We start from the raw sequence: 138,060 nt of genomic DNA on the forward strand, positions 1-138,060 counted from the left end.
TACCTAATCATGTGTATAAATAAACTTCAATTGCGCCAAATAAAAAGAAAAGTGATTTGGAAAGTGTATCTTTTTGTGTCTGTTCCCTACTGCAGTAATTATTATTAATTTGGAACCACTAATCAATATGAGGATAGGAGTGGTCTATCTAAAAAATTTCCAGAACAAGAGAAAGCACTAAAAATAAACCAAGGACTCTTCAGGAATTTTATTAATTCCTGTTCCCTACTGCAGTAAGTATTATTAATTTGGAACCACTAATCAATATAATGATAAGAGTTGTCTATCTATAACATTTCCAGAACATGAGAAAGCACTAAAATAATGGACTCTTCAGGAATTTTATTAATATGGAGACATTCCAGGGTTCATATCCAAGTGTATAGAAGATATAGTTATTTTCAAAGTGACAGCTGTGCTAGGCAAGCAGAAGTCCTATTAATGTGTCAAGAGGTGAGGAAACTGAAATTATACTTTACCAAATTTAATGATCAGCTATTTATAAAATATATTGCTCAGGAATTGCCTGTGCTATGCACTGGTTCAATAGATGGCTTTTTTTTGTTCCTTTTAGACCACTTTACCATGAGATTGCACAGATTTTAATATGTGTGGCCAGCTGCCATTTTCTGTGTCTCCACTGACTTCATCCTCCCCCTGTCTAATAAGAACATTATCAGTTGACAAAGTGATCTCATTGGATAGTATAAAAGCAGGTGGGTGGGGTTTAGCTTCATGGGCAAAGAATTTGAGCTTCTACGCAGGTGCAGTCTGCTGTCCCCACTGCAGGTGGCGCTCAACCGCGGCGGAAATGCAGAGAAAGTCATGAGGAACATGGTTTCCTGAATTATTGGGGCAGCGATCTAATTGGATGCTGGCCGCCCATGTGACTCTGGTGGCCATTTTGAGTGTGGCAGAGGCTACTTAAGACCCTGGCCCCTGAGTTTGCTGCACATTTGCGAAATGGTCAGAGTAGGGAAAGAGCACGCGTCTGTTAGGGAAAGTGATTAGCGGCAGGAAAAGGTTCTTGATGAGTAGGGACAGGCTAGGGACACGCAATCCTGCACGGAAACCTCCCCAGTGTGACCAGGAGGCGTCCCGCCCCCTCAAGACAGTTGCTGTCGGTGCATCATTACCAGCTGCATCTTTGCATTGTACAGAGTCGTGAGTGTTTACCCAGAGCGGCGCTCTCCAGCTGGGGATGTTTGTATTTGGACATTCTCTACAATATAAGTTTGAGTTATCTGCAAACTGGCTGCACCTACCCACAAGCTACTAAAGTAAAACGGCATATAAGTAGAAGGGGCACAAAAAAGAGAATTCTCAAGTTAATAAATACAATAGCAAGGAACCTGATTTGCCTTCAAAAGGAAAAGCAATTACAAGCTGTCTACTTTTATGCACTGTAATTAGCTTTCTCTCAACAGTGTTCTCAAAATTGGACATTAAAAATGATTTTATACTTACTGATCCCAAACTGTAACCACACCCTTAAACATTCCTGAACCATAACCTAACCCTTAACCGAAATCTTAAACTTAAAGCGGACCTTCACCCTAAAGTATATGCCATGTTGACCTGCCTCCTCCCTCTCTTACAGCATTTATTTGTGCTGCACTTCTGCATTTCTCACCTAGAGGACTAATACATTTTTATCCCCTTCCCTCCCTTCGGGTCCCGATCAAGCCCTGCCGCACATCTGCTCACGTCTCTTAGGGGGGTCCCAAACTTTGCTCTTTTTGCGCATGACTGGAAGGGGAACATCTGCATTCGCACACAATTGCACTGGGCTTCAGCAAAATGGTAGCCTCCAGCAAGCAGAAAAAGGAGCAGTGCTGGAGGCAATTGAAGTGGCACAAAGCCCATGAGATAGAGAACACTCTGGAAAGGTGACCCAAATATTAACTTCTGGACAAGCTGCCCGAGGCTTAGAGCGCACATCGGCTTCTGGCAGGCTTGGAGGAGCCATTCCCACACACGCTGTACACGATGGTACTGGTATCCAGGCACCTTAAAGCGGAACTTCAGTAATTTTTTCATCTTTCCATCTATTAAATCCTCTGTTGTTTTAACTTTGGATAGTAAAACATTTTTTTTTTCTGCCAGTAAATACCTTATACAGCCCACTTCCTTTTTTTTGTCTGGTCATTAGTCTAGGCTTATGACATCATGCACAGCTCTCTCTCTCCCTCTTGTGAGAGTTTGCCAGGAAGGGAGGGGGGATGAGTCATAAGAGGGCCGATGAGAGCTGCAGAGCTGGAGAAGTGCCTCTGTGTGCCTGTGTAGATCCAGGAAGTGAACAGGCAGCAGCTTCAGCTGTCCACAGTTAAAATGGATGCAGCCAGACTTAGTGGAGGGGGATTTCTGCAGCATATTTGGCAAGTACAGAATCACAGTATATATAAAATAATATGCAAAGTGGTTGGAGGGAAGCTTCAGAATGGCAAAGAAGATTTTATTACAAATTATTTAAGCAGACTGCAGTTCCTCTTTAACTTGTGAGTGCAACTTTGCTACTTGTTTTTAATGCCAAAGTTTTAAATAAAATGCTACGCTATGAAACTCTTTAACATGTCTCCCACTGGGTCACTTTACCTTTGATAGTTATCCAATTGGAGGAACATACTGGAGATTAAAAGGGGTCAGACATTTCTGGTGAGTTTACATTCACACTTCTGGGCACAAGAGGCGAAGAAACATGTTGAAGAAATCATGGTGTTATTATTTTTTTAATATTAGTCAATGCCTACCTTTTTGATTTTTCTTCATTCTTCTGAACAAGGACCCTCAGGGGCTGACGCTTGAGGAAGATACTAAAGTGAGGATTGGAGGAGCTCAAGGGATTCGGTGGCAGTGAATCATTTAGTCTATTGAGAGACTGGGAGCTCAGTGGGCTAAAGAACTATAGGAAGTGATTTTATTGAAAGCGAAGGAACTGTTACACTTTGTGTTAGGAACTGTTAAAGGCTGTTGCCATAGGAGACAGCATTCCTACACAAGCAGATGTGGCATCTTACTGGATGCCTTTCCTTGCATGGCTGTCCTCCTGTTAAAGTCTCTGAGTCTGCCAATTAATCTTGCAACTATCTAAGGGTGTCCTGACCCTAACTCTCTCTCTCAAAGTTCTGTTAAGAGAAATTAAATCTCTTTTGCATTCAGGAAGTGTCTGGTGCCCAAATCTACCTTGCATTACACCCACTATGCCTTGCAACCCACCGTATACAGAAGGATGTCAGCTATCTCTGGTCCTGGAGGTTCTCATTAGACCGAAGGAGGCCTGGGACCTTGCTACATAAAGGCAAAACATTTTTCTTATTTTGGATAGAGTAAGGGAGGGTTAAACCCTGTTATCTTTTTTTGCCATCTGTGTCCTATTGGGGAGATTTCCCTTCACTTCCTGTCTCATAGCAAAACAGGAAGTGAGAGGAAATCCCTCCAAACTGGGGTATGCCAGATTGTCATTGGAACTAGTGTCCCCATTGGAAGATTTCCTCTCTTTTCCTGTACTGGTGACAACCTCATTTTCACTTTTGCTGATAGTGGTAAATATGACAAATGGAGAGAGTGAGTCTCCCTAACAGATGCACATACAGCAATAAAACCGCTCCAATCCCTCTCCACTCTATCCAAAACTAAAAAAAAAAAAGTTTTCCTTGAGTTATACTTTAATCTCTGCAGTACAGCTGTCCTCCTCCTTCCCTCTTTGCAAGGGTCAATTTTTATTTTGCCCGGAGTTGAACTTTTACTATACAGCACTTTGGAGTGAAACATGTTGGAAGGAGAAGCCTGTTGGGGATGTAATTAGTGTAATTAAACCATCAGACAACACCAGAAAGCACAGCATCTTTTCTGTGTAAGTTTTTCCTAGGTGGGAATTATGGCAGATAGTGCTCCTTGCTGAACCATCCAAGGCATATAAAAAGCCAAGGTCAGCTCTGCCTGCCACAGTACACCTATAGCTGAATTATTACTTCTTTAAGGGGTTAAAGTATAATATGAATGAGGGCCTTGGAAAACATTTGACAGGTCAGTGAGATGGAATGTAATATTATTGCACATTCCGTTGACACTGTACATGCAATTAGAGTGCATTAAAGGATTACATTTCCCTGCTGGCTTGTTCCAATGGCACAGCATGGATATTTAGAGAACAGAGACTCTTTCTAATAATCTGTAATGAGTGTAAGATTTTTTCCAGGTTCCTTTCTTCTAAAAAGAAGCCTCAGTGACAGATGTCAGAGTAGAACCACAGATTTTACATCACATCGTTATCTCCCAATTTGTCAGGCATCTGTATCTGACTGATCTGCTGTTTTATTCATTAAAGTACCATTACCGGCCTGCGGGTCCAACCGTAGTGAACATTTCACTAATTTTGGTAAAGCGTTAGACTGATAACAGTAGAACTCAGTCTGCTGAAGAAAAATCCATATGTATTCAAAACTTGTGCTAAAAAATATACTTCATGCAAAATAGATTTTTCTTCTTAGAATGAAGCAGGGTAGGTTTAGATTCCCCCTCCAGATGCCCACTGCTGTCAAATACCTAAGTGAGAAGTTCTTCCCCAACCCAGCTGAGATCACAGTTCTAGGAATTCTATATAACCCAGGAGCCAATCATGTGGCTCCCTATACCTTGTAAGCTAGTCATTCTCAACTAGGGTTCCTCCAGAGTTTGCCAGGGGTTCCTTGGGCTGTGGATGACTTTCCATTTGATGGTGCCTACATACAGTATTTCCAGTTCTAACAATACTTGGTAGGGCCAACAAGATGACACCAATGAAGCTAAGTGAAGCCAAGGCCTAAATCTGGCCCTTTGGTGCTTGAGGTACCATCCTTGGGCTCCAGCAGTCAGTGGTGGGAGCATTGATTTGAGAAGGGGCCTTTAATAACACTATACCTAGCAGTTTTATGTAACATGTCCCTCATCTATGACTGTCTTGTACAGTATGACTTCTGGCTCCAACCACTCTGGTAGATCATTTCCTCTGGTAAGTCCTCAGTTTATAACAATCTTCTATAACAGAACATATAATAAATATTATATTTTTATAATATTGGGAGATACCAGGGGCCACATTTGAGGCTCCCTATACCCTGTGAGTTAGCCATTCTCAACCAGGGTTCCATGGAACCTTAGGGTTCCTCTAGAGTTTGCCAGGGGTTCCATGGACTGTGGATGATTGACCTCCCATTTGATGGTGCCTGCATATTTCCAGTTCTAACCACACTTGGCAGGGCCAATGAGTTGACACTAATGATCTTTTTACCTGTGTGTAAGGGTGGCATTTTGACCATCACTGTAAGGGGAGCATTCTTTTCACTGACTACTAATGTAATAGCAATTTGCTCAATGATCCCATATGAAATTATTTTAGCGAGGGTTCCTTGAGATTTAAAAATTATTTCAAGGGTTCCTCTGGGGTAAAAAGCTTGAGAAACACTGTTGTAAGTTGACAATCACTGCTTTAGAGGATCCCTTTGAGTAGAGATGTGAAGGCCTGGAAGAAATATGGAAAAATTGGTAAAAAAAAAAAAAAAAAGTGTGGAATATGTTATTTTACTATGATACAAAATATATCTATGACATGGTATTCAAACTACAGGTATATAACATAAAGACCTTAATGAAAGAATTCTGAGACTTTATGTAAAGTTTAAAATTATTGCAAGTTCTCTCAGCTGAACCCAAGTACATCCTGGAATACAATTTAAGTAACACTATACTTCTCAATGCAGTTCTCAAACAAGAGAAATATGCATTTCTGCCACTAAAGGACACTGCAGGAGAGAGACTCCAGTTTAGTTTGCTTGTGGGCTCCATCTTGTACTTCCTACAGTTGGGTGATTGTTGGGATACAGTAGATGATAGTTTCTGTCCTCTCAGGCCTTAATTGACAGCTAAGAGGGTAAATGTGTCTGCCAAATTAGTTTAACCTTTAAGCACTTCAATACTGGGCACTGATAGAAGGAACTGATGGACGCTGATAGTTGGCAGTGATGGGCACTGTCTGAAGGACACAGCATTTACAGTGTGTGCTTGATGAGCACCTCAGGGGGCATGCGAGGGGCATGGTTCTGGGAGGACGTCCATGGACTCTCTCCCAGAATGAGAGAGTCATACTTTAGCTGTCTTTTAGCTATAGTGCGGGTCTGAAGAGGTTAAATGATTCCTATTAATGTTCTCCACCGTTACAGCGTAATGTTTATTGATTGTTATGACAAGCAGCGGGAGGGGAAGTCCTCCCCCTTCTGCCGCTCGCCCAGGCTCTCCCGCCCCACCAGGGCCCCGAGCGATCTGGCTGGAGACCCGAAGAAAGCCGGGATCAGCTTTGATCGGGGCTCGGATGTAGTAACCCGGAAGCGACGTCACGACATCACTCATCACTCCACAGTACCTGTCACATGCCTATTGCTGTCACAAGGGATGTTGACAGCAATAAAAGTGATTAAAAAAAATGTAGAGCAACAGTGTAATAAAAAAAAAAAAAAAATATATATATATATATATATATATATATATATATATATATATATATATATATATATATATATATATATATATATATATATATATATATATATATATATAAAATTAATAATTAAAAAAAAATTTAAAGTGCCCCCCGTCCACCCCGTGCTAGCGCGCAAAGGCGAATGCGTGTGTCGGTCCTGAATGCACGCAAACTGCGATCGTCCCACACATGTGAGGTATCACCGCGAACTTCAGATCATGGACAGTAATTCTAGCACTAGACCGTCTATGGATAATAAAATTTACGTCGTTTGTCGCAGTTATGAGGGCGTGCACAATTTTAAAGCCTGATATGCTTGGTATCTATTTACTTTTATATTTTGCATAAAAATGTGGTTATGTTTTGTGTATTTTTGCATTTAAATTAAAAAAAAAGTGTATTTTAACTTTTTTCCCCAAAAACTGCATTTGAAAAACCGCTGCACAAATACCGTGTGACATAAAAAATTGCAAAACCCACCATTTTATTCCCTAGGGTCTCTGCTAAAACTGTATAATGTTTGGGGGTTATAAGTAATTTTATAGCAAAAAATACTGATTTAAACTTGTAAATAAAGAGTGCCAGAAAAAGCCTGGTCTTCAACCTTGCAGTCAGCCATAACACCTCCACCTTATGCCGTATACACACGAGCGGGCTTTTCGAATGACTCAACTCCGAGGACTTTTCGACGGAGTTCCGACGGAGTTCTGTCGGAAAGATTTGAAACATGTTCTATTTCTAAAGTCAGTCAGATTTTTCGACAGAAAAGGTCCGATGAAGGTCCGATGAAGCCCACACACGATCAAATTGTCTGACGAATTCGTTCCGTCGGACCTTTGATGCCGAAAAGTCCGGTCGTGTGTACGCGAAAGAAATATTAAAAAAAAAAATTCTAGGTATGCTGCTGTGTGAATGGGAACACATAACAAACATATAGTTGGGTTATCTCAAATTTGACTGCAAAAGTGGAAATAAGTATTAGGACTGGCTTCATACTTGTGTGTACTGTAGGCTCATTAACAGTAGCGTTAGCCCTCTGAAGAGGGACCTGCAGTGGGTACTCCTCAGAGAGCATTTGAATGATGGCGATAAGGTGTTTTCATGCCTCCTCAATGCCTTTTTAAACCCCTAAAGACCTGCACCACCACAACACAACCACACACATTGCATGCAGTTGCAGTACAGTTGCTGTGCAGCCCTATTCCGTTGAATAGGTCACCTTCTGTGAGAAATACTGCCTGATGAACATGAAGGGAGGGGGGGTAATTTTGCAAAGCATTGTGCCCGTGGAATGTGTGCACCTCAGTTCGCTGCATTTACAGCATAAGAGAAAGCGGTTAGAGGGTGGAAAAAGGTGCAGGTCAGGGCATGGGAAGCCAGGCACTGCCATGCATGTACATTTCACACAATACAATAAATAGATAAAATAAAATAAATTCTCCTCCTCCTACACAGATCTTTCAGCAACTCTTATAACAGTCCCAACACACACTGACAAGATGGTGGCTACTGGCTAGGAAACCACCCTTTTAAAGAAAGGGGATGAGGTCATCCATTTCTCCAAATTGTTGGTTTTTATGACTCTGCTGTCCAGGGGCAAAGGCTAGACACTGCGGTGTAGGTTGCTTCTTATTTCTGGTGGCCTGTCAAATGCCCTCTAAAAAGCGATCCACCATGGAGCACTCTTCAGGGGGCAACACCAGTGTAAACAAGCCCTCAGTCCTACAAATAGCCAAAATGAATGACAAGATTTACTGCAAAGTTTGAAAAAAGATTTATGAAAATGTTTGCAAACTGACCCCAGGCAGATTAACCCATCCCTGGTGAGGACAGAAAGGATGCTGTCAGCACGGTCTAGGTATAATCAAATATGGCAGCTTAATTATCACAAGAAATGCAGACCTTGTGTATACAGACAGTGCCACTGCATCCCTGCTATGTAATTATATTCTTTACAATGAGAGTTATCAATCAGATCATACTGCAAGATTTCCTCTGATAGGAAGGAAATATACAGTAATAATACTCTCTAGGTTGCAGAATGTTTAAGTGAATCTCTAACTAACTTTAGAAGTCCTCATACAGTGCCTTGTAAAAGTATTCACCCCCCTTGGCTTATTGCCTATTTTGTTACATTACAGCCTTTAGTTCAATGTTTTTTTAATCTGAATTATATGTGATGGATCAGAACACAATAGTCTAAGTTGGTGAAGTAAAATTAGAAAAATATATACATAAAACTATATTTTCAGAAATAAAAAACTGATAATTGGCATGTGCGTATGTATTCACCCCCTTTGTTATGAAGCCCATAAAAAGCTCTGGTGCAACCAATTACCTTCAGAAGTCACATAATTAGTGAAATGATGTCCACCTGTGTGCAATCTAAGTGTCACATGATCTGTCATTACATATACACACCTTTTTGAAAGGCCCCAGAGGCTGCAACACCTAAGCAAGAGGCACCACTAACCAAACACTGCCATGAAGACCAAGAAACTCTCCAAAGTAGGGGACAATGTTGTTGAGAAGTACAAGTCAGGGTTAGGTTATAAAAAAATCCAAATCTTTGATGATCCCTAGGAGCACCATCAAATCTTTCATAACCAAATGGAAAGAACATGGCACAACAGCAAACCTGTCAAGAGACGACCGCACACCAAAACTCACGGACCGGGCAAGGAGGGCATTAATCAGAGAGGCAGCACAGAGACCTAAGGTAACCCTGGAGGAGCTGCAGAATACCACAGCAGAGACTGGAGTATCTGTACATAGGACGACAATAAGCTGTACACTTCATAGAGTTGGGCTTTATGGCAGAGTGGCCAGAAGAAAGCCATTACTTTCAGCAAAAAACAAAATGGCACATTTTTAGTTTGCGTAAAGGCATGTGGGAGACTCCCAAAATGTATGGAGGAAGGTGCTCTGGTCTGAGGAGACTAAAATTTAACTTTTTGGCCATGACGCTATATCTGGCGCAAACTCAACACATCACATCACCCAAAGAACACCATCCCCACAGTGAAACATGGTGGTGACAGCATCATGCTGTGGTGATGTTTTTCAGCAGTCGGGACTGGGAAACTGGTCAGAGTTGAGGGAAAGATGGATGGTGCTAAATACAGGGATATTCTTGAGAAAAACCTGTAGCACTCTGTGTGTGATTTGAGGCTAGGACGGAGGTTCACCTTCCAGCAGGACAATGACTCCAAACACACTGCTAAAGCAACACTTGAGTGGTTTAAGGAGAAACATGTAAATGTATTGGAATGGCCTAGTCAAAGCCCAGACCTCAATCCAATAGAAAATCTGTGGTCAGATTTAAAGATTGCTGTTCACAAGCGCAAACCATTCAACTTGAAGGAGCTGGAGCAGTTTTGCAAGGAGGAATGGCCAAAAATTCAAAGCGGCTTGGAGCTGTGATAGCTGCAAAAGGTGGCTCTACAAAGTATGGACTTTGGGGGGTTGAATATTTATGCACATTGACTTTTTCTGTTATTTTGTCCTATTTGTTGTTTGCTTCACAATAAAAAAAAATAAACAAAAAAACATCTTCAAAGTTGTGGGCATGCTCTGTAAATTAAATTATGCAAATCCTCAAACAATCCATGTTAATTCCAGGTTGTGAGGCAACAAAACACGAAAATTGACAAGGGGGGTGAATACTTTTGCAAGGCACTGAAAATAAATTCCTGACACATCATACTATGCAGCAACAGTATACTTCTTCAAATTGCCAACTGCCCTATAGTCATTTTACTGCTACAGGGTGGCATCACTGTGCAGAATCATGTATATATACAGTGCATCCGGAAAGTATTCACATCGCTTCACTTTTTGCACATTTTGTTATGTTACAGCCTTATTCCAAAATGGATTCAATTCATTGTTTTCCTCAAAATTCCACAAACAATACCCCATAATGACAATATGAAAGAAGTTTGTTTGAAATCTTTGCAAATTTATCAAACATAAGCCTTTGCTCAATACTTTGTTGAAGCACTTTTGGCACCAATTACGGCCTCAAGTCTTTTTGAGTATGATGCTACAAGGCACCAGTGGTGTATTTAGGTTTTGTGCTGCCCTAGGCCTGACTAAACGCATACACCCCCCTAATTTAAATATGACCCACCCCATCCTGCCGAGGCCACACCCCTTCCTGTTTAAGACCCACCCTATCATCTGTAAACACCCCTTCCTCTTTAGGCTTATTTGGCACCTTTCAGGGGGGAACTGTTTCTGACAGGTACCCTTCCCCACTTCCGGGAGACTGCGCTGTCCCCTCTGAAGTTTGCCCCCCCTCCTCCTTCCTCCACTGAGCCATTCAGAAAGTGCAATGCGCTTCGCACATGTGCAGTAGGGAACCGGTCGGTTTCCCTTACCATGAATGATAGTGGCAAAACCCGAGAGCCAATCCAAAAATTGGCTGAGGTGTCGACATCGCTGGATCCCTGGACAGGTAAGTGTCCTAACATTAAAAGTCAGCAGCTACAGTATTTTTAGCTGTTGAGTTTTAATGCTATCACGGGGGGGGGGTCTCACTGTGCCCATCAATTGCAGCCTCACTGTGCCCCATCAAACGCAGTCACTGTGCCCATCAAATGCAGCCACTGTGCCCATCAAACGCAGCCACTGTGCCCATCAAACGCTGCCACTGTGCCCTCAAACGCAGCCACTGTGCCCATCAAATGCAGCCACTGTGCCCATCAAACGCTGCCACTGTGCCCTCAAACGCAGCCACTGTGCCCATCAAATGCTGCCACTGTGCCCATCAAATGCAGCCACTGTGCTCTCAAAAGCAGCCACTGTGCCCATCAAATGCTGCCACTGTGCTATCAAACACAGTCACTGTGCCCATCAAATGCAGCCACTGTGCCCATCAAATGCAGCCACTGTGCTCTCAAACGCAGCCACTGTGCCCATCAAATGCTGCCACTGTGCTATCAAACGCAGCCACTGTGCCCATCAATTGCAGCCACTGTGCCCATCAATTGCAGCCTCACTGTGCCCCATCAAACGCAGCCACTGTGCCCATCAAATGCAGCCACTGTGCCCATCAAACGCAGCCACTGTGCCCATCAAACGCTGCCACTGTGCCCTCAAACGCAGCCACTGTGCCCATCAAATGCTGCCACTGTGCCCATCAAATGCAGCCACTGTGCTCTCAAACGCAGCCACTGTGCCCATCAAATGCTGCCACTGTGCTATCAAACGCAGTCACTGTGCCCATCAAATGCAGCCACTGTGCCCATCAAATGCAGCCACTGTGCCCTCAAACGCAGCCACTGTGCCCATCAAATGCTGCCACTGTGCTATCAAACGCAGCCACTGTGCCCATCAATTGCAGCCACTGTGCCCATCAAATGCAGCCACTGTGCCCATCAATTGCAGCCACTGTGCCCATCAATTGCAGCCACTGTGCCCCATCAAACGCAGCCACTGTGCCATCAAACGTAGCCACTGTGCCATTAAACGTAGACATTGTGCCCTCAAATGCAGCCACTGTGCCCTCAAACGCAGCCACTGTGCCCATCAATTGCAGCCACTGTGCCCATCAAATGCAGCCATTGTGCCTTCAAATGCAGCCACTGTGCCCATCAAACGCAGCCACTGTGCCATCAAATGCTGCCACTGTGCCCATCAAATGCTGCCACTGTGCCCATCAAATGCAGCCACTGTGCCATCAAATGCTGCCACTGTGCCCATCAAATGCTGCCACTGTGCCCATCAAATTCTGCCAGTGCTCATCAAATGCTGCCAGTGCCCATAACACTGATATACTTTATTCAATCATTGTACCTGCTGTGTTGGGGGTTTCCCTCGTGCTCCTCTCTCTCCTCCTGACGTCACAGCTAGATCCCGCCCCAGGGCCGAGGAGAAGATTCACTGCAGGAAAGCAGTGCAGGGGAGGGTAGGCGGAGCTTAAGGCTCCACCTGCCACCTGCTGCTTATGGGGGCGCGAGTGACACATGCCGTCCCCTGCATGAGATAAAGCCCCCCCACCCCTCTTGCCGATTCCCGGCTCCCGCTGCCGCCTCCTGCACACTTGCAGCCCACGGCGGCCGGCTTTCTGTAGCGGCGCCCTGCGTTGTATGGGCGTGCTTGTCAGAGAGCAGGGGGGTGTGAGATACACGCCCCCACCCTCTGCCAAGCACGCCCATACACAGTGGCGCCGCTACAGAAAGCCGGCCGCCGTGGGCTGCAAGTGTGCGGGAGGCGGCAGCGGGAGCCGGGAATTGGCAAGACGGGTGGGGGGGCTTTATCTCATGTGGGGGGGGAGGCCCTTTGTGCCGCCCCCCGCAAAGTGCCGCCCTAGGCCTAGGCCTTGTCGGCTTAGGCCAAAACACAGCCCTGCTTGGCACACCTATTTTTGGCCAGTTTCTCCCATTGTTCTTTGCAGGACCTCTCAAGCTCCATCAGGTTGGATAGGGAGTGTCGGTGTACAGCCATTTTCAGATCTCTCCAGGGATGTATAATGGGACGAAGAAAAGAAAACGTGACCTGTCATGGCCGCAGTAGCAAGTCTCTATCCCTGATTACATGAATAAAAGCATAAAAGAAGAATATTGGGACTTTAGATGAGGTATTCTAAATAAAACAGTGTATGGAGTATGTATAGTATCTAAACAATAGATGAGGTTGGCCTGGATCAACCACCAATTTTAGTTAATTTAAAGACAGGCTTATGTCAGGCAATCAACCACATAAAAATTGCGGGATACCTGTCAGGGATGTCCTGAAGCATACAAAAAACAACAAAGAGAATGAGTATCTCTCAAGAGGACAGAAAACCCTCAGGCACTGTCTGAAAAACCAAGCCAATATTTTATGAAATTACACAATTACAAAAAAAAAAAAAACAAAAAAAAAAAACATCACACTAGTATATAACACTACGTAGAAAAAAGGGGGCTATGGTGAGTGACTACCACTGGCCCTAGACATAAAATTGACAACGTTGTCGTTTAAAAACAAAAGGAGCCATGGCCGAGCATACCACAGACACACTCAATTCACCACTCATACACAATTGTATGTAGCACAAAGTAATTGGACTAGAGTGACCTGATCAGTGAATCACTCTTCAGGGGCGTGGTATAACAGGTGAGCGGGTAATTGTGGATGGGGAGCAGTGGGAATCCAAAGGCCAATAAACCTGATGGAAGAGAGCAGGAGCTGGCCAAGATAGATTCCGGGGGGACACAGCAAAAATGACCGGCAGTGGCTGACAGTTCATCTGGTTCAACAGATATGTATGTACGTATGGCAGCGTCTAGTACAGCAACATTAAGCCTGCAGCATGTAGCAGATCATGTGTATAGAGGAAGGCAGACTAGCAGCGGCAAGCAGAGATAGAGGGAGGCTGGCTGAAGAACAGTAAGGAAGGCATATGGTCATACAGAGGGGGATATTCATCTCACCACCCACACAGTGACCGACATCCGTGTCTTGCCGTGCTGATCCCCAACAGGTGGCTTGGAGTAGAGGTCCGAGTGAAGCCGGTTTGCTGTTTTGACTGCTAATCCGCCGAGTGCTGCGCTTGCCGTGCAGAGTACGATGGTCAGATGCATGAAATGCTGGTCATCAGCTGATCGGTCCCGGCTGGTTAGCCATCCACAGCATTGCACATGGCTCCGTAGTAGCGTGCTGACGTCACGTGCTGACGCGTTTCACCAGCCAATCGTCGCTGGTTTCCTCAGAGTATGCTCGGCCATGGCTCCTTTTGTTTTTAAACGACAACGTTGTCAATTTTATGTCTAGGGCCAGTGGTAGTCACTCACCATAGCCCCCTTTTTTCTACGTAGTGTTATATACTAGTGTGATGTTTTTTTGTAATTGTGTAATTTAATAAAATATTGGCTTGGTTTTTCAGACAGTGCCTGAGGGTTTTCTGTCCTCTTGAGAGATACTCATTCTCTTTGTTGTTTTTTGTATAGTATGTAACCTTTAATGATAGACAGGCCACCAATAACTAGATAATCATGGAGTTCTGAAATGTAAAAAAACCTCACAAAGCAATTCTTACATCTAAGATGACCAAGGAACTTAAATCGTTTAAAGGGTTAGTTCACTTTTATTTAAAAAAAAAAAACAAACCAACCCCTTAGCAGTCCATAAACACCATTCCATAACACGAAACATACCAGATTTTAACAATATGCATTAATGCTCTTTTCATACCTTTGGCCATTTGCTCAGGGAGTGAAGCTTCTGACAGTTGTCCAAGTTCCGTCTTTTCTTCTTTCTAGGACAGAGCAGCCGTTAGGACAAGCGCCCCCTAGTGGTATAGAAGTGAGTGATGTCCTCCTGAGCTCTGAAGAAGAACAGTGTGCTTCCCTGTTGCCATGGATGATCTCAGTGATTGAGACAGGTGAGACAGCGCACTGGGTTTAGGCAAAAAACTAAATATTTGGTGTTAAATTATTAAAATTATGCAGTCTTATGAAAGAGATTGCCGTTACCTCTGGCCCCCTTAAATATTTATAGGCCTAACTGTCACTATGATGGGGGGCTTTATTAGTCAAAAGGCAAGAAGGAATAGGCAAGCTTCATTACTATATGCAAATACCAGATCTTTGCCTCAAATCACATAGGGATTTGACTGTAAGAGCAGGGAGGTAAAGGCACCTACATATTTCTGCAGACACTTTATACCAGTTGCGGCTGGTGCTCCCTTTTTTTTGGGGGGGGGGTGGACAAACAGGTCTGCACTTACCCCATCCAGGTCACGGCTTCCCCGCCTTCTCCTCCTGGCTAATCCAGTCTTGAGATCAACCTCCTGTCCTGATTGGCTGGGAGAAGACAATAGCAAATACTGATTCACTAATGTCACAGTGCTCTGCGCCCCTAACTCTAGACTATATCTCTATATCTATAACTCTAAAAGGCATTATTTGCGGGAATCGGCACTGTAAAGACTGTCTCTGCTTTTTTTGAGGTGGGGTCCGAGTGGGTCCAAACCATAAAATGGACATGATGGGCATTCCCACATATTTAGAGGTGGAGTGCATGAGGGACCAACATTTAAAGTTGGTGTGATTTTGTTGCACCCACCCAGATGAAATGTGGACCTTCGGCAGGGTTAACAGTGTCACCCGGGACCATAATGTTGGTAAGAATGTAAGCTTGACTTTATTTTCCTTTATTCGGTGTTCTGAGATGTTGTAGCTGATAGAGTATTATAGACACAGTACAAAAATAAATAAGACAAATCACTGATGACTGACTGAGAATTCGTCTTCATTCCCTTTATAAAAAGATCACAAAGCACCTTAAAAACTCAATGAAAACATGAGTCAAATTTGGTGAAGGTTGAAATCTATAAAAAATGGTGGGGTACGGGGGTTGGGTGCGATTTAGGACTGGATGACCCGAAAATGACATTGTAAATCCCAGGTCGTTTTGCTTTAGTTGGAAACTAGTCTGTTGTATGTGGGACAAGGTTATCCAGGATTTGAAACCAACAGGCCTTTGGGGTGAGTAGGCTTTGGAGATCAAAGAAAGTCAGAGTGTAAAGACTTCTTTACGCTGTTGTTGGTCTAATCCTCCTTTTCCACAAAGACTTCTCCATGCAGGACTTTTCTTCTTTGACGGAGCATGTGGAAATACAACTGGGGAAACACTGAAAAGAAAGATTTTCAATGGTGAATGATTTGTTATGGTTACTAAATGATCAACAACATTATGGCCTTGTTCATACTGCTGATTAGGGGTATGCACCGTCAAGGAAAAAGTGTATTTCTGCTGCGGGAAACACAAGTTTTTGTTGACAAGTGTAAAAGCATAAAGCCTTGTGACCTGCTATAACTCCACCATTATATCCCCAAACTGTTCCCACAAATTTGGGAGCATGAAACTGTCCAAAATGTCTTGATATGCTGATGCCTTCACTGGAACTAAGGGGCCAAGTCCAACCCCTGAAAAACAACCTCACACCATAATCCCCCCTCCACCAAATGATTTGGGCCAGTGCACAAAGCAAGGTCCATAAAGACATGGATGAGCGAGTTCACAAATACGCTTCTGGAGGAATGGTCAAACATTCCCATAGACTCACTCCTAAACCTTGTGGACAGCCTTCCCAGAAGAGTTGAAGCTGTTATAGCTGCAAAAGGTGGGCCAACTCAATATTGCACCCTACGGACTAAGGCTGGGATGCCATTAAAGTTCGTGTGTGTGTAAAGGCAGGCGTCCCAATAATTTGACAATATAATGTACAGTATATGTAAATCAAAGTCATCAGGTGAGAGTACATCTGGTGAAGAGTAGCACTGTGACGTGAAATAGTGGATGTATGCACAGCATTGGTGGATGGGAGGACCATGGAAAGTGCTAATGAAAAGACGTTTGACACAATTTTTAGAAGGAGACTTTATTATTTTTACTCTATGTTTTATATTTGTTCATAAACATATATGTTTGATGGGATATCATATGTGTTAAGAGAATTAATTTTAATTGCCTTGAGAGTTATTAGTGCCACACTTTATTGGTTTAGGTTTTTGGACCAGCCATGCCCAGATGCCACGGCTGTTTGCAAAGGAGGCCCTGGACACAAACTGTCTCGCCCACAGCTCCTCATCGGTCCCAGATTGTATGTAACTATTACATGCGGATAGCCACAGTATCTGTCACTGATCATTACAGGCTTACTGGCCGTGGCTAATCACAAACATCTGGGATCCCAGTCGCAGAAATACGCTAAACCTTAATGGTGCACCTCCCTAATTGGCTGTGTAAATGAGGCCCAAAGCAGAACTAGGACTTTAACTTTTAACTTTAACTTTAAAACTTAAACATGGCTGGAGTCTGGCATTAAAGTGAGAAAGAGCTAAAATATCTGTCTAGTTTTTCTTTCTTTCAGTGACCCCATTGCAGAGATTTTCCATCACTTCCAGTCTCTGTAATAGCTTTACAAGAAAAAGGGGGGGGGGGGGTGATTGTTACTGAGACAGGAAATAAACACAAGTTTCACAACTTCTAGCCCCATTATGCTAAAAATTTCCTTTTGTATATATGGGGTGTATTTATAAAAAAATAGCAGAGCTTAGAGCTATTTGTCTTGCAAAACTGCATGTACATTTGTTCTGTGTGTATGCTGGCAACATTGAATGTTACTCGGCTATTCTCTCTCCAGGTCAGATGTTCTTCATTCATAGGAATAGCGTGAATCAGGAAAGCATAATTTTTTTTCTTTTGAATATCAGCTCTATCTAGCTCAGCACAGACAGAGAGTACGGGAAGCAAGATTTCCAGCAAGCTTGGTAGGTTTTTTTGGGGAGATATAACACTTTAATGGTATATCTAAGGCCCCTTTCACATGGGGCGGACTCTGCCAGCGGATCCACCTCGTCAGTGATGCAGAGCGGGCATGCTTTCCTCTATGGGCGGTCGGATGTAAACAGATTGCCAGACCATTTACATCCGACTGTCATCTGATCCGATCTGGCAGACAAATGGGGAACAAAAACCACCTTCCATCTGTTTTTAGCGGAGAGGATCGGATTTTGGAGGGTGTCAACATGTCCATTGACACCCGCGTCTCCATAGAGGGCAATATATGGCCTGATCGGGTCCGCCTGAAAAACTGACAGGTGGACCTGATTGGTCCGCCCCTGTGAAAGGGGCCTAACAGACCAAAACAGGCCAAAATAAGTTAAAGTGGGGTTCCACCCAAATTTTGAACAATATCTGTATGTATTCTCTTCCTTGCTTGGATGCTGACATGCCGTTTAAAAAAATTTAAATCGCCTTAATTACCTTTTATTTTTCTATTTTTCTTTGCACTTCCTGGTTCTCCTCCCGTGGGAGTAGGTGTGTTTCTAGCCTCTCCCAGACTCCTGGGAGCTAGTCTCAGGCTTCCCAGGATGCCACTGAGCAGTGAATGCTGGGAGCACAGCATTCACCACATCCAGGAAATAAATGCTTGTGGGCTTCAAATGCCCACAATGAAGATGGAAAACACCTGCAGTGAATAATATAAGTTATTCTTTCCGACGAAATCTGACACAGGCGGACATATTACACACAATATGTGAGTATGTAATGCTGAGAAGAAAAGTTTGTGAATGAACTAAAAAAAAAAAAAAACCAAAGATAGGTGGACCCCCGCTTTAATTGTTAGGTTTTACACACCCGATAAAGCGGAGTTACACCCAAAAGTGGACACTCCGCTTATCTGCTTCCTCCCCCCTCCGGTGCCACATTTGGAACCTTTCAGTGGGGGGGGGGAACAGGTACCTGTTTTTGATAAGTACCCTTCCCCACCTCCGGGAGACTGTGCCGCGGCGGCTTCCCTCGGAAGTTCGGCCCCCCTCCTCTTTTCTCCGCCACCAGGCCAATTAGAACCGGCTGTGAAGCCGAAAAGCTTAATTGCTGGTTTCTCTTACCATGAATGGCGGCTGCAGCACCCAAGAGCCGATTCGAATATCGGCTGGGGTGCTGACATCACGGGGACCCTGGACAGGTAAGTGTCCTAATATTAAAAGTCAGCAGCTACAGTATTCATAGCTGCTGACTTTTAATGGTTTGGGGGGGGGGGGGGGGGGACTCCTCTTTAAGTTCTCATTTTCACTCGGCTTTCCATTCCTCCCTGCCCGCGCTCTATGACTCCCTACAGACATCCAATTAGTGAGAGACAGTCTGAAAGCAAACAGTGTCAGCCATAATCCTCTGTAAATGCTGAGTCATGCACTCTGTACTAAATGTTATTTCTACCCTTTTTCCCCAAAAATAAGACCTAGCGTGATTGTCGGTGATGGCTGCAATATAAGCCCTACTTCCCCCAAATAAGCCCTACTTAAAGTCCTTGTAGGTCTTATTTTCAGGGTAGGGCTTATTTTCGGGGAAACAGGGTAGGGCTTATTTGGGGGGTAGGGCTTATATTGCAGCCATCACTGACAATCACGCTAGGTCTTATTTTCGGGGAAACAGGGTATGTCTGTTAAGCCTAGTACACGCAGGCCGAACGTCAGCCGGCATCAGCTGGTTTAATAGAAACTGTCCGACATTTGGCCCGTGTGTATGGTATCCGTCAGTTCGGACGGCTTCTGTTGAAGGCTCATGACCAAAAAAGGGCAGGCGATTGGCTCCCAATCAGGGCTCTCAGCCAGTGTTCTAGAATGCAGGGAGGCCATCCCCCTGTCAGAACACAACAGCACAGCAGGGCAGGCCGCTGTACTAACATTGGATTGTTAGTACAGTGACTCCGACCTGAGCTGTCAGTCTAGTGTCAGAACTAGTGCTGTGTACTAGGCTTTAGAGCTAATTCACACTGCATTGTAAAATACCTATCACTGCAAGGACACAGAAAACAATTGTTTCCATTCACACTGAAACAAAGCCTGGTGCTATGTTGCAGCATGAAGACATGCTGCATTTTATCACAGTACGCTATACAGAATTGCATGGCACTGTACAGTCACATGAATGAAGTAAAGTTTGTACTAATAAAAATAAATAAAAAGGAGCTGTGTGATGCTCTGAATCGCATACCACACTACCCCTATCGGGAAGAGACAGCTTCCAGAGAGGTAAAGTGCTGTCCGTTCCTGTGTAAAATAATAAAGAATAATAATATTATATATATATCTATATCTATCTATCTATCTATCTATCTATCTATCTATCTATCTATCTATCTATCTATCTATCTATCTATCTATCTATCTATCTATCTATTTATATATATATATATATATTAAATTAAATAATAAAAAACAGCCTAAAATAACTATTATGAATAGCAGAAGAAGACATAAAGCAGCAATGTAAAAGATACAGTTTAAGTGTCAAAATTCTGATTTTGTTGCAAATTTATGTCTGACTCACATGGTACATAAAAACACATGACGCCGATCAGGAAGTAGTAGTAATCGAAGGAAATGTTGTACTTGTTTGGAAGTCGCAGAGAGTACATCGCAGTCTTCCGCACGTACGGTAAAGCAGCATAAATTGTTAAGAGTTCACCAACTACACCAACAGGATACAAGACAATAAATAAATTATACCTGCAGAAGAAAAGCAGACAGCGTTACTCAATTTCTAGAATACAGAAGAAAAACGATGAGCAAAAGTTTTATTAATAGAGAATTCTAGTACAATTATATGTAGAAGCTGCTATAAAGGAGCTGTATGATTGTGTTTAATTTATTTTTTTTGTATCCTAATTCTGCGATATTAACCACTTGACCTGCAGAAGGTTTTACCCCCTTCATGAAGAGGGCATTTTGTGCTATTCAGCACTGAGCTACTTTTAACTAGGAATTGCGCAGTCATGCAACACTGTATTTTTTTCATGCAAATAGAGCTTTCTTTTGGTGGTATTTGATCACCTCTGGGTTTTTTATTTTTTAATATATAAACAAAAAAAGATTGAAAATTTTGAAAACTTTTTTCTACTTTCTGTTACAAAACATATCCAATAAAATCAAATGTCTTTGTTTCCGCTGCAGTAATGTACTGTGACCAGGTGGCAAGCGGTTAAAGCACAGTCCCACAGGGGGTCATTTTAGTTTCCTGGAATTGGTCTTTAAAATGCACCTGTGCTCAGACTATGGACATTAAAGTATTTATATTATATATATTTATATATTTAATAAAAAATGTTGAATGGGTTGCTGTTGGCAGGGTCACCCACAGCTCGAATTTCAGCTGATTCAAAATAACCACTTCACGACCGACCTAGAGCAGTTTTACTGCTACAGGGCGGCCACTGTGCGCCAGATCACATGCATGATCCCGCACTTCCTGGTAGCAGGCGCAAATGCCCGCCGGTGGAGGCTCGCTTCCACTGGGATTATGCATGGGGGAGCTGATAAGTGGGTACCATGGTCTAGATGTCCACCAGCACCCACTGATCATTCATAAACAAGGCAGATTGCTGTTCTGTCAGTAGGAAAGCCATGGATCCTGTGTTCCTGCAAATCAGGGACATGAATCCTAGTAAAAGCAGCTACCCCACAGTACATAAAAACACTGGCTAGGAACACAGGTAACCCTTTGATTGCCCCTGATGTTTACCCCTTCCCAGCCAGTGTCATTAGTACAGTGACAGTGTATATTTTTTAGCACTGATCACTGTGTTAGTGTCACTAAAAAAGTGTCAAAAGTGTCAGTTAGTGTCCGATTTGTCCACCGCAATATCGCAGTAAGTCGTTGATTGCCACCATTACTAGTGAAAAAAAAAATTCCATAAATATATCCCATAGTTTGTAACTTTTGCACAAAACAATCAATATACACTTACTGGGTTTTTTTTTTACCAAAAATATGTAGTAGAATACATTTATTGGCTTAAATTGATGAAGAAATTTGATTTTTTACTTACTTTATTTTTTTATTGGATATGTTTTATAGCAGAAAGTAAAAAATATTGTTTTTTATTTAAAATGATCGATGTTTTTTTGTTTATAATGCAAAAAATAAAAAACGCAGAGATGATCAAATACCACCAAAAGAAAGTTCTATTTGTGGGAAAAAAGGACACAAATTTTATTTGGGTACAGCGTCACACGAACGCGCAATTGTCAGTTAAAATAACTCAGTGTCGTATCGCAAAAAATGGCCTGGTCATGAAGAGGGTTAAATCTTCAGGCGAGCAAGTGGTTAACGGTCTTTTACTCCTTGATAACGTTTATCTGCATCCATGATAGGCCTTGTCAGAATTTTACAGGAAGACAGGTGAATAGGCAGAATCACCAGGTATTCCATAGTAAATGGTACTGTAGTGAAACATAAGGCAACAGGTCACTGAACAGAAAATACCACATCTGGCCACTAGATGGCACCATGTATCATCAGAATTTTTATGAGACTTAGCACCATCTAGTGACCAAACGTGGTATTTTCTGTTTGAAATCAATAAAAAGTCACCTCCTGCATATCTGCAATCAGACCGGGAAAGAGAGATGCAGCACTTGTCTCTGATGCTTACACATTTACTGATAGAAGGAGACTGCAGAGTGAGCAACAGTGGTACCTTATCAATATGTTGCTGCTGCTTCATTTTTCAACTAGCAGGCTGCAGGATGGGAGGTGACACTACTGTAATCCTTCTGCTAATAGAATAAGTGGTGTCCCCTCCTGGTTTTACTGTCCTACAGAGGTGTTTGAACCACAAAAGTGGCTGCACAGAATTACAATTAGAGAATATGTTACCCCAACATTTCATATATATATTTTGTATACAAATATATTTCAATATGATTTTTTATCTTTTTGCATATTTGTCACACATTAAATGATTCAGATCATCAAATTTTAACATTACACAAAGATTACCCTCATAAATACAAAATGCAGTTTTTAAAGGATGATTTCATTTTTTAAAGGGAAAAAAGCTGTCCAAACCTGCCTTGCCCTAGGTGAAAAGGTAATTGCCACCCCCCCTTTCTAAATCATGAATGAACTGTGATTAACCACATTTTTTGGAAAGCTGAGGTAAATTTCACTTGCCATACCCAGGCCTGATTACTGCCAGACCTGTTGAATCAAGAAATCACCTAAATAGAAGCTGTCTGACAAAGTGAAGCACCTGGTTGATCCCGCCAGCCACCTTTCCTCCTAGTTTTAAACTGACCACACAAAGTACAGCAGCTGACCTGTGTTAGGGTGGTCAGTTTTCATCCTTTGGATGTCAATTTAGAGGTACTGGACACTGTGCAGACAAATGGCATGCCTGTATTGTTTAGTTAGTTAACTTTTAGTTTTATTAAGTCACCATGCCCCCAACCAATCACAGCCTGCCTCTAACACAGACCCCCTGCCAATCACAGCTTACCTTTTGAACACGCCCACCTCCCAATCACAGCCTGCCTCTGGCACACATGCCCTCCCAATCATAGCCTGCTTCTTGAATGCACTCCTTCCTGATCACATTAAGTATTAATTCTCTGCATACAAGAAGCTTCCAGCGCATTATTTCAATACTCTGCACAACAGGTTATGGGCACAGCACACTTACGCTGCGCAACTCCAATGAGCGCTGAACTGCCTGATGTCAGAAGATCCACTCGTACCATAAAGGGGATACCACCCCACAAGCTGCCATACACTGTCAAAACACACAGCATACTTGAACCAACATCATGGGAAGACATAGAAAAACTGCCAAAACATGAAGCCAATAAATGGAGAAAGGCAGCAGAAGAAGAATTAAAGTTACTTCAAGAAAATAAACCTGGACACTCACAGAGCTCCCTCATAACCGCAAAACTATAGGAAGTAAGTAAACCTTCAAAGTAAAGTCAGATGCAGAAGGGAATATCTACAAATACAAAGCCAGATTAGTTGCCAAGGGTTACTCCCAGAAATTTGGTGAAAATTGAGATGAAACATTCGCGCTCGTTGTAAAACACTCCACCATCAGAGTGCTTCTTAGCGTTGCACCCAGGAAGGGCATTCAAGTCAAACACCTAGACGTTAAAACTGCTTTCCTATATGGAGACATTAAGGAAGATCTCTACATGGAGCAACCACCAGTTTTTGAGCAAGGAGACAACCTTGTGTGTAAACTTCAGAAGAGCATCTACGGTCTTAAACAATCTGCAAGGATGTGGAATGAAAAAGTCAACTATGTACTTACCAGAGAGGGATTCTCAAGAAGTAAAGCAGACAGACCCCTGTCTCTACTTCAGGAATTAAGAAGACAGATGGATATACATCCTTATCTATGTCAATGACATTATAACTTGTTTTGAACAAGAAGGGGGTAACAATCAGATAGTTTACAAGCTGAAAGAAAATTTTGAAATCAAAGAGCTTGGAAGTTGGGAACATTAGCTACTATCTGGGAATCCAAATAGAGAGAGAAGAAGATGGAAGTTATCTCCTTAACCAATCTCAGAAAATCTCGGAAATCTTGGATCAATTCCATATGCAAGATGCAAAATAAGTGAAAACTCCTATGGAACCAGGCTATCAAAAGAGCAATGAAGCAGAAAACTTGCTACCCAACAATGACACGTATCACAGAGCAATCGGTAAGCTGCTATATGTTGCCACTGTGACAAGACCAGACATAGCCGCAGCAGTTTGCATGCTATGCAGCAAAGTTTCAGCTCCCTGTCAGCGTGACTGGAAGACAGTAAAAAGTATGATGCAGTACCTTAACTACTTGCGGACCGCCTGCCGTCGTTGTACGTCAGTTTTTATGGCAGAACATAGCCCCGGTATCCTCTTCAATGGTGGACAGTCCTCTTTCAGATAAAACTGGTCTCTGTGATGGATTGGCAGCAAGATCACATTTATCGAGGGGGGGGGAGAGGCCCCCCTCCCACCATGCTCCGGTCATTTGACGCTTACCGAAGCCATCGGTAGCGGCGGAGACGATCGCATCCTTTTCCCTGTGAGGCTGGATACCGAGTGAGGGAAAGATGGCCCCCGCTCGGCTCCATAGCATTGGATGACGAAAGTGACGTAAAACATCGCTGCTGCCCAATGGTCTTAAAGGGGAAAATTTAAAAAAAAAAAAAAAGACATTTATTTATTTTTTATTGCCTTTAAAGAGGAGTTCCCATTAAAAAAAAAAAAATAAATAAAAGTCAGCAGCTACAAATACTGCAGCTGCTGACTTTTAATTGGACACTTACCTGTCCCAGGGTCCAGCGATGCGGGGGATCGAAGCCCCGCTCGTCCCCCCCTCCATTCGGCGGCGCCGGCATTGCAACTGTGGGCGCCGGGCTGTGGCTTCACAGCCGGGCACCTACTGCGCATGCGCGAGCGGCGCTGTGATTGGCCGCTCAGTCATCTGGGACCTGTAATGGGTCCCTGATCATTGACAAGAGGGAGGGAGCAGAGCTGAGCCCTTCCTGTGCCGAGGGGAAATCATGTCACCAGCCCAGGCACTGAAAGAGGCAGACTACGTGGAACCCCCTAGCAACAGGCATTTAGAGGTGAGTAAAAAAAAAAAAATTTCCAAATGTTTTTTTTTATTTTTTTATTTTTTTTATGCACATTCATGTATTTTTTTTTGGGGGGGTGGAACACCACTTTAAGTGTAAATGTGAGATCTGAGGTCTTTTTGACCCCAGATCTCACATTTAAGAGGTTCTGTCATGTTTTTTTCTATTACAAGGGATGCCACAGATTTTTTATTTTTTTAAAAAAGGACAGTGTAAAACTAAAAACTAAAAAGTAAAATAAATACCGTATTTGTCGGCGTATAACACGCACTTTTTTCCCCTTAAAATTAGGGGAAAATAGTAGGTGGGTGTTATACGCCAATCCCCGCCGATCCCCCCCGCTGATTGTGAGCAGAGCGAGCGCCGGCCGCCATTATACATACATAGCCGAGTGTACTCAGCTATACTCGGCTAGTTCCGCTCATAGTCATGCCCACTCCCGCCCTATGATGGACATAACACAGGGACTGCGTGTGACTGTGAGCGGAGCTAGCCGAACCTAGCCGAGTATACTAGGCTATGTATGTATATGGGCTCCGCTCGGCTCCGCTCACAGTCCCGCCCAGTCCCGCCACTGTGCCTGTGTTATGTCCATCATAGGCGGACTACGGGACTGGGCGGGACTATGAGAAGAGCCGAGAGGAGCCGAGGACTGGCTCTGTGTATCTCGGCGGCGCCATTTTCAAACTGCAGTGACACTGACAAGTCACTGCAGTTTACCTGCAGCATGGGCAAGGCTGCAAATGACACAGACAAGGCTGCAGATGGACACTGACAAGGCTGCAAGGCTGCAGATGGACACTGATAAGGCTGCAAGGCTGCAAATGACACTGGCAAGGCCGCAAATGACACTGGCAAGGCAGCAAATGACACTGAGAAGGCTGCAAATGACACTGGACAAGCATGCAGATGGACACTGATAAGGCTGCATTGATGGGCATTTAAATGTAAGCTTTTTCCCTTAAAAAGTTTTTTCCTTAAAATTCCCTCCTAAACTTTGCGGTAAAGATTGGTAGTTATTTCTCCCTCTACATTCTTATGAATGATTAAATCTAGAAAGGGGAGAGTGTCCGCATGCCAGTTTAGTGTGAAAGACACGTGGACCGCAGCAACTGAGATCTTCCGATACCAAGATTTCCAAGAATCCTGTAACACATAGCCGTGTAATCCTCTGTTGTTTGTATGACAAGGTTACCTCCCTTGTCTGAGGATTTCATTATTATATCCTGCCTGGCTTTAATTTGGTTAAGAGCAGATCTTTAGGTAGAGGTTAAAATCAATTTCTTAGATTTTGGGTGTAATTCTTGAATGTCCTCGGTTACACGATCGACAAATAGTCTAAGGTTAGAGTTGGAAAAAGCCGGAAATTTCCACGATCAATTTTTGTACTCAGGGGGTGTGAAATTGGAGGTGTCTGTGTCTTCCATGTTGGTCAAAATTTAGTACATCTCATTAGGATGGTCCCAAACTCCTCCCTCTTTTCCCTCCCTCTTTTTCCAACTGCTCAGGCACAGAAACACAAGACACACTAACACCCTCAGATGGGGAGGATATTGAACACATTTCAACAGACACTAGAGGTAAAACCTATCCCAGTGGAGCGGCATCTGGTGCCACTCCCAAACAAAGGCAGTCAAGCTTTTGCACACTTGCCTCCAAAGACAAAACACCTATGACTCCAAGACCACCCCACACGACAGCACAGAGCCACATAGACCAATTTGTAGTTCGTCCCACCTAGCTCAATCACGTACATTCAATGTCATTAATCTAACTTCACACACTTTCACTCAGACAGAATCTGAGGTCCTAGGACTTGGACTAAACTTCTGTCCAAAACGAGATTTGGATCACTTTGACTGTGTCAAAGATATCCACTTATTTGCCAGAAAGCTTAATTTCAAATCTTAATGACATAATCAATCCACCCACACCAAAGAGAGCTCTGATACAAAATGGTCTTGAATGGATTACAGAATATTAAAAATCTTTGACCAGTTGGAAAAAGAGGGAGGTGGGGAGATGGGCGGAGCCTAGCGGAGCAGACATGCATTGTTAGAGCTCCGCACCGCTGAGGAGAGAAGAGAAGGACAAAGCGGAGCCTGCAGGCTCAAAAGGTATCCATTTGAACCTTTTTGCCCCAGGGAACAAACTGTGAAAGTTTGGGCAGGAAATATGGTACTGGGAGGAAACCGTGGCAGAAATAAAAATCACCTCACAAAGAGCTCACAGGCACTCACTGCAACTAAAGCAGCTCCAGTCACCTCACAAGATACAGCATCAGGGCGCTCTCACAGACAGAAAATGTCACAGCAAGACTCTCCATTTGAGTCAGATACAGAACAAATCCTCTCACAAACTTCTCCACAAGCCTCCTCAGCATCCCCAGTAATATTATTACAATTTGAAAAGATGCTTCATAAGGCTTTAAAACAAACCTCAGACCAAATAACAAACAGCCTAACCAAAGAAATAAGAGAGCTGGGAAACCGCACCGCAGCCTTAGAAATAAAAATGGATGAAATTGAAATTACAACCCAAGTAAATATAACAGAATTGGAACAATTAAAAGAAGAGAATTTAATACTTCAAACTAAGCTCGAAGATTACGAAAATAGAGCCAGACGTTCAAACTTGCGCATAAGGGGAATACCTGAAACTGTGACAGACCTGCAATCTACTATTACTGCTCTATTACAAGAACTAAAGCCAGATATCCCTATTGAACGTTTAGAACTGGACAGAGTACACAGAGCCCTCACAGCCAAAAAGAAAGATGGACCCCCACGTGATATAATCACAAAATTTCATTATTACAGAACGAAAGAACAAATACTAATTGCTGCAAGAGAAAAAAAGGAACTTAATTTTCAAGGACACAATTATCAAATTTTTGCTGACCTATCCCAACTTACTATTACTAAAAGACGATCCATGAAACCCCAACTAATGGAACTGCAACGCCACAACATTATGTATCAATGGGGCTTCCCCTTTTCAGTCAGATTTAACTACCAAGGTACAATTTACAGAAGCAGATCAGCAGATGAACTACAACAAACCCTTTTAAAATTAAATCTGACAGAACCCACAAGCAGCAACTCTCCCACACGCAGAAGAATGGCATCATCTTCACCTTCAGGCAGCACTCAGAAAATCTCAGAACAAAATGGGAATCATCATTCTCACAAAAGAGGCCGTTATGCCACATCATCTATGGACCAAGAAGATTCAATGGACTGACATCCTAATTCCTGATATCTCTTCATTTATTATACTAAGAGATGGTTCTCTATAAAAAACCTGTATTTATAACTGAATGTAACTGCATTCTGATAGTCACACACTGTGTGGGATCATGTTACATTCCAGTTATATTTCTTATTACTTCTGATTCATATAGCCTTAGAATATATAAGTGAAATAAGGAAATTCTTGTTCAGTTATATATTATCAGGTAATAACAATAGATTTATTACTTTTTAGGACAAATATGTTCAATAATCCAGAAGTAATGGAAGCTTTTTCTTTCTTTTCTTAAAACAAATATATTATTACCTAACTAGTTCCTAGAATTATGTTTTTGTTTATTCTAATCTGAAGCAATACAACCTCAATTTTATGAGTTAACATATCTAAACAGTTACATATGAATAAAATATGTAATTGTTTACTCTAAAAGGGTTAAAATCCCAAAATAATTCAAACTATCTTCATCAATACCAAAGTTATTAACAGTACCTTTCTAACTGAATTATTTAGCCTAGGGCAAGACTAACCATATACAACCACCCTGGAATAAATAATTTCAACAAAAACTATATTCTGCACTCCAATTAATGAAACATCATTTTGATGTCTTTTGACATAGCACTTCTCTCCTGTAAGCGGAAGATCCGTGTACCCCCATTAGCCCTCCTCATTCTCCCAACCATAGTATGTGGGAGTGTGACGAAGGCACTTATTCCCCTGAGAGAGATATTTATTCTCTTTCACGGGTAAATTGTGATTACTTGCAAAAAATTATTTATACAATGTATCATCTAATCTCATATGTTTTTTGTTTACTCTTTACTCCAGAATTCACTGGTTTCTTTTCTATCTATTCATCTCTTCAGTCCCCACAGGTTGATCTGCGCAGTCAGCTCTGCATAACAAAAAGTAAGTCAAAACTATTTGATCTGTTGCCATGGCACCACTGAATATACTTTCCCTGAATGTTCAGGGAATAAATGTCCCTCAAAAAAGGACCAAAGCCTTCCGTACTTTCCATAACAAGAAGGCTCACATAGTATGCCTCCAAGAAACACACTTCACCAAAGATTCTACTCCAAAATATATTTCTCCTTTTTATCAACAAATTTACACGGCTTCTGCCTGTACCAAGCAAAGGGGAACTCTAATTGCATTTCACCGATCCACACCATTCACCTTATCATCAGAAATTAAAGACCCAGAAGGTAGATACCTGATACTCATGGGTTATATAATGGATACAGCAATCACGGTGATTTCCTACTACGCTCCTAACAAACAACCTACAGCATTCCTCTCACATATATTACAAGTGATTAATACACACAAAATAGGAACAGTGATAATGTGTGGGGATTCGAACCAGGTCCTCCTCCCATTTCTAGATAAATCACCTTTTACACCATCCAAAATAACCTCTAGATTACCTTTTTCTCAACTTCTTTCCAAATACAATCTGGTAGATTCGTGGAGAGAAAGTAACCCAATGAAAAAGAAATTCACTTATTTCTCGCACCCTCATCAAACCTTCACCAGAATAGATCAAATTTTTCTAACAATAGGAATGATACCAGAAATTATTGCATCAGATATAATTCCGATTCCGTGGTCTGACCATAATGCAGTATACACTACTATAGCCTCAGCCATACCAAAAGCGCATGACCCAACGTGGTACTTACCGGACATAATGCTCAAACACCCACTACATCAGATGGCCATTGAACAAGCTTTAAAGGAATACATATCAATTAATAATACAACAGACATCTCCCCAATAACACTGTGGGAAGCTCATAAGCCTGTCTTGCGTGGTACAATACAAAGACAAATGGCACTATTTAAACGGGAACGCAAAAATCTGGCAAAAAAACTAGAACTTAATTTTAATGCAGCCTACATATCATTTCAAGATAATCCATCTCAGAGTACAAAATCTCATCTGGAAAAATCTAGATTGGAATACGATCTATTTCTCACTGAGTCAGTTGATAAATCCCTCAAACGCTCCAAACACAATTTCTACATGAATACAAACAAACCAGGTACATATTTGGCTCGAGCATTAAATTCAACTAACAAATCTTTCAAACCAATACGTTTGAAATTATCAAAAAATGTTTACACTTGTAATCCAGTTAAAATAGTCCATAAATTTCACTCACATCTCGCAACTTTATACAAGACAAACAATGAATTTAATCCTACAGAGGCTGAATCCTTCTTCTCAAAAATAACCTTACCTGAGTTATCTCAGAATCAAAAAAGCAGTTTGGATGGGCCTATAACTATAGATGAAGTTGCTAACGCCATAAAAGACCTAAAACTTAACAAAAGACCAGGCCCAGACGGCTACTCGGCTTTATACTATAAAACATTCTCAGAAATACTCTCTCCCATTCTCACTGAAACTTTTAACAAACTTCTAGATGGACATTCTTTTCGGCAAGAAACACTAATGGCAATTGTTTGTATGATCCCAAAACCCCTTTCTGATGATACTTCCTGTGTGAATTATCGGCCTATCTCTCTGTTAAACCTCGATATTAAATTATTAGCAAAAATAATAGCAAAACGCCTCAATAGCATTATAGGAAAATTAATACATAGAGATCAAGTAGGCTTTATGCCAAATAGACAGGCAGGCGATAATATACGCAGGGCAGTGTTATTGGTACATATTGCTAAAAAACGGAAAATCCCTTTATGTTTTCTATCTCTCGATATTAAGAGGGCATTTGACACAGTATCCTGGCAATATATGCAATATTCATTACAAAAATGGGGTTTTGGACCCCACTTTTTAACATGGATCAAAGCATTATATAATAAACCCAAAGCCTATATAAAATATGCTGGATACAAATCTGAAGCCTTTAATATCGAAAGAGGTACCCGACAGGGTTGCCCATTATCTCCCTTATTATTTGCCTTATACTCGAACCCATGGCCCAATACATCAGAACAAACCAAACTATAACTGGCATTGAAGTAGGAGGTATTACACACAAATTATGTATATTTGCAGACGATATATTACTTTTTCTATCATCACCACAGGTCTCTGGTCCTAACTTAATACCAGCTCTTGATGGATTTGCAGCCCTATCCGGCCTTATGATTAATCCTAAGAAATGCCTAGTGCTTAATATTTCACTCACAAACATGGAATTGATCCCGGCTAGGGCTGCACTCCCATTCACATGGGCAGAAAAATCAATCCCATATCTTGGAATTCATTTAACAGCATCTCATTCTGACTTATTCTCAACCAATTATCCTCCTGTATTAAGACAGATCACAAATCTAATAAAACAATGGTCGCAACTTCCTTTATCCTGGATAGGGAAGATTAATGCAATCAAAATGACTATTCTACCCAAATTGCTTTATCTATTCAGAGTCCTCCCTATTCCAATTCCTTCCTATTTTTTGAGAATAGTAAAAAAAAAGAGCAACTTCGTTTATATGGGGCTCTTCTAAACCACGTATACCTATACACACACTACATCTTCCCAAAAATAAAGGAGGCCTGGGATACCCTAATTTTACTAACTACTACAGAGCAGCACATTTGGCCAGTCGGTCCAAATACCATGCAAAACAGGAAATCCCATTATGGGTATTTATAGAGGCTTCAGAAAATGACCCTCTATTAATATCAAATTTATTATGGCTTGATCCTAAAGACCGCTTTAAAATTCATAATCCCATAACTAAACACTTCTTATCTCTCTGGGATAAACTAAAAACCAAATATCAGTTACAATCTCCACACAATCCTCTCCTTTCTTTTATCAGAAATCCGGCCTTTTATCCGGCATGGATCTACCCAAATTCTTTTAAAGCTTGGACAACATCAGGCATTCAGACACTAAACGACTTCATAGCATCTAAATCATTCCTTTCATTCCCATCGCTTAGAGAAAAATATGATCTACCAAACTCTGAGATATTTAGATATCTCCAAATCAAAAATTTCTATACACCATTCCTAAAGGGGGATACACCATTATCCCAATTATCCATTTTTGAATCAATCTGTACAAAAGATCCATTTGCTAAAGGTACAATTTCATCACTTTATAATCAATTATATGGAGTAGCAAATCTTAATAGACCCTCTTACGTTCAGAGGTGGGAGGAACCTGGGACGAACTTTAGAAGACACGGACTGGTCTAACATATGGCTCACATCTAAGACATCTTCACCCAACATCTTAGCACTGGAGACAAATTATAAAGTCCTAACTCGCTGGTACCTTGTACCCGCTAGAGTGGCAAAATATTCACCTAATACCTCAGCTCTTTGTTTTCGAGGATGCCCAGAAATAGGCACATATTTACACATATGGTGGACATGCCCAGTAATCCAAACCTTCTGGAAGGAAGTCTTCGTGATTGCATCTAAAATATTTAAAAAAATAATACAACCAGATCCATATTTAACTTTACTTAATTTAAAACCGGAATGGTTAACACTCTCTCAATTCAAACTTATGATCCAACTAATAACGGCTGCAAAACAAACAGTGGCCAAGGCATTGAAATCTCCTACATTGGTACTAGCAGAAACAATTCACAGAATGAATAATACAATGTCCCATGCTAAGATGGTAGCCATCGATCAAAATCAAATTCCAATATTTGAAAAACTTTGGCATCCTTGGATAAAACAACAGTTCCTATCAAACTTCAATGACTCTGTCCTGTTGCCATGGTAACAGATTAAATGACTTACAGAGACACCCATTCTAAGGCTTCAAAGAGAACTAAAAAGAATAATAAACTGACGAGCGGGACAACCTTGTGGACCATACCTCTACCTTTCAACCCTTTTTCTTCTTTCTCTTTCCTTTTCTCCACCTTACGATTAAAGCTCATTATCAGAATTTATTTGACCTATATACACTCTACTTGTAAACAATATGTATCGTAGGTATAAATCATTTAAATACCTACAAAAGTAACTAAGGAAATGATATATATCTTTAATTTAGGTTTACGTGAACCCAATGTTTAATATTTGAAATTTCATGATATTTACCTATATAAACCCTACTGTAAAACAATGAGCTTACTTTATAGATCCTTGTAAACTTACTTTATGTATCTTTATAACATTGTATACTCAATAAACTTCTTTTGACAAGGAAAAAGAGGGAGGTGTATGGGGTCGCTCCTAAAGAGATGTACCAAATTCTGACAAACACGGAAGACACAGACACCTCCAAGTTCACACCCCATAAGTACAAAAATAGATTCCGGAAATTTCCGGCTTTCTCCAACTCTAACCCTAGACTATTCGTCGATCGCGTAACCCAGGACATTCAAGAATTAGACTCAAAATCGAATAAATCGAATTTAACCTCTACCTAAAGATCTGCTCTTAACCAAATTAAAGCCAGGTAGGAAATAATAATTAAACCCTCAGACAAGGGAGGTAACCTTGTCATACAAACGACAGAGGATTACACGGCTATGTGTTAAAGGATTCTGGGAAATTCCTCTTGGTATCAGAGGATCTCAGTTGCTGCGGTCCACAATTTCCAACAGGAATCTTTCAGAATCATAGATAGAGCGTTCTCTAAAAATCTAATATCTAAAAACACACAAGATTTCCTAAAAGTACACCATCCCATTACCTCTACCTTCTGTGCCCTACCCAAAACCCACAAGTTCCTTCAAACCCCACCTGGGAGACCGATTATTTCTGGGATTGGCTGTCAAACCCAACAGGCTAGTTCTCTGATTGACAACTACCTACATCCCCATGTGGAAAGTATACCAACCTACTTGAAAGACACCATCCATGTACTAATGGTATTAGAGGGACTATTAGTCCCAACTCACACCATCTTGGCCTCCATTGATGTGGAAGCCGTTTACTCAAGTACCCCCCATGACAAAGGGGTTTTGATGACCTCACTCTTTCTCAGTGAAAGGGACCTGTATGCCATCCCCTATAATGCCTTCATTGCTGAGATGCTATACTTCATCTTGACACATAATGCGTTCACCTTTGGTGGCTCCCACTACCTCCAGGTGCAGGGTGTAGCGATGGGGCCCAAGTATAACTCTTCGTAAGCAAACCTGTACCTGGGGGGGTGGGAGCGGGAGGTGTTCGCATCAGACGATTACTTGATGTACCTGCGCCACACCTTGCTATGGCGCAGGTACATCAAGTATATACTAATTTTCTTGAAACATTAAACTATAACAAATATAATCTGTCTTTCACACTAAACTGACATGTGGACACTCTACCCTTTCTAGATTTATTCATTTATAAGAATGTTGAGGGAGAAATAACTACCAATCTTTACCACAAAGAGACAGCGGGCAACTCCCTGTTGCATTTTCAAAGTGCTCATCCCTCTCACTTAATAAAGTCAATCCCCAAAGGGCAATATTTGCGAGCAAAGCATAATTGTAGTAGTGAAGAGTACTTCCAAATACAAGCCTCTCAACTATGTAAACGATTCTTAGATCGTGGCTACAGACAAAAATCCCTCAAAAAGGCCTTTAAAAATGCAAAGGACAATCCCCGTGATCTGCTACTCTTTCAGGAAGAAATGCAGACATCCTCTGGTTCATGAAGTCTACGACCTATTACGAGGTATAACAATTGGCATCGAGCTCTAAAGCATATTTTGAATACTTATTCGTGTAGCAATAACCTCCTTAGGAGCTGCTGAGTTATATCGGGCTGTTACCGTCACCGTTTTACCTTTAGTTTCACCAATACCAGAACTTAGAGTCCATGTTGAGCTTTGTCTCCAACAATGTAGGCACCAGTCACTTTAGTACTTTTTCAATGCTTTAATAGGAAGTAACTTGAAGAAGTAGCAGGAAAGAGGTAGAAGAAGAATTGCAGGGAGGTTCAAATACCTTTTCTTTAGCACACTAAGGAATTTGAGATCTTGGGGAATGATTATACCTTCAGTCCAGGATTAAATCTTTGCCCAGCCGGATAGGGCTCTCTCACTGACCTGGCAGCCGGAGCGTAGCACGAACAAAAAGTCTCTGCCACAGACTTTAGAAGAGCGATCTAACTGTACGATCCTCTACCACAGGACGTAGTAGTTTTAGATGAACAGCAACACAGTACCAGAACCTTTAAGCCGACCCGGCAGTACTTGTGTGATAGGTTAGATTAAGATGCGTCCTCAATCGAGTCACCAGGCCCCTCGAGACACCAGCATTCTGCTCGGTCCTCTCCAAAGATGGGTCCTCCCCTGGGTCTTCTCAATTGTCCGGCTTCTTCCCACAGGACAGACAGCACAGGACCATCCCCGCAGCAGTAGGCCCCAGACAGGCTTCTGGGCCTACCTGCACGGCTGCAGCATCGCAGCCCTCTGGCGTGGAGGGCCACAAAATAAAACTCCCCGTCACATATCTTTAGGCCAGGAGGGCCGGCAGGTGAAAGAGAAAGAAAAATGGCCTCTGCCCCTTATGTACCTTCTCCTAGAATGCACAGCAGCGGACCACCTCTGCCGAGTTGCCTCCGAGAAAAAAGAGCACTCAATATACTTCAGCTTGTTGCTTTCCAACACTGACCTATGGTGACAACGACACCTACAGGCAACAGTGCGGAACTGCACGCAACACAGCCAATGCTGGAACAGAGGCTAATTTAGCCATAGATTAAATTTGAACTATGTACAGCACAGATAACCCACTAAATTTACGTATAAGCGGTAGATCAGAAATCTACCAGCGCTACATTGGCATCTATTACGGGATGATCCATCATTAAAACTATTCATAGATCCACAGCCACACCTCATATTTAGACGCAACCAATCCCTTCGTGATATTTTAGTGTCAAGTCCCTTCTCCCCTCAAGAAAATAGAGACCCCTGTGGTTCATTACCCCCGCTGCACTTTTTGCTGTTGTGCATGTGACTTCTGTCAGTTCATTTAACCAGGCAGAATTGTTCATCTACCCTCAGGTGAGGATCTAACTATGCATCACTTTGGGAACTGCGACACTAGCGGGTTCGCAAAGTGATGGGGGTTCTACTTGCTCACATGTGGCAGTGGAAGCCACTATGTGGACAAAACCAAGCAAAATTTCTGGAGACGTATCAAAGAACATGTTACAGATATACATTTAGGCGTTACTGAGAAACCTATACCCAGACATTTAGCTCAGGCCCGCAATTATGAAATGGACTCTTTAAGATTTCAGGTACTTGCTAAAATCCGCCAAAAGGATATACAAATTAAGGGCCACTCAACCACCAGGGTTAAATGATGCCATTAGCTATGCCCCAATTCATTAAATGGTTGACCCCATCCTGTGGTAAAATAATCCCTTCCCCCCCATCTCCTCCCTTCCCCTCTCATCCTAACTAGAAAGTGTACTCATTTACTGTTGAATTGCCACTATGACTTGATTCTGTTCAGACGCGGCTTCCGGGTGGCATCACTTCCGGTTTCACACTTCCGCCCACTTGGAACGCATAACGCCGATGACGCACTTCCGGTTCACGTCATTTCCGGCGCTCAGCCAGTTCCGATCCTCCCCTTGTCCATCGGCGCGGCTCTGGCTCCCTCCTGCTGACAGCTATAACCTTTTTGGCTCGAGGTGACCCGCACGATCAAGCACTTGACCAATGTTTCTCTGGAGGGGAACCCTGTGACCTGTTTGCTTCACATTTCGGAGCGGCCCATCAAGAAATACAAAGCCTCTCTCACCATCCAGCTACTGAATGCTGCAAAGGCATGCATCCCCCTTTGTTGGAGATCAGAGAATCCGCCGGCAAAATCCCTGTGGTTTTCTAAAGTAAATGAACTAAGGGATACGGAGGAACTCACCGCCACCATGCACAACAGGGAGGAGACCTTTCGTGAGACCTGGAGACCATGGCAACACTTAATTTATTCAGACGCATACCTCCATGAGGTTGTGCAGTCTGCCTTACCCTTTGGACTTGCTTTGCTCCCTAGTCGGGGGGCACTACTCTACTTTACCTTTCTACTATCTACCTTTACATCCCACTGCTTCTCTACCTGTATACTTTCCCTTTTACCCTTCGCTTCCCCCTCTTTCTCTCCTTGACATTTCCCTTATCTCTCCTTAAGAGATGTCTGCCCCCTACCCTCTTCCCCTCTGTCCATCCCCCTTCCCCATAATTTTTACCTAGTCATGGGCTGTTTTGATCAGATACTGTGAATATCCTAGTTTGCATTATCCATATCATGATGTTCCATGTTTGGGCTCAGCTGATCATCGGGATGCTCTGCCTCCCGAGCAGCTGTGAGAGTTTATTATATTGTATAGCTCCGCATATGTTATTATATGTTTTGAGTCACGCAGATAGTTGTCTGATTGCCTCCCCGGCTTCACACACTGACAATATCTCTATACCATAACCATATTTTTGTACCTTCCATACTGTACTGTGTATTGCTGGGGTATTTGATATGTTAATCGCACCTCACGACCCCTTTTGTTCCTTCTGTCTGATTTTTATTATGTATCTCGGCTATCTGTATTGACTGTTAAACGCACCTTCTTTGAAAATAAAGGAATCACAAAAAATTTTTTCCTATATAGGATATATTTTTCTACAACCGTAACTTGTCAGAAGCAGCTGCCTCCGGTTCCTCATTAAATCCACAAGCACCCGGAGGTATTGTTGGTTAAATTCTGTGACAACCAAGGACCAGATTCTCATCTCAGTTTTACAAAGACATCAAGCTGAACTGTGTAGGCCGTGGCTGAAATCGTGTCACGGTTTGTGTGATGTTCCTCAGACCTCCTGGCGGACTGTCCTCTACCCCTCTATGGATGTTCGATCAGATATAGAATATAGGTCAACATCTCTGTGTGCAATGCTTCTAACAAAAGACTAAGGGATGATAGCAATATTCCCCTGAGTCTTTATTCATCTCAGATGATCTATCGCAGTGTTCCAGTTTCAGGGACTGATAACTGGTTTATCCAATCATTCCACACAAAAAGAAATCATGACATGCTAAGAAAAGAAGTACAATTAGACTAATGTTAGGTTAGTGAGGGGTGGAATCAGCAAGTGTCCCTAATATATGGGTTCAGACCCCCATTTATCCAATCTACCCACACTGTGAAAGGATCCTGTTTGCATCTATCCTTCAGCCTTGCACAGTGGTACAGGCTCCTCTCTTGAAATGGCTTACTCTGAGTTCACTGCACACTGTGACCTCCTCACAGAGTGTATTAGAAGCTGCAAGTCAGATAAAGCCTACCTCAGTTCCTGGCTGGAGGACCTCCAGCATCATCTACACCTTCCCCTAAGCATTAGGCCTCATGCAAACAGGACGTTTAAAAAATGCCAGCGCTGCTGCCAGAAAAAAGCAGCACTAAAAACACGCTGTTAGCCACGTTTTTTAATAGAGTTTATGGGTGTTTATCGGTATTAGCATTTTTTGTCATTTGTTCAGTAAAAACCCTCCCTATAATTTAAAAACGCCTAAAAATGCCAAACGCAGGTAAAGGCTTGTTACAACGTTTAGCAGCGTTTTTTGGCATTTTTCGTTTTTACAGCTCAACAGCCTCTGCTCCTGGATGCACAGAAAAAAAATGACAAATGAGTGCAGCGCTAAGTAAACATGAAGTGTTAATAATATAATAATATGTGTGCGACCCCCCCCTAAATATGTAAAGTGCTCAATGCAACCTCCCACTCCTTAGTAAAGTGCAAGTGCTCTCACCTTCACATGAACTCCCAATCATATAATATGATAATTTAGGTAAATTGATGAAAATTAAATAATATATAAAATTAATATACAGTACAATTAATGAAAACAATGTGCTTGTGAATCAATCAATTAATAGTGAATAGTCCAATCTTTGGTGATTATAAACAATATTATAATCCAATATATGTTAGAGAAAAAAAACACAGATGCTCTGAAAACACCAATCTTCACTCTGATTCACCTCTGTGCATATGACAAACTAGTTTCGCCACACCCTCGTGACTTCCTCTGGGAGATCTCTCAGAGGAAGTCACGAGGGTGTGATGAAACTGGTAGGAGGGGCGTGGATGGCTGACGTATGAGGAAGTGATCGGGAAGCTTGTTCCAGTGTGACGGAAGGAGGGGACACTGATGACCGGAGCTGCAGAACCGGTTCTGTCTCCACACAGAGGTTGATTGCATAGAGGCTGATTTTTTAATATGGAAATGTGAGTGTATACATGGTGTTTTGATCGTTTGATACATTTTTAAAAAGGATAAAGCACTATTGCCAGTTTTTACTTTTCATGTGGGTGATATGAGAGGAGGGCTCTGGTAACCATCAGGAAGGAATATTCCGAGATGAAAACGACTGCCTGGTCATACACCAAAGGAAGGAGGAATGATAGGAGGAGTACCCTAGAAGATTTGGTATCATCACAAATGCTAATTGTCATTAGCACAGAGGTGGATCATTGGTGTTTTCAGAGCCTCTGTTTTTTTCTCTAACATATATTGGACTATAATATTGTTTATAATCACCAAAGATTGGACTATTCACTATTAATTGATTGATTTACAAGCACATTGTTTTCATTAATTGTATTGTATATTCATTTATATATTATTTCATTTTAATCAATTTACTTAAATTATCATATTACATGATTGGGAGTTTATGTGAAGGTGAGAGCACTTGCACTTTACTGAGGAGTGGGAGGTTGCATTGAGCACTTTACATATTTATGTGGGTCACACACACACATTATTATATTATTAACACTTCATGTTCACTTAGCGCTGCACTCATTTGTCATTTATTTTCTGTAGTATCACATATTTAGAAAGTGTGGGGAGTGCTGGAAGCTCTTTGTTTATTGGTTTGTCTGCATAGCTGCTCACAAGGTTTTGACACATAATTATATCCTGGATGCACAGGCTGTCATTTTTTTTTCTACTGCCCCTAAACCCTTATGCCCTTATGCCTCCAAATGCCTCTGAAAGTGTATGTGTGTATGGACACATAGGCTAACATAGAGGGGCATTTAGAGGCAGTTAACAAAAACGTCAGATGCTCCTAACAGCAGCTGTAAAAACGTCCTGTGTGCATGAGCCCTTACATTCTGGATCTCCCCTTATGTTCCGCGATAGTGTTCTGTGATAATAACGGATTGGTTGTTAATAAGTTACCCGGAGCTGATGCTAGAGGCCCTAAATTCAGGGGACTTGTAATGCCGGTAGCCAATAGCTGCCCTAGCGTGGGTTTTCGTCCGTCGGACTAGCATACAGACGAGCGGATTTTTCGACCGGACTCGAGTCCGTCGGACAAATTTGAAACATGTTCCAAATCTAAAGTTTGTCAGATTTTTGACCGAAAAAGTCCGCTGCAGGTCCGATGGAGCCCACACACGGTCAGATTGTCCGCCGGATTCGGTCCGTCGGACCAGTCCGGTCGAAATATCCGCCCGTGTGTACACGGCATCAGTTGTCACACCTAGAGTTTGTGTATTTCATATGGATGGTTCTTTTTCCGCCTACAATCCAGAAACCTACTGGTAGATAAGTTGTCCTCCACTCAAAACTGGTCCATGTATACTGTATATGTGTGCAAAACAGTCTCCTCACCTGGCCCATTTAATAAAGTATGGTACGTGCTTAAGAAGATTAAAAGTGTAGTAGGAATATCGAGTGATCTCCGTCATAGTCCACACAACCAGGAAGAGAAGAACACTCTCCTCATTCTGGATCTGAAAACAAAAACACATGAAATGCAGTAAGTTAGTTTTTGGTGCATTAAGTCATGTCAGCATTGCACAGTAAGGAAAAATGTCCCTGATCTTAACATTTGATCCTCTCTCTACCCAAACCTGAAGAGATGTAACCTTCCCTACTAACTCAACCCTAGCACTTAACCCAATGTTTCCCAACCTTTTTTCAGTCAAGGCACGCTTTAAAATCCTGACAATCTATGGAGCCCCATTCTAAAACATACGAAATGAAACGAATGGTTTTACAGAAGGCAGCAACATCCACACGAGTAGGAAAACCAACAATAGAGGCAAAATAATTCTTCCAAAGCGAATACACCTTTACACACCGGTACTGACTAGTATTTCAATGTTTCTCTTCCTCCTCAGTTTCTGGTCCTCACTCAGCTAACATGACCCCAGTGCTGGCTGGGAGGGGCAAACAAGATACTGTGCAGGCACCCGACTTCCCTCTTAGCAACCGATGATGTCATTGGTTGTAAGGATGCCAGCAGCTAGAAGGTTGTAATGGTGTACAATGAAAACCCGTGGCTTTGTTCAACTAAAAGACAGGCTTCATCCACCTGCTGGTTTGTATACAATTTTTGGGCAATTTGTAGGGATTTTGCCAAGACACCCCTGAAGAAACCCGAAGGCACCCCAGGGTGCACCCTGGTTGAAAAAAACTGACTTTCACCATCTCCTTGCTGTCTATAGCAGGAGGCACTAATATCTCTACCTAGTAGTAAATGGTTTTCTACCTTAAATGAGATTATATCAATTTAGTGATTAGGTGAGTGCCCATGACATGCTTCAAAATGAACTGAATGTATATATTCAAAATGAACTGATTGTATATATTAGTAAATGTATGGTTTCATACTTGTATAAATTCTCACTGTCTGTTTCATGCACAGTTTCTTGCACTACAATATCTCCTGAAGAAACCACATATTTGGTGAAACATGTTGAGAATGTAACAACTATATAGCATGAAGATGTATACTCACAACTACTGGTTAATGAGACCATGATATGACATTTGGTTTTATTATGATTTGTATAATTAAATGAGTTGATGATTTTAATACATTTTGGATATAGTAGTGTTATTCATGCACCTTAAAAGTCCTGTACTATTTATATTTTCTCTTCCCTACGTAAAGTGTTACTAAACCCAGGACCCTGCATTCACTATATCTGGTCTCCCACAGTACACAGAACATGGAAATGCAATTATTTTAGTAAATATAAACTGCTAAATACCTTTTCTCATCAGCAGTTAGAGCAGTCCACGGTCTGCTTAAAGCTTGTCGGAGGAGTTTCTATTTTCCCCTGACCCTCTGTCTGGACAGTGCTGATTGGCCCTATGTTGATTACATGCACTCTCTCAAAGAAAAAAAAACTCTCTCTCACACCAAACTGAGCATGTGCAGCCTGTCCCCTAATGCTTTGTTCCATCAGGAAATGGTCTGGTGTCAGTGAAGAAGAGGAGGATCAGAGAGACAGGATCACACAGCCTTTATACACAATGCAGATGTATATACAGTACTTACATATTTTCATCCCACTCTGGTCCATTCATATGATCCTCTGGTTGAGTCAGTGGCAGCTGCAGGGGAGAAGAAAAAGCCTTGACAATGGCTGGGTTGTTGGCATGTCCTTCTCTCCCCTGCAACCACCACTGACACACAGTGCTGTCTTTTGGCCTAGGCCGACAAGGCCCAGGCCTAGGGCGGCACCTTGCGGGGGGCAGCAGTAAAGCCGCCCCCCCCCCACAAGAAAAAGCTCCCCCGACCTGTCCCACCGAGTCCCGGCTCCCGCGGCCTCCCCCCGTGACTGCCTCCCCCCTCCCGTCTTGATGTAGTGCAGCACTAATATGGGCAGTAGTCGTGTGGGCGTGCTTGTCCAAGGGGGGTGGAGTGACTAGCGTCCCCATAAGCGGCCGGTGACTGGCTGCTTTCCATCTGACTGGCGGAGGCGGAGCCTAATGCTCCGCCTACCCTCCTCCGTGCAGCTTTCGTTTCCTGGCTGTATCTTCTTCTCGGCCCGGGTGTGTCTGTGATGATAGGAGCCGGAGGAGGAGTAGAGAGAGAGGAGCATGAGGGGAACCCCAGGCAGCGGCCAGGACAGCAGGTGAATCTAATTTCTATTGCTATGCTATTGCATGAGCTATGAGCAGTGCTCATTTCTGCTATATTTTTGTTTGGATCTCATCTGAATTTTTTAGCAGCTGCCTATAGACTGGATGGTTGATTCTCACTCACTTGATACGTTTAATCCTCATTATTTCCACTATTTCCTAAAGCATTTTGTTCACATCTATTTCAATAAATTTATATTACTATTGTAATGTGCATGTGCCAAGCAGCCAATCACTTAGTGCTCAATCTGTAAATATACAGATCATGATATTGCAAAGTGATCCATGCTACAAACTCATTAAACTGTCCACATTCAGTGAAAGTTCATGTACTGCAAACTTTGCAGTGCATGAACTTTCACTGAATGTGGACGGTTTAATGAGTTTGCATTGATTTCAGCATGTGCAAAGTGCCCCATGCATGCTGAAATCAATGCAAACTCATTAAAGAGGAGTTCCGCACCCCCCCCCCCCCACCCCCTGTGATAAAATTAAAAGGTCTCTTTCACACAGGTGGTCCTCCCGATGGACTCAGCTTTGCTCAGCGGGTGATCGCTCTGTTGATCCCCGCTGAGCAGGCAGATGACAGGTCCGTCTCCGCTCACTGTGCAGGGACCGACCTGTCAGAGCCCCGCTGTCCTGTATGGGGAGATCCGATGAAAACGGATCCGCCTGTCCATTTTCATCTGATCCGCCAGACGGATGGAAAATCAGGTCTCCATCCGTCTGGATTTTGCAGACAGGATCGGATCAGGTAGCAGCGAGTGTCAGCAGACATGTCACCGCTCCATAGGAGTGAATAAAGCGTCCGATCAGGTCCGCCTGAAAAAGTGACAGACTGACCTGATCAGACAGCCTATGTGAAAGGGCCCAAAGTCAGCAGCTACAAATACAGTAGCTGCTGACTTTCAATATTAGGACACTTACCTGTCCAGGGTTCCCGCGATGTCGACACCCCAGCCAATTTGTGGATTGGCTCTTGAGCGCTGCTGCCACCATTATGTCCCATTCCCTAATGCACATGTGCGAAGCGCGCTGCGCTTTCCGAATGTTGCGGCGGAGGAGGGGGTGTGGTTTATAGATTTTAGGGTGGGTCTTAAACAGGAAGGGGTGTGGCCTTGACAGGGAGGGGTGGGTCATATTTAAATTAGGGGGTGCACGAGTTCAGTCAGGCCTAGGGCAGCACAAAACCTAAATACACCACTGCTGACACAGATGATCACGTGACCGGACCGGAGCATCCTGAAAATAGGTAAATATATACATATTTTTTACACAGCTTAGTTAGCATTGGTGTTAGGGCTGGGGGGGCGAATTTTAGCACTAGGTAAGTTTAGGCTTGAATATTACTTAAACTCATAACTTGTATCCTATAGACATGCACAACCTGGGCTCCACCCCCCTGCTCTCTGCTCACAGGATTTGACTCTATGGGAACCCAAGCATGTGTTCATTAGTCCATAATAAACTGCACAATCTATAACATGATAACAAGTGTAAATGGTACATGATGAATAGTAGAATGATGCTTATATAATGGTATGATTTTCACTGAAATGTCACTATATCAGCCTTTCTCAACCAGGGTTCCTCCAGAGGTTTCTAGGGGTTCCATGAGAAGTGGTAGATTGACTTTTGCCTAACAGTGCCTGCATAGTTCCATCACCAATGTCACTTGGCATAGAAGGACCAGTGGGTGGACACTGCACTGACCCCCAGTCTAACAGGGCATTCTATCGACTGACCCCCAATATATGGGAATCCTTCTTTCACTGAACCCAATGCACGGGAACACTTCTCCATTAACCACTAATGTAAGGGGTCACTTCACCCTTATCTCCATTGTAAGAGAGTCCTTCTCCACTGAGCACCAATGTAATGGGACCATTCTTCACTGACCATAAATGTATTGGGACTCTTCTCCACTGATCACCAATGTAAGGGGGCCCTCTCCACTAACCACAAAAGTAAGGGGCCCTTCTCCACTGGGCACCAATGTAATAGGACCATTCTTCACTGACCATCAATGTATTGGGACTCTTCTCCACTGATCACCAATGTAAGGGGGCCCTCTCCACTAACCACAAAAGTAAGGGGCCCTTCTCCACTGGGCACCAATGTAACGGGACCCTTTTCCACTAACTAGCAATGTAAGGGGGGCATTCTCCATTGACCACTAAGATAAGGGGCCTTTCTCCACTGACCACCAATGTAAGGGGGACACTCTTCACTGATCACAAATGTAAGGGGGCCCTTCTTCACTGACCAACAATGTAAGGGGCCCTTCTCCACTGAACACCGTTGTAAAAGGCCAAGGAACAATGTAAACTTGACACTTCAGTGCTCAGGTATCGTAGGGAAGCTTGCCATGAATGATGCAAATGCCATGGCCACTGTGCAACTCAGGCTGGATGGTTAACACGGTGCAGCCCTCCTCAGATCGGGGAACCTGGTACTACACAAACACCAGCACTTTATTAAGGGATTCAAAATGAAAAAATATACTCGCAAACCAAAATGAAATAGTAGTGTGTCAAAATGTCCAGAGATCCACTTCCAACCTCATGGAATTTTACGGATGACAGAGCAAGCTTCTGTGTTTCGGTGCCCTTCCTCAGAGCAACAACTGGTACATCCTCCACCCTGGCCTCCTTAAATGTAGAACCATTCAAGATCCACACCCATCACTCACAGAGAAGACGGGGGCGAGGAGGAGGACAGGGTTGAAGGGAGTCACTACCCACAATGGTCACCAATAACAAAGACACAGAAACAGCAACATGACTATGGCACATAATATCTTCAACATCCTAATACAGCATGATGAACAGCCCCTATGTATGATGACATCATATTGACTATTGTAAGAGGGCCATTCTCCCCTGACTACCAATGTGAAGGGTAATTCCTCCACTGTCCACGATTATAAGAGGGCCTCAACCGACCACTTTTATAAGAGTGCTCTTCTCCACTGACTACCAATGTAAAGGGGCCCCTTTTCCCTAAACACCAGTGCAAAGGGGCCCCTATCTACTGACCACCAATATAAGGGGGGTTTTCTCCAATCACCACAAATGTAAGGGGCCCGTCTTCACTATCCACCAATGTAAGAGGGTCTTTCTTCACTGACCACCAATGTAAGCGGGTCTTTCTCCACTGACCACAAATATAAGTGGGCACTCCACCACTTGGTTGGGCTTTCTTAACTGACAAATGTAAAGAAGCATTACCATTTCCTTGCATTTCTTTTCTATTCATAATTGTTCATTTTATTTAGTGATTAGAACTGAAAATATATTTGTCCTATAGAGCAGGAGGGGGGTAAAATGTAAAATGAACACCACATTGTTTCTTCTTTTATTTGCTGGTTATTTGTTTACTTCTATACATGCAGCTTACCGATCTAGACAATGTACTATAAGCTGTAGATATAATCATTTTTAGTAGGGGTTTATTAAGCCATGAACATTATTTCAAGGGTTCCTTGGTTGAAAAAAGGTTATGAAAAACCTGTATAGACGACTACTCCTTATGAAAAGTTACACATTCAATGTACTGTATGAGTTTAAAACTATTTGGGTATGATCTGTGTGACAAGTGCACCACCTGCTGACAATCTTTCAACACTACAGTACACAAGCTCACAATTGCACCATCAGCCTGCAGTTTCGGAATACAATTTCTGTGCATCAGCATGTAGCGGATTCCAGTGTGCGATTACTGAGCTGCTATCATTCATCATAAAATCTTAATTCCGTGGGGATCACAGAGCTCTGTTCACATTATTGCAGATGAACGCAAATGCTTCTTGAACTATTCTAGTGGATAATAGTACCAGCAGGAGAGGACACTGTGTACCGACTTGTGTCACATACTACCAATGCTCATCTACCATTTTGTGATTACACCATTTACATAGTTGCCAACATTTTTAAAATGATTTTCAGCGATGATCTGCTCCTGAGCGGTGAATGGAAAATATGCCTAAAGCCTTTTTTATATAGATCTTCCATTGGGAACACTTCTGTAATGCCGTGTACACACGACTGGACTTTGACAGCAAAGGTCAGACGGAACGAATCCGCCGGACAATTCGATCGTGTGAGGGTTTCATCAGACCTTTGCTGTCGAAAAATCAGACGGACTTTAGAAATAGAACATGTTTCAAATCTTTCTGATGGACTCGAGTCCGGGCGAAAAATCAGTTTGTCTGTATGCTAGTCCACCGGACGAACAAAGGGCAGCTATTGGCTACTGGCTATGAACTTTCTTATTCTAGTCCGGTCGTACGTCATCACGTTCGAATCAGTCGGACTTTGGTGTGATCGTGTGTAGGCAAGTCCGTTGCGTTGGAATTCCGTCGGAACTCTGTCAAAAGTCCGCCGAAAAGTCCTTCGGAGTTCAGTCCATCGAAAGCCTGCTCGTGTGTACACGGCATTATGCCGCGTACACACGAGCGGACTTTCTATCCTACTTGGTCCGGCACACTTTCCGACGGACTTTGTCCGCCAGGTGCGCCGGACTTTAAAACGAACGGACTTGCCCACACACGCCGGGATTTTCCGGCGGGCTAAGTCCGCCCGTCTTTCCGACGGACTTTCGCCGGAGTTCCGGCGGACTTTCAGAATGAACGGACTTGCCCACACACGGACAAGTCCGTTCATTTTGAACGTGACTCAGGTGCGACGGGACTAGAAAAGGATGTCAATCTTGCCGCTTTTATCGGCTAGATTGACACCTTGCGAGCCCCGTCGCGGGGCATACCAGGCCCTTAGGTCTGGTATGGATTATAAAGGGGAACCCCGCTACGCCGAAAAAACGGCGTGGGGTCCCCCTAAAATCCATACCAGACCCCGATCCGAGCACGCAGCCTGGCCGGTCAGGAAAGGGGGTGGGGACGAGCGAGCGCCCCCCCCCCTCCTGAACCGTACCAGGCCGCATGCCCTCAACATGGGGGGTGGGTGCTTTGGGGGAGGGGGGCGCCCTGCGCCCCCCCCCCCCAAAGCACCTTGTCCCCATGTTGATGAGGACAAGGGCCTCTTCCCGACAACCCTGGCCGTTGGTTGTCGGGGTCTGCGGGCGGGGGCTTATCGGAATCTGGGAGCCCCCTTTAATAAGGGGGCCCCCAGATCCCGGCCCCCCACCCTATGTAAATGAGTATGGGGTACATGGTACCCCTACCCATTTACCTAGGAAAAAAGTGTAAGTAATAAAACACTACACAGGTTTTTAAAATATTTTATTAAACAGCTCCGGGGGGGGGATCTTCCTCCGGCTTCGGGGGTCTTCTTCCGGCTTCGGGGGTCCCTCCGCTTCATCTTCTCCCGGCGTCCGGTTGGTTCTTCTCCGCTCTCCGGCCTCTTCTCCCGGTGTCGCAGGTCTTCGGCCGGCCCCTCCGCTCTCTTCATGTAGCTCTATTGCGAGCGGAGGTCCGGACTTCTGGGCTTCTTGGCTTCTTGGCTTCTTGGCTTCTTGGCTTGGCTTGGCTTCTCTTCTCTTCCCCCAGATGTTGACACGACGCTCTCTCCGGCTGGACTGGTTTCTGAGGGCTGCGTTGTGACTTATATAGGCGGAGACCCCGCCCCCATATGATGTCACAGTCCCTGGGCATGCTGGGACTGTGACGTTTTAGGGGGCGTGGTCGACCACGCCCCCCGACCACGCCCCCTAAAACGTCACAGTCCCAGCATGCCCAGGGACTGTGACATCATATGGGGGCGGGGTCTCCGCCTATATAAGTCACAACGCAGCCCTCAGAAACCAGTCCAGCCGGAGAGAGCGTCGTGTCAACATCTGGGGGAAGAGAAGAGAAGCCAAGCCAAGCCAAGAAGCCAAGAAGCCCAGAAGTCCGGACCTCCGCTCGCAATAGAGCTACATGAAGAGAGCGGAGGGGCCGGCCGAAGACCTGCGACACCGGGAGAAGAGGCCGGAGAGCGGAGAAGAACCAACCGGACGCCGGGAGAAGATGAAGCGGAGGGACCCCCGAAGCCGGAAGAAGACCCCCGAAGCCGGAGGAAGATCCCCCCCCCGGAGCTGTTTAATAAAATATTTTAAAAACCTGTGTAGTGTTTTATTACTTACACTTTTTTCCTAGGTAAATGGGTAGGGGTACCATGTACCCCATACTCATTTACATAGGGTGGGGGGCCGGGATCTGGGGGCCCCCTTATTAAAGGGGGCTCCCAGATTCCGATAAGCCCCCGCCCGCAGACCCCGACAACCAACGGCCAGGGTTGTCGGGAAGAGGCCCTTGTCCTCATCAACATGGGGACCAAGGTGCTTTGGGGGGGGGGGCGCAGGGCGCCCCCCTCCCCCAAAGCACCCACCCCCCATGTTGAGGGCATGCGGCCTGGTACGGTTCAGGAGGGGGGGGGGGGCGCTCGCTCGTCCCCACCCCCTTTCCTGACCGGCCAGGCTGCGTGCTCGGATCGGGGTCTGGTATGGATTTTAGGGGGACCCCACGCCGTTTTTTCGGCGTAGCGGGGTTCCCCTTTATAATCCATACCAGACCTAAGGGCCTGGTATGCCCCGCGCTCGCCGCAATAGGAAGATTTGTTTTTCCTATTGCAGCGAGCGCGAGATGCAATACCATCCCCTCGTGTCGTATTTGGTCTGTCGGACCAGCCTACACACGAGCGGGCTTTCCGTCGGACCAGCACACACACGAGCGGACTTTCCGCCCGAAACTGAGTCCGACGGAAAGATTTCAAACATGTTTGAAATCTAGGTCCGGCGGGCTTTTGGGAAGAAGTCCGCCGGAAAAGTCCGCCGCCGCCCACACACGGGCGGATTGTCCGGCACACTCTGGTCCGCCGGACCAAGTATGCCGGAAAGTCCGACCGTGTGTACGCGGCATTAGTCTTCATGTACACCAGCCTACATTAACCGCTGCAGCAGAAAATGCAAAATGCAGCAAAATCACAGAAAACAATAGGGTTGATTTATTTATTTTTTCATAAAACAACCCCCAATGTGTCGCGATTTTGCAGCGTTTTCCCATGGCCAGCGGTCAAAACATTCCTATCCTGAAAGTGATTCCTCCTCATTCAGGAGAGGGAGATTGAAGCTCACCTGAACTCAGTAGGTCCAAAACTTTGCATTCACCTGGGCGTATGGAATCGGAAATTTTCAGCAAATCTACACAAGATTTCAAAGCACCTGCGTGTGAATGACAAATTGAACAACTCACCCTTCAGATGCCATTCATTTGAATGGCACCTAAAAACGTGGTTTGGTTCTGCAATAATTGTCCCACATGCTGCAATCGCGGCAAACAACATCGCGTGAAGCATGTTGCCAAAAGAAGCTCCTGAACATTTTTTGGGTGACAAGCTTCACACGATGCAGTTTGCTGCAATTGCAGCGCAACTGACTGTGGGACAATTGCGCCAGAACCGCACCGCGTTTTTCAGGTGTCATTAAAATAAATGGCATCTGAAAGGTGCATTGTTCAATTTGTCATTCACACCTGGGCGTTTTGAAATTGTGGGCAGAATCTTGGCAAATCTGCCCGCGATTCAAAACACCCAGGCGTGAATGCAGCCTTATGGAGTTGAGTTTAGGAGCTTTGGCAAAAGGATGCCAAAAGATCCTAAACTCAAGTTTTTTAAACTCAAGTTTTAGTGTTGCCAGCGTAGGCTAGTGTACATGAAGCCTAGGGCTCGGTTCACACTAGTGCGGGTCTTATGTTCCATTAGGGGTGGGGCAATCGCATTGATTCCACACCCGCAACCACCCACAGCCGAATCGCACTGCTTTTGCGAGACGCATGGGGCTGCCTTTCATTCTGAATAGAACCTCCACACATCTCAGCCCGCAACGTGATTGCGGGAGCAGGAACTGCAGGGAAACTGCATGATCAAAAAAGATCATGCGGTTTCCCTGCGGCAACATTTTTAAAAAGGTGCATGCACCTTTTCTGTACGTTTCACGCAGCTCAGCAGCCCATTCAAATGAATGGGCTGCTGTGCCTAAGCAAACATGGGATGCATGGCACGAACTAGTGTGAGCCGAGCCTCATGCCCCGTACACACGATCGGAAATTCCACCAGCAAAAGTCCGATGTGAGCTTTTGGTCAGAAATTCCGACCATGTGTATGCTCCATCAGACTTTTGCTGGCGGAATTTCCGCGAGCAAAAGATTGAGAGCAGGTTCTCTATTTTTCCGACGGAAATTCCGATCGTCTGTAGCAATTCCGACGCGCAAAATTCCAACGCATGCTCGGAAACAATTTGACGCATGCTCGGAAGCATTGAACTTCATTTTCTCGGCTCGTTGTAGTGTTGTACGTCACAGCGTTCTTGGGGGTCGAAAATTCAGAGAACTTTTCTGTGACCGCGTGTATGCAAGCCAAGCTTGAGCGGAATTCCATCAGAAAAAAAACATCCAAGGTTTTTCTGATCATGTGTACAGGCATTAGAGAGGATTTCCCTTACATTGGAGAGATCTCTTCTCCGGTTTGTCGCAAGACCGTAAGTGAGTGAAAATCACCCCAATGAGACAGACAGCAAAAAAAGTAGGTGGTCTTAACCATTCGCGTATCTACATAACAGATATTTATAGAATGCAAATACTAAACGTTAGCACACAAATAAAAACATTGCAAATTGCATTTTATTTTTCACATAAAACAGGGTTTTATGACATTTACACATTTACTTGGCTAAGACCACAAGAAGACTCATTACAACAATATATATATAATATAGTGTTCATAACAAACAATCTTGCATATGCTGTTTTTTTATCCAACATGTTTCTTAGAGAACAAAGTCCACTTTTTCAAGGTTGCACATGCAGTTTATAGGATAAAGATAATCTTATGTCATGGATCATAAGACCTGTTTGTAAAACATGTGTTAACCATTTGAATTGAATATCACAAAATCACCTTTCAGGAGGCAGAGCTGAGTAATTGCTACATCCAGCACATATCAGTATAGAGAGATCCCCAGAGTATTGATATCCCTATGGTGATCACTCTGCCTGATACCAGCCAATGACCATTGTGGATAAAGAAATATGCTTCGCAAACAACTATTATGATCCATTACATCTTTATCACCTGAACTGCATATACACCTGTGATAAAATGGACTTTGTTCCCAAAAAAGCACTGGATGAAAATGAGCACATGAGAGATTGCTTGTTATGTGCGTTATACAATATATGGCGTTTTAATGGATCGCCTTATGGTCTTAGCCAAGTAAAATTGTCATGAAACAATGTTTTATATGAAATAAATAGCACTTGAAATCCCTGTTTTCAGTAACAGTACCCTTTAAAAGTATTCAAAATCTGGAGGTATCCCAGGTGACTTATAATTTGTTTTAAGGACAAATTGGGCCTTCATTTGGCGGTAACTGTTAATGGATATCTGCTGATTTCTTTTTTATTAATAAAAAGGAAAACTTACACAAATAACTATAAATATAACTGTATATACAGTATCTCACAAAAGTGAGTACACCCCTCACATTTTGTAAATATTTTATTATATCTTTTCATGTGACAACACTGAGGAAATGCTACAATGTAAAGTAGTGAGTGTACAGCTTGTATAACAGTGTAAATTTGCTGTCCCCTCAAAATAACTCAAAACACAGCCATTAATGTCTAAACCGCTGGCAACAAAAGTGAGTACACCCCTACGTGAAAATTTCCAAATTGGGCCCAATTATCCATTTTCCCTCCCCGGTGTCATGTGGCTCGTTAGTGTTACAAGGTGTGAATGGGGAGCAGGTGTGTTTAATTTGGTGTTTACGCTCTCGCTCTCTTATACTGGTTAGTGGAAGTTCAACATTTCACCTCATAGCAAAGAACTCTGAGGATCTGAAAAAAGAATTGTTGCTCTACATAAAGATGGCATCAACCAGGGGTAGGCAACCCGGGGCCCTCCAGCTATTGCAGACAAGTACAAGTCCCATCATGCCTCTGAGAGTAATTGTAACTGCCAGCCTTGCAATGCCTCATGGGAAATGTAGTTCCTCAACAGCTGGAGGGCTATGAAACTGACCTGCAGCACAGTGTCCAAGACCATACAGCGGTTTAACAGGACAGGTTCCACTCAGAACAGACCTCTCCATGGTCAACCAAAGACGTTGAGTGCACGTGCTCAGCATCATATCCAAAGGATGTCTTTGGGAAATAGACGTATGAGTGCTGTTAGTAATGCTGCAGAGGTTGAAGGGGTGGGGGGTCAGCCTGTCAGTGCTCAGACCATACGCCCCACGCTGCATCAAATCGGTCTGCATGGCTGTCGTCCCAAAGGAAGCCTCTTCTAAAGATGATGCACAAGAAAGCCCGCAAACAGTTTGCTGAAGACAAACAGACTAAGGACATGGATTACTGGAACCATGTCCTGTGGTCTGATGAGACCGAGATAAACTTATTTGGTTCAGATGGTGTCAAGCGTGTGTGGTGGCAACCAGGTGAGGAGTCAAAGACAAGTGTGTCTTGCCTACAGTCAAGCATAATTGTGGGAGTGTCATGGTCGGGGGCTGCATGAGTGCCGCCGGCAATAATAGACGTATGAGTGCTGCATGGGGGCCGCTGGCACTGGGGAGCTACAGTTCATTGAGGGAACCATGAATGCCAATGTATTGTGACATACTGAAGCAGTAGTAGGGCAGTATTCCAACATAATGACCCCAAACACACCTCCAAGACGACCACTGCCTTGCTAAAGAAGCTGAGGGTAAAGGTGATAGACTGGCCAAGCATGTCTCCAGACCTAAACCCTATTGAGCATCTATGGGGCATCCTCAAATGGAGGGTGGAGGAGTGCAAGGTCTGTAACATCAACCAGCTCTGTGATATCATCATGGAGGAGTGGAAGAGGACTCCGATGGCAACCCGTGAAGCTCTGGTGAACTCTTCCTCTCCTAGTGAGAATAGGAGAGGAAGAACATAAAGTGGCAGCATATGCAGATAATATACTGTTTTATATTACAAACCCAAAAATATCACTCCCAAATTTGATCAAAAAATTTAAAGAATATGGGGAAATTTCAAATTTGAAGATATATCCAGTTAAGGCAGAAGTTTGAGGTTAGATAAAGAAGAGGAGATAGCTTTAAGTACAGAATTCCCATTCACCTGGGGGAAGAAAGAACTAAAATATCTGGGGATAAAAATAACACCATTACTTAAAGATCTATATCAGGTAAATTATATTCCACTACTCCATGAAATACAGGTGGAATTTAAGAAAATCACAAATCGCACACTTTCATGGATGGGCAGAATAAACGTGGTAAAAAATGGTAATATTGCCGAAAATTTTATACAAGTTTCAAATGCTACCTGTCTCAGTTGTATTTTATAAAAATTAAATCAATTATAAAATACATGTGGCAAAAAAAGAAACCTAGAATACAGTTTTCAATTTTATGTAACGGGGTAGCACAGGGAGGAATAATGGCACCAGATATAAAGAAATTTTAACAAGAATGACAGAAGGGACAAAAATGAATGTAGATAAAAGATGGGTAGGGGTAGAGAATATAATAAATGGAGTAAAGTGATATCGGTACCACATAAGTATAGAAATATGGGGGGGAACACTCATGAGTTGACGAGAAATGTATTAAAGATTTCGGACACGATTTATAGAAAAGCAAAATGGGAATATAATTCACCTTTAATAGCACTAGAAGGCACAATTTTTTTTTTACCGGGAAACGAAAGAAACAATTGGATAAAAAATGCACATTTAAAAGATATAATGGAAAGGGGAAGTATTTGTACATATTAGGATTTAAAACACAGAAAAGAAAAAAATGGATTTCAGTGAATAGAGGTTCTGTCAGTTAAGACACTTTGTAAATACACTACCACAGCCGATTAGGTCGGGACAAGAATTAAACTCAATTGAAAAAATCTGTGACCAAGCAACAAGTGTAATACACTGCGTTGCTAAGATATACAAGATAATAACAGAGATGGAAGGAATTAAGACACCCCTCTTTATTAACGTGGGAAAGGGAAATAGAAACACTGGTGAATGAGCAACAAGTAAGTAGAATATTGAGAGCAGTACATAACACAGCTTCGGACATAAACAACAGAGAAATTAACTATAAAATTTTTTCGAGGTGGTACATCACCCCAGTAAGAATGCAGAAATTTCAGAGACATCCCCACTATGCTGGAGGGAATACGATACGAGGGGTACAAAGTTACATATCTAGTGGAAATGCCCGAAAATAAGGGAATATTGGCAAAAGGTAATGCAATATACAAAGGTAATATCGGAAATGGATATAGTGGATGACCCGTGAGTATGCTTACTCTATAACACAGATAAGACAATAAAACAGTGTAAAGAGTCAATATTACCACTTCTATTAAATGGCGCGGAGGGTGCAATACCAAAAAAATGGAGAGAGTTGGACAGCCCTACATTAAGGGACTGGTGTATAAGAGTTTGAGACTTATATAGGATGGAGTATTGAAAGGGTAATGCCCTGTACACACGATTGCACATTCCGACAACAAAATCCATCTGATTTTTTTCCGACGGATGTTGACTCAAACTTGTCTTATACCCTAGAGCAGGGATCTCAAACTGGCGGCCCTCCACGGTCACACAAAGTTGGTCGGAAATTACGAACATTAATAACACGGTGACATACAACACGTACGACGTGCCGAGAAATATTAAGTTCAATAGCTAGTGCTGCTCTTCTGCTTGATTCTGAGCATGCGTGGCACTTTGTGCATCGGAATTGTCTACACACGATCGGAATTTAAGCGAAAGGATTTTGTTGTCGGAAATTTTTAGATCCAGCTCTCAAACTTTGTGTGTCGGAAATTCCGATGGAAAAAGTCCGATGGAGCCTACACACGGTCGGAATTTCCGACATCAAGCTCCGACTGCACATTTTCCGTCGGAAAGTCCGACCGTGTGTACAGGGCATAACTCCACTTACATGGGGAAAAAAAATTTCAAATAAAGAAAAAAATAATATAGCGTGCACAATTGCGATACAAGTCATTTTGTAATTGAATGTCATTAAAAATAACCTTTCCATTTCAATCTGCAGCCTCTGTAAATTTCTATATATGCATTGCAATATGGCTACATGGAGTTGTTCTGTACACAGAGAGTGTACTGACCACTCCCCAGAAACATAATTTCCTGCTTGTGTGATTGGCTCACCAATTTCCCCAGAAGTCTGCCTAAGATACAAGTCTGATTTCAGGCATCAACTGCAACAAAAATGTAATTTTTGGTGAGATATTTCCAATAAGAACACATCTAAAGGGATGCAGGCCAAGCAGCTTTCCTCATTAGTGCTTTGCAGCTGCCACAGCTGACAGTTAATTATGAAACCACTCCCATTAGACCCACTCAGAACAGAGACACAAACACACAGGGATTACTTCAGAATAACAAAAGGTATGAATCTGCAACAAAGTTTGTTATAATCCTTGCAATGTACATAGATCACCCGGAGGGGAAAGTTTTTTTCTCAACAAAAGTGGAGTTATGCTTTAAGTAGTAGAGAATAGGGATGGGCCGAACGGACCCCTGTTCGGTTCGCACCAGAACTTCTGAACACTGCGAAAGTTCGGACCCGATTAACAAACCCCATTAAAGTCAATGGGACCCGAACATCAAAAAACAAAAGAGCCCATTTTGAAAGCTTATATGCAAGTAATTGGGCATACAATGCTTATAGAGGTTCGGGTCCTTCCCTAGGGGACATATTAATAAAAAAAAAGTTTGTGAAAAACGTCATTTTTAAATGAGCCGTGATTTTTTAATTTTTAAAGTGAAAGTCTAAAAATGAAAAATTCCTTCCAATATAGTGCCTGGGGGGTCCCCTTAGTCGACCTGTAAAGTGGCAGATCTGTACCATGTCTAGAATCTGCTGCAGCAATAATTGCATTTATAAAGCCAAAAAAATGACACTTTCCCTTCAAGCTGCCTTTATTTTGCTCAGCAACAGCTGGGGAGCCAGTGTGTATGATGAGGCCACAATGTAGTGCACTGGGAACAAGATTAGAGATTTTTTGGATACAATCTGGTATCACTTTGACTTTGTATAGAAGTAACGGGGGCGTAAAAATTAGTCTTTGGGTGTCGGTGGCGCCTTCCCAACGTAACCCTATAGAGGTAAACTTGATGAAAGCAAGAATTGGCCTTGCTGTAAAAAATTGCAATGATATGCACCTGTCAAAGAGGTGCAGAAAAATTGGTCTTAGGGTGTTGGTGGCGTCTTTAACCCTATAGAGGTAATCTTGATGGACGCAAGATTTGGCTTTGCTGTAAAAAATTGCAATGATATGCACCCGTCAAACAGGTGCTGAAAAATTGGTCTTTGGGTGTTAATTGTGCCCATGAATCCTATACCAAAAATATTCTTCCAGATTAAATGATTGAACACCCTCAAAGCTAGGCAGCCTCGAAGTCCTGCAGAGATTCCACATCTCAAAAAGACTTAATAAGTGACATCAGCATGAGGGGCTTTATAGCTGGTAATCCAGGACTGATTCATTTTTATAAAAGTCATACGGTCCACAGAGTCTGTGGACAGATGTGTTCTATGATCTGGAAGTAGGGCAGCCCAACAACTCAATAGCATATTGGGCAAGTTCTGGCCAGTGGTCTATTCTTATGACCCAGTAAGTCAGTGGATCGTCAGCTGGAAAGCTCTCTGAGGTAATCGTCCACCATGTGATGCAGACGCTGCTGATGGGATGTGGAAGCTGACACTCCTGGGCAGCGAGGACTAAAAAAATTCCAGAATGCCTCACTTAGGTGGACACCTTCTCCAACGCTCCTCTCTTGACCAACAGAAGACTCAAAATGACTTTTTCCACGACACTGTAATCTACTGGAGTCAGGAAAAACGTTCAATAAAATCTTCTTTAACATGTCCTCAAGAGATTTTATCTTCTGCACTCTCTGTGGGGACGGGATGAGTTCTGAGACCTTCCCCTTATAACGGTAGTCAAGGAGGGTTGCTAACCAGTAATCATCCTTCTCCTTTATGCCACAGTATTCTTGAGCCCTTTCGCAGGCTTTGAAGTATGAGGTTGCCCATGCGACTCAAATTTGCTGAGGCTTGAGAAGCAGACTGGAACTTCCTCCCCCCAGCCACCTACTACTCCCAAGGGTCCTGTGGTTGGAAAGCCATCGCTTACAGATTGACGCATGTCTTCCTCTTCTTCGAAGCCTATGAAAGTGCAAGAATCCTCCACCTGCTCGCCTCTCTCCTCCTGTGTGTTCCTTGACAAAGGAATGATGGTGTCTGGATAAAGTGGGTCTTGAGAGGAAAGGAAGTCCTCCTCTTCCTCCTGCTGCTCTGCCTCCAGTGCCCTGTCCATAATGCCATGCAGAGTCTGCTCCAGCAGGAACACAACAGGGATTGTGTCACTGATGCATGCACTGTCACCACCAGCTGTATGGAGACGAGGGGGCACAACAAGCTGCAGCACCGAGCCCTGTCCTGCATCCTTTGGATTTGCAAGCAGCGTTACCCAGTGTGCTGTGAACCAAATATATCGTCCCTGTCCATTCTTACTGGACCACGTGTCAGCAGTAAGGTGGATTTTGAGGCTGACTTCCTTTCCCAATGATGCCAGAACATTCCCTTCCATGTGATGGTAAAAAGATAAAACGGCCTTACGTTAAAAGTAGTAGCGACTGGGAACCTGACATTGTGGTACAGCACATTGTGCAAATTCATGGAAGGGGGCAGAATACAACAATCTGAAAGGCAGAAGTTGGAGAGCCAACAGCTTTGACAAGCTTGCATTTAGACACTGGGCATGTGGGTGGCAGGGACTGTATTTTTTTTTCCGCTGCAGCAGATGAGGCAGAGAAATTTGCCGGCTACAGTCTACAGCTGGTGATGTGCTGCTGGCAGAAGTGCTGCTAGGACCTGGAACACCCCTGTCAGTGGAGGCTGCTGAGAGGTAATGACTCGGTATAGCAGGGGCAGACTGAAGTGGGTAAGGAGGAGAAGGAGGAGGGACAGATTGATGCCCCTTTTGTGTGGCTTTTAGATGCTCTTGCCAACGGGCTGAGTGGTTGGATGTTAAATGCCTTGTTAAGCATGTGGTACCCAAATGGTTGGTGTTTTTGCCAGGTTTGATGTGCCTGAGACACAGTTTGCAGATAGCAACAGTGCAATCTGCTGTAGATGGGCTGAAAAAGGTCCAGACAGCTGAGCTTTGGGAAGTGGGCCGGGAGATAACAGCTGCAGAATGTGATGGAATAGGGTGGCTGCTCTCTACTCTTTCTTGATGTGGGCCTCCTAGGGGTTGTGCCGCCTCACCTTCTGTTTCCTCCTCTGCTCTATTGGCACCCAAGTTGCATCAGTGACCTCATCATCATCATCTCCATCTCCTCCATCTTCATCATTACCACTGGAGACAACTTGGCAATACGCTGCGGATTGGGGAACATGAATGCCAATTTGTCTACCAGTGTTCCTCCCTCTCACTAGGCTCATGTTCCTGTTATCCTCAACCTCAGAACCAACATCTGAATCCAGTAATGGCTGGGCATCATCAAGGAGCAAGTGGCTGATGCTGTGGTCAAATAACTAAGCTGACTCCTCAATGGCTGATATTTGGGGCTATGTCAGGAATAGATGTGGGCAAGGAGGCAGGTTTATCCACTCTTGCAACTGCAGGGGACTGCACACTTGTCTCAGTATGTGTGAAAGAGGATGAGGAGGATAAGGAAGGTTTAGTAAGCCAGTCCACCACCTTCTCTGCATGGTGTGGCTGGGTAGCACGGGCAAACTCACTAAACAGAGGAAATGATGCCTTGCCTGACCACCACGTCCACCTTTGCCTGTGGACACATTTGTTTCTGGCCCCCTTACAGTGCCAAAGGAACATCTGCCTCTTCTTGTTGTCCTCTCAGACATTATTGGGAGGGAAGGGGGAGGTGCTTATAAGCAAATGTAAAGAAGAAGTTGAAATCTGTACGTAGATGCACTTTAATCAATGTAAAGAGGTGTTTGGTGCACTTTAATTTGAGCACTCACACTACACAGACACACTCCACGGATACACTATATTTTACTGCAATATAATATACTGCAATATAATATACTGCAATATAATGCGCCAAACGTACCGTGACGCACAGAACTATATGGCGTTAAACTGGCAGTAACGCACGCAAAACTATATGGCGTTAAACTGGCAATAATGCACACAAAAGAAAATGGCATTAAACTGGCAATAACACACACAAAAGTAAATGGCGTTAAACTGGCAGTAATGCACACAAAAGTAAATGGTGTTAAACTGGCAGTAATGCACACAGCACTATATGGAATTAAACTGGCAGTAACGCACACAAAACTATATGGCGTTAAAGTGGCAGTAATGCACACAACACTATATGCGTTAAACTGGCAGTAACGCACAAAACTATATGGCGTTAAACTGGCAGTAATGCACACAAAATTATATGGCGTTAAACTAAGGCAAACAAAAGTAAATGGCGTTAAACTGGCAGTAACGCACACAAAAGTAAATGGAGTTAAACTGGCAGTAATGCACAAAACTATATGGCGTTAAACTGGCAGTAATGCACACAGAACTATATGGCATTAAACTGGCAGTAACGTACACAAAACTATATAGTGTTAAACTGGCAGTAACGAACACAAAACAATATGGCGTTAAACTGGCAAAAGAGGGGGGGATGAATTTTAGAATGTTGTTAATATGATACTTTTGAAAATATGATATACAAAGTTCTTTTTTCACTTGTTATGTAATATGAAAAATTTAATAAAAGAAAAACAAAAAAACAAATGGAGGGTGCTGGTGCTTCAGTGATTCCCAACCTCCTTCCAAACTATGCGCTCCCCTTGACTTATGACGTCTCTTGCTAGGTCAAATCACACAGTCCCCTATGCTGGCGTGAGCGATCTTGGGCTGGCCATGCATTGTACAGTTTTCTTGTTCAAATTTCCTTTGGATTTACCAAAACCATATAGTGTGAGGTCAACCCTAAAAATGTTTAATCTAAATGTGGTCAAGTGGGCGCTTGCACTACATAGCTGAAGGTAAATCTGGGGGAAGTTGAGCAGGAGGGCTGTGTGGTGTGTGGCCAGCCTTAGACTCCTCTGTCTTCTTCCACCTCTTTCTCTCTCTCTCTCCTGGCTTTCTGACCCTCTGTTGGCAATCGTGTGTATTAAAATTTTCTATTAAAAAATACATTTAAAAAAAAAATAATAATAATAATAAAATAACTCCATGCCCAAGAGAGTTAAGGCAGTGCTGGAAAATAATGGTAGCCACACAAAATATTGAAACTTTGGACCTAATTTAGACATTTTCACTTAGGGGTGTACTCACTTTTGTTGCCAGGGGGGGTCACTTTAATAAAGTTTACCACATGCGATAACGTGGTCACATGACTCATTTGCATAAATTATTGCATGCGGTAAATTAAGTCAAATTCATCCAAAAAAAATAACGATTATGCGGTATTTACCACAAAATGAAAAATGTGCTAGTAAATATTGTTTAAAATTCACAAACGGACCAGAGAGTAAAAAAAATTCAACATTTACCACCAGGATTTTGCTATTTTGCTGTCGGTATCACATGCAGTATTTGTCAAAAAACAGTGTGGGGTTCGGGGAGATCCTGAGTAGTAGCTGGTTGCTAAGGAGCGGGTCGGGAAGCCGGCCGTCGCGTCCCTAACAACTGATGACTCATCAGTTGTCTGATGACTCATCAGTTGTCAGCCGATTTCGCGCTGACAGCTGAATGTAAAAAATCAGGCCAAGTAATTAAAAATTATGAAAATAAATAAAAGCATAGTGTTCCCCCCCAATGCATACCAGACACTTTGGGTCTTTAAGGGAAAAATCCATACCAGACCCTTATCCGAGCATGCAGCCCCCTCTTGAACTATACCTGGCCACATGCCATCAACATGGGGGGGTGGGTGCTTTGGGGCAGGGGGGCTCTGCATTGTACCCCTATCCATTCACCAAAAAAAGTGTCAAAAAGTATTAAAACACAGAGACAGTTTTTGACAATTCCTTTATTAAAAAATAAAAAAAAAAACTCTGTCCTCCGATGTAAATCCATCGTCAATCACACCACCCCGCCAACCCCCCAAAAAAAAGCTCAGCTCACAAGGACGGCTGGCCACCGAATGCCTCCTCAAACATTTGACAGTTCTTATATGGGTAAAGGTGGGGCCACCTGGCGACGTCACCTGGTGGCACCGCCCCCTTTGTGATGTCACGGACTGGTGCATGCTGGGTTGGTGACATCACGAGAGGGCGGTGCCACCAGGTGACGTCGTCAGGTGGCCCTGCCCTAAGCTATATAAGAACTGTCAAATGGCGAAGTAGGCATTCGGTGGCCAGCCATCCTCGTGAGCGGAGCTCTTTTTTGTTTCATTTTTGGGTTCCAGCGGAGCGTAGGTGTAATGATCGACGATGGATTTACATCAGGGAACACTGTTTGGTTTTTTTAACACAGGAATTGTCAAAAACTGTCTGTGTTTTTATTACTTTTTGACACTTTTTTGGTGAATGGGTAGGGGTCCAATGTACCCCATACTCATTTACATGAGGGGGGCGGGATCTGGGGGTTCAGAATCTATGAATCTATGGTTCAGAAGGCACTCGCTTGTCCCCCCTTTCCTGACCTGCCGGGCTAAATGCTCTAATAAGGGTCTGGTATGGATTGGGGGGGGGGGGGCATACCATTTTTTTTTTAAATTTTGCCCTGGTATGCATTGGGGGGGGGGGGCACACAGTTTTTTTCCATCATTTTAATTGGCGGCATGTTATTTTTTTTACATTCAGCTGTCAGCGGGAAACTGCTGACTGCTGATAAGTCATTAGTTTTTAAGGACACAGCGGCCAACCTTCCCGACCCGTTCCTTAGCAACCAGCTCAATGCGATAAATTACTGCATTAAATAATGCGATAATTACAGCTAAATCGAACAAATGCCGCAATTGGTATTTAATGCTAAATTCTTAGTGGATTGCTCTTTCAAAACTGATTTACTGCAAGCGTTATTTTACCGCATTTTTTTGGCTGTTATTTAACTCTATAACTCTGAATTGACCCCATTATCCTTTTTTTTTTTTTAACAGACTTTTTGTTTACACAGACTTACTCTATCAGGGAGAAAAACACAATGTCTCTTTCTCTCTCTAAGAGGAGATACCTTACATGAGTGAGTTCTAACACTAGTGATCACTGTGATTGGCTATTGCAATGATCACATGATCGAGAGCTGGTCTTACTGCCTCCTGTTCACTATTGGCAGGAGTTGTCGATAAAAGCTCACTCTCCGTGCTGGACCAGCACACACACATGCGCACTGAAGATAGCCCACTTTTCTGACGCTGTATACACATGTTACGCCATCATCAAATGTTGGAACCGCCGATGATCCCAGACAGTACCCCAGAGTGCCGTTGCAGCCTGGTTGAGAAAGGTTAAAAGAAAAGTGTGGGGTCCAAAAAACAACCATTTAAAGTCACTTGGATGGCTGCAGCTGTCCCCCTTGCGGGCTCTACACCGAGAACTGAGCGATCGAAGACCACTGATCGCTCAGTTCCCAGTCTTCAGTGAGCATAGAGCCTGTGACTGTCAGTCACCACTCTGTGCTCTGCCCCTCCAGCACTCACTGGAGAAATGGGCTAAGGAGGGGGCGGGAGCATCTGGCTCAGGCTTTCATCTGAGACGCTGATCCAGCTGCCGGTCAGGCATCTGGGTGGAGTCCGACATTATTGTTGGGATCCCTGCAGAACCTGGACTAGCTCTGTGATGTCAGTCCGACAGCAGACTTTAGCCCACTGTCAGCTAAATATGGGTCAAAGGAGTGCAGAAATCAGTACACTCCTGTGACCCACAAGAGAAGTATGGCCAAAAGAGCTTTAATGTACACTATACAACTCAGTGTATGGTGCTGTAATTAATCGTATTATGGTCTTAACCAAGTTCATTTGTTAATGCCAAAAAAAAATTTAATATGAAATACAGTGGGGCAAAAAGTATTTAGTCAGCCACCTATTTAGTCTCCCACTTAAAAAGATGAGAGAGGCCTGTAATTGTCATCATAGGTATACCTCATCCATGAGAGACAAAATGTGGAAACAAATCCAGACAATCACATTGTCTGATTTTTGAAAGAATTTATTTGCAAATTATGGTGGAAAATAAGTATTTGGTCACCTACAAACAAGCAAGATTTCTGGCTCTCACAGACCTGTATCTTCTTCTTTAAGAGGCTCCTCTGTCCTCCACTCATTACCTGTATTAATGGCACCTGTTTGAACTTGTTATCAGTATAAAAGACACCTGTCCACAACCTCAAACAGTCACAATCCAAACTCCACTATGGTGAAGACCAAAGAGCTGTCGAAGGACACCAGAAACAAAATTGTAGACCTGCACCAGGCTGTGAAGACTGAATCTGCAATAGGCAAGCAGCTTGGTGTGAAGAAATCAACTGTGGGAGCAGTAATTAGAAAATGGAAGACATACAAGACCACTGATAATCTCCCTCGATCTGGGGCTCCACGCAAGATCTCACCCCGTGGGGTCAAAATGATCACAAGAATGGTGAGCAAAAATCCCAGAACCACACGGGGGACCTAGTGAATGACCTGCAGAGAGCTGGGACCAACGTAACAAAGGCTACCATCAGTAACACACTACGCCGCCAGGGACTCAGATCCTGCAGTGCCAGACGTGTCCCCCTGCTTAAGCCAGTACATGTCCGGGCCTGTCTGAAGTTTGCTACAGGGCATTTGGATGATTCAGAAGAGGATTGGGAGAATGTCATATGGTCAGATGAAACCAAAGTAAAACTGTTTGGTAGAAACACAACTCGTCGTGTTTGGAGGAGAGAGAATGCTGAGTTGCAACCAAAGATCACCATACCTACTGTGAAGCATGGGGGTGGCAACATCATGCTTTGGGGCTGTTTCTCTGCAAAGGGAACAGGATGACTGATCCGTGTACATGAAAGAATGAATGGGGCCATGTATCGTGAGATTTTGACTGCAAACCTCCTCCCATCAGCAAGGGCATTGAAGATGAAACATGGCTGGTTCTTTCAGCATGACAATGATCCTAAACACACCGCCCGGGCAACAAAGAAACATTTCAAGGTCTTGGAGTGGCCTAGCCAGTCTCCAGATCTCAACCCCATAGAAAACCTTTGGAGGGAGTTGAAAGTCCGAGTTGCTCAGCGACAGCCCCAAAACATCACTGCTCTAGAGGAGATCTGCATGGAGGAATGGGCCAACATACCAGCAACAGTGTGTGACAACCTTGTGAAGACTTACAGAAAACGTTTGACCTCTGTCATTGCCAACAAAGGATATATAACAAAGTATTAAGATGAACTTTTGATATTGACCAAATACTTATTTTCCACCATAATTTTCAAATACATTCTTTCAAAAATCAGACAATGTGATTGTCTGGATTTTTTCCACATTTTGTCTCTCATAGTTGAGGTATACCTATGATGACAATTACAGGCCTCTCTCATCTTTTTAAGTGGGAGAACTTGCACAATTGGTGGCTGACTAAATACTTTTTTGCCCCACTGTAAATGTTCAAATGCTAGCAGATAGCATTTGCATGCTATAAACATCCCTCTATTTTTTTCTCTGAGGATTTGAGCTTTTAAGGGATTCAGTATTCAAAAAAGTCAATCTCTTCCTCTGATTCCCTGCTTTACCTAACATTCTTTTATCTATCAAAAAAGTGAAAAAATGTTTAGGGTTAAGACCATCCTTTCTGCAGCCTCATCATGCATTTATAAGATCAATTTGTGTTAGCACAGTCACCAGTACTCTCTGTCAGGCCTGCATGTGACAGGGTGACAATATAGGAGCACGGCTGGAAGACACTTGTCATTCCATAGCAGGATGTGCCTGAACAAGAGCCTTCATGGATGGATCACTCTGTATTCTTTTAATGAAAACTGGAGATTTAAAAAGGATCGCTAACAATTACTGAAGTGGCATTAACATATTAAAGTTTATACACGATCTAGTCATTTCGTTTAGATGTACTTTAAATGTATTTTTGATGTTTTTGATAGACCAGTCAATGTTTTACTTAGCATTCCACCAGCACAGTTAAATGGAAGAGAATTAATGGTGGACATAAACATATCTGTTACAGTACATTTATTTTTTGCAGTAAGCGCAGAGACATGGAAGGGAGCCCAGGAGCTCGGAGAATGAACCATGCCTCTTCTTAAACAGCCCAGTCTGCAGATGCCTCTCTTCATGCCAAGAGCTACTCCAAGAGCCAAAAGCTTCAAATAAAAACATATCTGGAACGAGAATCGTCTTCCAACCCCAACCAAAGCTCAGCATTGATTATGGATGTGTTTATTTTGAAGCACTGAATAGTACACATTAAAATTTATGGCCAATGCCAGGTTGCATTAAATGAGAGAGAAGAAAGACAGGCCTTGAAGAGAGATCGTTGCTTTTGAACTATTTATCAGCCGCAGCAAAAAGAGAAAACATCATGTTACATTCATTTATCGTCAGCATAGGTTGGATTTCGGGTAGAACTAAAACTAGAAAGTCCCAGATCGGTGTTTCTATGGAAAAAAAAAAGTAAAAAAAAGACAAATAGCCAGAAAAGTGAACCCAATCAAAATCTGGAATTGTTTGATTTTGATAAATTTCCCAAGCTTTCTGCTTAAACCTAGGCATCACTAGATATGGGCACCTGTGGCACATTCCCTGGGTCTCCAGTTGCCCAGGGTCTAGTGAGATCTCTAACAGAGTGACACCAGCTGTTCCATCACTTAATGATTAGATTAGGGTAGAACTAAAACTAGAAAACCCCAGATTGGTGCTGCTTTTCTGGCCAGGTGGGATTTGTTTGCATTTTGTTTGCTATTAATAAATTTCCCCAGCTCTCTGCTTAACCATAGGTAGCGTAGATCTGAGCACCTATGGCACATGCCCTGTGTCTCCTGTTCGGTGCCTCAGATCTAGAGAGATCTCTAACAGAGCAGGTAACTATGACTATCAGAATAATGCTGGGTGGAGTCATATCACCCTGACAGTGCTTGCATAGTTCCAGTGTAGCCAAGTACTAGGCTGCAAGGGTTAAAGCTTTACTCCAGCTTTTGATATACTTTAAATAGTTTGTTTGGGGCGGGGGAGAGAAGCAGTACCTCCCTAGGCTGCTCTTTGAATTGTGCAGTTTTTTGCTGCAGGGAGTGGGAGTAAGCACATCCCCAGAGTCAGACCTACTGGAGGTTAGAGCTGGAGCCTTAGGCGCACCACCATGAGACCACTGAGCGAGGGAGAGCATTGGAAAGAATGGGCGCTGAGGCTGTGTTACCACCACCTCACACTACAACCACACTCCAGCGGTACCGCCAGGTGAGCCAAGGTATAGAACTACGGCAGAGGATTCCTTTTTCGAGCAGAGGGATGTTTGTGCTGGATCGCTGAGACTGGTGAGAGGGCCCTGCCGCCATGACATACATACTGCCATTAGTGAGACTGAGCCCTTAGGAACTGACTGCACAGCTGCCCTATAGCCCATTACTGCCTGCAGGCTCTTCTATGACTGTTCTTATGTTCACCAACGGTATGACTGGGCCCCAAGTTAGCCGGCTGAAGAGCCAGAACTAAAGACTGTCCATTTACAGTTGCCTCAAATAAAGACCTTTGCTAGTTGCTTAGTACAGGGGTACCACTCAGGTGTAACATACAGGACTTACAGTAGTCATTCTTTTGGGTGCATCCTGAGTAGTTGCAATATAAATCTCAACACAGTTAATGTTCATGTTCACTGTCTACTACTGATCTTGCTGCTTTATATGTTAACTCCAGTCTAGTGGTATAGAACTCTAAACTAAGTTGCTGTGGCATAGTGAATCTACTGTCTAAACTGTGTCTAAACCTACTTCCTTTATGTTCACTGATGCTCAAGCTTTCAGGGGGCACAGGCCTCTGACATGTATAGGATGGCACTTGCCAATGACCCTCAACATGCAAGGGGGCAGTCACCACAGACCACCAATGTTTAAGGGGACACTCTTCACTGACCACCAGCAACTGCTGAGCCCTGGAAGCTGTGCTGTGCATTACATAGTCCTAGCCTCTGCACACTGACTTCTTTTCTGTGTACACTATGTTCTAATTTATGTAGTCCTGACCACTGCACTTTAGCCACTTTGTTGTACATTCGATTATCCTGATAGCTGCACTGTTTATGTTGTGTTGTACATTGCATAATCCGGAAAGCTGCATTTCAAAAGCTGTTATACATTGCATAGTTATAACCGTTGCACTCTAAATGCTATCTTGTATGTACATGTAATATAATTCTGACTTGTGCACTGTACATGAAATGTTATACAGTATATTACATAGTCCTGACCCTTGCACCCCACATGCTGTGTTGTATGTCACATAGTCTTAAAAGCTGAGGTGTGCCAGCTTGCCGTCCCTCTTCATTCTTGCTAGTGCTTGCCTTGGGCAATTGCAGGGAGCTGGAGACAGTTGCTACAAAGCAAACCAGCCATCTCCTTGCCAGCTGTGGTGTTGGGCAGAGAGGGGATCCCTGGCTGATATCATAGCTAGTGTTAGAGGGCACCTAGGGACATAAGACAAAGTAGTACATGTATTTTGTCCCATTGGGGACTCAAAATTGTAAAAAAAAAAAAAAAAAAATATGATTATTGATGCGTTTTACTGTTTTGGCCTCCTGTCCACCTTCATCAATTACCTAGATTGGTGGATGTTAATCTATGAGCTAAAGGTGGTCTTAAATGCAGCCCCTGATATCACCAAAGGGCCACACATATAGTTCAATATACTGTATGTACTTCTTGAGAGGATAGTCAGAGACTGTAGACCTAATAGAGGAAATGAGGGTCAGAGAGTGGGGGCATGCTATATTTTTGGCTGGGGATATGCTGCAGAAGACAATACAGAACAGGGGAAATGTTACATGGCTAGTAGTGATCAATGACATTACCCTAGTCAATATTCCCACCACAGACTGCTGAGTTCCAGGGGGTGCACATCATATACCAAAGGGTTGCAGGTTGGGCACCAGGGACCTAGATAATGCTTGTTTTAAAAAGAGTGGTGTCTGATGAGCTTAATTCCTGTGCCCAGCTGTCACTGGACAGGAAATGAAAATTTTCCCAATAGGAACAAAAACAATAATTAAGAACCCAACAGAGATTCTAAAGTTTCTTTATTCGATCCAAAATGATAAAAACTGACTGGAATTGGGTCTAATTTTTTGTTTCATAAACATACTTATTGCTATACTATAATAGAGTTATAAAATGTGCCCTTTACAAAGTGGTAGTTTTTTAGAGTTTATTTTACAAATAATTATTGTTTTTTATATATATTTTTTAATCAAAATATTCACATTTTATTAATCGAATGTTGGTGCCTAAAAAGTAAATTTTCTTTTGCAAATTTCTTTCTTATTTTCAGTGGTGGCCCATCCATACAGGGTGCAGGGGCACCGCCCCCCTAATCCATGCGTCCGGCCCCTAATCTACATGCAGGGCACCGGACGCATGGATTCCAATTTTTTTTTTTTTAAGCACATGATTAGAGCCTGAGGCTCTAATTGGCTTCAAAAAAGGGTGGGCTCGGTGCGCAGGGCACTGCACCCTGGGCCCACCCAGTTGTGTGACAATAGCGAATTAATATTCACTATTGTCTTCCTGATTCTTCTACTGGCCAATCAGGAAGCGGGTCCTGAGACCCAATTGGCCAGGAGTCTTAGGACTCCCGGGCCAATCGGGTCTTAGGACCCACTTTCTGTTTGGCTGAGAGTAGAAGTAACGGCCCCGGAGTGAGGATCCTTGTCATCTGCCTCCAAAGGTAAGGAGGCCTCTGATCGCTGCCTACCCATCCGTCTCGTGCAGCGGGGGGGTGATCGCCACCTTTCCGTCTGTCTCCCATAGTGGGGGGTTTGCCGCCTTCCTGTTCGCCTTGGTTTGCCACCCCCCCCAAAAATTGAGCACCAGCCGCCACTGCTTATTTTACAAATACAATTAAAGCGCATTCTACTACCTACCTGTTTAATGCTGTTGGTAATAAACCAAACCATGAAGATTCTTGAGCTGACTTGGACCCCCGTTACTAGCACCGATGTACGCACTATACCTTGGAAGAAAGAGAAACTATTATTAGTTGCATGACATGTTCAATAGGAATACATACAAATAGGGCTTAATAAATGATCAGTCCACCACTAGCTGTTTTTTTAAGATATAGGAGGGCATAATTCTTCCCTGGGTAATTACATGTTGCAGGCACTCCAGTGGTAATATATTCCATTCTAGGTTTCCAGCTTTGCTACCCACAGCTCCCTACTCTGGTTGCAGAAGGAAAACACTGAGAATGCAGCCTATCCATTCTCTAGAGACCAGTGACAACACTGAGAGAGCAGCCTAATCTATATACTAGAGACTGTGGACTTCACTGAGAATGCAGCCAATCCATTCACTAGAGAGCACGGGCATCACTGGAAAAACAGCCTATCCATTCAATAGAAACTGGTGATAACATTAGGAATACAGCCTATAAATTCACTAGAGACTAGTGACATCACTGAAAATACAGCCTTTCCATTCACTAGAGACTGGTGATATCACTAAAAATACAGCCTATAAATTCACTAGAGACTAGTGACATCACTGAGAATACAGCCTATCCAATCACTAGAGACTGGTGGCATCTCTTAGAATACAGACTATCTATTCACTAGATTAATGGTTCCCAACCTCAGTCTTCAAATACCCCGAACATGCCATGTTTTCAGGATTTCCTCTACCTTACACAGGTGTTTTAAATCAGTGTCAATGTCCTGATAATAATGAGAGATATTTTATCTCTGGGAAATTCCCAAAAAATGGCCTGTTGGTGGGTACATGTGGACTGAGGTTGGAAAGCACTGCACCAGAGGCTGGTGACAACACTAAGGCTGGCCATACATGGTGCAAATTTCTTTCCTGCAACCACGGGTTGCAATAAAGAAATTTGCATGATTCCCCCATCAACACAGACAGGCTGACAGGGGAATCCCTCCTGCCAAGCTTTTGTTTTCTCCCGCCAGGAGAAGACAGTGATTATTTCTAGCAGCTATAGCAGCCACTAGCCGTTAATCACAAGAGAATCCGGCAGGCTGGTTGTACCCAAGCTGATCAATCAATCAACTTGGTACATCCAGCCTGCCCATCACTGGTTCGAATCTCGGCCAGTTCCTGCTGAACCAACCGAGATTCAAAACGTGTATGGCTGGCCTAAGATTGCAGCTGATACATTCACTAGAGTTTGGTGACATCAATTAGAATGCAGCGTATTCGTTCACTAGAGACTAGTGACACCAATGAGAATACAGCCCATCCATTCACTGGAGACATTATGGAGAATGCAGCCTATCCATTCACCAGACACTGGTGACATCATTGAGAATGCCGCAGATCTATTCGCTAGGGATTGTGACATGCGAATTCTGGAGATCAAAATGAAAAGCTCAGTTTATTGCAAGAATATAAATAATTCTTCCTGTACCCCTCTCCTGCTGAATCGCATTAAACTACTAGGATATAAAACAGATAAACTCACCAAGTGCGCAGTGGACCAACTGTAAAAGAAAATACACACATCAATAGTTTATGAGAAGTGCTGTCATTCTTGAATTGCATTATATTTACATTAGGCAGGCTATAAACTGCAATCTTTGATAGAAATGTAGACAATCCAAACATGAAAGGAAGTAGAGATAAGCACTGTTTTATTGATCTTGAGTTGCAGGATTTTTCATTTATAATATCATGGTGCAGGTAGCAGTAAGGATTAAAAAAAAAAGAGCAGGCCTTGGCTGTTCCATAGAAGTTAATAAGCAGCTAAGGTTAGTTTTAGATTAGGAAAGGGCTAAGCTGGCTACACATTATACAATTTTCTTGTTCAATTTCCTTTAAATTTACCTTCAACTATGTAGTTCAAGGGCCTGCCTGATTACATACAATTTGAAAGGGTTTAGGTTTGACAACATATGATATGGTTTTGGTAAATCTAAAGGAAAATTGTACAAGAAAATTTTACTATATGTAGCCAGCTTTAGATCCTCTTTCAGATTTTTATTGCTCTTTGACCCTGATATGAAAATTCACCCTCTCCATTTGTCCTGATGACCATTGATCCTGGGATCGAAAAATGGGAAATTGTGAAATTGTACAGTTGTCATCAAAACAGGAGCTAATTAAAATAAAATTCCAGTGATAGCTGGTTAAAGCTCCATTTGGAAAGGTTTCATCTCACTTCCTTCTGTGTTTCCAGGGCAGAAAGTAAAGAAAAATTGGCCAAATGGGACACAGAAAACAAAACAAAAAAATATATATACAATGTACAGCCATGGCCAAAAGTTTTGAGAATGACACAAATATTGATTTTCACAAAGTCCGCTGCCTCCATTTTTATGATGGCAATTTGCATATACTCCAGAATGTTATGAAGAGTGATCAGATGAATTGCAATTAATTGCAAGGTCCCTCTTTGCCATGAAAAAAAAAAAAAAAAAAAACATTCCAAGTCCAGCAAGCGCCAGGACCCTCTCCTACAGTTGATTCAGCTGCAGGGTCGGGGCACCACCAGTGCAGAGCTTGCTCAGAAATGGCAGCAGTGAGTGCATCTGTATGCATAGTGAGGCAAAGACATTTGGAGGATGGCCTGGTGTCAAGAAGGGCAGCAAAGAAGCCACTTCTCTCCCGGAAAAACATCAGGGACAGACTGATATTCTGCAAAGGGTACAGGGATTGGACTGCCGAGGACTGGGGTAAAGTCATTTTCTCTGATGAATCCCCTTCTCAATTATTTGGGGCATCTGGAAAAAACCTTTTCCGGAGAAGAAAAGGTGAGCGCTACCATCAGTCCTGTGTCATGCCAACAGTAAAGCATCCTGAGACCATTCATGTGTGGGGTTGCTCCTCAGCCAAGGGAGTGGGCTCACTCCCAATTTTGCCTAAGAACACAACCATGAATAAAGAATGGTACAAAAGCAACTTCTCACAACCATCCAAGAGCAGATTGGTAACGAAATGATAACTAAGTGGCTTGGGGAACAAAACATTGAAATTTTGGGTCCATAGCCAAGAAACTCCCCAGACCTTAATCCCATTGAGAACTTCAATCCTGAAGAAGCGGGTGAACAAAAAAATCCTCACAAATTCTGGCAAACTGCAAGCATTGATTATGCAAGAATGGGCTGCCATCAGTCAGGATGTGGCCCGGAAGTTGATTTACAGCATGCCAGGGTGAATTGCAGAAGTCTTGAAAAAGAAGGGTCAACACTGCAAACATTGACTCTCTGCATAAACTTTTTGTAATTGTCAATAAAAGCCTTTGACACATATGAAATGCTTGTAATTATACTTCAGTATACTATAGTGACATCTGACAAAAAGATCTAAAAACACTGAAGCAGCAGACTTTGTGAAAATGAATAATTGTGTCATTCTTAAAACTTTTGGCCACGGCTATACATACACTCTCCAGGCAGTGTTCCTGGGAAGCCAATGGAGAGCAAAGCAAAATTTAATTAGTAGCTGTTTAGGTCCACACACTGTTTCAGTCTTGCCATAAGCAGGCCAAGGAACATGCATTAAATGTTGTCTTTTGATGCCCATGAGGAAAAGGACATTTAGTATTTCTAAGTACAGGGTAAGATACAAATAAAGAGTTATACATGCTAAAGAGCAGCACATTTACCTCAAGTAAAGCAAATGTTTGGAAAAATTTAAGAGTCTTCTGGATACTCTTGTAGAGCCCCTTGTGTGTTCCTTTGTACATGTAGAATCGAAACATCGCAATGGCGAGAACGAGCCACCTGCAGGGTCAATTGAATGTATTACTGAAATATTATATCACTTAATCTTACCTTTTCTTTTTAAGACTTGGGAATGTGAGGCATTTTTTGGCTAACTAAATGGGTTTCCACTCTTGCAATATCTGTTTTTTGCTTGATTAAATAAAAGGGGGAATTGAGCCTAAAGATACCCTGTTTGGTCCCTAAAAGTTTTAAGCCAGCAGGTTCCTGCAAAAGCATACAGGACATACCTCTCAGACAGCCCATTTCTCCTGCCTCTCCTCATTCCACTGCTGCAGGCTCTGAAGGTCTCTGGCATTTCATATTTCCAGGAGTGTCTGATACCTGTGTCCCCTGCCACATGTATATGTTCTTGAATTAAACTTTGAGACTTCACTAGTAAATCTTCAAAGGTAACAATTCAGGAGCACAACTGGGAAACGGGGGACAGAGCATTATCATCCTGTAACAGGAAGTGACCGAACAAGGCTCATTACCAGAATCACCAGACATTATTGTAAATAAATGTGATTAAAAATATTGAAAATTAATTTTAACATGACTTCATAGTGTTACAGCTTATGCAAGATTTTAGGGATTTGGTTTACATCTACTTTAACTTTAACATGTACTTACATTTTCTTCACTCTTACACTGCTCCTTTCAACAAGAAATACCCTGAACTCTCAGGTATGCAGGAAGATGTGCCAGGTGGGGGTGGGGAGAGAGTTTCCAACTCTGTGTAAGCTCCAAGACAAGACATGCAGGTTACACAAGTCTTCCTCTCCTAGCTCCAGCTGAATGAAGCGATGAAGAAGTGAAGGAAATGTGTAGCTGGATAGGGCAACAGGTAAGTGAACCTGTTACAATTAGGGTTGTCACCTCAACCCTTTAAACCCAAACACATATGAATTACACAGATTCTGAGGCTAATTTAATGCAGATAAGGGACCAAGTTAGTTTAATTACCACCTTAATCAGCCACAGACCACAGTGTGTAGCCAAGTGCCGGGTCCCCTTTGGTCTAATGAGAACCAGAGTTAGGGATAGCTGACATCCTTCTGTGTAGAGTAGGTTACAAAGCATGGTGGGTGTAGTACAAGGTAGATTCATGGGCGCCAGACACTTCTTGAATGCAAAGAGATTTAGTGTCTCTTAAACAGAACTGTGGGAGAGAGGGTTTAGGGCCAGGACACCCTTTAGTAGTTGCAATGTTAATTGGCAGACTCTGAGACTTCTATAGGTAGACAGCCATGCAGGGAAAGGCACCCAGCTGGACTCCACATCTGCATGTGTAGACACGCTGTCTCCTATTGTAACAATCTTGAACAGTTCCTAACAAAGGCTACAATGAACTCTTTCACTTCCTCTACAATCTCCTCTTGTAGAACTTCACTCAACGGAGCTCCCAGTCTCTCTCTCACTAGACTTGCTGATCCACTACCACTGGATCTCCTGAGCTCTTCCAATCTTCTCACTGAGCATCTTCCTCAAGCGTCAACCGCGTGTCCCTGCTGGGTCCCTAGCTTGGCATTCAGGATACTCTTCAAGCATCACCCCACTGGCCTGCTCGGTCCCTGGCTTGACATACAAGGCTGCTCTACAAGCATCACCTCCGCTGGCTGGGTCCCTGGTTTGACACCTGCTGAAGTTTCCCAATTCTTCACCGTCCCCGGTTGGTGAGAATACTGCTCTGGCACCTGCTTCAGCTACTCACTGTGGTCCCTGGTAATAAAGTGGATGGTCTCTTAGTGGCGACAGCTTCCCTTCTACTTCCGACCACGACAGGTTCTCCGGCCGGCCGAACCGTCACCTCTCGTTGGACTACAAGCCGCAGTCCCAACCCTACGTTGCTCTCTTGCTTCTGGATAGGCCCTCAGACAGCCTAGCAGCCAGATGTCAATGGGATAGACCTCAGGCTCTGGCCTAGCAGCCGTCCACACAGACAGCCATCCAGGTGGCACAGAACCCTGATCACCTCACCTCACCCAAATAAATAGGCTCTCCCAGCAGGCCAAGGGACCCAAGAAGATCCCTGCCTATTGGCTGAGACACCCCATCTATTCCGAATCTGTCCTTGCAATGCCCTTGTCTTACCTAATGCCACCATATACCCAGCCATCTAGTGACAGAAGAGAGAAGTGCAGCAACTTCAGAATTAGGGTGGAATCAATTGATCTCCTACACCTGGCAGGTAAATTTACTAGCAACCCTGCCTAAACATCAGGGTGCTACATGTGTAATTAATATTTGTTCAGTTTTAAAGGGCTGAGGTGGCAACCCTAGTCACTATGCTCTGCAGGGGCAATGAATAGGTTCCATTTAAGTCCACAATAAGAAATATTGGATTGTCATTTCAGGATGGGATGCAAATTCCTCAGTTGAGACTTGCAGAGGAAGCATATGCCAACAGAAGTATCAAGTTTCTGCCACAACGTAACAGCTAGCAGGAAGATGTGGGACTTAGAGACTCCAGACAGCCACTTGTTCTCTAGAGCAGCACAAGGTGACAACATGTAGCTACCAAAGACCAAAGTTCAAAAGTTCACATTAACCTGTTGAAAGTCAGCTACTACTGGTCTGGAAGTCAGTCAAAAAAAAAAAAAAAAAATGATATATATATATATATATATATATATATATATATATATATATATATATATATATATATATATACAGTGGGGACGGAAAGTATTCAGACCCCCCTTAAATTTTTCACTCTTTGTTATATTGCAGCCATTTGCTAAAATCATTTAAGTTCATTTTTTTTCCTCATTAATGTACACACAGCACCTCATATTGACAGAAAAACACAGAATTGTTGACATTTTTGCAGATTTATTAAAAAGAAAAACTGAAATATCACATGGTCCTAAGTATTCAGACCCTTTGCTCAGTATTTAGTAGAAGCACCCTTTTGATCTAATACAGCCATGAGTCTTTTTGGGAAAGATGCAACAAATTTTTCACACCTGGATTTGGGGATCCTCTGCCATTCCTCCTTACAGATCCTCTCCAGTTCTGTCAGGTTGGATGGTAAACGTTGGTGGACAGCCATTTTTAGGTCTCTCCAGAGATGCTCAATTGGGTTTAAGTCAGGGCTCTGGCTGGGCCATTTAAGAACAGTCACGGAGTTGTTGTGAAGCCACTTCTTCGTTATTTTAGCTGTGTGCTTAGGGTCATTGTCTTGTTGGAAGTTAAACCGCATTCATCTTTCCCTCGATTGCAACCAGCCGTCCTGTCCCTGCAGCTGAAAAACACCCCCACAGCATGATGCTGCCACCACCATCCTTCACTGTTGGGACTGTATTGGACAGATGATGAGCAGTGCCTGGTTTTCTCTGCACATTCCGCTTAGAATTAAGGCCAAAAAGTTCTATCTTGGTCTCACCAGACCAGAGAATCTTATTTCCCACCATCTTGGAGTGCTTCAGGTGTTTTTTTAGCAAACTCCATGCGGGCTTTCATGTGTCTTGCACTGAGGAGAGGCTTCCGTCGGGCAACTCTGCCATAGAGCCCCGACTGGTGGAGGGCTGCAGTGATGGTTGACTTTCTACAACTTTTTCCCATCTCCCGACTGCATCTCTGGAGCTCAGCCACAGTGATCTTTGGGTTCTTCTTTACCTCTCTCACCAAGGCTCTTCTCCCCCGATAGCTCAGTTTGGCCGGACGGCCAGCTCTAGGAAGGGTTCTGGTCATCCCAAACATCTTCCATTTAAGGATTATGGAGGCCACTGTGCTCTTAGGAACCTTAAGTGCAGAAGAAATGTTTTTGTAACCTTGGCCAGATCTGTGCCTTTTCCACAATTCTGTCTCTGAGCTCTTCAGGCAGTTCCTTTGACCTCATGATTCTCATTTGCTCTGACATGCACTGTGAGCTGTAAGGTCTTATATAGATAGGTGTGTGGCTTTCCTAATCAAGTCCAATTAGTATAATCAAACCCAGCTGGACTCAAATGAAGGTGTAGAACCATCTCAAGGATGATCAGAAGAAATGAACAGCACCTGAGTTAAATATATGAGTGTTACAGCAAAGGGTCTGAACACTTAGGACCATGTGATATTTCAGTTTTTCTTTTTTAATAAATCTGCAAAAATGTCAACAATTCTGTGTTTTTCTGTCAATATAGGGTGCTGTGTGTACATTAATGAGGAAAAAAATGAACTTAAATAATTTTAGCAAATGGCTGCAATATAACAAAGAGTGAAAAATTTAAGGGGGTTCTGAATACTTTCCATCCCCACTGTATATATACACATATATACACATACACACACATTAACACACTGCTCAAAAAAATTAAAAGGACACTTTGAAAACACATCTATCTATACTGATTTAGACTGGGAAATGTGTTGGGAATGAAAGGATGCCACATTGTTTGATGGAAATGAAAATTATCAACCTACAGAGGGCTGAAATCCAAGACACCCCAAAAATCAAAGTGAAAAAATGATGCAGCAGGCTAGTCCATTTTGCTTAAATTTCATTGCAGCAACTAAAGATGGTACTCAGTAATTTGTATAACCCCCATGTGCTTGTATGCATGCCTGACAACGTTGGGACATGCTCCTAATGAGACGATGGATGGTGTCCTGGGGTATTTCTTCCCAGATCTGGACCAGGGCATCAGAGTTCCTGAACAGACTGAGGTACAACCTGGCGGCTTCAGATGGATCGAAACATAATTTCCCTGAGGTGTTCTATTGGATTTAGGTCAGGCGAGCGTGGGAGCCATTCAATGGTATCAATTCCTTCACCCTCCAGGAACTGGCTGCATACTCTAGCCACATGAGGCCGGGCATTGTCGTGCACCAGTAGGAACCCAGGACCCACTGCATCAGTCTGACAATGTGTCAGGACCCACTGCATTGGTCTGACAATGGGTCCAAGGATTTCATTCCGATACATAATGGCAGTCAGGGTACCATTGTCTAGCCTGTAGAGATCTGTGCGGCCGTCCATGAATATGCCTCCCCAGACCATCACTGACCCATTACCAAACCGGTCATGCTGAATGATGTTACAGGCAGTATAATGTTCTCCATGGCTTCTCCAGACCCTTTCATGTCTGTCACTTGTGCTCAGGGTGAACCTGCTGTCATCTGTGAAAAGCACAGGGCGCCAGTGGCAGACCTACCAATTCTGGTGTTCAATGGCAAATGCCAATCGAGCTCGATGGTGCCAGGCAGTGAGCACAGGTCCCACTAGAGGACGTCAGGCCCTCAGGACACCCTCATGAAGTCTGTTTCTGATTGTTTGGTCAGAGACATTCACATCAAAGGGATAAATTATCAATTAAGTATTCCCGCGCTGTATCAAAGAGAAAAATTACAACGAAATAACTGCTGCAAAGCACTGAGAGGTCATACCATAGCCACAAGGAAAGTTAACAATGAGACACTTACATTTCATAGTATATCATCATTCTAACAGCGCAGCACTATGTTTCATTGTTAATTCACACCAGTGACCTGCTGGAGGTCATTTTGTAGAGCTCTGGCAGTGCTCATTCTGTTCCTCCTTGCACAAAGGAGCAGATACCGGTCCTGCTGATGGGTTAAGGACCTTCAATGGCCCTGTCCAGCTCTCCTAGAGTAATTGCCTGTCTCCTGGAATCTCCTCCATGCTCTTGAGACTGTGCTGGTAGAAACAGCAAACCTTCTGGCAATGGTACGCATTGATGTGCCATACTGGAGGAGTTGGAATGCCTGTGCAAACTCTATAGGGTCCAGGTATCGCCTCATGCTACCAGTAGTGACACTGTACCTAGCCAAATGCAAAACTAGTGAAAAACAGTCAGAAAATATGAGTAGGGAAAAAAAAATGTCAGTGGCCTCCACCTGTAAAACCCTTCCTGTTTTGGAGGTCGTCTCATTGCTGCCCATCTAGTGAACCTGTTGTTAATTTCATTACCACCAAAGCAGCTGGAACTGATTAACAACCCCCTCTGCTACTTAAAGAGGTGTTCCACCCAGGGGTAGGGTGCCCACGTGTCCCGGATTGCCCGGGATTGTCCCTTAATGTTTTTGTCCCGTGTCCCGGGCACCTTCATTCCGGGACTATACAATGTCCCGGAATGAAAAAAAGAACACACCGCCAGTCCGCCACCCTGATAAATAATTTGCCGACCTCTGGTTGCTAGGGCCGCCCCACCTCGTGTCTAGCAACCAGTGACGTCGGCTGACACGTGGGTACCTTACAGCTGAGCAGCGCGTCTCACTCCACCCACCTACTCTCCTTCTCCGAATCCGCCTCTGGCCGCAGCAGAGAGAGAGAGAGAGAAAGAGATCTGCCACACTAGAGCGTCTTCATTTTGTATCTCCTCCTGAGTCTCCTGACAGGATCCAGCCTGTCACTGTGCCCAGTGCCATTACCGACCCCCGGAGCCGCCGCCGACTACTCCCGCAGCCGCTGCCTGCAGCAGCACATTGCCAGCAGCCAGCTGAGTGGCCCAACTTCTCCAGTTCAACTCCTAAACCTCCTCCAGCCCACGAGCACCACCTGCGCTGCGACCCAACTCCGAGCCGACAGCAAAACTTCCAGGTTTGTGTTTGTTCTGTTGTGGCAGCAAGTATCATGACCAGACCAGCTCTAAAATGTGATACAGCAACTTGCTGGCAAAATGCAAATATGACCTGTTTCTCTGAGTCTTTACACTTCCCTTCATTCTTTAGTGACTATTAAATTATTAAAATCTGCAGACGCTCCACTTCTGTAATTACATCTGCTACATCCTCTACAATACATCAAAAAATAACTGCACTTTTTTTTTTTGCACAGTTTCAGATAGGATTATACAAAATCACATATTTTTGGAAAAAAAATCGCAATAAGCGTATATTGATTGGTTTGCACAAAAGCTATAGCATATACAAAATAGGGGATAGATTTATAGCATTTTTTCCCCCCCAAAATTGGCAAAAAAAGTATCAAAAACCAAAAAATATTTTTTTGGGGCGGGCGCGCGGGGGGGGGGGGGGGATTGTGGGTTGGGGGGGTGGTCCCTGAATGGTAGTTTGGAAATGTGGTCACCCTACCCAGGGGGTCATGTAAAAAAAAAATTAAAAGTCAGCAGCTACAAATACTGCAGCTGCTGACTTTTAATTGGACACTTACCTGTTCCTGGGTCCAGCGATGCGGGGGATCGAAGCCCGCTCATCTCCCCCTCCGTTCAGCGGCGCCAGCATTGCAACTGTGGGCGCCGGGCTGTGGTTTCACAGCCTGGCACCCACTGCGCATGCGCGAGCGGCGCCGCGCACCGTGATTTAGTCGCTCAGTCACCTGGGGCCTGTAATGGGTCCCAGATGATTGACAGGAGGGAGGGAGAAGAGCGGAGCCCTTCCTGTGCCGAGGGGGAAGTGATGTCACCAGCCCAGGCACTGGAAGGGGCAGACTACGAGGGACCCCCTAGCAACAGGCATTTAGAGGTGAGTAAAAAAAAAAAAAAAATATCCAAATTTTTTTTGGTTTTTTTTTTCATGTATTTTTGTTTTTTTGGGTGGAACCCCACTTTAACTGACCAGATCAATATCCCGGGAGTTTTGTTTATTGACTTGATGCTATATTCTGATTAAAAAGTGTTCCTTTGGTTATTCACGGTGATGCTGAGGGGGTGGTGATGTGAGAGTGTGAAGAAGTGGTGATGCGGTGCTCTGATTACGAGAGAATTCCAGCAAGAGACGGCAGTCCCAGCTGACTTCCTCTCTGGAGTAACCGGGAGGTGAGAGCATTAGAGAGGACTGGATGGCGGGTGGTAGATTGCCCCAGACCCCCCTTCCTATCCCTGCCTGACAGCGGATTCCATTTGGCGGAATGGAGGAGATGTTTGGAAGTGGCAGGGGGCCTTTTTCATGCTTCGATAATAGTGCAGAGTGCTGAAGTTCTGAGTAAGAGGTGCAGGAGGTGCGGGGTAAACGTGACAAGCAGCTCGCTCTTCAGAAGTTAAAGAGCATTGAGGACTATAGTAGGAGAGGCAGTTCAAGAGCGTTGACTTCATTTACAGCCTGGGACAGATTGAAGAGATTTGAGGCTTCCTTAACAGCGGGTCTGGATGCCCCCAGGTAAGCCACATGTGGGTAAAGCCCAAATTGTTACTCCTTGCTCTTCTCCCTCCTCAATGGCAGCTAAGGCAGCAGGGAAATCAGCTGCAAAATCCCCCCAAGCTGGAATGTCAGCAGGTACACAGACAGCAATAGATAAAGAAATTGAGCTGGCTCCCTCTGGCAAGGACATTATGGCAGCAATTAAGGTTTGCAGTGAAACTCTCACAACTAAAATTGACGCACTGGCTGTAGATATTAATATAATGAGGCATGAGTTTGATAAAGTCACACAAAAGATCTCAGAGATTGAACTCTGTGTTTCAAAGGTAGAAGATACACTGAGAACAGACAATAGAGAATTACACATCTTAAAAAAAACGAATCAGCGCTTTGCAGGACAGAGCAATTGATACAGAAAGCCACCTGAGGAAAAATAATATTCGGATTATAGGCTTGCCAGAGCGAGTGTGGAGGGGAACAAACCAGTAGAATTTTCAGAGAAATTACTGATAAATGTATTGGGTTTCACAGATATGTCTGCAACGTTTGTGGTAGAGCGAGGACTTCTACTTTTATTTAACTATAGGGACCGAGATCGTACACTGACAACAGCCCAGGCAAGGCCAGATCTGCAATATGAAAATGCTAAATTGCTTTTTTGTCCCGACTATCCCCCAAGATACAGCAACAACGTAAAACATATACTGAAGTACGGAAAAGACTACGAGATCTCTTATACCCTAGTAAATTACAGGCCATCGATGCAAAGGTAAAGGGAATGGGATAAAGTTGCCCCAGGGATTTTAAAGGTGCTTACAAAATCAAGTGAATACAGATAGAATAATGTATGCAATGTCTGAACTACATAAAATAAACTTTTATTTAAATTTTTAATACAAAATATCAAAAAACGGTTAAAAACAACCAATCTCTCACTCTCTATAATTCAATTGTAACAGAGGAATTGACAAAAAACCACTCAGTGAATACCATTCGACATGTTTCGCTCAATTCGTGAGCTTCATCAGGAGTTTTGGTACATATGTGGCATACTGGAGATGGGAGAGACAAAATACAAATCAGATAGTAAAGAAACAAATACAATGAATATGCTTCTGAAATATTTAAAAAAGTACAAATAGTTGTTGCATACACAAAGGAAAAAATCCCATCATTAAGTTTAAACAACTATCTAGAATAAATTTTGGTTTACCAGAAATAAATAAATTGCAGTAGTTATATATAAATAAATAAATATGCCCACGTAGTGAACAATTATCACTATTGGGCCAATAAAGGGTTAATTCATCATAAATAAGACTCGCTTACCAAGCCAATCGAGAATTGAAGAAAGGTAACATACAAATTGTGGATACAAAAACCCAGTGGTTCTCATTCAATAATTGGATAAATCTCAACCGCCTAGGACCTCCCAAACGTTATGGCCAACAGAGGGGCTATATGTGGAATATAATAACCGAAAGCTAAAAATGAAATAAAAAATGTTTTTGATATATTAAATCAGTAACATAAAATTAAGTAAAGCACATTGGGAAAACCGTCATGAAGGGTTAAAATCAAGTTTACCTTATGTTGAATCAAGGGTGTATTGTTGAAGGCTAATAAAGCCTTATAACAAAATTCATAAAGAGCACAGCTGCTCCAGAGTCTCCAATTGGTGACACTTCAGCAAATAGCCCTTAAATTTCAAAACGGAAGATCCATGATCAAACAGCCCCAGTGTGCTAAAACAAAAATAAACAGTGTATATATATATATATATATATATATATATATATATATATATATATATATAGAGCAGGGTTAATAAGCATCTGCCACCAACAGTAAAAATGACTGAAACGGTGGGTAGATTAAATGCTTAGAGCTAATTACCTGAATGATGAGTGGATGCACAAGAAGGGGGAGAAAAGCATACAACCTCCCCCTGAAACCGCAAAGCCACTGTCAGAGGGTAGCGGCTAACAAACCGCACTATATAGTCCCCTCCATCCCGGCGGCGTCTGACGTCACCGCCGGGATGCGGACGTACAGTGAGGCATCCTCATAGGTGCCTGTGATTGCCGGTGAACGATGGCGCGTCATTCCCTGCGTCCCGTCTCCCATAACCGCACAGGCACCTGAGACCCCGGCGCACACCGCGCAGACAGAGCCACCGCGCATGTGCCAAGAACACACAGCTCAGGATAGGTGAATAACGCTCTGGCTAAGAGGCCCTAGCGGCCATCTTGGTAAAGGGATGAGCCTGCAAGGATATCCCTTGAACCACCTTGGATACCATAAAGAGCTGATCTTGCACAATACATTTAATTAATTAAGTAAAGGTCTTCTTATTTGGGGGTATAAAAAGAAAGGAAAAATGGCATTTATTTACAATAGGTTAACAATAATATGTCACCAGCATTGAAGAGGTTGATACTGTATGGTCTGCATAATGAAGGCCTAAAACGAAGTGAGAATGCTATGGAGTGTCAAAATAGACACTCCTATAGTAGCGAAAAATATAAATAAGGTCTAATAGTCGAAGAACAGTTCACCAGCGCAAGACAAACACCAAATGAGAATCACCGCCTCTAGGGCTCCCAAGGGCAAAGCGATTGATTACTCACTATGCCCGTGGGTGCCCCTGGCGTCCGTGTAAGCCAAGACAGGAAGGAAAAACCCCGGCAGAGGAGACAGCTACCCAGTTATCTAACCAAAATAAATTTTGTAGGTAAGTATTTTAATAAATAAATGCATGGGCTTGGGAAGAGAGTCCATTATATGATGAGAGGGGAAAAAAACACAGACAAAACACAACCTTGAAATAATGATCATGTTTCATATATTTGTAATATTCAAGATCAAATATTTTACATACAAATGAGATACATGCCTGTATAGAAAAAATAAAGAATAAATGAAAAATGAAGATGCGTTGCCCTGGGGCAACTTTACCCCATTCCCTTTACCTTTGCATTTCATAATTTGGGATGTGGTGCTAAGGGATAACTGTCCCTGCCCTCTCAATTCAGAGATTTACAGGCCATTGATGGAAATCATAACCGTTTTTTTGAGACATCAACATTGGCAGCAGAATGGCTGGAAAGTAGATAGAATTTTTTTTTTCTGTGTTTGGACTTTTTTTTTTCTCCTCCTTTTTTTGGGCTAGCAAGAAGTTTCAGCAATTAATAATCTTGCCATTTCCTTGAAGAGTTTTTTTGTGGCTTTTTTCCCATTTCCCATTTTCTTTCTTCCTTTTTTTACTAATTATTCTTAACATATTCTTTGTTTTTCCTTTTTTTCTTTTCTTTTTTTTTTCTGGGATGATAGGTAAAGAGTCATTTAGGTTAAGGGTTAGGATTAAGGTCCTTTCTACTCCCCTGCCATGTATGGATGGGGTTGTTTTTTATTAGGGAGGGGAGTGGAAAAGGATAGGGTAGGGATGGAGGTGGGGGGGAGGTATTTTTGGTGGTTTGGGTTCTAATGGATGAGAAATGGTGTGGTTTTGTTGCCCTGTCGAATCGCTTTGGAGGACTCATACGGCTTGGGCCATTTCAGATATGTTTTCTTTACTTGCCATTTATATATGATGTCAAGTGAAAATAGCTTTTATTCTGTACTATCATGGAATGTTCAGGGGCTAAATTCCAAGTTTAAACGAGCATTAATGTTTCGATATGTAAAACAGTATGATCCAGAGTTGATTCTACTTCAGGAGACACATCTAGTGGGAGGAAAATTAATGACATTAAAAAAAACATGGATCATGCTACCTACTCCTCTTATGCAAGAGGGGTGTCAGTTCTAATAAATAAATCCTTTCTTGGCTTAAGTGAGAATGTATATATTGATGGACAGGATGGATATGTTATTATAGTATTTACGTTGGAGCAACAACACTATGTCATAGCAGCAATTTATATTCCACCTTTCTTTTCCTTTGAAATATTAAATGTAATATTAGAGAAAATTATTCAACATCTGTCAGCAAAACTATTGTTTATTGGAGATTTTAACTCTATTTTACACTTAGATAGACTGAGGCTCCCTAAGCAGTATTCAGCAGATCGATACAAAAAAATACATCATTATGGCTATTGGCAAATCAATGGGTCTCTCATCCGAACATAGCAGAAAAAATTCAATTCTAGCTCAGTATTGGGAAACTAATGCTGGATCATCCTCTCCAGACATGGTATGGGATGCTTTAAAGCATATGTGCGGGGGCAATATGTTTCAGTTAGTTAAGAAACAGAAGGCTAACACACAGGTACAACAAAGGCAGATAGAACTACAGGAGGAAAAGTATAGCCTTGAGCATAATATGACTAACTTCAATACATTGATGGCCACTCAAAGAGACCTAGATTTACATATGATAGGAATAACCAGATTAGAATTATATACAAACAGACAGAGAATCTTTGAACAAAGGGATAGAATTGGGAGATTTTCGGCAATGCTGGTACAACAGGATCATCCACCTACACTTAGATCTGAAATTAGAACCCCAGAAGGAGTAATAGCGTCTAATCCTGAAGAAATTTTGGAGACTTTTAAGCAGTACTATAGCTCTCTCTCTGCTTCCTCTCTCCCTTCCAACCTCCACCCGAGGGAGATGTCCGACCTTTTGGATCGGATAGCGCTCGGGTGGCTGTCGGATAGAGAGGCATTAGTTAGCCCTATTACAAGTGAGGAGATTCTAAAGATAATACACACTTTTCCGAGTGGAAGGGCTCCAGGCCCTGACAGACTTCCTATCAAATTTTTTATAAAGTATGGGGACATTTTAGCCCCAAAATTGGCGGTAGTATTTCCAAGTGGGTTATTAAAAAGGCCTTTTCCAGAATCAATGAGACAGGCACATATAGCTCTTATACATAAGGAAACAAAAGATCCAAAATTGTGTGCTTCGTATACACCAAAAGCATGATTAAATATGGATTTTAAAATACTGACTATAATACTCACATTGAGAATACAACCTTTGTTAACAACCATCATCAACTCGCACCAGACGGGATTTATGCCCCATAAAACAACGGATATTAATCTACGCAGACTTCATACCAATGTACATGATCAACATGTCAATGAAGGGACCAAAACGGTGGCCTCTTTGGATATAGAGAAGACCTTCGATACTATTGAATGGTCTTTTTTATGGGTAATACTTAGAAGGATGGGATTCCCATTAGTATTTGTTAATTGAATACAAATATTGTATCGTAATCCCATGTCAGCGGTGAAGCTGGGAGGAAGGTTATCAACTTATTTTCAGCTATATAGAGGAATGCGGCAGGGCTGCCCCCTCTTTCTGGCCCTCTTTGCTATAGCATTTGAGCCAGTGGCAGAGGCTCTTTGGCCTCCCCAGATATTCGGGGATTACAAATTGGGGGGCTGGAGGAGTGGGTAGCCCTGTATGCAAACAATATATTGCTCTTCTTAGGCGATGCTGGTCCATCGCTACAGGAAGCCTTAGTTTTGCTAAATACATACTCGTCATTTACAGGGCTTAAGGTAAATTGGGGTAAATCCCTGTTATTTGTCATCGATCAAGGAGCACAGGCCACGGCTTCTCCAAACCTGCCGTTGCAATGGATAACAGAATTTTAATATCACGGGATAGTAATCTCACGACAGGCTCATGATTTTTTGGTGTTTAACCTAAATCTAACATTACAGGTAGTTAAGAAAAAAATAAAAGTACGGGAGACCTTACCCCTGTCACTATTGGGCCGCTTAAATTTAAAAAAAATGAAGATTCTTCCAAAAATGTTATATTTATTTAGTAATTCACCACAGTGGGTGCCGAAATCATTTTTTACACGATTACATAGAACTTTTTCTTCATTTTTATGGAAATAAGCCACCCAGAATTAAACTGACTACACTTATGTGCCCTTTGGCACAAGGGGGATTGGCCTTTCCAGACTTCCATAAATATTATCTTGCGACACAGCTGGTGACAGCAGGCGGATGGTTGAATCCAGATCAATATAATCCTGCTATAATGTTAGAGGCTGCGGTGGTACATTCCACTGAAGCACTCCAGGCACTGCTTTCCGAGGTTTGAAATCCCTGCATGACTTGACCCCCTCAATGGTAACAACTGTAAAGGCATGGAGAGCTGGTCCGGTGTGGGAAAAACATTCTAGGGTGACTATCTCCAAATACTCCTCTATGGAGGAATCCTCAGCTGACCCATCTAAACGCCATTCAATATCTTGGAGCCTGGACCAGATTTAAGGTTAAAAAGCTAGCTTAGGTAGTGCAGGGAGAAACAGTGATACCTTTTGCCGGATGGATAGAGTAATGGGCTATTCCAGGAAGCTATTTCTTTAGATAGATGCAACTCGCCCATGCCCTTTCTGCCCAATTTCCTCAAGGCTTTCCACAACTGGCAGAATCTGGATTAGAGCAGATAACCAGAAGGGGATTCGAAGAAAAACCCATTTCAGCTTTATATACCTACTTAGTGGGAATATCACCGTCAGATATGAGTAAGCTTTGATAATGTTGGATGAGAGACGCTCCGGAATTAGAGGAGGAGAACTGGGAGGATATATGGGGATTCACTTTTGAGATACTGGTCTCTCTTCGAGACAAACTTATACAATTCAAGATAACACATAGAAGGTACAATACACCATATAGATTATAAAGAATAAGTCCATTGAACTCCCAGAATTGCTGGAGATGTGGGTATATTCCAGGAGATTTTATCCATATTTTCTGGTCCTGCCCCGCTATTGTTACATTTTGGGCAGGGGTTATCAATGTAATTGCTACAGTTACATTGGTTGTTCTAAAAGGGGATGCAATTATTTGTCTTCTGGAATTGGTGGGGAAAAATATTTCTACAATGGCAAAGAGAACACAAATTGGTCTACTGCTTTTTTATGCAAGAAAGGCAATAGTACTGAACTGGAAAAAATCATCCTCTCCCTCATTAGCCTCTTAGAAATATTTCGTGAATGACAACTTATCCTTGTATAAAGAAACAAAACATTTTGCAATAAAGGATGTCAAGGAAAATATTAAAGAGTTTGGTCAAGCTGGATAGCAGAACCTACAACGTCCACTGAGCAACCTAAGGATTAAATAATTGCAATAGGAATAGACACATCAAAGTTTAGGAAGTAAAATAAGCAATGGGATGTTTGATGAGGAAGCGAAGGGGTATAACAAACCACACCATGACACAAGGTTTTATGGGGAAGAATGGGATTTCTATTGTATATAATTATTGTTAATAAGAGTTATGTGAAAGCTCCTGTGCGAGTGAAATAGAGATCGAGAGTGAATGTATATATGTTGTAAGCAGGGCTTTTTTTCTCAAACAATAGGTGCTGGAACTCAACCACGACCCCCAAAACCCCTCCCCACACACACACCCTCCAAATCACATCAAATAGTGGGTATGGTCATATTTTACAAACAGTAGAAGGGTCTTAAAGGGGGATATCAGGATTGCATTACATACAGAGTGCAGAGTTCATGGGGGTTACACACAGAGTGCAGAGCTGTCACTTGTAAACACAGAAACCAGACTTCTGTGTTTACAAGTGATTGTGGTGAGCAGGCACCAAAGGGTCTGAGCCAGAGGTGGTGGAACTGAGTTCCACCAAGTTCCCCCTGAAAAAAAGCCCTGGTTGTAAGATATATTACATTGAAAATTAATAAAGTAATTAAAAAAAAAAAAAAAAGTGTTCCTTTAATTTTTTTGAGCAGTATACATATATATATATATATATATATATATATATATATATATATATATATATAATACTTTCCGTGGGGACGGAAAGTATTCAGACCCCCTTAAATTTTTCACTCTTTGTTATATTGCAGCCATTTGCTAAAATCATTTAAGTTCATTTTTTTTTCTCATTAATGTAAACACAGCACCCCATATTGACAGAAAAACACAGAATTGTTGACATTTTTGCAGATTTATTAAAAAAGAAAAACTGAAATATCACATGGTCCTAAGTATTCAGACCCTTTGCTGTGACACTCATATATTTAACTCAGGTGCTGTCCATTTCTTCTGATCATCCTTGAGGTGGTTCTACACCTTCATTTGAGTCCAGCTGTGTTTGATTATACTGATTGGACTTGATTAGGGAAGCCACACACCTCTCTATATAAGACCTTACAGCTCACAGTGCATGTCAGAGCAAATGAGAATCATGAGGTCAAAGGAACTGCCTGAAGAGCTCAGAGAGAATTGTGGCAAGGCACAAATTTGGCCAAGGTAACAAAAAAATTTCTGCTGCACTTAAGGTTCCTAAGAGCACAGTGGCCTCCATAATCCTTAAATGGAAGACGTTTGGGGTGACCAGAACCCTTCCTAGAGCTGGCCGTCCGGCCAAACTGAGCTATCGGGGGAGAAGAGCCTTGGTGAGAGAGGTAAAGAAGAACCCAAAGATCACTGTGGCTGAGCTCCAGAGTTGCAGTCGGGAGATGGGAGAAAGTTGTAGAAAGTCAACCATCACTGCAGCCCTCCACCAGTCGGGGTTTTATGGCAGAGTGGCCCGACGGAAGCCTCTCCTCAGTGCAAGACACATGAAAGCCAGCATGGAGTTTACTAAAAAACACCTGAAGGACTCCAAGATGGTGAGAAATAAGATTCTTTGGTCTGATGAGACCAAGATAGAACTTTTTGGCCTTAATTCTAAGCGGTATGTGTGTAGAAAACCAGGCACTGCTTATCACCTCTCCATTACAGTCCCAACAGTGAAGCATGGTGATGGCAGCATCATGCTGTGGGGGTGTTTTCAGCTGCAGGGACAGGACGACTGGTTGCAATCGAGGGAAAGATGAATGCGGCCAAGTACAGGAATATCCTGGACGAAAACCTTCTCCAGAGTGCTCGGGACCTCAGACTGGGCCTTAGGTTTACCTTCCAACAAGACAATGACCCTAAGCACACAGCTAAAATAACGAAGGAGTGGCTTCACAACAACTCTGTGACTGTTCTTGAATGGCCCAGCCAGAGCCCTGACTTTAACCCAATTGAGCATCTCTGGAGACACCTAAAAGTGGCTGTCCACCAACGTTTACCATCCAACCTGACAGAACTGGAGAGGATCTGCAAGGAGGAATGCAAGGAGGAATGGCAGAGGATCCCCAAATCCAGGTGTGAAAAACTTGTTTCATCTTTCCCAAAAAGACTCATGGCTGTATTAGATCAAAAGGGTGCTTCTACTAAATACTGAGCAAAGGGTCTGAATACTTAGGACCATGTGATATTTCAGTTTTTCTTTTTTAATAAATCTGCAAAAATGTCAACAATTCTGTGCTTTTCTGTTAATATGGGGTACTGTGTGTACATTAATGAGAAAAAAAATGAACTTAAATGATTTTAGCAAATGGCTGCAATATAACAAAGAGTGAAAAATTTAAGGGGGTCTGAATACTTTCCGTCCCCACTGTGTATATATACTCCCTTTTGTCTTCAGAACTGCCTTCATTCTTTGTGGCATAGATTCAACAAGGTATTGGAAACATTCCTCAGAGATTTTGGTCCATAGTGACATGATAGCATCACGCAGTTGCTGCAGATTTGTCAGCTGCACATCCATGATGTGAATCTCCTGTTCCAGCTCATCTCAAAGGTGCTCTATTGGATGATATTTGGTGACTGTGGAGGCCATTGAAGTACAGTGACCTCATTGTCATGTTCAAGAAACCAGTTGAGAAGGGGCGTGGCCTGACGAGCCATGTGAACAGACCTGTTCCACGGAGTTTCCGCTGTTGATCCTGCGAACGATCCTTCCCTGGCAAATTTTGACACCCGGATTCAGCAGAAAGCGGTACCCGCTGATCCCCTGACACTCCAGGACCCGGTGGCTGACAAAAAAAGGGCATGCTGACCCGCGGGAACCAAGGAGGCGTCGCGTCCCCTCAGGAATTCCAAGATGGCGCCTGGCAACCACGGCCTCCAAGTCCAAGTCCAACAAACCCCCTGAGCCCAAGGAACAACCTAGAGACATGTTGTACTATACCCAGAAGCTAGCAGGCCCTGCTGAATCCTCTCAGGCTAAAGCTCAGCATGTTGCCCTCCCCTCAGAGCTTGCAGACAGGGAGAATGCAGACAGGCTTGATGACATTGCACCCATGGAGTCTGTACCTGATCTCATGCCCGACCTGTTTGATATTCCATCGGAGGATAGCCCCCAACCCAGACTCAATGAAATAATACATGCTGTACAAAGATGCACTGCCTGTAGATGATTTGAAAGAAAAGATTGGGGGGGTGAAGGAGACAGTGTCCCCCCTTCGCCAGGACATTCAAAAGATCAGGGAGAGAACCACTGCTGTGGAGGGCAGAGTAAGTGACATAGAAGACCAGATGCTTCCTATGAACCGGGATGTGAGAATGGCGGCACAGCAAGCATATCAAGCCATCAATAAAACAGATGACATAGAGAACCGCCTCAGACACAACAATGTCCGCATTGTAGGGCTCCCTAAAAAATTGGAGGGCAGGAACCCCACTGCATTTATTGAAGGCTGGTTGCAAGAAGTGTTTGGCAAAAAGGCTTTTTCTCCAATCTACACAGTGGAGCGGGCCCACAGTGTGCCGCTGCGCCCTCTTCCACCAGTTAACCCTCCCAGATCGATACTAGCCAGACTCCTGAACTGGCGACTGACCAGAGAAAAGGGTGCCGTGCAATACAATGGCACCAGAATATCCTTCTACCCTGACTTCTCAGAAGTGCATTGCAGGCGATCGAAATTTGCATAAGTCAAAAAGCGGTTGCAAAGGCTACAGCTATCATATGCGATGATGTTCCCAGCCAAGCTGCATGTAACAGCCAGAGGTCAGAATCAGTTCTTTGAAAACGCACAAGATGCCGCAATGTGGCTGGATCAGAACGAACAAGATCTACGCCGACAGGGCCGCAAAGATGGCCAAGGTTGAAGCTATGTTTGGAATTCCTCTACAACATGAAGGGCGTCTAACTACCCTACAGTATCCATTTTGCTACAAGAGGGCCCATACATGGTACCCACCCTCTGCGAGTGAAAAATCCACAAATTTTTTTTTTCTTGAACACATTTGTACGGGCGTACACATGAAATGCTACTGTGTATGCCGCCTGTACTTTGCCTGTTGTCATGGTTGCCATGGCTTTAGTTTCTCTGCCCTGTTAGCACGGGGAGGGCTATTACCGATCGAGCCCTACATTGTTTGGGAGGCCTTAGCTCTGCCCAGTTGGTGGTATATTGGCCACAGGCTGAATGCCACTCCTACATTTGCCAGTCAGTATGCTCTGCTGCGCAGTTGCTCAAGATGAACTACCTTATATTCCAGATGCCTTTCCAATGTGCACTTTACTCAAGAATTACACTATGTTTGTTGCACTGTCCACAAACTGCTCCAGATTGTCCACAAACCAGATGCTGTTGCCTTACCGGAACACTGCCTATATCCGAGAGACACTTCCGTAAAAATATATGTATATGTGTATGTCAGCCATGTCTTCTACACCTATAGTATCATGGAATGTCCGGGGGGTGAATGATCCATTGAAGAGAACCATGATTTCTTCATGTATGCATAAATTTCATCCAACTATTATTGGCCCGCAGGAGACCCACCTTCAGGGGGATTCTTGCAATATGCCTGGGTTGGGAAAGCCTATCACTCCACTCACTCCGCATTTTCACACGCATTTTTGTACTGATACATAAGGCGCTGGCCTATCAGGAGTTGGACTCTCTTATTGATATCTCAGGTAGATTTGTATTTCTGTATTGTAAGCTGTGTACAATTACCATGATTCTAGCTTTCGTATATATGCCCCCCCCCCCCATATTCCCGGGAGGTGCTACAGTTGCTGCTGTCATACCTGGTGAACAAACCTGATACTCCGGTATTGATCATGGGAGACTTTGACTGCTATTTAGATCCCAGATTGGATAGACACCCCCCCATGTCTCTGCCTAAGGGAGGCTGGGGCACTGCTCTTAGTCGCTTGCTGGCAGAGGTGAGATGGATGGACATATGGTGAATTTGCAACCCAGACAATAAACAATTCTCTTGTTTCTCCAAAACCCATGGTTCTTTGTCACGTATTGATCTGATATGTGTGGGCACCCCAAACATGGTCAACTACACCTCCAGGGTAGAATATTTCCCACTGGGAGTATCTGACCATTCCCCATTGGCTTTATGGCTGATCACCCAACCACCCAATTCTTTACCCCAAGCCCCATGGAAGCTTTCACTCCTTTTGGCTCAAACTATTTACCTCACAGGAACGGATTGCCTCTCAGATTGGGGACTTCTTCCTGGCGCACCGACAGTACCCCAACAGTTTGCAGAAATGGGAGAAAGCATACCTTAGGGGTGTATTTATCACTGAAATACAAATTGTTAAGCAAAAATCCTCTGGTGGGCGACCAGGTGAGACAGCTGAAATTGACCTATGTGACTAACCCAACTGATTCTGCAAGGAAGGCATGGATGTCAGCCCAAGATTCACTGGACTGCTTGAGATCCCCCGCTGCAGAGCGTAAGCATTTTTTTACAAAGCTTGCATTTTATGAGGAGGGGGAGAAGACGGGCCGCCTACTTGCCAATTACTCGATCCCAACAACAGTCCCCAGCCATCGGTCCTATTCGCACCTTCAGTGGCAGGATGATCAATTCTCTCGAGGCCATTATATCCAAGCTGGCATCCCTCTATGTAGATCTATATGGGTCGAGGCGTACTCGGATGAGGGCCTGGCCAATTACATGTCCACTATTGATTTACCCTCTTTGTCAGCTAAGGCTAAACAACAACTAGATGCCCCATTGACATTGGAGGAACTACAGGTGGCGGCCTACTCTTTTCCCACCTGTAAGGCGCCCGGGGAGGATGGCCTCCCCATGGAAGTATACACTTAATTTGGCAAACAAATACTGTCAAAACTGTTGGAGGTATTCAATTCATCTCTCGAGGAGGGTAGACTTCCTGCCTCTATGGCCAGAGCGAATGTGATATTGTTGCTTAAGCCAGGGAAGGATCCAGTTGACCCAGGCTCCTACAGACCTATTTCGCTGCTCCTGAGCGATGTAAAAATCCTTGCAAAGGTCCTGGTGCTTCAGGTCAAGGGGATAGTATCCTCTTTTATCCACCCAGATCAGGCTGGCTTTATTCCACAAAAGTCCAAGGCTACCAACCTTAGGAGACTCTTCCTTAACATGCAACTGCAAGCAGACAATGGGGGTCACAGGGCTCTTCTCTCTCTCGACGCCAATAAGGCGTACGACAGCATCAGCTGGAGGTATCTGTGGGCAGTGTTATCCAAGTTTGGCTTCGGGGACCGGTTTATTGCCTGGGTTAAGTTGCTATATGCTTCCCCGCAGGCGACCATTAGGGTGGCAGACAGGATGTCATCTGCTTTTGGAACACAACAGGGTTGTCCGCTGTCTCCCCCGCTCTTTGCAATTGCCATAGAACCGTTAGCAGCCTTGGTGAGGGCCAGCACCCAGGTCCATGGGTTCCAGTATGGTGCTATGCATGAAAAAAGCATGCTGTATGCAGATGACATGATACTCTTCTTGGGGGACTCCAACCACTCATTAACGGTGGGGGGTCATGTCCATAATCTCAGAGTTTGGCTACTATTCTGGCCTGACTATAAACTGGTCTAAATTGGCCCTCATGATGCTGGATGAGGAACAGGAGGTGGAACTTCCTGATTCTGGTCCCATCCCAGTAGTTACCAACTTCAAATACCTAGGTATACAGATTTCACCCCGACTCACGGAGTATTGCTCCCTAAATGTACATCCCTTACTGTCCCGCTTTCGGGATAAGATTAATACATGGAATAGCCTTAAACTGTCACTGGCAGGTAAAGCCAACCTAATTAAAATGATCTTAATGCCCCAGCTGCTATATTTCCTCCACAACACGCCCGTTGTGATACACCTTAAAATCTTTAGAGTGGTAAACACCCTTTTCCGGTGGTTACTATGGAACACTAAGCCCCCCAGGATTAAACTGGAGCAGATGCAGCACTTTAAGGACAGTGGAGGGTTGGCGGTCCCTAACCCTTGGCTGTACTATATAGCTGCCCAGATGCAACATCTGGTTGGCTCTGTGTCCCAGGATCCGGTGGGCTCATCGGCTCGGCTGATGCTGTTTGCCTCGGGGGCCGAGACCATCCCGATGGGACTGGAGGTGCAATTGTTCTCTAAATCCAATAAACAGACGCCAACACTCACACTAATCCCAAAAATATGGAACAAGGGCAGGCAAATGCAGGGGGTGCTGGGATTCACGGATTTGAGTCCAATATGGGGTAATCGTTCATATGTGGAATTGGCTAAGTTACAGCAAGGGCCCAGGTGGCGCAACTTTGGTGTGACTCTGCTATCTCACATATTTAGCAATGGTAAACTGCTGTCCTTCCCAGAAGTATAAACCAGATTTAAACTACCCGCATCTATGCTCTACTCTTACCTTCAACTCCGACATGCCGTTGGTGCACAGGGAGATGCAGGAGAGTGGGCACTGTCATCCACTCCTATTTTCCATGTGCTGCAATCCAGCACTAAAACTAAAGAGATCATATCTCAATGCTACCAAATGCTACTTACACATCACTTATGGACATACCGCAGTAGGGCAGTGTCTTTGTGGGAGAGAGACCTGGGGCAAATTACGGGAGATCATTGGGAGGAGGCCCTGCAGTCCATAACTACCTGCTCTCTGAATGTGACAAAAAAAGTTTCCCAACTCTATATTATACTAAGAGCACACTACACACCAACAAAACTCCATAAAATGGGCAGACTGGTGGACCCTCTGTGTTATCGGTGCCAACAGCACAACGGGGATCTCATACATCTCCTGTGGTGCTGCCCGAAGCTCCACCGCTATTGGAGCAAGGTGGTTGGAACACTTAATCAAGTGTTTCAAACAAAGGTACTCATAGACCTAATATGTTGTATACTAGGGGTCCTGGAGGACGTGATCCCTGAGAAACTGCTCAGGATTGCATTCTCTAGGGCACTATTTCAAGCCAGAAAACTTATTCTAATGGGATTGAAATCAACCTCGCCACCCACTACCACTTCCTGGATAACACATATGGGGAATACCCTTATTATGGAATGGTATATTTACCAGCACAGAGGATGCCCGGGTAGGTTTGAAAAGCTATGGTCAGGCTGGCTGGACACACCTGGACTAAGTCCCAGAGAATTGGTGCTGTCTAGACTTCTACAGTGTCCCTAGGGGTGAACATGCTATCTATATGACCCATGCATGAAGTAATTTGCGTCCATGAGGGGGCAGTGTGGAAGTGAGCAAATGTATGATATGTTTGGATATGTAGCAACTGCAACGTTAACTCGACTGTGTAACCGTCATGGTTGATAAAATATATGGCTTGTGCATTAGAAGCTATTTAATATGTTCAATATAAACCTTTTTGATTAAAAAAAAAAAAAAAAAGAAACCAGTTGAGATGATTAGAGCTTTGTGATATGGTGCATTATCCTGCTGGAATTAGCCATCAGAAGATGGGTACAATGTAGTCATAAAGGGATAGACATGGTCAGCAACAATACTCAGGTAGGCCATGGCATTTAAACAATGCTCAATTGGTACTAAGGGGTCCAAAGTGTGCCAATAAAATATCCCCCACGCCATTACACCGCTATCACCAGCCTGAACCGTTGATACAAGGCAGGATGGATGCATGCTTTAATGTTGTTTACACCAAATTCTGACCCTACCATCTGAATGTCGCAGCTGAAATCGAGACTCATCAGACCAGGCAATGTTTTTCCAAACTTCTATTGTCCAATTTTGATGAGCCTGTGCAAATTGTAGCCTCAGTTTTCTGTTCTTAGCTGACAGGATTAGCACCCAGTGTAGTCTTCTGCTGCTGTAGCCCATCGGTTTCAAGGTTCGATGTGTTGTGCGTTCAAAGATGGTATTCTGCACACCTTGGTTGTAACGAGTAGTTATTTGAGTTACTGTTGCCTTTCAATTATCTCAAACCAGTCTTCCCATTCTCCTTTGACCTTGACATCAACAAGGCTTTTTCATCCACACAACTGCCGCTCACTGGATATTTTCTCTTTTTCTGACCATTCTCTGTAAACCCTAGAGATAGTTGTGCATGAAAATCCCAGTAGATGAGCAGTTTTTGAAATACTCAGACCGGCCTGTCTGGCGCCAACAACCATGCCACGTTCAAAGTCACTTAAATCTCCTTTCTTCCCCATTCTGAGGCTCGGTTTGAACTTCAGTAATCTTCACCACGTCTAGATGCCTAAATACACTCATTTGCTGCCATGTGATTGGCTGATTAGCAATTTGTGTTACCAAGCAATTGAACAGGTATACCTAATAAAGTGGCCGGTGAGTGTACAATAAATAAATTTGATGGACCTTTCTTCTATTTTTCATGCATCTAGGTTAAAAGTTTGACTGTTCCTGCCAATCTACTTTTGCCAGCTACCTGCCACTAACCTATAAAGCAATTCCTAAAGTTAACACAGAAATCTCCCTAAGTATGTTATATTTCCACAACACAATGTCCCTAGCTTTCCCAGACACTTCTGCCAGATACACCAGCCGTGCAAGGCAAGTTGTCTGACACTCTAAACCTGACACCTGTTATCCAGCGCAGTCAGCAGTCAATGGACTTAGCACATAATAAGACTGGATGCTAGAAAACACATCCCCTCTGTGCTATGTTCAGCAGAAATCCAGCTTTCATGTTGATTGTTTTATATGCTGGGTAATTTAACATACTGCTGTTTGGATGTACATAAATTCTATGCCCAATTAAAGAGACACTTTGACTTTAGCCTTTGTAATTGGTATTATCAGTTGCTATCATGAAACAGTAAAAAAAAATCTAGTTTATAAAGATCACCAACATAGTTGCTATTTCCTATACTTTTCCACTAATTTCTATACAAGTATGTTTCTCCTTTTTTAGATTTGAGACATCATTTTAGTGTTATTCAATATGTATGTATTTTTTGTTTTAGGTACTAACAACATCATATGCAATTTAATTTCATATTGTACAGTAGCCTTTCTTGGGAAGGAGTATAACAGAGAGAGTTTAGGCGTTATCAGTGGACATGTCACTTTTTGAGGCATACATGTAGGCAGGTTACCTACAAGTGTGGGTTTTGTTATATCAAGTTAGTTAGCCTGCCCTGTCTGGGAAGGGGTTAGCTAGGTTTGGTCTCCTTTCCTGGGATTTTTGGGCCCTTCCTTCCCACCCTGTGATATAAAAAGAGGGAAGGCTGGGTCCCTGTGGTCCAGAGTCCTGAGTTTCCCATTCCCGTTCCTGGCTACAAACGACATGGGATATTAAGAATGGGTTGATGGTGACTAGCAGTCTGTCAGAACACTGCAATATCAGAGAATTTGGAGGATACCAATAATGGACTCTCACCTTTGTCAAGGTATGCCTAGGCAGCGATAGTCTAAATAGTTAAGGATCGAAGCGCATTTCACTAAAATGTATTGCACTGAAGTGTAACGTTATGAACTTTGCACTGAAAGTTTCAGTAAAGTTTTAAAACTTTCTAAGCCTGGTCTGAAGTTATTCAAGGAGTGCAATGTAGATTATGGTGTATCAGAGGAACAGGGTCTGTAAAGCACACATGGGGTACGAAGCAAGGCCACTATGAAAGGTTAACTCAGCAAGACAAGTTGGAGGAGGAATACAGTTGCTACAGGTAACCATGAACCAGTGAAAAATGAACAGCAGCTAGTCATACACGTGGTACCTGGTGTAGATGACAAGTCCTCTGGTAGCGAGGAGGTTGGTGATCTGACTCCCTCCCTAGAGGTCTCCCCAAAGTAACTGGGACTGAGCCCGCAATATGGAGGCCTCATGTACCTGGCCACTTGGTACTGGAGAGAAGAGTTAGGTGAGAGCACGCATGAGGTCTGCGCTGGTGCTCAGTGGGACACCATTCTGTCACTGCGAAGTAGCAGAGGTAAGCTGGGTCGGTGGAGAGGTTATAGGCTCAGCGGCGTCCCTCCTAAATGCAAACACTTGACAGTAAGGGTGTATAGTAACACGGGACAGCACATTTCACAGAAGAACTCTGTACATTTAACTACTGCACACCGTGTGGGCACCGCCATAATGTTAAATTTTCACAGGAATGTGCCCCCTCCTGGTCCCGGGCATTGATGAGCGCATGCACAGGACAGGTACCCCCACGTGCAGGACGAATGCGCCCCGCCCACATACATCTTAACCACATGCTGACCGCACCACGTACATATACTGTGGGCAACGGCTCTCCTTCGTGAAATCACGCTGCCGGTGACCACTGTGATTGCACACAGCGGGAGCCAATCAGCATTCCCGAGAGAGGCAGAACAGCAGTCTGCCTATACTTAGCAGGAACACAGATCTGTCTTCCCACTGTTGAAGAATCCCCCACACTGTTTGAAAGCACTCCTAGGGACACATTTAACCATTTGATCATTCTGATGTTAACCCTTCCCTCCCAGTGTCATTAGCCAGTTAGAGTTCATTTTTTTTGCACTGATCACTGTATTAGTGTCACTGGTCTCCAGAAAGTGTCACTTAGGGCTAGTTTACACTTGCTTCAAAACATGGCTTCGGACACACTTTGTTAAAGCTCTCTGAACATCAGTCAAAGCTCCTGTCACTAAATAAAATGGTTAACTTACAGTCCTGTTTACACCTTGCTTTTGCTTGGTGCTTCAATGAGGCTTCGGTGGGGCTTCGATGAGGCTTCGGTGGGGGTTTGATGAGGCTTTGGTGTAGCTTCGATGGGCCTTTGGTGGAGCCTCAGTGGGGCTTCAAGCGAGCTTTGCCATAGACTTCTACAGGGGCTTTGAAGACACTTTGAAGCACAACTAAAGTGACATGGGGTATAATTTTTGAAGCAAAGCTAAAGCAAAGCAAAAGCAAGGTGTAAGCTAACCATTTTCTTTAGTGACAGAGGCTTTGACTGGCGTGTCCAAAGCCTTGTTTTGAAGCAAGTGTAAACTAGCCGTTAATGTGTGTTGAAGCCGAAGCAAGTGTAAATGAGCCCTTAGTGTCCGATTTGTCCGCCGCAATGTCGCAGTCCCGCTATAAGTCGCTGATCGCCCCCATTACTAGTAATAAATAAATAAATAAATAAAAATTCCATAAAAAATCCCATAGTTTGTAGATGCTATAACTTTTGCGCAAATCAATCAATACACGCTTATTGAGATTTTTTTTACCAAAAATATGTAGCAGAATACATATTGGTATAAATTGATGAAGAAATTTGATTTTTTAAATATTTTTTATTAGACAAGTTTTATAGCAGAAAGTAAAAAATATTTTTTTTTCAAAATTGACGGTCTTTTTTGTTTATAGCGCAAAAAATAAAAACCGCAGAGGTGATCAAATGCCACCGAAAAAAAGCTCTATTTGTGGGAAAAATGGACATAAATTTTATTTGTGTACAGCATCGCACAACCACGCAATTTTCAGTTAAAGTAATGCAGTGCTGTATCGCATAAAATGGCCTGGTCATTAAGAGGGGTAAACCTTTTGGAGCTGAAGTGGTTAAATAACAGAAGCTTATCAAATTACAGACACAGGTACAAATCCTTCAACACATTTTCCAGTAAGCACTGGATGTCCAGCGTCCAGACTATTAACACCATCCCAGCCATTAAATGACTGTAGTAGCAATCTGACCAACGCTACTCTCAGTCCTGGCAGGAACCAGATATCTGGTCTGGTTCCAATGCAGGATGGAGTTGGGAGAAATGTAAGCTATGTTCTCTCTTCCATGGAAATTCAAAAGACCCATCCCGTGTGGTCATGGAATAGAGGCAGGAGGTGGGGGAGATGGAGTTCTTGTTCTCTTTCCTTCCTTCATACCATGCCTGTGTTGCAATCTTTGGTGCACTCCCAACCTCGGAACCTTATATTTTGTTGGCTTCATGCCTAGAAAGTGTAACACTCAATATAGTGTTACTATGGACTGAAGTTGGGATGCGCACACACATACTGGAACCAAATTGGATGATAGGCAATTAACCTACAAGCATATCTTTGGAGAGTGGGCAAAAATCCATAGAAGCACATGGTGAACTTGCAAAGCACACGCAGATATTATGCTGGTTGGGATGCAAACCAAGGTCACCATTACTGCAAAGCAGAAATGCTAACTACTGTGCTACTAAATCTCAGGTTTATGTAAATGTTCCAAAATATGAAGATAGACAGACAGACAGATATGGTGTATGTGCAGTGTGATGCTTCAGTTTGATGAATCGTTTAGTTATTTTAGTCCAGACCTCGCTATTCATATTTGAATGATCCACATGTAGAGTAGTCATGTTTCACACAGTATCTTTTTCTTGTATCTTCTACTTTGTAACAGATCAACATGAAAGTGAAATAATCAAGCCTGTTGTAAAGCCTTAGCTGGCTCCAAACCCTTCTTCCTTCCGAGACTGATCTGATGCCAATGACTGGATCATGTGAATGGCGTATAAATGGTGTACGTTCCTACATGAGCTGGATTATTGTGAATTACATAGTTCAATGTGAAAGATAACTATCTGCTGATAAACCAGAGGGAACTGAAACTGAAGGTGCCCATGGGGCGCAGACACATGGGCAAGGAATATAATGCACATCAATTTGTATCAACCAAGAAAGGAGGACTCTAAGGTGGAAAATACAAAGAAGTGCTACTTTTTTGAGGCTTGTGTATACTAGCCATTAGGAGCCACTGGAAATTGCCCAGATTCCTTTTCGCAGTAGTTGCCCCACAGCCAGGCACATGATCACAGTCACTCTTTGGCTCAAAAATAAGTTTAGGGGTGTTCTTTTTTGTGTTTTTATTTTTGGGGTAACTTACAAAGAGTTGGGGGATTTCAGTGGGATACAACAAAAAGGACGATGTACAGTACAAGATGAGGAAAAAAAATGTCCTTCTGTAGAACTGAAGCATAAGCAAACTGTGGACTTTGTGGCTTTGTAGTAGAAGCAGTTAAAAGCACAAAAGCTTATTTGAGCAATCAGAGCAGAGTCCCTTCACTAAGAACTAGATTGAGCTCTTCAGGCATACCTCCCAACTTTGGAACTTGAAAATGAGGGACACCTAGGGATAGAGAAGACATGCATCGCGCACCGTGGCGAAAATGGGTGTGGCTAGAATGTGCTGAATACTGAGATGGCTTAAAGGAGCATGGTTAAATAGATTTTAAGTCATATGGTATATAATGTATACAGTCTGCAATTCTTGTACCAACAAAATACATCATAAAAAATACTTCATAATTACTGTGCTATGAGGCTCTCTGATAAAACCCTATACTATAAAAAAAAGCACCACCACGTATACACTCAGATACAGTCAAGGGTTGAGGTATACTTAGTCACCCCTTAACATTAGAAGTCCCCCTTTCACATTAGGTGCCCCCCCCCCTTCATATCAGAGTCCCTCTTTCACACAATAAAGCTTGAACCATTTTATCATCAATCAAGTTGATGCCATATTTTCTAACTCTCTGGCATATGATCTGCAGTTGACCTCCTTCTGACTTGCATTTGACCTAAAGAGGGTCTTGCAATCCCATAGACGTGTATGGGAATACAAAATCCTTTTGATGCAAACATTTCTGGTGTGCAGTGCGTTAAATCATAGTTCTCCTGAAGAACTCCAGTGCTGTCTGGCACTTCCAGGTGTGCCAAAAAGAGTGCATGAAAATATTGTTAAAAAAGGCTTAATTTAAAACACCATATTATGTTCATGCACCTCAGTCTAGTTTAGACCTATCACTCTAAAGCATATAGGTTAAAAAGTTCCCCAAGGAGGGAGAGAAAAGGAGGGCTATCTAAGTGATAGAGATGCAGGCCACCTTGTCTGACTATCCGTTCCAGTTCCTGAACTCTGGCTATGTTTTGACTACGTTTGTTCTATTTACTTTAATTATTAAACAAGTGTGATTTAACTGTACTTCTGTCTCGGTCTGATTTCATGGTTTCTGACAGTAGGCGAAGGCCATGAATTCAGAAGATACAGTCAATCCACTTGTTGGTAATATTTTTTTCAGACTGGATGAGCAGGATCACCGCATGGATCAGTTTGCCATGGCGTTACAAATGCTCCTGAGTCGCACGGCTTTCCTGGAATCTCCCACTGTGGCTGCTCCAGTACAACCTGTGTTGCAGGCCGTCCCTGTTGCTGCGCCAGTCTCTGTGCAGGCACCCGCCTTAAGTATTATGTCTATAAGGAGGTATGTCTGGTTCCGCTCCGCTTCCCCAGTGATTTGGGGGCGATCCAGTCCAATGCAGAGGGTTTCTCAACCAGGTTGAGATATACTTTGAGATGCTGCCGAAGGCATTTTCCACAGACAGAAGCAAAGTAGGTTTCGCGATATCTTTTCTTTCTGGAAGAGCCTTGGACTGAGCAAACCCTCTATGGGAGACACAAAAACCTGTTGTCTTGAGTTACCCTGAGTTTGTGGCTTCTTTTAAAAGGGTATTTGACATTCCCTGTTGCCGATTATGCCATTGAATTCTGTACTCTGGCAGCAGAGGTTGCTTGGAACAACAACAGCTTTTTCTCATGGTCTCTCAGATACCATCGATGATGAGATAGCAGCCCGAGATATACCCACTGAGCTGGAGAAGTTGATCACGTTTGCCATCCTCATTGACTCCAGACTCAGAGAAAGACTCTCTTTTAAGGAGCGCTTGCAGAAGCCTCCTGTACATTTGTCTCCAAGCTTTGCAGTCCCACCCTTGCCTCCCTCACCTCCCATGCCTCCTGGTACCGAGTCGGTCAGTGAAGATGAACCCATGCACTTGGGCTTCACACGTCTCTCTTCGGATGAGAGATTGTGCCTTTATTTTGGCCAGGCAGGTCACTTTTTTAAGTCTCGTCCTACCCCTCCAGGGATGGCCCGAACCTTGAGGTCCTGTCACGGATAGACCTTAGGTGGCATTGTTTCGTCCCCAGTTATCCAGAAGGATAAGCCCCTGGTTTCGGTTACCCTTTCTTGGGCTGAGTCGTCCGTTGAGATACCGGCTCTAATCGACTCTGAGGCTGCAGGCCTGTTCATTGATGCTGCCTTTGTATCGAAGCACTCGATTCCGCTACAGCTGCGTGATACTTAATTTGCCATTGAAGCTCTTGACGGGAGACCTCTACAGCCTGCCCATGTGACTCATGATACTGTTCTGTTGTCCACGGCCGTAGGGGCTCTTCACCATACGATAATCCAATACTAAGTTATTTCCTCACCTAAGTTTCCGCTGGTTATTGGTTATCCTTGATTACAGAGGCACAACCCCTCTTTTGATGGGCTCCATGCTGAGGTTCTCTCCTGGTCGCCACAATACAGTAAGACATGCTTCCCGAAGGTAGCCAAGGTCCTGTGCACCTCTCCTCCCTGCCAGGGGATTACTGCGATTTTAGCGATAGGTCAAGCAAAGGTCAAGCCAGTAGTTTGCCTCCACACCAGTCATATGATTGCGCAATTGACCTTTAACCTGGTGCCATACCCCCTCGTGGCCAGGTTTACCCTTTGTCGGTCTTGGAGGATAAGGGCATGGAGGAGTATGTTGCAGACACACTTTCTCGAGGTTTCATCCGCAAATCCTTGTCTCCTGCTGGTGCTGGTTTCTTCTTTGTGAAGAAGAAGAGTGGTGAACTGAGACCTTGTATTGATTATATGGGTTTCAATCGTTTCACGATTAAGAATGCCTGACTGATTCTGTTATTACAGAGTTATTTGACCGCCTCAAAGGAGCAACGGTTTTCACAAAGCTTGATTTGAGAGGGGCATACAATCTCGTGAGGATTAAGGAGGACAACGAGTGAAATACCAGAACAGGTCATTAAGAGTACCTTGTAATGCCTTTTGGCCCTTGTAATGCCCCGGAAGTTTTCCAGGAATTTATTAACGATGTCAGAGATTTGTTGCAGTTATGTGTGGTGGTTTATCTCGAAGATATCCTCATATTTTCCAAGTCCCTGGAGAGCCACCACACAGATGTCTGTCGAGTGCTTCAGAAACTAAGAGAGAACAATCTCTATTGTAAATTGGAGAGATGTGAATTCCATCGTGAACAGGTTAAATTACTGGGTTATGTCATTTGCACTGCTGGTTTTTTGATGCACCTAGAGAAACTTTCAGCAGTTCTACAGTGGCCCTGACCCATGGGTTTACGTCCTCTGCAGTGTTTTCTTGGCTTGGCCAACTATTATCGGAAGTTTATCCATAACTTCTCGTCTCTGGTCAAGCCCCTGACTGATATGACCAGAAAGGATGGTAACCCACAGAGTTTGTCTACGGAGTCCATTAAGGCATTTGAGAGTCTCAAGGTTGCCTTTGTTTCTGGTCCTGTGTTGGCACATCCTGATCCTACGTTACCTTTTATCCCTGAGGTTGATGCCTCTGAGACTGGAGTTGGCGCTCTTCTGTCTCAATGTTCTACCTCTGAGAGCCTCCCTGTGGATACTTTTCCAAGAAATTGTCACCTGCGGAGTGCAATTACGAGATTGGTGACAGAGCTGTTAGCGATCATTTTAGCCCTGAAAGAATGGAGATATCTCCTTGAAGGTACCACTGTGCCAGTTCTCATTCTTACTGACCATGAGAATCTCACATTCTTGTCTAAAGCCTCTCTCCCAGAAGGGCACGATGGGCTCTTTTCTTGTCTAGTTTCAATTACATTGTCTCATTCTTACCCGGTTCTAAGAATGTAAGGGCTGATGCTTTGTCATGACAATATTCCTCCACTTTCAAGATGGAGTCAGTTCCGGTTCCTGTGATTCCTCCTGATCGTATTCTAGCTACGGTTTGCACCAGTCTCACTTCTCCTTTGGGTGACAAAATTCTTACTTCTCAGGTCCATGCTCCTCCTGAGAAACCTTGTGACTGCTGCATTGTCCCAGAGAGTTTCCGTACTGCCATGCTCCAGACTTACCACTCTCCCAAGGCTGCTTGCCACCCTGGGAAGAATCAACTCTTTTGGGACATTTCCCAACAATTCTGGTGGCCTAGTCTACGTACTGATGTAACCGCCTTCGTAGCTGCCTGTTCCGTGTGTGCTCAGGGTAAGACTCCATGACAACTTCCAGTGGGCCTCCTACAACCCATACCCAATGGAGAGAGGCCCTGGACCCACCTGTCTATGGATTTCAACTCCCAGGGCAACACAGTTATCCTTATGGTGGTTGACCGGTTCTCGGAAATGTCTCATTGTATTCCACTTAAGAAGTTGCCCACTTCTAAAGAACTGGCTTCCATTTTTGCCCGGGAGATCTTTCGCTTACATGGGCTACCCAAGGTGATTGTCTCGGACAGGGGTGAATGAATGAATGAATGAATGAATGATTTATAAAGCGCTGCAAATGCGAACTGAATCGCCTCAAGGCGCTGGATGCATTCTCTGATGTCAGCTTCTCAGAAAAGGAAGGTCTTTAGTTTTTTTCTGAAGGCCTGGTGGTTTTCTTCCATGCGGATGTTGGTAGGAAGAGTGTTCCATAGTCGAGGTCCTTGGACTGCGAATCTTCGTTCTCCCTTTGCTTTGTAGCGGTATTTGGGAATGGTAAGGAGGTTTTGGTTAGCTGATCGAAGACTGCGATTCGGTGTGTAGTGTTTTATTTTCTCGCGGAGATATGGTGGGGCGTTTCCTTGTACACATTTGTGGGTGAGGCAGAGGGTCTTGAATGTGATCCGTTTCTTCACGGTTAGCCAGTGTAGGCTCTTTAGGGAGGGGGAGATGGATTCCCAGGGTTTTTTTCCTGTTAACAGTCTTGCCGCCGTGTTTTGGATGAGTTGTAAGCGCGCAAGCTGATATTGGGGTAGTCCTACGTAGAGCGAATTTGCGTAGTCGAGTCGGGAATTGATGATTGTTCCCACAACTGCCGCTTTGTCCTCTTCTGGGATGAAGGGGATGAGTCTACGTAGTTGGCGGAGGAGATGGTGGGATCCGCTCACCACTGATCCTATTTGTGCATCCATTGTCATTCCTGAGTCAAAATGACTCCGAGACTCTTGGCTTTGGTGCTTGGGGAGATGGTCTGTCCAAGGATGGTGGGAGGTGTCCATGTAGTCTTTATTTTGGAATTTTTGTTAGCTTGTAGGAGAAGAAGTTCTGTTTTTGATCCGTTGAGTTTGAGGGAGCTAGTGGTCATCCAGTCGTCTATTAAGGAGAGGCAATTCTGTAATTGCTAATGAAGGTCTTTTTGTCCGTTGATACGAAGGTAGAGTTGGGTGTCGTCAGCGTATGAATGGAAGCAAAGATCGGTTTTCCTGATGATATTGAGAAGTGGGCGGATGTATATGTTGAATAGTACTGGTGACAAGGGTGATCCTTGAGGGACTCCGCAGGAGACTGCCCGGGTTTCCGAGGTGAATGTACCTAGTTTCACTGTCTGGGAGCGATTCTCTAGGAAGGATGTAAACCATTTTAGAGCAGAACCTGTAGCTCCTGCTACTTCAGCGAGGCGGACGAGTAAAGTATTGTGGTTTACTGTGTCGAATGCTGCGCTGAGGTCTAACAGTACCAGGAGACTCTGTTCTCCGTCGTCTGCTGCTTCAAGGGCATCATCCCATATTTTGAGAAGTGCTGTTTCTGTGCCATGGCCTGGGCGGAAGCCTGATTGCAGAGGGTCCAGGAGTTGGTGTGTGTCCAGGTGGCGTTGTAGCTGTTGTACTACCGCTTTCTCCATAATCTTGGAGATGGCGTTGAGGCTAGTTATTGGTCTGCGGCAGTTAGGGTCCTTAGGGTGGTCAGTTTGTGTCCCGGTTCTGGTGAGCCTTTTGTGCACAGTTGGGAATTCAGCTTGCTTTCTCCTCTGCGTATCGCCCGCAGTCTAATGGGACCATAGAACGTTTGGAGCTTTTCCTACGTTGCTATATTTCTGGCCATCATAACAATTGGTCAGACCTCTTACCGTGGGTGGAGTTTGCTCACAATAGTGCTTTGCATTCTGCTTCCCGATTGTCCCTGTTTATGGCGAACTATGGTTTCCAACCTTCCATGTTGCCTGACTTATTTGTTCCGCAGTGTATTCCTGCATTAGGGGAGCATCTCTGTGGTCTTCATTCCACTTGGGCACAAGTCCAGGAGGCTTTGCGACATGCTAATGATAGGTACAGACTCCATGCTGATTGCAGACGCCTGCCTGCGCCTTCCTACCAGGTTGGGGACAGGGTCTGGCTATCATCTCGCAACCTCCGACTTCATGTTCCCTCTGAAGTTCGCATCTCGGTTTATTGGGCCTTTCCTTATTCTTTGCAGGAATAACCCAGTGGCTTATGCATTAGGCCTTCCTTCTAATATGCATATCTCAAATGTATTTCATGTCTCCTTAATAAAACCTTTGGTCTGCAACAGCTTTACCACCTCGGTGCCTCGCCCTCACCCTGTACAGGTTGAGAACCATGTAGAGTATGAAGTACAGTCCATTGTTGACTCCCGTAGGTTCCATGGGTGTATACAGTACCTGGTGCATTGGAAAGGGTACGTTCTGGAGGAATGCTCTTGGGTCTCATCCTCGGACGTACATGCCCTTGTCCTCCTCCATAGACATTTTCCCCTCAAGCCTGGTGGTCCTCCGAGGGGAAGGGGTCATTGAGGAGGGGGTATTGTCAGGGCTGGGCTCAGCACTTCCTTCTCTGAGCTGACCGCTCAGTTATCGGCTAATTGCCAGCTCCTATCTCTACACAGTGACTCACCTGTTGATGATATCCTGCTCGTCAGTCCTGCCTACTTTAGCCGTCCAGCCCAGATGAACCCTGCCTTCGCCTTGGTCAACATCAAAGAGATTATCTCCTGCATTCCTGTTTAGGACTTGCTTGGCTGACATTCCTCCTGGCTCCAGATCCTGCTTGCTGTTCTACTATGCTGTTCCCTGGCTTCCTGACTTTGTGGTTTGTCTGACTATCCTTTCCAGTTAACAAACTTTGGCTATGCTTTGACTATGTTTGTTCTATCTACTTTTATTATTAAACAAGTGTGATTTAACTGTACTTCTGTCTCAGTCTGATTCATGGTTTCTGACAAGTCTATGTGGAGCAAACATGCATCAGCCCCCTGGAGGCTCAAGCCATGAGGGAGGAAGGGGAGAGGGGGTGAAAACGGGGGCATGGATCCAAATAGGAGTCAATGGGTCAAGGTGCATATATGACACTGACAGTGGAATCTATGATCCGTAGTGAAACAGCACAGTCCAGAGCCGCACCTCCAGGGTAAAATGAAGTAAGTAGCTGCTGTGCCCTCTGTATAAGGTTAACCAGACTTAGAGACTTGGTTTGTGGCTCAAGCACTTCTATCATGCGAGGAGCGATATATCACGCAGTTAATAGATACGTTACCACTCCTGTGGGTTGCTCAGTCCGTATCCCATACAGTGTACCTCCTCATACAGCGAATAGGCTGTCCGTGTATCCTTGTGGGGCTGGATATCAGTCAGTGGATCGCTGCTGATGTTACCTATGTCTGCCGTTTTGTCTGCCGCTTTGCCATGGGCAGAGGCATAGACAGGCCGCTCTCCCATCCCTATGCCGATCACGTAGAAGGGCTCCCCCTGTACTTCTTCATTGACTCACCAACACAGTGGGGGATTCGTGAGTGGTGTCTGGGCGGAAGTGACGTCAACGCATTTCGCTGTGCCAAAAAGAGTGCCCCTGCTGTGTCAAAAAGAGTGCCCCCTGATGTGCTCTGTGTGAATTCACCCACTGTCCGCAAATACAGGACACAGTAGTGACACAGCAGCCAACTAGAGACATACAATAGCCCCCAGCAGGGGGCTACCAGCAGGGGACACACTATACGCCACTACTGGAAGTGTCAGTCAAGGTGCCCAAAGCTCTTCAAGATGCAGGGGTAAACGGTGAATATATTTTTTATTTTTCCCTGGTGGCAAAGGACACATGTGGTCTAATGCTTCCCTCCAGGGCTTTTTTTCTCAGAAAATAGGTGCAGGAACTTAACCACAACCCTCCAACCCCTCCATACACACACCCTCCAAACCGCATCAAATAGTGCCTGTGGTCAAATTTCACTAATAGTAGGAGGGTCTTAAAGGGGCATTAAATACCAGGAGTGCATTACGTACAGTGTGCAGAGTTTAGGGGGAGGAGGGGTTCTCACAGAGTGCAGAGTTCAGGGGTGCACTACGTGCAGAGTCTGGGGGTGCGCTACATACATAGTGCAGAGTTGAGTGGTGCGCTGCATACAGAGTGCATAGTTTACAGGTGCGCTACACACAGAGTGCAAAGTTCAGCCCTCTTCCACAGCTGCTTACCTCTGCTCCCCCCCATCCACATCTCACTTTCACCCCTTGTCAACGCTCACCTCTGCATGCAACCCCCTCTCCTCCACCCCCTTCTTGAAAGATCCATCATCTTCCACATGTCTAGCTTGTGTTGCTGTATTAAACTGAAGCACCCAGCCGGCTCTTGCATCTACCCGCACACTGTAGGTGGCTCCGCCTCTCTCACTTGCAGGGAGATCATTAAATGGAGGTGTCGGCATCACACAGCACACCAGGGCACCTGCATCTCCCTTGTCCCCATCCTGCACTCAGTAGGAGCCACTCAGGAGTTCAGATCTGTTACTGGCAAGATATCATCGGTATACACTGAAGCCGAATTTCTGTGTTTACAAGTGATAGTGTTGAGCAGGGAGCAGAGGGCCTGAGCCAGAGATGGTGCAACTGAGTTCCGCCAAGTTCCAGCTGAAAAAAAAAACTCTGCTACCTTCTATCTCCTTAGGGTCACACAGAAATTTACCAGCAAGTTTGAAAAACCTCAGTGTAAGGTAATAAACACTTTGGGTTTTAGAAGTTGTCTCCAAATGGTCTAATTCAAAGCCAGTTGTTGCATGGAGGCATCTTTTTGGCGACCAGGCAGTTTTTGACCAGTCTTGTTGGGTCACATTAGTAGTCCATTAACATTGTAAAAAGCAGCTGCTTCACTGATGTATTGGCAAATCTGTCTACACGTCTTGAAGTAACACAATTTATCAGAGAAGGGATCATAGAATAGGTTCACACCCGTGATAGCAAGTTGTGCTTAGATTTTGAAAGTGTTCCAAAGTTCACTGTGTACTATGTGACACGCAGCAATGGCATAAAAAAACAAAATGTCTCCTCCGATCTGCCATCTACAAGACTGTTAAGAAATAAGGACAATTTGTATCGCTTTAAGCTGGTCTTATACCTGTAGAATTTCCTTCAAAAAAATTAAAGAAGGTGATTTGACAATCGGTTTCAATTAGAGCAAGTGAAAAAAATCAAAGCACGAGGACTGGAAATTATTGACAAATCTAACGGAAACGAATGAATTTCTAATTGTTAAATTGGCTCCCAGCTGAGAAAAATCTTAACTAGTCTTTTTTGTCAAATATTTTTGTTTAGGAAAGTGAAAGCCAGCACTAGAGAAAACTTGTGGCAGCTGGCATATAAGTTTAATACGTATATAAACCTCCAAATAAAATATTCCATAATGCTGAGCTCAAATGTGTGTAACACTGTATCAAATTAGTTCATCTGATCAATATGTATCAGTAAGTGATAAAATGTCCAAATGATTTTCAATCAACAAATAATATAAAGATCCAATAAGTGATCATGTGAACCACCACTAAAGAGGAAAAGAAAAAGAAGAGTCCTCTATAATATTCCCAATGTACGAAGCAATAAAGTTATTTTTGTATATAATCTTCCCAATATGAAGGACAATAAAGTTCTTTATGTGTGAACATAATAGAGGGGACTAAATTGAAAAATAAGCATTTGGGCAGATCAAAAAAATTAAGATCATCTTTAATGTTACTAATTTTGCCCTATGATTCTTTAGATTAGGACTGTTTGAGCATAAATTCATAAATCATTTCCAATACAATCTAATGCTGAATCCATAATTTAAACAATGCTGATTGATCAATCCTTTTGTTTACAACTGAAAAACTGACTTGAATTGAATAAACTCCCAAATGTATGTGACAATAAAGAAAAGGAATCCCATATCTGATCAATAGTGAAGAAATCTGCACCATGGTTGGCAGTGACTGATGTAAACGGCTGAGTGTCCTCCACACAGAATGTGTCAGCAAATGACTGATATAATTACTTACATAACAAAACCTGAAACGTGATCGGGGTCACAAACCAGCAGTCCATGGAGCCAACACTCTTTGTAATCAAACAGGATTAATAGTAAAGAATAGTGTCTCTGTTGTTTTTAGCAACCAATCAGATCCTTCCTTTCATTCCCTACTCGGAAAAAAAAAAAGGATGGAATCTGACTGGTTGCTATGGGTGACAAAGATATATTTTCTTTATTTTTGATAAATAAGCACCATGACTATGGCAGTTTAGTTACAGGCAGGAAGGTAACATGAGGGACAGTCCTTTATTTATAAATATGGAAGCTGGTATCTATGGGTGCCATGTATAGAAATGCCTGGGGAAATACATAATGTCTTGGCCATTGCAACCAATCTTCTCATTTTTATGCAGTAAGCTGTATAGATAATATAAAATCTGTTAGTATCAGTGAAAGTTAACAGCATCTCTGATAGACCTAGACCCTAAGCCTAATGGCAAAATCATTTTAAAAGTTTTTTCTTGTCTTGTTTGGGATGTTTTTCCTCACTTCCTGTTTCAGTGTCCCCAACACAGAAAGAGAGGGGACATTTTTCCAACTGGAACACAATGGCAATAAAAGCACATTTTATTAGCATATTTTATTAATAGTATTATTAGTGAGGGAAGGCTAGAACCCTCCATTAGATGTTTACTGCTGTGTCCCCAATGGAGATTTCCCCTCACTTTTACAGACTACAGTCCATTTAACATGGTTTCTTATGGATCTAGTTTACATCTGTGTGTTTTGAGCAGGTGCGTTTTTTGGAAAGGGTCAAGGACTTTTTTCCCACAGCAGATTGTGTTTTGCGTGTAATGGACTACAATGAACCAGCACCAAAATCGCAAGTGATGCATTTTTGATGCGTTTTGCAGTTTTTTTTGTTTGTGGCCAATAGGAAAGAAATTATGACAGTTCTGTTCATGGAGTACGACTTTACACTCTCTGGCATTCAAGTCGCAGGAACCTTTATGTCCAAAATCGGGTTAGGGTTAAGGGTTAGCATAAGGGTTAAGGGCTAGGGTTAGGATTAAATGTTAGGGTTAAATTTAGGATTAGCGGTAATCATTAGGGTTAGCTAATGATTACCGCTAACCCTAACAATTACCGCTAACCCTAAGCCTAATGATTACTGCTAACCCTAATGCCCCGTACACACAATCGGATTTTCTGACAACAAATGTTGGATGTGAGCTTGTTGGCGGAAAGTCCGACCGTGTGTATGCTCCATCGAACATTTGTTGTGGGACTTTCCGCCAACAAATGATGGTTAGCATGCTCTCAAATTTTCCGCCAACAAATGTTTGTTGTCGGATTTTCCGTTCGTGTGTACACAAGTCTGTCGGACAAAAGTCCGAAGTACAAACACGCATGCTCGGAATCATGCATCACTATTGAACTTCCTTTTTATCGGCTCGCCATACGTCTTGTATGTCACTATGTTCATATTTGTTGGCCAACATTTGTGTGACCGTGTGTATGCAAGACAAGTTTGAGCCAACAACCTTCGAACGAACATCCATGGTTTTGTTATCGGAAAGTCTGATCATGTGTACAGGGCATAAGTTTAACCAAACTCTAACTTTACCCTAACCTAACTCTAACCCAACTCTAATTCTAGCACCAATCCTAACTCTAACCCAACTCTAACCCTAACCCAACTCTAATGCCCTGTACACACGACCGTTTTTGCCGTCGGAATAAACGCCGAAGGTTTCTCCGACGGAATTCCGCTCAAGCCTACACATGGTCACACCAAAGTCCAGAACGCGGTGACGTACAACACGTACGACTGGACTAGAAAAGGGAAGTGCAATAGCCAGTAGCCAATAGCTTCCGTCTCGTACTTGCTTCAGAGTATGCGTCGTTTTTAGTCCGTCAGAACAGCATACAGACGAACGGGTTTCCCAATAGGAATTGGTTCCGTCGGAGATATTTGGAACATGTTCCATTTCTAGATCCGTCAGAATTTTGACAAAAAAAAGTCAGATGAGGCATACACACGATCAAAATAGACGATGAAAAGCTTCCGTCAGACTTTTTCTGTTGGACATTCCGCTCGTGTGTACACGGCATAATTCTAGCACTAACCCTAAATCTAACCCAACTCCAATTCTAGCACTAACCCTAACTCTAACCCAACTCTAACTCTAACCTTAACTCTAACCAAACGCTAAATCTAGCACTAACCCTAACTCTAACCCAACTCTAATTCTAGCCCTAACCCTAACTTTAACCCTAACTCTAACCCAACTCTAATTCTATCCCTAACCCTAACTCTAACCTAACCCAAGCTCCAACTCTAACCCTAACTCTAACCCTAACTCTAACCCAAATCTAACCCTAACCCTAATTCTACCCAACCCTAAACCTAACCCTAACTCTAACCCAACCCTAACCCTGACTCTAACCCAACCCTAACTCTAACCCAACCCTAACCCTAACCCTAATTCTACCCAACCCTAAACCTAACCCTAACTCTAACCCAACCCTAACCCTGACTCTAACCCAACCCTAACTCTAACCCAACCCTAACCCTAACCCGACTGTAATTTTAGCCCTAACTCTAACCCTAAATCTAACCCAACTCTAATTCTAACTCTAACCCTAACTCTAACCCTAGCCCTAACCCTAACATGCGACTTTGGACAGATAAAAGTTCCTGTACTACTTTAATGCGACTTTAATAAAAGATGAGTGCCAGAGAGTGTAAAGTTGCAACCAAGTCGCACTCCATAAACAGAACTGTAATACTTTCCTATTAGCCAAAAAAACCCCCTGCAAAACACAAAACGCAACCAAAACACATAAAAAAACGCAAACCGTGTCAGAAAAACACATCAATCGCAACAAGCATAGGTACGAACCCCTGCCTAAACATCCAACTCTTATAATTCTGCAGCTGACTTTTCCAAAAAGTTCGGGGATATTCTGGCACTTCCTCAAATGGATGGCTGAAGGTTATGTTATTTTTTCGTAGGGTGTATCTAAACCCAGGAGCAAAAATTTACTATATTGCAGCTTACCAGTCCTTAGATGTGGTGGCTGCTTAGGTTTCATAGTTTAGAGGCGTCTTTCCCTTATTTTCACCCCAACAATACTCGCTTGTGGTACTTTATCTATAGAGCATTAGTGTTGCCCTGGGTGAGGAAGTGTGTTAGGGCTACAAAACACTTTGCCTTCTCCTCATCTCCATAACTTGGGGAGAGGTGTTCTGTAGTTCACAGAGAGAACTGGGAACTACATTAACTGATAACAACGGGCTCCCGCTGCTGAGTAAGCCAATGAGGAGAGAGAAGTCGCTGCTCTCATTCACATTGCTGGATTGAGATGGGGTTCAGGTAAGTATAAATGGCGGGGCGGGGTGTACCGGAGGTTTTTTACCTTAAAGCATAGAAACCTTCTGCCTTTAGAATCACTTTAACAGACTGAAAGATGATCACCTAACACTGAAATACATACACTATATTACCAAAAGTATTGGGACGCCTGCCTTTTACACGACAATGAACTTTAATGGCATCCCAGTCTTAGTCCGTAAGGTTCAATATTGAGTTGGCCCACCCTTTGCAGCTATAACAGCTTCAAATCTTCTGGGAAGGATGTCCGCAAGGTTTAGGAGTGTGTCTATGGGAATGTTTGACCATTTTTCCAGAAGCGCATTTGTGAGGTCAGGCACTGATGTTGGATGAGAAGGCCTGGCTCGCAGTCTCCACTCTAATTTATCCCAAAAGTGTTCTATCGGGTTGAGGTGCAGACCAGTCAAGTTCCTCCACCCCAAACTCGCTCATCCATGTCTTTATGGACCTTGCTTTGTGCACTGGTCCAAATCATTTGGTGGAGGGGGGATTATGGTGTGGGGTTGTTTCCCAGGGGTTGGGCTTTGCCCCATTTTTTCAGTAAAGGGAACTCTTAAGGCGTCAGCATACCAAGACATTTTGGACAATTTCATGCTCCCAACTTTGTGGGAACAGTTTGGGGATGGCCCCTTCCTGTTCCAATATGACTGTACACCAGCAAGGTCCATAAAGACATGGATGAGTGAGTTTGGGGTGGAGAAACTTGACTGGCCTGCACCTCAACCCAATAGAACACCTGTAGGATGAATTAGAGCGGAGACTGCGAGCCAGGCCTTCTCGTCTAACATCAGTGCCTGACTTCACAAATGTGTTTCTGGATGAATGGTCAAACATTCCCATAGACACACTCCTAAACCTTGTGGACAGCATTCCTAGAAGAGGTGAAGCTGTTATAGCTGCAAAGGGTGGGCCAACTCAATATTGAATCCTACGGACTAAGACTGGGATGCCATTAAAGTTCATGTGTGTGTAAGACCCCTTTCACAATGAAGTGTTTTTCAGGCGCTTTAGAGCTAAAAATAGCGACTGTAAAGTGCTTGAAAAGCGCCTTACCTGTAGCCCCAGTGCGAAAGCCCGAGTGCTTTCACACTGGGGCGGTGCACTTGCAGGACTTTAGAAAAGTCCTTCAAGCAGCATTTTTGGGGCGGTTTGGGAGCAGTGTATACACTGCTCCTAAAATGCCCTGCCCCTGAAATAAATGGGCAGTGCTGCTAAAGCTCTTCAGCAGAGGTGCTTTTCGGGCACTTTTATCCCTTTCTTCAGCTGCTAGCGGAGGTAAAAAGTGCCCCGCTAGCAACCAAAAAGTGCCGCTAACATGACAGTAAAGTGCCCCTAAAACTAGCGGCACTTTACCACTGACGCAGCCCGCTGTCAGTGTGAAAGGGGTCTTAAAGTGGTTGTAAACCCTGGTAAAAAAATAAAAAAAAAAAAAACCTGCAAGACCCTCGCAGCCATCCTTGTGATTGGCTGGAGCCGCGATGACGTCACTCCCACGCTTGCGTGCGGGAGCCGCCGGTAATGGCACACAGACTGAAGAAACGGCACGTACGTGTCATTGCTTCAGTTTGCCCTAGTGTGCATGTGCCAATGTCATCGGCACATGCAGGGGACAGGGGATATCTCCTAAACCGTGCAGGTTTAGGGGATATCCTGGGTAGCTACAGGTAAGCCTTATTATAGGCTTACCTGTAGCATAAAGTTGTTGTAAAGGGTTTACAACCACTTTAAGGCAGGCGTCCCAATACTTTTGGTAATATAGTGTATATAGGAGCTACTGTACCTGCCAAAGGATTTGTCATTTTGTACATCCAGTTCTGAGATTTCCACACAGGACAGCTCTGTCTGGTAGGACAGGAGACCTAATTTTGTATCAGCTGCTGTTCAGTAACACTCACGGGTCCTGTCCCTCCCTCAGACTGTGATTGGACAGTGAAAGGAGAAGCAGCAGACAAATGAGCTCATCTTTCTGTCACTCTGCTCTCTCCTCCTATCAGCATGTCTACTGTTAGTACATGAGCACAGAAGCACAAAATGATTGGCTCCTTGTGTTGCTCTCCCCTCTTCTAGTCTGAGTGTATTAATGAATACAAAGCTGCAGTATTTTGTTATACTTTCTAGGAGTTCAGCTTTAAAGGAAAGCAAATAATTCCGGTGGGCTCTATGCACTAAATATAATATAAAGCTATGGCCGGCTCCCTTATTTTAGCCGTACTGCGCTGTGAACGTACAGCTATGTTGAGGGCTACATGCTTGTGTTACTGTAAAATGTGCCGAGGGAAGCACTTTCCCCGCCCACTGGCTTCTTATGCTATACTTAACCACACAGACCGGCAGTAGGGTGACCCAGCTGCTCTAATGAACCGTATTAGGCAATGCAACTCGCAGGAGCACACAACTAATTGCTGTTCATTCACCATTCCTCGGCTACCTTTACATTTCTCAAGGAATTATCTGAATCAATTAAACGTCTAGAAATTCAAACAACCTAGAAGACCGATAAGCAGGCTGGCACAGTTTGTGTTAAATATCCTTTTTCTTGTCACACCTTTAGAACGCAATACAAATTTCCTGAAAACCAGCAACACAATTCCACAAAATATTAAAAAAAAAATTGGAACGTTCCAAATTCTTTTATCTAGTTGAATACCTTAATCATACTAAATATTTCGTTTTTTTTTTTTATGTGCGACTTTTAGTGACACTTAAATGATTTACAATGACAGAATATTAAAAATTGAATTTGCATCACCGTAAAAAAAAAAAAAAAAAAATCAGATCTATAGAATGCATTATAATCAGACAGAAAGGCAAAAGATTTGTACAGGTGTTATATCGTATGACAAAATGTGAAAAATGCGGTACATACCCTGCGGTCATGGCGATGTTGTAAAAAGTGAGCCATGCTGTGGCCACCGCGCCGATCTGCTTTTTTTTGGCGTTTTCCTTCTCCTCCACGGACCCATCGTCCTCACTTGATGCCATGGCTTCACAGGCAAAAGCTGCGGGGTCAGGCTGAAGTTTGAGGCACAGCTGACAGCTGGAGATGACAAATCTCACATACAGTGGCACATGGCTCCTCCAATAATAGAGCACAAGGGAGGAGCCACCCCATAGCTTTGTCTTGTCCGGTCTGGAATAACAGCAGAGACGAGTTTGGCCAATTTAATTATGAATGAAAATTCTCATTATTATAGTATAACTAAAGGCAAAACATTTTGTTTCGTTTTGGATAGAGTGGAGAGGGATTAGAACCCCTGTCAGTTTTTATTGCTGTCTGTGCCCCCCCCCCTTAGGGAGATTCGCCCTCTCTATTTATCCTGTTTACCATTATCTATAGCTCCCAACTGTCCCTGATTTGGAGCAATGTCCCTCTTTCCCCCTCATTTGTCCCTCATTTTGGTCTGATCTATATAGTTGTATATAAAATGTACTTTTTATCTTTCAAAAAGTGTTTCCCAGCGCTAAACCTTTCATCCAAATTCTAAATTGCTGCATTTGTAAATTTTAAAAGCCAATAAAAAGGAATAGTAGTGGTAAAAAAAAGTCCCTTGTGGATTCACTTAACCTTTATTTATTTCAGGTACTTATACAGCGCAGTCAATTTACGCAGCGCTTTACATATACATTGTACATTCACATCAGTCCCTACCCTCAAGGAGCTTACAATCTAAGGTCCCTAAGTCACATTCATACATACTAGGGACAATTTAGACAGGATCAAATTAACCTACCAGCATGTCTTTGGCGTGTGGGAGGAAACCGGAGTACCCGGAGGAAACCCACGCAGGCACAGAGAGAACATACAAACTCCAGGCAGGTAGTGTCGTGGTTGGGATTCGAACCAGCAACCCTTCTTACTGCTAGGCAAAAGTGCTATCCACTACACCACTGTGCCACCCTATTTTGAGTTAACTCTCCTTTAATGGGGTGTGGCAGGGGGCGTGTCCTATACCTACATACATTTGCTAGTAGGTGTCCCTCATTCTCATCTCAAAATGTTGGGAGGTATGTGTTATCATTGAAAGTGAAAGTAAAAGAAAATTTCCAAATTTTGGGTTTTCCCCAGAAAAGGAATAGAGGAGAAATCTTCCAATGGGGACACTAGTTCTGGTGAGCTGGGGGTTCCCAAGGAATTGGCCGGAACCGCGATGACGTCATTCACGTGCATGCGCGCGGGAGCCGCCGGTCACGGCACAGCTACTGAAAAAACGGCACCAGCGCTCTGCTTCTTTAGTGTGCATGCGCCGATGACGCCGGCAGCAGCGCATATATTAAATATCTCCTAAACTGTGCAAGTTTAGGAGATATTCAAGGTACCTACAGGTAAGCCTTGTTATAGGCTTGTTATAGGCTTACCTGTAGTTAAAAAGTGGAGTAACAGAGTTTACAATCACTTTATCTGCTTCACCCCCGGAAGATTTTGCCCCCTTGCCGACCAGAGCACTTTTTGTGATTCGGCACTGCGTCACTTTAACTGACAATTGCGCAGTCGTGCGACGTTTGCACCCAAACAAAATTGACATCCTTTTTTTCCCACAAATAGAGCTTTCTTTTGGTGGTATTTGATCACCTCTGCAATTTTTATTTTTTTTGCGCTATAAACAAAAAAAGAGCGACAATTTTGAAAAAAAAAAAAGCAATATTTTTTCATTTTTGCTACAATAAATATCCCCCAAAAATATATAAAAAAACGATTTCTTCCTCAGTTTAGGCCGATATGTATTCTTCTACATATTTTTGGTAAAAAAAAAAATCGCAATAAGCGTATATTGATTGGTTTGCGCAAAAGTTATCGTCTACAAAATAGGGGATAGTTTTATGGCATTTTTATTATTAATTAATTATTATTTTTTTTAATTAGTTATGGCGGCGATCTGCGATTTTTATCATGACTGGGACATTATGGCGGACACATCGGACACTTTTGACACTATTTTGGGATCATTGTCATTCATACAGCGATCAGTGCTATAAAAATGCACTGATTACTGTGTAAATGACACTGGCAGGGAAGGGGTTAAACACTAGGGGGTGCTCAAGAGGTTAAGTTTGTCCTAGGGAATGATTCTAACTGTGGGGGGGGGGGATGGGCTACAACTCACATTGCGGGCGATCACTGCTCCCAATGACATGGAGCAGTGATCTCTGTCATGTCACTAGGCAGAACAGGGAAATGCCTTGTTTACATAAGCACTTCCCCGTTCTGCGGCTCCGTGACACGATCGCTGGGAGACCGGCGGACATCGAGTCCGCGGGCGCGGTCACGCTGTACAGGTACCCCCATTTACACACCACTGCCATTGTGCCGTACATCGGCGTGCAGCAGTCGGCAAGTGGTTAAGGAGATTCACTCTCTCTATTTGTCCTGTTTGCCCTTATCATTGAAAGTGAAAGTAAAAGGAAATCCCAAATATTGGGTTGTCCACAGAAAAAGAATATAGGGAAATCTTCCAGTGGAGACACTAGTTCTGGTGAGCTGGGGGTTCCCAAGGAATTCCCTTAATTTGTAGGGATTTCCGCTCACTTCCTGTTTGGCTATGGGACAGGAAGTGAAGGGAAATCACCGCAATGGGACACAGATGGTGAAAAAAAAAAATCTAACACGGGTTATAACTCTCCCTTGCTCTACACAAAATGTTAAAAAAAGTTTTGACAATAGTTCTACTTTTGCAGATATTTGTCCAGGTTAGTAGCTTGGTAGTTAATAGTATAACATAATATGCTATACTGCCGGCTATTATCTGGGCAACAATACCCCCCCTTCCACTCATTCCCCCGGTCTAAAGAAAAAAATGATGATGACCAGAGATTCAGTGCTGCTGTACACAGTCCTGCGTTAGACTGGTCTTGTCCCTGTCCTTCTTCATGATGTAATCCTCCCATTGCTGGAGTCTCTAGGACCTGTAAGGACCCTGCAGCTGTACAGCCAATGGCAAATGCATTGCTCCCAACTGTCTCTGATTTCAAGGGACAGTTGCTGCAGAGTTAACCTCTTGCCAACCCACTCACAGTAGATCTACTGCGAGAGGGGGGCACAGCCAGGCATCGTGACGTACCCACATGCATGCGTGCGTGTGATTTTGACTGCGCCCCTTCCCTATGTAGCTGAAACCATGTGCCCGAAACCCTGAAACAGGCAGCAACGTACGTCTGTAGCTGCCACCCCGTCACAGTATATCTACTGCAACGGATCAGAAAGTGGTTAATTACCAATGGTATTTCTGAAGTATGCAGCATGGAGGGGGTTCATGTACTGCTACTGGTCACTGATGAATTAGTGACTGACCAGTGAGAGTTAACTAACCCCTTTGTGCTGCGTTAGTGGCATCAGTGACAGTACATTAACCACCTTCATGCTGCATATTACAGAAGTGCCATTGGTATTACAAGTGTATCAAAGTGTAGCACTAGTGTGCCAAATTATATAACCATAATAAACAGAAAAATTATACATATAACAAATACAGTGAAAAAATTATATAGTGAAGTGATAAAGTCTCTAGTAGTCTCCAAGTGTCCCTCATGTATAGTGATTACTCGCAGTCCATATTGGAATGGGACGGTCCTGTTCATCGTGTGAATAGCCAATACGGTAGATAGGAGGTAAAAATACCAATGTGATAATACCACCACCCGAGTAAAATGTAGGCTTATCAGAAAGTTTGGACCCAAAAGAACGTTCTATGAGTCAGATGAGCTTGTATTGCCAACCGGCAATGGAGGAAGAACCTTGGAAATCAACAGTGATGGAAATCTGGAATCATCAATGCCTTAATAAAAGGGTCTTTTTGGCCGCCATTGGAGAGAAGGTAGGTCACCGCTTATCTCCCAACATGTAAATCTGCTTTTGTTGCTGTGTTGGGTAATGTCAGTGTGCAAAGTATTGGTAATTAACCTCCCCTCAACTCCCCCAATCCAAAGAGTTAATTAATTCATCTGCAGATGGAAATCTGCTTACTTGTGCAATTTATAGTGCTTGGTTCCTCCTCAGCTCCTCTAGGTCATAGCTCTGGGCCCGGCAGCAGCACTCTATACTCCTCTGAGTCCTCTCCCAACTGCCTCCAGCCAGCCTCTCAGTGACGTCACACCAGGCCAGGACTATGAAGCGCTTGTCAGGGGGTGTATCTCCGCTGATGGGGGAAGTGAAGGGCTGGTCTGTGCTAGGCTTGCACTGGGTGCAGGAGCGCACTCAGCACATTGTTGCAGCTATTAGTGGCCGCCCAGTGTGTACAGTCACACACACACACACACACACACACAGTGACAGTGTACTTGTCTAGCCAGATGTTCGAAGCACACTGCCGGAACTTCACCAGCACCCACCTTCCTCCAGTAAATTGTGCCGCCCAGGGCATCTGCCACTCCCCCCTTGTATCAGACCTGGCGCAGAGTGATGTGTTTTCAAACAAACAGTACTCTGTATACACAGACAAGCGATCTTAAAAAAAGTTAATTGTAACTCAGTGGGATCCGGCAAATCTTCAGCTAGCACTTAAAGAATAGTGGAAATAATCCTGAATGGTCAAGCAGAGCAAATTTAGCTGGAAAGTGGTTAACCAATAGAGGATGCAGATTTTTCCTGTATAGCCTAAGCACAAATGGTCACCATATGTGTTGGTTCAATGGTATTGTATCCAGTAGGACTACAGATGCCAGAGATGTGAGTTAGGGTTGCACCAGTACCACTTTTTTAAGACAGAGTACAAGTACCAATACTTTTTTCAAGTACTCGCCGATACCGATTACCAATACTTTTTTTAATGCCATATGACAGTAGCACTGATAGGCACTGATAGATGGCACTGATGTCAGTCGTTTTTATTTATTTTTTTTTACAATTTTATTTTTTACAATTTTTTTTATTATTATTTTTTTTACAATTTATATTATATTTTTGGGGGAGTGGACAGTATCAGTGTTTTTTTTTTTATTTATTTTTTATTATTTTTACAATTTAGTTTTAAATATTTATTTATTACAATTTTTCCTTTTTTTTAATCAACCCTGTTTGGGGGTGGGGGGGGACTAAGGACACAGATTCCTCAGTCCCTTTCTCTGCAGCCTCCGCTGTCCTAAAGATGAATGGAGAGGAAACAGAGGCTCCTCTCCATTCATAAACTGAAGCATTATAAACACAGTTTACAATGCTCAGTTTTGAATGGACAGAGTCAGTGCATTCTAAAAAGGAAGGAGCCGGTAAATGACAGATTTACTGGCTCCTTCCTCTGGTCTGCATCCTGACAGATCTGGGACAGGGGGGACTGGAGGAGGACACAGAGGGGGAGCGGAGAAGTAGCTGAGGAGGACTTGGAGGGGGCCACGGGGGGAGGGGGGATCAGAGAAGGAGCGGAGGAGGACACAGAGGGGGAGCAGAGAAGGAACGGCATTGTATTTTAATGTATTATAACTGTATTGTCTCCCTTTTGTATTGTAAAGCGCTGCATAAACTGTTGACGCTATATAAATCCTGTATAATAATAATAATAATAATAAAGGACACGGAGAAGGACACAGAGTTGGAGCAGAGAAGGAGCGGAGGAGGACACAGAGGGGGATTGGATGGGCAACAGAGAAGGAAACAGGGGGGGGGGTGGAGAAGGAGCTGAGGAGGACTTGGAGTGGGACTGGAGAAGGAGAGGACCGGAGAAGGAGCAGAAGAGGACATGGAGGGGGAACGGAGAAGGACACAGAGGGGAGCGGAGAAGGACATGGAGGGGGAGCGGATGGGGAGTGGAGAATAACACAGAGGAGGCGGAGAAGGAGTGGAGGAGGACACGGAGGGGGAGTGGAGGAGGACATGGAGGGGGAACGGAGAAGGACATGGAGGGGGAGCAGATGGGGAGTGGAGAAAAACACAGAGGAGGCGGAGAAGGAGTGGAGGAGGACACGGAGGGGGAGCGGAGGAGGACATGGAGGGGGAGCGGATGGGGAGCAGAGAAGAATATGTTGGGGGAAGGGATGGGGAGCTGAGAAGGACACAGAGGGGGAGTGGAGAAGGAGCAGAGGAGAACACGGATGGGGGAGCGGAGAAGGAGCGGAGGAGGACACAGATGGGGAGCAGAGAAGGACACTTTGGGGGAGCGGAGGAGGACATGGCGGGGGACCTTAGGAGCATGGCGGAGGAAACGTAGGAGGACACAGGGGACAGTCAGGGAATGATCGGTGTGGTGGTGGGAGCCATTAAAAGCACCAATCTCCCTGTATAGATTTCAATAAGGCAGCTGAAAGCCGCAGGAGGGAGATAAGTTGAAGTGGCTGTCAGCTGCTTTACTGAAATCTATACAGGGAGATTGGTGCTTTTAATGGCTCCCACCACCACACCGATCATTCCCTAACTGCCCAGGTATCGAATTGCACGAGTACATGTACTCGTGTATGGTGTAATGCTCGATATGGGCACCGATACCGATACTATTATTGGTATCGGTGCAACCCTAATATGAGCAAAAGCACAGGTGTCTGCATTCAGTGTCTATGGGATCAAATTAACTTGCATTCAGTAGCACTACAAGTATCAGAAATGTGAACAAAGACAGTGGTGTCTGTATACAGTGTCTATAGGATCAAATGGGCAGGTGCCTGCTCACCGACAGTGTAACTGGAGTTGCTGGTAGCAATGCAGATGGTTCTTTTAGGATCTCCCTCTGGGTCCTGGCTAAGGGAATGGCGTCCGATCTCCTGTCAGAAACCATGAATCAGACCAAGAAAGAAGTGCAGTAAAAATCACACTAGTTTAATAATAACAGTAAAAAGGTAAACAGAGCAAACATAGTTAAAACATAGCCAGAGTTCGGTAACCGGAACGGATAGTCAGACAAGCCAGGACGTCAGGGAGCCAGGGATCAGCGTACTTCAGGACAAGCCAGGAAATCAGGAAACCGGAGAATCAGCGTAGTGGAACAGCAAGCAGGATCAGGAACCAGAAGGGACGTCAGCCAAGTAAGTCTTTCACAGGTACACAGGAGAGAGTCTCTGATATGTTGACCAGGCGAAGGCAGAGAGCATCTGGACTGAACAGCTTAAGTAGCCAGCAGGACTGACGAGCAGGATATCATCACCAGGTGAGTCACTGTGGAAAGATTAGAGCTGGCAATTAACCGACAGCTGCTCTAAGAAGGAAGGGCTGAGCCCAGCCCTGAAACCCCGTCACACTGCGCCGCGGCCCACCTGGATCTAAAGTGCAGGTAGCGTGGAAGGATCAGGAACAGCCTCCAGATTGTTGCAGATAGGAAGCGATGCTGTCCACAGATGTGGATGCTGCTGGATAACTCTCTCCGATGCAGGCCAGGACTCGGCCGCAACTCACACTGGCACAGAGTTCCTGCTGGCAGATCCAGGCCGGGGTCTCAAGAGAGAGTGATCTAGGCTGCAACTAGCCCCTTTATATGCTCTCCCAGCAGTCTGTTCTCTTCTCACAGCAATCTGGTGGTTGTAGTTCAGGCCAATTCTGCTAGAATTGAAACCCCAGCATTCTGAACTACGCATCCCATGATGCTTTTCTCTGCTAGGCTCTTTTTTCAGGAAATGAAAACATAGAGTCCAAGCCAACACTAGAGGGAGACAGCTCCACATCAACAACATTGCATACTGTCTCTGAATTGCAGGTGTTCTATCAGATTAGGCGGCCTATCAAATCTTGTAACGGAAGTGACATTACGTCTTGGTACACTCCGCACAGCCTCAGTAAGCCTACAGTCTGAAGTCGCCAAGCGGACATCTTTTTACACCCACCGAAATCTTGCATTTCACACTTATTTTTACCAGTAAACTGAGCTTATATCGTCCAATACAGCATTTCGAAGTTTGTGACACTGTTTTGATGTTGAATTTTAAAAGCAGCGGTCTTCTGTCAGATTAGCAAACATGTGAGATGAGCAGGCTTTCCGCTGCTTTTAAAATTCTACATCAAAAGAGTGTCACGGAGTTCTAAATACTGTATTTCACGATATAATCTCAGTTTACTGGAAAAAATAAGTGTGAAATGCAAGACTTTCGGTGGGTGTAAAAAGACTGCAAACGGCCATGAGGACACACATTGCAAAGATGTTTCATTTCATGTCCCATCACCAAAACAGGAAGTGAGAGGAAATCCCTCCAAAATGAGGAAATCCCTGCTTGAACTTGTCACCAGGATCAGAGGAACTAGTGTTCCTATTGGAAAATTTCCTCTTTATTACTGTCCGAGGGACAACCAAAAATATGAGTGTTTTCTTACACTTTCACGTTTAGTGATAACGGTCACCAGGACAAATAAGTCCTAACAGGAGTGCAAACAGCAATAAAATCCCAAAAGGTGCTCTAATACCTCTCCATCTAAAACTAAAAATAATGTTTTGCCCTTAGTTATACTATAAGCTGGCCTTACACTTGTACAATTTATTTTAAAAATAAATTTTAGGATCATCCCTTTGATATTTTAATCATTAGTGGAGTTAAAGAGGAACTTCAGGCGCCCCCAAAAAATTCAAAGTAAGCAGCTACAAATACCTGGGCTATACTCCAGCAGCGGATCTGTCACTCTCAGGCTGTGAACAATTAAAGTGGAACTTCACCCAATCAATTTTGATCATTTTTAATCCTCATGCTACTAGCATTAGTAAAGTGATAGGAAAGTATATCATATTTACTTGTTTAAAATATTTTTTTTTTTTTACATTTCTTCAGTTACTTCCTGGTTTCTAGGCAAACAATGTCTTCCATCCCAGGTGTCTTCAGGAGAGGAGAAGGTTTTTTTTCTAGCTTTGCACACTCTCTTTCATGCATGCCTGAGCTAAGGGCAGATGGATTCCAGGAAGTAAATGTTACATGAATCATTTTCCCTTACTCAAGATGGCCACAGCCAGAAATGCTAGGGGGTGTTTTTCAAAGTGATTTTGCAACAAAATAAAGCATTGAGACATGGATGGATGGGTGAGTTTGCTTTGGATAATACAAATTAATTACATGCAGTAAAGACGTACTGATGTACGTCGGCAGAATCGCACGACTGGGCAAACAGGCGTACCCGTACGTCCCTTTGTATTTGCTGCCGAGCCATTGCATGCGCGCCGGCCGGGAGCTCCGTGAGTCGGGTCGCAGGTCCCGCGAACTCGATCGCCGTGGGGATACTCGCGATCGCCTCACGGAGAGGACGAACGGGGAGATGCTAATGTAAACAAGCATCTACCCGATCTGCCTAGTAACAGTGTCATTGATCTCTGCTCCCTGTGATTGGGAGCAGAGATCAGTGACCTGTCACATGTAGCCACGCCCCCCCACAGTTAGTAATCACTCCCTAGGACACACTTAACCCCTCCCTAGCCCCCTAGTGGTTAACCCCTTCACTGCCAGTGTCATTTACACAGGAATCAGTGCATTTGTATAGTACTGATTGCTGTATAAATGACAATGGTCCCAAAAATGTGTCAAAAATGTCTGATGTGTCCGCCATAATGTCGCAGTCACGATAAAAATCGATGATCGCCGCCATTACTAGTAAAAAAAAAATTATAATAAAAATGCCATAAAACTATCCCCTATTTTGTATAACTTTTGCACAAACCAATCAATAAACGCTTATTGCGATTTTTTTTTACCAAAAATATGTAGAAGAATATGTATCGGCCTAAACGGAGGAAAAAAAATGTTTTTTTAAATGTTTTTTTGGGGATATTTATTATAGCAAAAAGTAAAAAATAATGCGTTTTTTTCAAAATTGTCGCTATTCTTTGTTTAGCGCAAAAAATAAAAACCGCAGAGGTGGTCAAATACCACCAAAAGAAAGCTCTATTTGTGGGAAAAAACTATGTCAATTTTGTTTCGGAGCCACGTCGCACAACGTTAAATCGACGCAGTGCCGAATCGCAAAAAACGCACTGGTCCGGAAGGGGGTAAATTCTTCCCGGGCTGAAGTGGTTAAGCTGGTGTAGGCGAGTTGGCTGTGGCCTCGTCCGCACCTCCCCTCTTCTGGGTGGTACAGTGTCCATCTGACCGTCCCTTGACGGCTACTGGGGGTCAGTTGATCCATGGCGTATAAGCTTTACTGATGGGGTTGACACATTTAGAAGTTCCCGGAAGAAGCAGAAGAGTTCTGCAAAACGCGTTGGAACATAATGTGCTATGGAAACATATTGTATTGATACCGTTTGTGTACGTCGTGTATGGATCTATATCTAGCTGCTGATGTAGCTGTTTACTTGTTCAATAAATATATGCTGGTTATGATGACCCATGTATGGGATTTTAACTTTTATGTATAATAAAGAAAATTTGTTTTAATCCAATTGTATGTGTCTACCCCAGTGACAAGTCCTGCTGCCCCATAGAGGAATTTCCCTCTTTTGGAATCTGTATGCAGCTACAAATACTGTAGCTGCTGACTTTTAGTATAAGGACACTTACCTGTCCAAGGATCCAGTGATATCCTCACCTGAGCCAATCAGCTTCGGATGCAGGCCCCGGCATCTCAAGTAAGGGAAATAAGAATCAGTGGCGGCTGGTGAAGTTTTAGGATGGGGGCGCAAGACCCCGCCCTTCCTTTTTGACCCCTCCCACTTCTCATAAGCTCCACCCCTATATAATCCACCCACTCCGTCCCCTGTATTCCACCCATAGTGTCAGGTGTATACAGCTCAGCATCACAGGACAGAGTATATAGCTCAGCCTCACAGATCAGGGTATATAGCTCAGCATTACAGATAGGGTATATAGGGCAGCATTACAGATAGAGTATATAGGTCAGCATTACAGATAGGGTATATAGGTCAGCATTACATATACAGTATATAGGTCAGTATTACAGATACAGTATATAGGGCAGTATTACAGATAGGGTATATAGGTCAGTATTACAGATACAGTATATAGGGCAGTATTACAGATAGAATATATAGGTCGAAAAAATATGGTAAAGGTCTTGCGAGCTACCAAATCAAAGTTCTCCTATCTTATAATAGTATAATAACAGCTGCTAGCACTAATCACGTCCCATACTAACGTGTGAGAATCACAGATCAATTAATAAATAAATCATGTGCTGCGCTATCCCCTTAATGATCTGCTGAACCTGCAGCAAAAACCTAAAAAACAAAAATTGTTAATTAAAGTGACGTGCCTATAAAATCCAAGAATATAATAATAATATTTAAGCGACTAAAGTCGTCATTCAGCTTACAACATCATATAACGTGAATATACACACATTTCATAAAATATAAATGTTGATACAAAAGTGATCCATAAAGTGCTCAAGTGCATATAAGTCCGTGATACTCTGACCACCCAGGGTCAGTTCTCAGTGTCCTTAACACAGCAATAATAAACGTGACTTGATAGGTGACTGTGAATATAGCGATCTGCAGCAGTGATTACACTCAGGTGCTCCCCACCCCAAGGTAATGGCCGCTCATAGCGTGTGACCTCGCAATTAAAGTGGAGTTCCACCCAGAAAAAAAATTCATTAATGTGCATGAAAAAAAAAAAAATAAAAAAAAACATTTGGAGAATTTTTTTTTTTTTTTTTTTTACTCACCTCTTTAATGCCTGCTGCTAGGGGGTCCCTTGTAATCTGCCTCCTTCGGCACCTGAGCTCCTGACGTCACTTCCCTCAGCGCAGGAAGGGAGATCAGCTCTCCCCCCTCCCTCTAAGCAATCATCTGGGACACGTGACAGGTCCCAGATGATTCTACGGCCAGTCACGGTGCGCGGCGCGCGCGTGCGCAGTGGGTGCCCGGCTGTGAAGCTACAGCCGGGCACCCACAGTTACAATGCCGGCGCCACTGAGTGGAGGGGGAGACGAGCGGGGCTTTGAACCCCCACATCGCTGGACTCTGGGACAGGTAAGTGTCCGATTATTAAAAGTCAGAAGCTGCAGTATTTGTAGCTGCTGACTTTTAATTTTTTTTTTTTTTATGCAGAACTCCGCTTTAAGTTTGGTCAACAGACGCTTTTAAATCATCAAAACGAATTCCAGGTCAGGTTGCAAGGTCCAAACACTGCTCAAAGATGTAGCCTCCTCATATACAGGTATCAAAAAGAAATTTCCATAGTGTGATACTGTTTTAAAAGATTTTATTTACTGCAAAGAAAGCCCTATTATAGCCCTATTATAAAGCCCTATTATAGGGTACTCACATGGGTCTGGTGTGTTAGTGCACCGCTCTATAGAATGCCTTACTAGCGCCAAGCCGTGGATGAGATCGTGTGCTCCTACTCCATAAGGTAGACCAGCTGTCTCCTGCGCCGTCCAGTCCCCTCCCCTACGCATGTCGATACAAGGGAAATATCGTATCTTCCCCCTACGACTATATATCTAAAGAAAAAGAAAGACAGTGGATCATTTTTAGAATTGGGTGTCCTTTGTGTGCAAAATAGACATACGTTCACAAAAGACCTATCGGTATGCTTGCAGGCATCCAATAGATAAGGCATCTAATGCAAACAGATCTAAAAGATCATAGACCGGCATATACAGGACATGCGCAAGGTAGATGGAGATACTCTCTGAAAACTGAGCAAAAAGCAGAGCTTACCATATAGGTGGACTTTCATATATATGTCCCAGGTCTGGAAGGATTTTTTACTAGAGAGTAAGGATGGGCTCGGGCGTGTTCGGACACTCCACGTGCAGAGCTCGCCAGGAAGTCGGTACGGCGCTGCGCTAATCACAGGCAGTGAGACATTGTCCCGATGTGCGGCTGCCTGTGATTAGCGCAGTGCCATGCCGACTTCCTGGTGGGCTCTGCATGTGGAGTGTGCGAACACGCCCAAACCCAATCCTACTCGCCATGAGCAGTGTAGGATTACACCAGCTGCATTTTATATGCTTTGAATGAGGAAACAGGTCTCACTGACCTGCCTCCAGATTGGCGGGGAGGCACTGTAGTATGAAAAATAGCGAAAATTCTTTCTCTATGGTCACACAATTGGAGCCCACCCTTTTTTTGAAGCCTATTAGAACCTCTGGCTCTTATCAGGTGCTTAAAAAAAACCCACCACCGCCTGCCCTTGCCATAAGAATCCATGTGTCTGGCGCCCTGAAAGGGGTCAGGCACATGGATAGGGGAGCGGCAGCAGGGATGGGGGGGGCGGCGCCCGTGTGCCCACAATGCATGGGCCGCCATTGCCCAGAAGAGTGCGGGGGAAGAAGGGAGGGGGGACGAACTGTCAGAAACCAGGTACCTGCTCCCCCCCCAAAAAGTACTAAATGTGGCAGTGGAGGGTGCAAACAAGGAGCGCTTCCCCTTTTGGGTGGAGCTCTGCTTCAAGTCGACCCTTGTTTTTGACTACAGTGATAAGAATATTAGAAGGAACAGGGTGGAAATTTTTTTCTCAAAGGAATGAATTTCTAACATTAAGCCCTGGTTCACATTGGTGCGTTTTGCTGACAATGGTACAGTCGTAATCTGTGCGATGCTGCATTTGCTGCACCGATTTCAAAAAGTCGTTTCTGTACTACTTTTTGCGATTTTGGGGTGCGATTTCCAATGACATCTGTGCAGAAACCCGCACAGATGTCTGTGAAATCGCCACCGAAATGGGGACTGACATGTGGGAATGAAATTGTGCGGGTTCAGCTGAACTCGCACAGCTTCATACCCGCAGCTCAGTGTGAGCCTGGGCTGAATGAAATTTTCATTCCAGAAAGGCTATTCAGTCCAAAATCGAATGTTGAAAGCAATGTACTTTCAAATGGCGTTCTCCAAGTCATTGAATGTATTGATGAGCATTTTCTACTGTATGTCCAGCTTTAGTACAATGACGTCTCCAGTTAGGGTTTCGATCCAATTTAATTCACACTAGACAGGTTCATTTTTGTTCCTTCAATACCATACCTCCCAACATTTTGAGATGTGAATGAGGGACACTACTAACAAATGTATGTAGGCATAGGACACGCCCCCTGCCACACCCCCTTAAAGGGGTTGTAAAGGTAAAAGTTTTTTCACCTTAATTCATAACATCCGACAATACCGCCCCCCAGCCCCCCTGTTTTACTTACCTGACCCCTTGAAAGTCCCGTGCTCGCCCCCCGACATCCTCTTCGCCGCTCAGCCTGGCCGTTGATTGGCTAGAGTGGATGGATTGAAAGCAGCGAAGCCATTGGCTTGCGCTGCTGTCAATCACATCCAATGACGCGGAGCGCCGGGGAGCGGGGCCGAGTGATATAATGAGCGGCTATGGCCTCCGGCTGTATCACGGGAGCGCGCCCGCAAGAACTAAACACCATGTGAGGGAGCTCGCATGAAGGTGTTGAGTCCTTGCGGGGAGGGGAGGGGCAGAGACAGCTGACGAGGGACCCCAGAAGACCAGGTTCGGGGCCACTCTGTGCAAAATGAGCTGCACAGTGGAGGTAAGTATAACATGTTTGTTATTTTAAAAAAATATATATATCTTTAGTGATCCTTTAAAGGAGAATTAAACAAAAAAAAAAGGGTTAATGAAATCCACAAGGACTTTTTTTTACCACTGCTATTCCTTTATATTGGCTTTTAAAATTTACAAATGCAGCAATTTAGAAATTGGACGAAAGGTTTAGCACTGGGAAACACTTTTTGAAAGATAAAAAGTGCATTTTATATAAAACTATATAGATCAGACCAAAATGAGGGACAAATGAGGAGGAAAGAGGGACAGAGGGACATTGCTCCAAATCAGGGACAGTCCCTTGAAATCAGGGACAGTTGGGAGCTATGCAATACGGATAGAATATAAATCTCAGCATGCACTGAGCTGTAGAGGCAAAGGTCACCCATGTCTAGTAGAGGAACTACCTGTGTTGTGTTTCATTGCATCCTGTGACAGATTATTGAGTAATATGCATGTCCTGCAGTGATAAATAGAGTGCATGACTGTGAGCACATGATCTATCTCTGTGACTCAGCTGGAACAATACACGCTCATTCTTACAGAGCTGGCAACAAAGCCTGCCCCCTCCTATCAGCAGCTGCGTTCTGTTCTGATCTCCAGCTCCTCCTTCTACGAAGACATCACTTTACACAACAATTGCACTTCATTAATGTGGACCTTCACCCATGAATAAGATTTCCTTTTCTTCGCCTCCTCTCGCTTCCTCTTACATAACTGGAAAGAGAAAAAAAACGTAACAATGAATGCATTTTTAAATGTCTTTGGCTGGCCATACATAGATGGTTTTTGTTTTGATCAGCTGGCGGGCTGATCAAAGAAAAAAAAAAAAATTAACGGATCCCCCCATTCATTTCCACAAGCAAGGTGAATGGGAGAATTCTCCCAGCTGTGTTATTGTGTCCTGACATGAGGACTCCTTCATTATCAGAATGTACTGAACAGCACTGCAGCCAGTCGCCTGCAGACGCTGATCAAATGAAAGTTTTCCAACATTCCTGTTCAAGAGAAGTTGATCATTAGATCAAATTCTGTTGAGCAGGGATGGCCATAAATAGATTGAAATTTGCCTGGTTCCTACCAGCTTTACTTTTTATTTCCTTTCTCCTCACCCAGGCGATGGCCAGGTGTCCAGCACAATGTTTGCACAGGCACGCTGCCAGTCCATAGAACCTGGCAGAAACCCCGCGGCATGTCTGCACAATACGAAAAATCCTGCAAAGCCCCCCCATGCATGCGCAGAAAGCAGCAGGCCTCTGCCAGGCTATGGGATCCAGAAGAGAAGCACAGTATGTTGATATATTCCTGGGGAGGGGGTTGTCCATGTGCACCAAATGCTGCTTGGCTCTGCCAGGTCTCTGGATGTGCAATGTGTCTGCACTAGGTTGACCACACGTCCAAACTGCCATTCAGGGACACTCCCTGACAACACCCCCCATCCAATTCTGAATCCCCCGCCCAGAAAAAAAATTATAATGATGATGACTTCTACTTTATTACTATTCCCTCAGTTGTTCCCCTGTGTCATCTTCATATCGCCTCACTTGTCAGCTTCTTTACTGTCCCCCACTTGTGTATGTAAATGTCAGCGTCTTTACTATCCCCCACTTGTGTCATCTTCTTCTTCTTTACTGTCCCCCACTTGTGTCACCTTCTCCTCCATTACTATCCCCCACTTGTGTCACCTTCTCCTCCATTACTATCCCCCACTTGTGTCACCTTCTCCTTCATTACTGTCCCCCACTTGTGTCACCTTCTTCTTTATGACTGTCCCCCACTTGTGTCACCTTCTTCTTCTTTACTGTCCCCCACTTGTGTCACCTTCTCCTCCATTACTGTTCCCCCCTTGTGTCACCTTCTCCTTCATGACTGTCCCCCACTTGTGTCACCTTCTCCTTCATTACTATTCCCATGTGTCCCCTTCTTCTTCATTATTGTCACCCATTTGTGTCACCTTCTTCTTCATTACTGTCCCCCACTTGTGACATCTTCTTCTTCATTACTGTCCCCCACTTCTGTCACCTTCTCCTCCATTACTGCCCCCCACTTGTGTCACCTTCTTATTCATTACTGTCCCCCACTTGTGTCACCTTCTTATTCATTACTGTCCCCCACTTGTGTCACCTTCTCCTCCATTACTGTCCCCCACTTGTGTCACCTTCTTATTCATTACTACCCTCCACATGTGTCCTCTTCTTCTTAATTATTGTCCCCCATTTGTGTCACCTTCTTCTTCATTACTGTCCTCCACTTGTGTCACCTTCTTCTTCATTATTGTCCCCCATTTGTTACACCTTCTTCTTCATTACTGTCCCCTACTTGTGCGATGCATATTAGCACATTATGCCATTGTCTTGCAGGGTTTTTTTTTTCAGCGGTTTACTACTACTTTAAGAGCGCACACCCCCTACCCCAGAAGTGTAGGATTATGTACTAGGTACGCATGACTCCCAACTTTTTGAGATGGGAACGAGGAACACCTACTAGCAAAAGTATGTGGGCATATGACACACCCCTCCCACACCCCTCCTAAAGGAGAATTATATAAAAAAATGATTAGTTAAACCAAAAGGTGCTTTTTTTTTTACCACTACTATCCCTTTATATTGGCTTTTGAAATGTACAAATGCAGCAATTTAGAAATTGGAAGAAAGGTTTAGCACTGGGAAACACTTTTTGAAAGATAAAAATTAAATTTTATATACAACCATATAGATCAGACCAAAATTACGGACAAATTAAGGGGAAAGAGGGACAGAGGGACTTTGTTCCAAATCAGGGACAGTCCCTTGAAATCCGGGACAGTTGGGAGCTATGGGTACTTGATCCTGTGCAGCTGGGCCGCCTTCCCGCTGTATACTATGTTATACAGTCAGCAAATGGTTAAAGCAGCACAGGGCTGAATAGCAAAAAATGCCCTGGTCATGAAGGGGGTCAAACCTTTCAGGGGTTATGGTTATGGAAGTCTGTTGATAAGTAATAGCCGGTTTTCCAGGGATAAATCCCCCCCCCCCCCACCTTCACATCCCAATCTTTGGAAAGTGTCTAATCTGGGAATGTTTGGAATATGTTAGAAGAGTTCTGCAGGTTTGCTCCCTTCTGTAAACATACCTCCCAACCTTTTGAGATGGGAATGAGGGACGCCTATCAGCAAAAGTATGCAGGCATAGGACACACCCCTTGCCACGCCCCTTTAAAGGAGAATTGTACAAAAAAACAAGATTAGTTAAACCCACAAATGTTTTTTTTACCACTACTATTCCATACCTCCCAACATTTTGAGATGGGAATGAGGGACACCTACTAGCAAACGTATGTAGGCGTAGGACATGCCCTCTGCCACACCCCCTTAAAGGTGAATTAACCAAAAAAACAAAAGATTCATTAAATCCACAAGGGCTTTTTTTTACCCCTACTATGCTGCATTTGTAATTTTTAAAAGCCAATATAAAGGAATAGTAGTGGTAAAAAAAAAGCACTTGTGGATTTAATTAATCTTTTGTTTTTTGGTTCATTCTCCTTTAAGGGGGTGTGGCAGGGGGCGTGTCCTAAACCTTTCAGCTCAATTGCATTTGTAAATTTTAAAAGCCAATATAAAGGAAATTTAGAATTTAGATGAAAGGTTTAGCACTGGGAAACACCTTTTGAAAGAAAAAAAAGGGCATTTTATATCGATCTATACAGATCAGATTAAAATGAGGGACAAATGCGGAGGAAAGAGGGACAGAGGGACATTGCTCCAAATCAGGGACAGTCCCTCGAAATCAGGGACAGTTGGGAGCTATGCTATTCCTTTATATTGGCTTTTGGAATTT

At 43.6% G+C, this 138,060-nt stretch overlaps 1 protein-coding gene across 2 annotated transcripts; it reads right to left on the reverse strand.

Moving 5' to 3' along the window:
- Positions 1–15,737: 15,737 nt before the first annotated feature.
- Positions 15,738–120,001, reverse strand: HACD1 (3-hydroxyacyl-CoA dehydratase 1). 2 transcript variants are annotated; one of them, XM_073632661.1, is made up of 7 exons: positions 119,769–120,001; positions 74,268–74,385; positions 72,126–72,144; positions 70,573–70,655; positions 41,248–41,369; positions 20,345–20,523; positions 15,738–16,136 (listed from the first exon to the last, which is right to left on the reverse strand). In XM_073632661.1, the coding sequence occupies exons 1-7, from the start codon at positions 119,882–119,884 to the stop codon at positions 16,054–16,056; spliced, it is 720 nt and encodes a 239-aa protein (XP_073488762.1). In that variant the 5' UTR covers positions 119,885–120,001; the 3' UTR covers positions 15,738–16,053. The 2 variants fall into 2 exon arrangements, with proteins under 2 accessions (XP_073488762.1, XP_073488760.1); XM_073632659.1 differs by having other exon boundaries at positions 70,573–70,661; positions 119,769–119,998.
- Positions 120,002–138,060: the final 18,059 nt, after the last annotated feature.

The sequence above is a fragment of the Aquarana catesbeiana genome, linkage group LG05 (genome assembly GCF_042186555.1).
Source record: "Aquarana catesbeiana isolate 2022-GZ linkage group LG05, ASM4218655v1, whole genome shotgun sequence".
NCBI lineage: Eukaryota > Metazoa > Chordata > Amphibia > Anura > Ranidae > Aquarana > Aquarana catesbeiana.

Coding starts and splice junctions, on each gene's coding strand:
- HACD1 (XM_073632659.1), bottom strand. CDS start 119,884: ATGGCATCAAGTGAGGACGATGGGTCCGTGGAGGAGAAGGAAAACGCC. Junction 41,370..70,572: donor TTACCAACAGCATTAAACAG/GTAGGTAGTAGA, acceptor TTTTGTTTTCAG/ATCCAGAATGAGGAGAGTGT. Junction 20,524..41,247: donor TACTTTATTAAATGGGCCAG/GTGAGGAGACTG, acceptor TTTCTTCTGCAG/GTATAATTTATTTATTGTCT.